The sequence below is a fragment of the Vipera berus genome (assembly GCF_964194415.1).
Source record: "Vipera berus genome assembly, chromosome: 5".
Lineage (NCBI taxonomy): Eukaryota > Metazoa > Chordata > Lepidosauria > Squamata > Viperidae > Vipera > Vipera berus.
The window spans coordinates 89,428,259-89,572,437 of NC_138207.1; the positions used below are offsets into that span (position 1 = coordinate 89,428,259).

The 144,179-nt window shown below is 40.1% G+C and overlaps 3 protein-coding genes across 13 annotated transcripts in view; 1 reads left to right on the forward strand and 2 right to left on the reverse strand.

Moving 5' to 3' along the window:
* Positions 1-11,192: 11,192 nt before the first annotated feature.
* LOC308669087 (solute carrier family 22 member 15-like) lies at positions 11,193-56,210 on the reverse strand. 4 transcript variants are annotated; one of them, XM_081329565.1, is made up of 13 exons: positions 56,013-56,210; positions 55,010-55,066; positions 44,888-45,034; positions 40,096-40,228; positions 38,260-38,424; positions 35,656-35,785; positions 33,836-34,057; positions 31,710-31,850; positions 25,013-25,101; positions 22,963-23,071; positions 16,816-16,888; positions 14,031-14,194; positions 11,193-13,240 (listed from the first exon to the last, which is right to left on the reverse strand). In XM_081329565.1, exons 1-13 carry the CDS (start codon positions 56,094-56,096, stop codon positions 13,237-13,239), a joined length of 1,518 nt encoding a protein of 505 aa, XP_081185691.1. In that variant the 5' UTR covers positions 56,097-56,210; the 3' UTR covers positions 11,193-13,236. The 4 variants fall into 4 exon arrangements, with proteins under 4 accessions (XP_081185691.1, XP_081185690.1, XP_081185693.1 ...); XM_081329564.1 differs by having other exon boundaries at positions 11,194-13,240; positions 14,036-14,194; XM_081329567.1 differs by lacking the exons at positions 55,010-55,066; positions 56,013-56,210 and adding an exon at positions 54,864-54,973 and having other exon boundaries at positions 11,194-13,240; positions 14,036-14,194.
* A 4,673-nt stretch (positions 56,211-60,883) lies between these two features.
* On the reverse strand, positions 60,884-105,498 carry REEP3 (receptor accessory protein 3). Its single transcript, XM_081329698.1, has 8 exons — positions 105,301-105,498; positions 91,124-91,196; positions 76,081-76,157; positions 75,685-75,805; positions 75,390-75,503; positions 66,619-66,769; positions 64,870-65,021; positions 60,884-64,154 (listed from the first exon to the last, which is right to left on the reverse strand). The coding sequence occupies exons 1-8, from the start codon at positions 105,330-105,332 to the stop codon at positions 64,098-64,100; spliced, it is 777 nt and encodes a 258-aa protein (XP_081185824.1). The 5' UTR covers positions 105,333-105,498; the 3' UTR covers positions 60,884-64,097.
* Positions 105,499-123,313: 17,815 nt separating this feature from the next.
* JMJD1C (jumonji domain containing 1C) overlaps positions 123,314-144,179 on the forward strand; it is a 131,768-nt gene continuing 110,902 nt past the window's right edge. For 3 of the 8 annotated variants that reach the window (XM_081328233.1, XM_081328235.1, XM_081328236.1), the window contains exon 1: positions 123,316-123,614. In XM_081328233.1, coding sequence (XP_081184359.1) covers positions 123,462-123,614 — 153 coding nt within the window. In that variant the 5' untranslated portion in view covers positions 123,316-123,461. Of the gene's footprint in view, positions 123,615-144,179 lie in introns of all 8 variants that reach the window. The other 5 variants (XR_014026501.1, XR_014026502.1, XM_081328234.1 and 2 more) reach the window with 3 other exon arrangements.

Below are 144,179 nucleotides of genomic sequence, written 5' to 3' on the forward strand. Positions count from 1 at the left end.
CATCCACATGTACTCCAGATGTCTGCTCCTCATGAAGAGACCACAGGAAAGTTGTTTTCTGCAAGTTTGAGCACCAGGAAATAATGGAATTAAGTCATTTTGCTTGCAACCATGGAGGAGCTTTTTAAACTAAATTTGTAAACCTCACTTTCTAATCATTTTTGGAAATTGCCTGTTGATCGTCTTAAAAGTATTAGAGATTTTCAGAATGAGAAATTTGAAAACTTTTCATTGGGTGAGTTATTTTCAACTCTGAACAAAATAAAACTGAATTACAAACTTAAATAAACAGCAAAAAGCTACATGAGATTTGGACCTAAGAAAGTTATAAACAGATCAAGGGTCCTGATAAATTTGGAATATTGACCTTTTACTATAATTTTGGAATTAACTATTAAAAAATAAACAATTCTGGGAAACAAGCTTATTTTAATACTGGGACTTATCCCATGACACAAAATATTAGAACTTCAGCAATATTAAAGAAGAACGGAGCCAAAATTAGCATCTACAATATCAACACTGTCAATAATGATGTCTGCCTCAATAGATAATATGTCTAAAAGAATGACAGATCAAAAGAGAGACCAAGAGAATGATTTGGAAAACAATGCTTTGCTGGGTATACAAAAGAAACAGGCTGAAGTTTAAAAATTAAAAGGGAAATACAAGTGATAAACCAATGACCTGGAAAATGTTTTCTTATTGGATTTACAAAAGAGGCTTGTTGAAGCCTGAAGAAATCTGTGGAATGGGGTGAAGGAGAATTTAAGAAAAATCAAAGATTTTTTTCTATGAAAATCTTTGATTGAATTAAAGATTAAGACTGTTAGAAGTAAAAGGAATATAAGCTTGGCTTATTAGATCAAAATTAAATTGACATTTTTTGCTAAGTTCTGGCACACCATTATGTCCTTTTTTGCTGAAAGCGGGATTGAAAAGTTACCAGATAACAGAATAAGATTGCTGGAAAACCTGGGAGGTCTTCTAGTCCAGGGAATATGCTTATAGATAAGGAATGGAATATGGGAAGAAGAGATATCTGCTTAACCTTATTTACCCTTATTTATTTATTTACAGTATGTTTTAGCACCTAGCTCAGCCATATCTCTTAAAGGCTTATGTGTAAATATTTTAAGCCTATATGAACAAAAATTACATAATGTGATTGTCCACATAATCAGTCAACGTAGTAAAACCCAAATGCCCACTCAAATGAGAGTTTTTACCAATGTGTAATATGCTGAATAAATCTTTGGAAGCAAAGTATTCAGAGCACGGAGTATCTTCTTCCTTACTTCCTCTTTAACCACTTCAGATATTGAGGGAGATACAAAGTTCTGGCTGTTGCTCTTCTGGTGGCCTCAACAATTGTAAACTGATGTTGTTCTAGTGTGTCTTTGATGAAGTCTCTCCATCTTCATCGGTGTTTACCTCATGTTCTTTGATCTTCTCCTCTTTTTGTATATGTCTTGTATCATGGTATGGAATCCCACAACATCCTCTCCAGGTGAGCAAATCACTTTATTTGTTGTTTTTGTCTGTAATTTAAGGCTGGTTTTATGCCAGTTCTTCCCTTTATCAACAAAAGGTGTGCATCCAAAATTCTTTCATAATAAGCCCAGCTTTTACTGACATTTTGTCCCTCCTATCACATTCTGGGATTTCTCTCTGCTTATAAAATATGGAATGTAAGTAGACACGGCACCATCAGCACCCATGGACAATACTGTAAGCCAAATATTTCTTGAGGGGGAAAAATTGCATAGCTACAGATGGACACCAGCACACATTTCAAATAATTTAACCCATTTCCCATCTGCAGTGCCTAAAATCATTCCAGCTCTTTTGGCAGATGCTCACAGAGCAAAGCTGTCTTGGATCTCATACTACCACTAATTCAAATTCAAACCAACACTACAGGATAGAGAGGTCTGTGTTTGGCCTTCATAAGGAATGAAAAGTATTCATTTCTAATGGAATGAAACAAAAGGGGGTTGTGGACCATAATGATTACAAATCAAACTGTCTTACAAGAAGATGAATTATTATTGTTCTATGTTGCATGGGAAGCGTATCTGCAATGCTGACAGCATTTGAATGTGCACAACTTATTTTCCAAGAAAACTACAAAGCCAGATTACCATTGGAGGACCTTTTGAGACTAAACAGCCTCCCCGAGAAAAAGGCTGGCAACTGATCAGACTAAAGCTGGGTCTCCACTGGGCTATTGATGGGCCTTTCTTGTTGAATGCTTGTGCAGACCCATCTCCCTCCTTGTTCAATTGTAGATTCATAGAATTGGATAAGACCTTAAGAGATTCATTATTTAATCAGTATTTTTAAAATAGTTGGCTGTCAGATATACCATAGTATAAGAAGCCAGCCTTCCGAGCACAAAGGAAAAAATGACATCTATCAAATTTAGGTAAATAGCATAGAATGCTTTTGAATTGCCTATGAACCTTGAGGTACTATCCAGAAATGAAGATGGGTAAATCTCTCCTTCCTGTACCACAGAAAGACCAGAAATTCTTCCAAAATTACTTAGGAGCTGCTCAGAGTTTAGAAGTGGAAGAAAAAACATAGTTTAGTGAGCTGAGAAGTTTGGGCTAGAGAACAACCAAGCAGATTAGGGTAGAAAGAGAGATAACTGGGGAGGCAAAAAAGGGAAACAAAGTTTTATGTATTTTGTGCAGCATGGTATGAAGAGATGTGTTAGTCTACAGTGACAAAAATCTGGAGCCTGATAGCACTTTTTCCAACTAACACATTTTATGAAAGGGCAGATGCTTTAGTGAGCTGCAGCTGACCATCAGATCCTAGAGTGGCAAGACTCATTTCTCACCTTGGGCAAGAATTTGGCTTGAGAACATAAAGGTCCTCTGTTAGGAAAAGAAAATCCATTGGAATGTTTTGCTTTTAAGTCTTTTATACTTTTGCCAGTTGCTGTTTTTCTAAGTTTGTTGTCCTGTTCCCAAGAATTTGATAGGCCAACTCATGGCTAAGATGTGGAGATGCCTCTCTCTCCTTCAACTCTTTCCAGATGCTGGCTTTAATTCTTGTATAGCCTTCAGTTCCATACTGATCAACATTACACATATCAGAGAAGATGAGCAGTCAGAGAAAGGAAAAATGATTATGTATTTTCTGTTAGTCTTCTATTGATTGTAACATCACAAAAGAGTGGTACTGCCTCAGGATTCCTACAACACATTTCAAAACATCATCTACCACTGGAGAAAATAAGAGAAAATGAAAAAAAAGAGCTGTAATTGCCCCCTCTAATATGGACTTACCTTTTGAAAGCCAAAGAAAGCACCTCCCTTAAAGCCTGGTACATCAAACATCCTTTGTTTACATACCATTAGAAAATTCAACCTACCAAATCCATGCACAATCTCTTCATATAAAACACACAAATTCTGAAATTTGCTCATCTTTACTAAAGCTTATGGAGAATTAACAAATGTTAAGATGTAGAAATGTTTTTCCAAGGCCTAAATTATCAGTCTTCAGGAGATTTAAAAGAATCTTAATTCAAAGAATGTTGTTGTTGTTGTTAGTTGCGAAGTCATGTCCGACCTATCGCGACCCTATGGACAACGTTCCTCCAGGCCTTCCTGTCCTCTACCATCTTCTGGAGTCCATTTAGGCTCATGCCTACTGCTTCAGTGACTCCATCCAGCCACCTCATTCTCTGTCGTCCCCTTCTTCTCTTGCCCTCAAACTTTCCCAGCATTAGGCTCTTCTCCAGTGAGTCCTTCCTTCTCATTAGGTGGCCAAAGTATTTGAGTTTCAACTTCAGGATCTGGTCTTCTAAAGAGCAGTCAGGGTTGATCTCCTCTAGGACTGACCGGTTTGATCACCTTGCAGTACAAGGGACTCGCAGGAGTCTTCTCCAGCACCATAGTTCAAAGGCCTCAATTCTTTGGCGCTCAACCTTTCTTATGGTCCAACTTTCACAGCCATATATTGCAACTGGGAAGACCATAGCCTTGACTATACGCACTTTTGTTGGCAGGGTGATCTCTGTGCTTTTTAGTGTCTTGTCTAGATTTGCCATGGCTTTCCACCCCAGGAGCAAGCGTCTTTTAATTTCTTGGCTGCAGTCCCCACCTGTGGTGATCTGGGAGCCTAGGAAAATAAAATCTGTCACTACCTCCATTTCTTTCCCATATATTTGCCAGGAATTGAGAGGGAAGGATGCCATGATCTTCATTTTCTTAATTCTTAATTCAAAGAATGCTTTCTTTAAAATGTTATGTTGTTAACTGTATAAATTTTTCTCTCTGCATGCCTTCTTGTTGTTAGGTAAGGCATTTGTTGTCCAGCATGTACTACTATGCTGACCAGTTTTGAACTTCAGATTCTAGGCTGTAGTTTTACAGACCAGCTCACTGAGTTAATATCAGCAATTCTAGGGTGAAATTAGATACTGCAATACAGTTAATTTCTCTTCTGCACAATTTATTTATTTATTTATTTATTTATTTATTTATTTATTTATTTATTTATTTATTTATTATTTGGATTTATATACCGCCCCTCTCCCGAAGGATTCAGGGCGGTGTACAGGGCAATTAAAACACTATATACAACACATAATACACATAATATATTTGCTGAAGAGAACATATTTTGGAGCATTTCTGGAATCCAAGGGACCCAAGTACTAGAAAACAAACAAACATATTTGTGCTTCTGTCCAGAAATCTCAAATAAATGCCAAATTATATGTTATGGCTGGCACTGAACCTACTAATTTTACTTTAAGCAAGGAAACCAGAAAATTGTTGCCTTTCATGGTCAGTTTCTTAAGTATTTTGGTGAGATGAATTATAAGTATCCTTAACCTGGGTAAATTGTAAACATCCTTGGAAGCGTGAAAACTGCCTTTTATGAAGTTATGCCATTTTTCCTCAATTCCATTTCAAGCAGATAGGTGCTGCCCATATGTTTGGAAATTAACATTACCCATTCTAAGTGTATAAACAACTACCGTATATACTTGAGTATAAGCCGACTCGAGTATAAGCCGAGACCCCCAATTTCACCCCCCAAAACTGGAAAAAGTTATTGACTCGAGTATAAGCCGATCCGCCGTTCTGCAAGCCTCCGCCGCTGGCGGAGGCTGGATCCACGCTCTGCAAGCCTCTGCCGCCAGCAGAGGCTCGATCCGCCATTTTGCAAGCCTGAATACACAGGAATACCCTGTGTGGCCGCGGCTCTCGGGGAAGCCCTGGCTGTCCGCTTCCTCGCTCCACACTGCCATTCGGGGCCCGCGCGTTCCCCGGGCAAATCGCGGCGCCCAGCAGGCGAGGAAACACGCCCGCTCCAGTCGCCCCCCCTTCCCTCAGGAGACGCGAAGCAAGTGACCGCCCGGAGCTTACCGAGGACTTGTGCGCGGCCGAGGCTTCGGTGCTTCCAGGATCGCGCGCACCTCTCCAAGCCGTCGCCGTCCGGAGACCTGCCGAAGTTTGGGGAGGTTTGGGGAGGTGCGCGTGCACCTCCCCAAACCTCCCCAAACGTCGGCAGGTCTCCGGACCTCCGCGCCCTGCCTGCCTGCTTCTTTCCGCTGCGGAAAGAAGCAGGCAGGCTGCTTCGTTCCGCAGCGGAAAGAAGCAGGCAGGCAGGGCGCGGAGGTCCGGAGACCTGCCGACGTTTGGGGAGGTTTGGGGAGGTGCCCAAACCTCCCCAAACGTCGGCAGGTCTCGGGACCTCCGCGCCCTGCCTGCCTGCTTCTTTCCGCAGTGGAAAGAAGCAGGCAGGCAGGGCGCGGAGGTCCGGAGACCTGCCGACATTTGGGGAGGTTTGCGCGCGCACCTCCCCAAACCTCCCCAAACTTCGGCAGGTCTCCGGACGGCGGTGGCTTGGGAGAGGTGCGCGCGATCCCGGAAGCACCAAAGCCTCGGCCGCGCACAAGTCCTCGGTAAGTTTTTTTGTTGACTGGAGTATAAGCCAAAGTGGAATTTTTCAGCCCAAAAAGTGGGCTGAAAAATTCGGCTTATACTCAAGTATATACGGTATTTAAAAAATGGTGGGCCAACCTCTCCTCATAAGGCAAAGCTGCACTTTTTTTTATTCTTGATTTGCTTCTCAAAAACATGCTGCCCGTGAGATCTGGGAGTTGAAGTCACACAAGGTTGCCCTGGTTGAGAAACATTGCTCTAAAGTAATTTGCTCCCAAAAGAAACTTATTGTCCAAACCCTCAATTATTAATTGTTATCAATCACTCATATTCTCTGGGCTTACACTATTCGGGTTCTGCCATTCTCCTGGGGAGGGGGGAGATCAGGGGAGATCTTGTAGTGCATGTAGTACATTTCCTCTATTTACTTTGATGTGTCCTCTATGCAGGGGTCTCCAAACTTGGCCCTTTTAGCGTGCCTGGCTGAGGAATTCTGGGAGTTGAAGTCCACAAGGCATAAAAGGGCCAAGTTTGAAGAGCCCTGGTCTATGGGGTGTGAAAGGAATGCCTCCGGGCCATCTGCCTTTTCTCAGCACAGGTATCAGTGCCCGTCTGACGAAGCAAAGAAACGCAAAAAAAACCCAGCTGCTATATGGCCGGCTAAGGCCCACACCCACCGCCCTGCCCAAACAAGCCAAAGACCACCACCCCTCTACTTAAGCACCACCCTTCCCGTCAGCTCCCTTTTCCTCCCTGCCCCTCACTTGACCCACCATGCTCTGTTCCCCAGGTATGTATCCAATCCCGTATCCACCCATCCCCCTGGGCCCCGACCCTCCACCGCTACTCATAGCAGAGCACCCCCCTTAGGCCTGTTACCCTCCCAGCCCCAAGACCCAATACCCTCACCACCCCCCGCGGTCCCCGGAACCGCTGCAGTCCTGGCCCGCAAAGCCTGGGAGAAGGGCCCATGTCCCAGCCGCTCTTCCTGCGGCTCTTTGGCAGGGCTGCTGGCGAGGGGTCCCTGTGCCACTGGCAGGCCTGGCGCCAGCATCGCAGGCATAACCCCCGGCCCCAGTTGCAGTTCCCCGCGGGGGTTTGCAGCAAGCATGCCCTCCTCCTTCGAGTAGAAGTCCCCGGATCGAACCGACGACAGGCGGGGGTCTCCACGGCGGCATTGCGCAGGCATGCTTTTCCCGACCCGCTGGAAGTCTCCGGATGTTGCCGGCAGTCCCCAGAAGTCTCCAGACGTTTCCGGCAAGGACCAGCGTCGGTCAGGCGTGCCTTCTCCAGCCCGCCGGGAGTCCATAGGCCGGGCCGTCAGCGAGCAGGCCTGGGAGGAAACAAACTGTCATCGGGAGCCAGAAGCCGGGCACGGGTGGCATGGGGGAAGCCGGGTAAGAGCGGCGTGGTGGTCCCGGGAGGGAATGGCCACAGCCGGTCACGGGGCCCCCACCAAATGGCAGACCCGACAACAGGAGGAGGATCTGGAGAGGACCTAACAACCTTGAGAGAGGTGCCTTATCAACTCGTTTCCCACAGCTCGATGGCACCTGTGGATTGGCCTGTTTGAACTGACTGGATGGACAGTTGGGGTGGGTTATTACTTCATGGGTTTAACCTATTGATTCAGGCAGGAAGCCTTCAGATCCTGCCTAGCTTTCCTGCTTTCTGTATCTGTAGCCAATAAAAGTTCCTTTTCAAATGATGCCAGTTTCAAGAGTTCTGCTTTCTTGGTAGAGGAGTGGAGGCAGGTCCTTACACTTATACTTTATTTTTCTTTACCTTTCAGAATGGCAAGCGAATGAAGTGTTTGAACAACTTATGAACAAGCCTGGTCTCTTCCATCAGCCTACTAAAGACTTAGAAGGGACCCATTCTCCTAAGTAACTCATAATCTAGTGGAGCTTTCACAAAATTACACTTCTAATTAACTTCCTTGTGCTTTCTGTGTAGCTATACATCAATGTTCATGCCTTCCAGAATCATCTATTCAATATTCCTATTTTCAAGTTCTATAAAATTGATTAAGTCTAGGGTACCTGACCTGATGTAAGCCCATGATTGTAAACAAAGGTAATTCAGCCACTTGAAAAGCCACTTCAATGATAAATACTTCATGATGTACAATCTATAAGCTGCTGGAAGGTAATTGCTTATAGTTCTCCATTTGTAAACTCAGCCTTATTTAATTACATTTAATTAGATTCTTTGTAACTGAAATTATAGTTAAATGTTATCCTATTAAGCTGAGTAAGAACACCTGCAAATGTGTAGTTGATCTTCCAATACCCAACTTAATTTTAACTAAAGGAACCTTCAAGCCTCACAAATGTGTTCTATGTTTTATAATTTACTTATAAATATATGAATTACATTCCAATGTAATTTGAATCCAAGTCTTCACAATATAGTGCCCTTCCTATGTTGTAAGTAGATCTTCCATTATTCCAAACACTGTAATAGGCAAGGTAATAACCAAAATATTATTGTAAGAAGATTTTTATTTTTAAACTTGTCTGATATTGGTTCGGTGAATAAAACAAACAAACATGAGTGAATTTATTATCAGGCCCCCTCACAAAAACAAAATATCAAAAGCAAATTCAACATTTTTAATCAGCTTTTTTCATAAATGAGATAAAAGTGCAAAAACTATTAAAGCAGTAGCCTATTGCAAATAGATCCCTTTGCTCTTTAATTTCCAGTCTGATCAACAGGAATTAGCATCATTAATCTCTGCCATTGATATTTCAGTATAATGTTCATCAGAAAGCTACATTTATTTTTGTATCCCCCTGCCTTCCCTGCAGGATAAAAGAACTAGAAAATATTTAGTCATCCAGTTTTGGGAAAGATCATTTATCTGTATGCAGATCTTGATGGAAACCGATACACTGAGTCTTCAGCTTGTTTATTCATACAACCCAATATAAAACACATCCCACATCTCCCAATAAAAATGATTTGTTAGGATGTAAATTCTTTGGGCACTTGCCTTCGTTATTTGTTGCCTGTGGTCTTGGGATAACAATACATGATGCAGGCTTTAAAGCAGGGTTCGCTGAGGAATTCTGGGAGTTGAAGTCCACAAGTCATAAAAGGGCCAAGTTTGAAGACCCCTGGTTTAAACTATCCATAAAAAGCAGCACTGGCTTCCTTGAGGGTAAGCAAAGGCACTTGCTCTCAAGGAACCCAAAGCTGTTCGTCATGTAGCCAATTGTAAATCATAACTATTGTGGCACCACGTCCAGTTCAATCATGGAGTGCGGTATTTATTTTTGAAAGGGAGGCAAAATGATGATGGTGGAGACCCATGAGCACTTGCCAAATTTTCCATCTCCGCTTCTAAAATTGAAGCAGGAAATGAAGGTGTTCTGCTGGAAAACAATCACCCCAGCCATCGTTTTTATGATCAGAATGGTGCTGGATCCCAAATAAACTGCACAAAAATTTTAAGAAAATAAACATTCTGGGCGGCTACATAACAACTTGCAGATTACCTGGTAAGCCTTCAATTAAACTAACCATAGTACTGAGTATTGCAATATTTTTGTTAAGTATGTAGAAGAGAAATGGCAATCAGCAGCTCTAAAACTGATTTTGTAGCACATTCATACTGATTTGCTAAATCACATGTAAATATGAAAATAGATGGCATATTTTGAAATTAGAAGCATACAGATATAGTGTAACCTTTAAACAGGCTAAACATACTCAAAAAGATAAACGTTCACAATTTTTTAAAAAAAAATCCAAGAAAATTCTATCTGGTTATTTCCTTGGTGCCATCGCTCTGTCAGTTCAGATTTGAGCTGTGACCCCAGGCCATCTCATTTTCCCATGTAGATCAGAGTTCCCCAACGTTTCTGGCTTTGCAAACCAATGGGGGGGGGAAGGGTATGGTTGTGAGTAGCCAGCAAGCACGTGCGCCTGCCACTCCTGCAAATGGAGCCTGTGTACACGCGCTCACCCACTGCTTGTGCAAGTAAGGATACACATGTGTACCTGCACACTCACTGGCAATTTCTGCTGCCCAGTTGCAATCCTCTCATGGCCCACTAGTGGGGCAAAGGTTGGGGAACCCTGGTTTAGATAAATATTTGTGTCCACCAGTGGCTTAAACAGTTTTAAATAAACACAAGGATTTGATATGCTCTTTATGAGTGTTAAGTCTAACTTGGAAGAGCCCACAAGAATTCTTGCCCCAAGAGCTAGGCAAGACTCATCTCACAAGATGGGTCACAACTGACTCCTGCGACTTCTGCATTCTGTCTTTAAAATGATGCCTCTAAATCAGAGCCTAACAATTTGCTTGTGAGGGAGCTGCTTTTTCTTTTTGAATAGCTTTATACCTTGATGGTTTGGTTGGGCTGGAAGAAGCCATGCCAGAGAGAGGCTGGGCCAATCCCTGATACAGCTGTGACACAGCTTACCTCTGCTCTCTTTGCTGCTACATACTGGTAATCATTGACTTACAACCATTTGTTTACTGACTGTTTGAAGTTACAACACTGAAAAAAGTGACTTATGATGGTTTTCACACTTACAACTGTTGCAGCATCCCTGTAATCATGTGATCAAAATTCAGACACTTGGCAACTGGCACATATTGATTACAGTGTCGTGGGATCATGTGATCACCTTTTGCAACCTTCTGAAAAAAGTCAATGGGGAAGCCAGGTTCACTTAACAGCCATTTACTAATTTAGCATCAGCAGTGATTTATATCACAACTGTGGAACAAAAGTTCATAAAATGGGGCAAAACTCAGTTAACAAACTGTCTCGCTGAGCAATAGAAATTTTGGGCTGAATTGTGACTATAAGAAGGATTATCTGATTCAATGCTTCAACCACTGGACGTCACTTTGGTTCAACTGCTGATAATCTTTGAAACAGCCCGCCTCCTATGGTTATGATCCTCGCATTTCCAATTATGATTACAATTTGCCTGGAAAATCATTGTAAATCTGAGGCAAGACAGAAATTCTTAAACCCTGAGCATTATTGGCAAGCTTGTCTGTTTCAGCTGAGGACTGTCGTATCAGTGAGTCAATAAAACAGCACAGCTGAAATCAAAGAGTCTTATTTCATATAAGGTAAAGGTAAAGGTAAAAGTTCCCCCGCACATGCGTGCTAGTCATTTCCGACTCTAGGGGCCGGTGCTCATCTCCGTTTCAAAGCCGAAGAGCCAGCGCTTGTCCGAGGACGTCTCTGTGGTCATATGGCCGGCATGATTAGACGCCAAAGGCGCATGGAACGTGTTACCTTCCCACCGTAGTGGTCCCTATTTTTCTACTTGCATTTTTACGTGCTTTCGAACTGCTAGGTGGGCAGAAGCTGGGACGAGTAACAGGCGCTCACTCTGCTACGCGGCACTCAGGATTCGACCTGCCAAACTGCCAACCTTCTGATCGACAAGCTCAGTGTCCTAAACCACTGAGCCACCGTGTCCCTTTTATATTTATATTTCATATAAACAGAGGGACAAATTGGATTCAACTGATTCTTTTAATAGGGTTTTTGTTTGGTTTTCAAATTAGTGAACCACATTTTTCATCCTGCAGAGTTAATCCGCTCCCCAATTTCTCATTATTAACTATTAGTGGCTTCTGTTTCTGTCAGCTATAGTATGCAAGGTGTGTTTGCCCTGCCTGTCCTTATCACTAATAAGCTTAAATGATTTTGCTGCGCAAACACAAAAAGCACTACAGACTACTTTTACTCCAAAAATACAAAATCTTAGCATGATAGTATGAAAATATTTTATTAGCCATTTTCTACATAATTGAAATAAAAGGGCAGAATGTATAATGACTTTTTGCAATAGGAAAAAACTACCTTCACAATTCACCTCTGCTTCCACAGGAACAATATTCTTAATATTTTATATTGCATTTCATTATAAAAATATAATTTATAAAGTTCTCCATCATGAGCAATATCAGATATAAAAGCTAATCATTTATGTTTATGTTTAGAAGGGGACACACTGACATCTAGAATAATTCCATCAAGTATATTTTACCTCCAAGTTATAAAAATGGAATGAAGACAGTCTACTCTAAACCATTTTATTAGAGAGCACTGAAAATATATAGTTATTTAAGCTAAATAGGCTGAACTTCAGAAGCCTGGGATATTTTCTTGTTTCCTTTTAAATCTACTGTAAATTTTAAATCACGACCTGTAACTGCCACATGAGTTTTGGCCAGAGGTAAATATGATCTGAAAGAAGTTTGTCTGAGTCCTCAAAACAGCTGACTATGGCCTGGAGATAACAGATTGTCAAAAATCCATTTTAACTTCTACGTTTTTTCTTACAAATGAAAAACAGACAATGACAAGAAACTGAGTTGCCAAGTGTTACATTCAAGGAACTACAAATCAAGGTGTATGTAAGGCCTCAGGTGCTCATAGTGTGCAGGAGCCATTATAGCATTTGATTGTGATCAGTTCTGTAGCAGCCATTTCTTACACTTCTGTTTCTGCAGGAGTGTTTGAAGGTTCATGGACAAATAATTTTGGGGAGCAGTGATGATTTTCTTTCATGATAGAGGATTTCAGAACAGAGTTTTTCATATCTGGCAGATTTTTAGATTCAATGCCTGTTTTGTTTTTGGGTGTATAAAAATGAAACCTGCTAAACATAAATCCTACAATCTGACTACTTACCTGTTTCTTACAGCAAGTAGAAGATACAATCTCTTTAATTTATATTTCATATTACATACTGTGTATATTGCATCAATTGTTAAAATGCTAACAAGTCACCCGTTCTTTGGCATTTATAAATATGGTAGACCAAAATCATTAATATAAAAATATTGGCAACAAGATTCTGTAAAAATTAAGAGACAAAGCAAAATGGCATATTCCAGGTCTGAATAATCTACCAATTTAAAGATACTATAAGCATCAATGTAATATTAATTCCAATATGCTGAGCCCAGAATATCACACAATTAACGGTCAATTTTCTGACTGCTTATTTAGAATTGTAATCAAATCCCCAATAATTTATACTTTTAAAGAATAATTATCCTGTTTACTAAATGAAATCACAAGTAATTATGAATGTTTTAAAACATTCAGTATACAGCATTTGAAAAATTGGTTTAGGCCCTTAAATTTCCTCATTAATTTATCTCTCCCTCTCCACATCTTCACAAGTCATGTTTACATGAGACATTGATCATTCTGGAAATAGGAAAATAGGTTTGAATGTCGCAACGTGATAATCTTGATGGCAGCATACTTCAACAACTGAAATTTTCAACCAAGATATTTTTTGCAATACTAAAACTTTTCTTCTAATTGATTTACCTGTTAACAGATGAAAAAATCAATTAGGATAGTTGTTATATAATAAGAATTAACAAAGTACCAATTTAATAGGCTACAGAATTTTTTAAAAAAACTATTTCTCCTTACAAGTTCACATTCAGACGCAAGTTACAAAAAAGAACATTAATGGGTATGGGATAAGGAAGGAAAAAATATAATTCTTCAAGTTACATGTGGTAATTTTGACATTATTATCTGAACTTCAAAATTGGACAGTCCTAATATCTAGAATCCAAAAATTCTTAATAGTCTCATAGAAGGCACAATGCAACAATTCAGATCTAAAATTACTAGCTATTAGCACCAAGACTATAAGACTATTCATAAATAACAATTATTAATAAAGTATCATTTTTTCACTGGGTTTACATTAAATATCGGTAGTTCTCCAGTGCCATAAGTTAATACCATTCTTTTAAAACTAATGAACTTGCTGAAATTTATAATTCAGTTCAACAGACTAAATTAAGATACTTAACATTTGCAAAAGATTTTATTAGTCATTTTTCTATTGTAAGAATCTTCCAAATAACTAGAAGAGCGAATGGAAATTGGGAAACCCTGATCTGTTCATGGAGTCGGTTACTGAATCATCTGTTGTAGTTAAAAGAAAAGTAAGCAAGGTGAAAACGCAGAGAAGCCAGTCTTCTGATTGGCATTTCCTTTCCTATACATGTTTTTTTTAAGTGTTCATTTTGACAATTTAATAAAAAATAAGTGAGACAGATTTCCAGTAGCACAGAAGACACAGATAAATAATTGTGTTTACTCTGCCTTTTTGTTTTTAAGTATTTGATAGACAGGCATCTGCAAATCTTCAATAGTTTCTGCAATTGGTTTGTTCAGAGTTTCTGGAAGTAGAAGAGTCAAAAAACCAGCTGATAATCCACTGATTCCAAAGACTCCAAATGGTACAGATGGACCAAGAGATTTCTAGAAGGAATGGATTAAATTATTTGTTATGGAACAATATAAATAGGTAGATAAGTTACTTTAAAAGCCTTCATTGAATTGCAGTGATATATAAATAAGATGAATGAATAATATAACCCCATTTTCTAATGCATGTTTAGCACACAGATAGAAAGTGTTTTGTGAAGTACAGAAAACAGTCCTAAAAAAAGAGTCAAAGGGACAATAAAAAAACAATTTAGTCTAATTTAATGAAGAGAAGGGCGAGGGGTGACATGATAGCAGTGTTCCAATATCTCAGGGGCTACCACAAAGAAGAAGGAGTCAAGCTATTCTCCAAAGCACCTGAAAGCAGGACAAGAAACAACAGATGGAAACTAATCAAGGAGAGAAGCAACCTAGAACTAAGGAGAAACTTCCTGACAGTTAGAACAATTAACCAGTGGAACAACCTGTCTCCAGAAGCTGTGAATGCTCCAACACTGGAAGTTTTTAAGAAGAGACTGGATAGCCATTTGTCTGAAATGGTATAGGGTTTCCTGTCTGAGCAGGGGGTTGGACTAGATGACCTCCAAGATCCCTTCCAACTTTTTTATTGTTGTTGTTGTTGTCAGAATTCAAAGTGATTTACACTACATATCAATTTCCTTCCTATTCATATTCTGAGGATTTTTCTTAACTTAGAATAATTCCCCTCCCTAAATATCATATGCAAATAACCTGTGTTTCCCCGAAAATAATACTGTGTCCTATATATTTTTGGACCAAAAGACCCATTAAGGCTTATTTTCAGGTATGGCTGAATTTGCAGCCACCTACCCACTCCCTCCCACTGTCTGCTTGCCTGCAGCCACAACAGCTTACAGGGCTTCCCAGGGCAGATGCTCAGGAGGCGAGGACAGTGCTGGCAGAGCGCATCTTCAGGCGAGGAGGAGAGCGGCACGGGTGAGGGGAGAAGCCAAAGGACCAAGCGGTGCAAGCTTCCCCTGCCGCCTCTCTCTGCCTGCCACACTCTTTCCTTTTGCAAGCAGACGAAGCTTCCAGTCTCCACGAATTGTATGTTTGGGCGCCTATTGGGTGCTTAGAAATGGAGCAATTCACTCCATTTCCAAGTGCCCAATAGGTGCCCAAACACTTTTCGCCTGAATAGAGAAATGATGGAGACTGGAAGCTTTGTCTGCTTGCAAATGGGGTGCTTGGAAATGGAATGAATTGCTCCATTTCCAAGTGCCCCATTTGCAAGCAGACAAAGCTTCCAGTCTCCCTCTGGGCAAAAAGTGCACGGTGGAGCCAGGCAGAGGCAGAGTCAAGGTGGAAGCGGGGGGGGGGGGCGGCAGGGAAGAGGCAGGTGATCTGGATGTGCTGTATGGCCACCTGGCTCACACAGTGGTGGACGCAGAGACCCTGGTGGAGGCAGGTGATCCCAATGTGCTGTCCACTCCGTCTCGCCTGCAGCTGTGCCTTCCTCCCCCCATGCCTCTATCTCCACCTGCTGCTGGTGCTGCCACATGAGCCTCCCACGAGCCTCTCATGAGCCAGGCAGCCACACAGCATGTCTGGATCACCTGCCTCCCCCCCCCCCCGCCTTTGACTCCACACTCGGACTTACCTGCACTGAGCTAAGGGGCCAGTGGGCTGCGGCTGCTTCCAAACACCATTGACCCCCACGCACTCACTACTTCTTGTGCTGGCCACACCTACTCCCCAGGCTTATTTTTGGGGTAGGGCTTACATTAGGCCCACCCAAAAAAAATTAAGCTAGGGCTTATTTTCTGGGTGGGTCTTATTTTTGGTGAAACACAGTATTGGAAGAGAAGAGAAGGAAGAACTTAGGCAGGGGTCTTCAAACCTGGCCCTTTTATGACTTCAACTCCCAGAATTCCTCAGCCAGGCACACTGGCTGAGGAATTCTGGGAGTTGAAGTCCACAAGTCATAAAAGGGCCAAGTTTGAAGACCTCTGAACTTAGGGGTGAAATTAAGCAGATCATCAGCTTAGAGTTGTTATGTTCCCACAAACAGTCCAAGTCTAACCCTTCCTGGAGTCTATTGTCCCTTAAAGGTAAAGGTAAAGGTTCCCCCGCACATGTGTGCTAGTCGTTTCCTACTCTAGGGGCCGGTGCTCATCTCCGTTTCAAAGCCGAAGAGCCAGCGTTTGTCCGAAGACGTCTCCGTGGTCATGTGGCCGGCATGACTAGACGCCAAAGGCGCACGGAACGCTGTTACCTTCCCTTATCTGGTGCCAATATAGTCCTGAACTTTAGTTGCCTGGATTCTTTGACATATGTTCACCTGCCATGGCACATTGACTCTACTGTCAGGGTTCACTGGCTAACCCTCTGCCCACAGTAGATCCACGTCGACTTTCAACTTCCCATAAACATAAGAAGACTATGCATTTTATATGTTCATCTAAATCTCAATCAGACTTATTCAAATGTACTTTGGTATATTTACCAAAGAAATGCTGGGAAAAGTGTATTAGTCATATATGATATCACAATGACAAATATTTTGTAAAAAATATAAGCCCACAAGTTCTGCTTAACTATCATGTTAGAATTATTGCATATGAACGATCAATGCTCATTAATTGATTCGAAAGTTTGCTTAAACAGGATACACTGCAGACCACATTACTTACCAAGGAAGGAACAAATGGAGCCAAAATTCCTCCAAACCTACAAATCATTGAGCATACACCCAATCCAGCATTTCTGTTTTATAAAAGAAATACCACTGTCAGTATTTATCTTAAGAAAAAAGCAAGACCAATATAGCGATTCATGCTAAATAATATTATTTCCACCACAACTGAATATGATTCAGTTTTACCAACTGGAAAATATTGTTTATATTGCATATATTTCCAAAAGAAATCATGAAACATGAACTCTTCCTCTACAGATTCTATACATTTGCCTGAGACATTCTAGCTTGTCTATCTGGAGAGATTTGAACCTGTTAGTCCTAATAAAGTGAACAGGGGCCTCAGAGTGGTGAGCTCAGCCACCCATCTTTTAGAACCATGTCCCTTCTGGCTGTCAAGCTCCATGTGGCAGTAAATGCTTCTTTGGGGGAGAGTGTGACGCCAGATGTCAAGTTTCCGACGTATGGGCTTTTCAAGTGACTCTGAGGCATTGTTTACCTTAAAAGTCCTTTATTAGCCTAATACACTGGCAAATACTTGCTCGAAGGAAGCTGGAATCTGAAATCTCCACCCCTTGCATAATATATTAAAAACACATTTCTCCACCTTTCTAATTTTGTCATTAATCATATTCTCCAATTAATTTAAAGAATCAGTTTCCCTTCCGCTGCCAAGGTCTTATCTTCTTAGTTAGAGATGGCCTTGAAAGGTGCAATCCTACTCATCCCCCCTCCCAACCTTAAACTAAAAGTTTAACATAGGAAATAGCTACTTCTTCATCTCTTGTCAAGCAATAACATTCAATGTTAGCAGCGTTGACATCACCTGTCTTAAAAACAAGTCAGGCACATATTATCATGTTTGGTGGACGTGTGATAAAGTAAAGAACTATTGGGAAAAGATAGATACTTGGCTAGAAAAGATGTTGGCAGAACATGTAAATTTTAAACCTGAACTTTTTTTATTGGGTATAATGCCAGAAAAGACTAACAAACAAAGCCTATATTTGAATTTGCATGTCACAACAGCGGCAAGAATTTTATTTGCGCAATATTGGAAAAATGAAGGAATATCATCAGATGAAGAAATAATCAAAAAATACTAGAATGCGCAGAGAAGGACAGATTGACTATGAGACTGAAAGAAAAAAGAAGAAACAGAATATTACCAAACTTGGGACTTATTTTATTGATGGCTAGAGGAAAGAATAAAGGATTAGGAATTAAATATGTATTAGTGAATGTAAACTCAGTTGGTTGAAAAATTAATATTCTATGTATGGAAAAAAAATTAATAAAAACTGTAATGAAAAGAAAGAAAGAAATAGTAGCCACTATGATTAATCCGCTAACAGTAAAGTCAAGTAACGGGGCTCTTAACCTATTTTGAGCCCCAGCCCCAGGCACATAGCCCAATTTTTAAAACTTTGCAAAAAGCCAACAGAGTTGGGGCCATTCTAATCTTCAAAGGGAGAATGTGCCGTAAGGCAGAGACCACGGCACAAAAAGCTCATCTTCTAGTTCTCCCCAGTCGACATTCCTTGGCTGATGGGATCTGCAGGATACCCAATCTGTTGGATCGTACTGGATGGGTAGAAACGTCTGGAAAAAGACATTCCTTCAGTTAACCAGGTCCCAAGTCATTTGCAGCTCCTGCTTGGGGGGAGGGGACTTTGCACAGCTTCATGTTATGCACCAATTGTGCCCATTTCTGGACTGGACATTCACAATGACTACTCTTCTCCCAACTGGATTAAGGTAACATGCTTTAGATGGAGCTTCCCTCAAAATGCATTCAAAAGCTGAAACTGTTCCAAAATGTAGCAGCCTGGACAGTTTCGTTCTTTTCACATAACACACTCATGTGGTGACTCTGTTCTGTGAGATGCACAGGATTACAACACACCACTAGGTGGCAATATGTTACCATATTTACATTCTTCAATGTCCTATCTCAGGGGTCTTCAATCTTGGCCCTTTTATGACTTGTGCACTTCAACTCCTGAGGAATTCTGGGAGTTGAAGTCTACAAGTCATAAAAGGGCCAAGTTTGAAGACCCGTCCTATGCAATAAAAAAATCTTTTCAAAAAGACTAATTTCAAAATGACCTGCAATATTATCTCAAACGAAATTGTATTAAATAAATAGCAGAAACCATATTAAGGGGTACCATTAAAAGGGCCCCTCATGATCACAAACAGCAAAAGGTTTCTTTTAATCATCCAGTTAGGTCTAGCAGGCTGGAAAGCAGGAGACTGTGAGTTTTAATCCTGCCTTAGCTTTGAAAGGCAGCTGTGTGGCCTTGGGCCAGTCACTCTCTCTCAGCCTAACCCACCTCACAGGGTGACTGTGGTGGGGAAAATAGGAGAAGGAAGGTGTTTTGGGTATCCTTGCTGCCTTGAGTTATTTGCAAAATAATAAAGGCAGGATACAAATACATACCCCTTCATGGATTACTGCCTTGTCGTGGCGAAGGGGCTTGCGTAATTCAATGAAGCTATGAGCTATGCCGTGCAGGGCCACCCAAGACGGACAGGTCATAGCCGAGAGTTCTGACAAAACGTGATCCACTGGAGAAGGAAATGGCAAACCACTCCAGTATCTTTGCCGTGAAAACCCTATGGACAGTACCAAAAGGCAAAACGATATGACGCTGGAAGATGAGCCCCTCAGGTCGGAAGGCGTCCAATATGCTACTGGGGAAGAGCAGAGGGCTAGTACTAGTAGCGCCAGAAAGAATGAAGCGACTGGGCCAAAGCCGAAAGGACGCTCAGCTGTGGATGTGTCTGGTGGTGAAAGGAAAGTCCGATGCTGTAAAGATTTTTTCTCCATAGGAACCTGGAATGTAAGATCCATGAATCAAGGAAAGCTGGACGTGGTCAAACAAGAGATGACAAGACTGAACATCGACATCTTAGGTATCAGCGAACTAAAATGGACAGGAATGGGTGAATTTAATTCAGATGACCATCAGGTATACTACTGCGGGCAAGAATCCCTCAGAAGAAATGGAGTAGCCTTCATAGTCAATAAAAGAGTAGGAAAAGCAATACTGGGATACAATCCTCAAAATGACAGAATGATCTCAGTTCGAATCCAAGGCAAACCATTCAATATCACAGTAGTCCAAGTCTATGCCCCAACCACCAGTGCTGAAGAGGATGAAATTGACCGGTTCTATGAAGCCCTACAGCACCTTATAGAACTAACACCCAAAAATGATGTCCTTATCATCATGGGGGATTGGAATGCTAAAGTAGGAAGCCAAAAGATAACTGGAATAACAGGCAAGTTTGGCCTTGGAGTACAAAATGAAGCAGGGCACAGGCTGATAGAATTTTGTCAAGAGAATACGATGGTCATAGCAAACACTCTTTTCCAACAACCCAAGAGACGGCTCTACACATGGACATCACCAGACGGTCATCACAGAAATCAGATTGACTATATGCTCTGCAGCCAAAGATGGAGAAGCTCTATACAGTCAGTAAAAACAAGACCAGGAGCTGACTGTGGCTCAGACCATGAGCTTCTCCTTGCAAAGTTTAAGCTTAAACTGAAGAAAGTAGGGAAAAGCACTAGGCCACTCAGGTATGAATTAAATCATATCCCTGTTGAATATACAGTAGAGGTGACAAATAGATTTAAGGAATTAGATCTGATAGACAGAGTGCCTGAAGAACTATGGACAGAGGTTCGCGACATTGTACAACAGGTAGCAACCAAAACCATCCCAAAGAAAAAGAAATGCAAGAAAGCAAAATGGCTGTCTGAGGAAGCTTTGCAAATAGCTAAGGAAAGGAGGGAAGCGAAAGGCAAGGGAGAAAAACATAGATATGCCCAATTGAATGCAGAATTCCAGAGAATAGCTAGAAGAGATAAGAATGCCTTCTTAAATGAACAGTGCAAAGAAATAGAAGAAAACAATAGAATAGGGAGGACCAGAGATCTTTTCAAGAAAATTGGAGAGATGAAGGGAACGTTTAATGCAAAAATGGGCATGATAAAGGACCAAAATGGCAGGGACCTAACAGAGGCAGAAGAGATTAAGAAGAGGTGGCAAAATTACACAGAAGAACTATACAAGAATGAGCTTAATGTCCCTGATAATCACAATGAGGTGGTCACTGACCTCGAGCCAGACATCCTAGAATGTGAAGTGAAGTGGGCCTTAGAAAAGCTGAGCAACAACAAAGCTAGTGGAGGTGACAGTATTCCAGCTGAGCTATTCAAAATCTTAAAAGACAGTGCAGTAAAAGTGCTACACTCAATTTGCCAGCAAATTTGGAAAACTCAACAGTGGCCACAGGATTGGAAAAGATCAGTTTACATTCCAATTCCAAAGAAAGGCAGTGCCAAAGAATGTTCAAACTATCGCACCATTGCACTCATTTCTCATGCTAGTAAAGTCATGCTTAAAATCCTACAAGCTAGACTTCAGCAGTATGTGGATCGAGAACTACCAGAAGTACAGGCAGGATTTCGAAGAGGCAGAGGAACTAGAGATCAAATTGCCAACATACGCTGGATCATGGAGAAAGCTAGGGAGTTCCAGAAAAACATCTACTTCTGCTTCATTGACTATGCTAAAGCCTTTGATTGTGTGGATCATAACAAACTGTGGCAAGTTCTTAAAGAGATGGGAGTACCAGACCATCTTATTTGTCTCTTGAGAAACCTATATGCGGGTCAAGAAGCAACAGTGAGAACTGGACACGGAACCACTGATTGGTTCAAAATTGGGAAAGGAGTCCGGCAAGGCTGTATACTGTCGCCCTGCCTATTTAACTTATATGCAGAGCACATCATGAGAAAGGCAGGGCTAGATGAATCAAAAGTTGGAATTAAGATTGCCGGAAGAAATATCAACAACCTAAGATACGCAGATGATACCACTCTAATGGCAGAAAGTGAAGAAGAACTAAAGAGCCTCTTGTTGCGGGTGAAGAAGGAGAGTGCAAAACTTGGGTTGAAACTTAACATTAAGAAAACCAAGATCATGGCATCTGGCCCTCTCAATTCCTGGCAAATAGATGGGGAAGAAATGGAGGTAGTGACAGATTTTATTTTCCTGGGCTCCAAGATCACTGCAGATGGGGACTGTAGCCAAGAAATTAAAAGACGCTTGCTCCTGGGGAGGAAAGCCATGGCAAATCTAGACAGCACACTAAAAAGCAGAGACATCACCCTGTCAACAAAAGTGCGTATAGTCAAGGCTATGGTCTTCCCAGTTGCAATGTATGGCAGTGAAAGTTGGACCATAAGAAAGGCTGAGCGCCAAAGAATTGAGGCCTTTGAACTATGGTGCTGGAGAAGACTCCTGCGAGTCCCTTGGACTGCAAGGCGATCAAACCGGTCAGTCCTAGAGGAGATCAATCCTGACTGCTCTTTAGAAGGCCAGATCCTGAAGCTAAAACTCAAATACTTTGGCCACCTAATGAGAAGGAAGGACTCACTGGAGAAAAGCCTAATGCTGGGAAAGATCGAGGGCAATAGAAGAAGGGGACGACAGAGAATGAGGTGGCTGGATGGAGTCACTGAAGCAGTAGGCGTGAGCTTAAATGGACTCCAGAAGATGGTAGAGGACAGGAAGGCCTGGAGGAATGTTGTCCATAGGGTCGCGATGGGTCGGACACGACTTCGCAGCTAACAACAACAACAACAAATACATAAATAACAGCAGAGAATGTAAAGCTGAACAGCTTTATAGAAAGAAATCTGAAAGCAATTTTAGATAGCACACGTAGAATGAAAATATCCTTCCAACCATATATTTTGTCCTTTCTTTAAATCTTAGAGTGGCTTCTTCTCTCATTTCTCCCCCAACATTTTAGCATTAATAAGGAAATAACTACATGTCTTAATTTGCCATCATTCACAAGAGAAGGGGAACCTTGATCATTCTGAGACAAGACAAGCGATATCCACTGAAGAGCACTGCTGCATCCATCTCTGGAGACAACAGATTCTTATAGGAGATACTTTTTACAGATAGCTCTGATATCTAATTCAGGAGTATGAAGGTTTGCATGCAATATGTAACTGCTGATGTGATTTCAAATGGCTTATATACATTATATATTGTGAGAATTTAATGATTTGGAAATAAATATAAAAATAACAATGTTAACGTCTGTTTACCTTACTACTGTGGGATACAGCTCTGAAGTATAGATGTATACAATGTTGAAGGCAGCACTTACAGTCAATTTCCCATATAAAGCCAAAATTCTGGGACTGAAGAAAAATCCTTAAACAGAACATAGGACAATTAAACAAACATTTCCATCTTCAAATAGAGAACAGTAGAATAAATAGGCAGCTGTATTCAGAAATAAACCCCTCTGAGGTTCAGGCAAATGTATACCTACTGCGCAGGGCAACCTGCAATTGGCACAAAGGGAAAACAACTGCAATTTTAAATTACACCATTGCTGGTGGGCATAGGTATGCTTGGCTGGGGGCAAGGGAAAGACCTGCATGTCCTCTGGATAAAGTCTCCAATGCTATAGATTACAACTTCAGAGAACTGCAGTTCTGGCTACTTTATTTCAAGGCATCTCTCAATTATTACCAATAAAAGGTAACGCTACACTGCACTGATCTTACTGCACTGCAAGATCACTAAAACAGAAAGTTGTGAAAAGCCATTTTATGAGTTAGCCATTTGAATCCACTGCTCAAACTTTCAAACTTTGCCAGGTCATCACCCTTGAAATCAAGATAATACTTATCTATAGCTGAATTTCCCTTATATGCTTTGTCCGCAGAAAGTAATTATTTACATTTTACAACTATACGTCGCACATTAAAAAATCTTTGCTTGGAGTTACTTGCCAATGAGGATGGACCATCTTACTATAGCCCTATGGAGGTACGTCTTAATATATGAGTGAAGGAAACGGGGAGAGCTCACTCCTGGTCTCCTGAACACACTGATTCTTTTTAAGATGTCTTGAAGAGGAAATCTGTAAAGATTTTTTACTTGCATTCAAGCCTCTGCACAGAGACTTCTATGTAGACCTAGATCAGGCAGAAGAAGGCTACCAAAATAGCCAGGTCACTCAAGGAACTTTCTTACGAGAAAAGCCTAGAAATTTGAGACTCTTTAACTTGGAAAAAATGACATCTGAACAGGGAACAGAGCTAAAGCTAAAATCATACATGACATGGAAATGCTTTTTCCTCTCAAAACAATGTAAACAAAGTTCATTGAATGAATATAACTGGAAAGAAATTCAAAATAAAAAAGTAATTTTTCACACAGCCCACAATTAATCTGTGGAATTCATTATAAATTGTAGTGATGCCCAGTAATTCAGATGGCTTTAAAAGGCAATGAAAAAAATTCATGGAGAAGACACGACATCCATTAAACATGATTAGCCTTGAGATCTCCAATGCTTCCTGTAACAAGGAATGGGCAGGGGAGGGGAATGTCTCCATTTCTTGCTTGCAATCACCTTAGAGCCATTGGTAGAAATAAACTGATAAAACGATGTTATCAAGCTATATTTAAGCTGAAGGGTCTTTTGAAGATGTACTGTATACATCAGGTGCACAATAGGAAGGCCCTGGGTATAAGTCACTGCTTACCACTATAACTTAAGATCTAATGTTTAGAGAGCTTTCTTATGCTGTGAACTATTCTAAGCGTTCAGCAACAGACTCCATTCATGGAAAACTACAATGGTCACTATATTGCGATGGCTTGATTATTTCAAGTAATGGTAGAGAGAAGCTCATGGCAAATATAGTAATTTTCCCTGAGGTTCTTACTAATTCTTACTTACTAAGGTTCCTACTAATTACCTTGGAAAAGAAGAAAGCAAATGAGCTGCAGGATACTTCAAAGATTGCCAATGATTAAAGAAAAAAACCTATTCATGACTTAGCAGTATACAATACTAATAAAAAATACTATTATTTCACATTGATTCTATGTGGCAGCCTCTCTGAGTATCATTAATAACACCCATCCCACTTAAATTAAAACTGGGCATGCAATAAAGTCTTCATTTAGTAATAATCTTATTCATCTGAAAAAAACCTATTCTAGATTTGGTTTTTATTTTATTTTTAAAATTATTTAAATGTGGTTTGATATATTAGCAGACTAGGAGCACTTGTTTTTCAATAAGATTCTCTGTGCCAAGAAAAATTTGGTTTGCTTCAGAAAGAACATACTTACTCCTGTTATTTTCTGGTAAACACGTGGTAAAAACACAGGCAAGGCCTGCAAATATCAAAAAAGCAGCTGTACTTTTACGTCTTCCCGACCTAGTGCAGAAAAATAGTACAAGTTCATACTGGATTTCCACAAAGATACGTTTTAAAATATTTTTATTTATTATTCCATACAAGTCTTTTAAAAAAAAACTAAACTGCAGAATGATGGGCATTCACTAACAGAACAATGTAGGCAAATAATAAATATTGTTTCCACATTTCAAGAGATGAGTAATTCATGGAGAAATAATAAATGGTGATCTAAATTTTTACTCTGAGATACTTAGCCCTTTGCACAAAGTTCATTTTCTCTACTTCTGAAGCCAACAGCTTATAGGCCCAATCCAGGCTCTCACCTTCAAAGACCTTTTTGGTGCAGGTGTGCAAGTCACCAAACAACACGTGTCAAAACCCATTCCTATTTCATTTCTATCTCTCCCCTCTTACCCAAAATCAAATCTCACCTTTCCCTGGGTTCTGCCATACTCCCAAGGGGGAGGGGGGATGTGCCTGCGGGGTTATTGCCTTTGCCTCCTCTTTCCACTACAATGTAACCTTTTGCTTTCTTTATTGCCTCTGTGTCCTCTACCCACTACAATGTAACAATTTGCTTCCTGTGTTATCTCTCTCTCTGAACAAGGGGTTGGCTCAGCTGGCTCAGGAATTCTGGAAGTTGAAGTCCACGAGTCATAAAAGAGCAAGGTTGCCTACCCCTGTCCTAAACTGTCAGCTCAGTGCCTGGTTTATTTCTATGCTCTCAGAGGAAGGTGTAAAGAAGCCGCCAACCATTGCTGCGTGAACTGGAGATGGGCCAACGTTATCTCCCCTTTTCCCACAATGGACTTAACACCTGGGGATTGGCCACCCCATACCAGTGGGCAGATTATGGGGGGGGTGGTCTTGTTTGGGGATACTTTAATCTATCTCTCTGTGTGGGAAATCTCAGATCTTGTCTATTATGACTGCTATCAACTACTCTTAATAAAAGTTCCTGTTGGAAGAAATTGTTTCCAAGAGTTCTGCTTTCTTAAGATGTGGGATTGAAGTGAGTCCTGACAATTTGACAGAATAAACCCCTTGTCTGGTCCAGCCACCTAAGGAAAGTCCATCCCACGCAAGGGACACCGTTGATTGATCTTTTCAATGGAACCCTCTCTGCCTGCAGGCATTTTGAACAATAACGAAAGTAACTCAGTTTCAGTGGACATTCGGCCCACAGTTTAGTTTAACTGAATAGTGCCTATTTCTATTTACAACTACCAATATTTAGTGGCCTATTCTTATTTTGAGTGTTATACCCCATCTATAGTCTACAGGTTATCCTTGACTTATGACCACAGTCGAGACTGGAATGTCCATCCCTAAGTGATGCAATCATTAAATGAGTTGTGCCCAATTTTACAAACATTTTTGCTGCAGTCATTAAGTGAATCACCATGATTGTTAAGCAAATCACACAGTCATTAAATAAATCTGGCTTCCCCCATTGACTGTGCTTGTTGGAAAACCCCAGAGATGCTCATTATTATAGACTTTTTAGAATAAACAATGCCTGAAGGTTCTTTGAAGTGTTTCATTAGTCGGAACCATGACATCATGCCAAAATCTACTTTCTTTTCAAACTACCTGGAGTCCTGAGCTCCAGCCACTGTCTCTAGGCTTGAGAGAAGCTGGCAAAGATTCAGGGAAAAATCTTCATCATGGGAAAAGAGAAACTGCTTGAAGACGGTGACCTGGCAGCTACTGACACCCAAGGAGGAAGCAACAGACAGCATGCTGTGGGAAGATGAGTTTTTGCAGGATTCCCAGTTGGAGGCGGAACCCAAGCAGTTAGGAGAGCTTATCTGGTCGTCATGCTGGAACCACTCCAGCAGATTCCAGACACCTCGAGACTGCCTTGCCACCCTCAAAGACTTCAAAAGCAGAATGGTGGAGAGCTACCAGATCGTCTGCCACTGAGAATTTGGGTGAATGGAAAATCCTGACTGCAGACCAGACAGCCCTCCAGCCCCAGGAGTCCCCTGTCAGGCCCTCCAGCCCCACAGAGAGAGAGCTAATAAACGCCTTGCAATAGCTTGGGGTGATGCAGAAGCCTGGAGACCAGCAACTGGTGGGAGGATGACCACAGCAAGGAGATTGGTCACCGCCCCCGAACGTACGCAACCGCTGAGGGGCCCGCAAATGAGGGAGATCCAACAGCAATCCCTACCCATCCAGCAACCATTGAGGGGCCTACAGCAGCAGGAAGCGTGGCCACAGGCCATGAATGTGCAACCCCTGGGCATACAGCAGCAGTAAGGATGGGGATGGTGTTCTTGGGGTCACAGGCAGCATTTCTCCTCCTCCAAACACAGGGAATTGAACTGATGCCAAAGAACTCAATTTTGATCTCAGCTGACCACAACCCTTTCACCCAGTTCTCTTCTGAATTATTCAGATGTTCATTGAAAAAGTTCAGATGGGCATGGACATGTGCTTTCTTGAGCAGGGGGACCTTGCAGGCAGGATATCAGTCCTAGTGTGTTATCGTTTTCTTAGTGACTATGGTCCCAGCTGCTTTGAGATCATTGACAAGATCCTCCTGTGTATTTCTGGGCTGATTCCTCATCATTCTCATGAACATTGAAACTCACTGAAATCTTGTATGGAGCCCCAGACTGAGAGATATTGACAGTTACTGTGTTTCTTCCATTTGCAAATAATCACACCAACTGTTGTCACCTTCTCACCAAGCTGCTTGGCGATAGTCTTGTAGCCCACTCCAGCCTTGTGTAGGTCTACAATCTTGTCCCTGACATCCTTGGACAGCTCTTTGGTCTTGGTCAGGGTGGAGAGTTTGGAATCTGATTGATTGTTTCTGTGGACAGGTGTCTTTTATATAGGTAACAGGCTGAGATTAGGAGCACTCCCTTTAAGAGAGTGCTTCTAATCTGAGCTCATTACCTATATAAAAGACACCTGGGAGCCAGAAATCTTGCTGATTGATAGGGGATCAAATACTTATTTCACTCTTTAAAATGCAAAACAATGTATACCTTTATCCATAGTGTTTTTATGGATTTCTTTGTTGTTATTCTGTCTTTCACTGTTAAAATAAACCTACCATTAAAATTATAGACCTATCACCTGTATAGACCTGTCAGTGGGCAAACGTACAAAATCAGCAGGGGATCAAACATTTTTTCCCCTCACTGTAGTTGCAGGAACTAGGTATGTCTAGTCTACAAAGAGAAGGACTAGGATGATGTGATAGGAATTTTCCAATGAGGGAATAGAAGGGAAACTTATCAAATTTGCAGATGATACTAAGCTGTCAGGAATAGCCAACACCCTAGATCAGGGCTTTTCAACCAGTGGTATGAATACTATTGGTGATACTCTGGCACCTGGCAGGTGGTAAGCGACCATCCTAGACAAGTGTAGCAGGGCAGGGGAATGAGCTGAAGTGGCGGCAGCACCGCACAAGCCTGAGGGAGAGTCAGCTGGAGCTGCAGCATTTGGCAGAAGCCCCAGAATCATTTCGTGCTTCTGCAGGGCTGCAGGGGCGAGACAGAGGCCCAAAAATCGGCGCTTTGGGCACACCGGGAAGAGAATTGAAGGAGGGGGAGAGAGGAGAGGGTAAAAAAGGAGCAGGTTTTGGAGGGACAGGCAGAAAAAAAAGACAACGGGGAAAGAGAAAGGGACAGCAAAAGAGAGATGAAGAAGTGTAGCCTTGAGGAGAGAAATCAGCTGGAGGTGCAGCGAAGAAAAAAGGAGGGGGGAGAGAAGAGAGGATATAAAAGAAGGTGGGGGAGAGAAGAGAGGATATAAAGGGAGGGGGAGAGAAAAGAGGAAATAAAAGGAGGGGGGAGAGAAGAGGATATAAAACGAGGGGAGAGAGGATATAAAAGGAAGTGGGAGAGAAGAGAGGATATAAAAGAAGGAGGGGGAGAGAAGAGAGGATATAAAAGGAGGGGGGAAAGAAGAGAGGGTATAAAAGGAGGGAAAGAGAAGAGAGGATATAAAAGACAGAGGGGGAGAGAAGAGCGGATATAAAACACAGGGGGAAAGAAGAGAGGATATAAAAGAAGGAGGGGGAGAAAAGAGAAGATATAAAAGAAGGAGGGGGAGAGAAGAGAGAATATAAAAGGAGGGGAGAGAAAAGAAGATATAAAAGAAGGAGGGGGAGAGAAGAGAGGATATAAAAGAAGGAGGAGGAGTGAAGAGAGGATATAAAAGGAGGGGGGAGAGAAGAGAGAATATAAAAGGAGGGGAAAGAGAAGAGGATATAAAAGACAGAGGGGGAAAGAAGAGGATATCAAAGGAGGGGGGAGAGAAGAGAGGATATAAAAGGAGGGGGGAGACGAGGATATAAAAGGAGGGGGAGAGAAGAGAGGATATAAAATAAGGTGGGGAGAGAAGAGAGGATATAAAAGGAGGAGGGTGAGAAATTTTTAAATGATTTTTGCCCCATTTTACGTTTCTTGCCACATTTGTTAAGAGAATCATTGCAGTTGTTAAATTAGTAACATGGCTGTTAAGTGAATCTAGCTTCCCCATTGTCTTTGCTTGTCAGAAGGTTGCAAAAGGGGATCCCAGGACCCTGGGACAATACAACCACCATAAATATTAAGCAGTTGCCAAGCATCTGAATGTAAATCACATGACCCTGTGGATGATGCAACAATCATAAGTGTGAAAAAAAGTTATAAGTCACTTTTTTCAGTGCTGTTGTAACTTCGAACAGTCACTAAGTGAACTGTTGTAAGTCAGTCTGTACATTATCACTTTTTTCCTTTTTTTTGGTCATCAAGTTTTTGACAACTTGCTAGGTGACTGGTGGTACTCGAATATTGCCATATCCTAAAAGTGGTAGAATAGAATAGAATAGAATGGAATGGAATGGAATGGAATGGAATGGAATGGAATGGAATGGAATGGAATGGAATGGAATGGAATAGAATAGAATAGAATAGAATAGAATAGAATAGAATAGAATAGAATAGAATAGAATAGAATAGAATAGAATAGAATAGAATAGAATAGAATAGAATAGAATAGGAATTATTGTCATTGTGTAACTCACAATGAAATTAAATGCTGTCGACAGTGCACACTACACAAAAGTAAAAACCACAAATAAGAACATACATTAAAGGTTGAAAAGCCCTGCCCTAGATGATAGCCTCAAGATCCAGATGGATCTTGAACATTGGGCCCTATCTAACAAAATGAAATTTAATGTAGAGAAAAGTAAAGTCTTACACCTAGGCAAGAAAAATCAAAAGTACACATATAGATTGGGTGAAACCAGGCTTAATAACAGTATGTGAGAGGGATCTTGGAATCTTAGTGGACAATCAATTAAATATGAGCCAACGTTATAGGGCAGCAGCCAAAAAAGCCAATGCAATCCTAAGTTGCATTAACAGAGGTATTCAATCAAGATCACATGAGGGACTAATACCACTCTGTAAAGCCTTAGTAAGACCACACCTAGAATACTGCATCAGGTTTTGGTCTCCACATTATAAAAACATGTTGAGACTCTAGAAAAAGTGCAGAGAAGAGCAACAAAGATGATTAGGGGACTGGAGGCTAAAACATATGAAGAACAGTTACAGGAACTGGGCATGGCTAGTCTAGTGAGGAGAAGGACCAGGGGAGACATGATAGCAGTGTTCCAATATTTGATGGGCTATAACAGAGAGGAGGGGATCAACCTATTTTCCAAAGCACCTGAAGGCCAGACAAGGAATAGCGGATGGAAACTGTTCAAGGAGAGAGTCAATCTAGAAATAAGGAGAAATTTTCTGACAGTGAGAACAATCAAGCAATGGAACAGTTTGCCTTCAGAGATGGGGGGAGCTTCATCACTGGAAGCTTTCAAGAAAAGACTTGGGCTGCCATCTGTCAGAAATGGGGTAGGGTCTCCTGCTTGGGCAGGGGGTTAGACTAGATGACCTACAAGGTCCCTTCCAACTCTGTTATTCTAATTCAATACTTGAGGGGCTGTCACAAAGAAGGGATAATCCTATTCTCTAAAGCAACTGAGGGTAGGACAAGAAGTAACAGATGGAAGATTATTAAACAGAGAAATTTCCTGACAGTGAGAACAATTAATCAGTGGAATGGCTTGCCTCCAGAAATTGTGGGTGTTCCTTCACTGGAGGTTTTCAAGATGTTGGACAACCATTTGTCCAGAATTATATGGGGTCTCCTGCACAAGCAGGGGATTGCACTAGAAGACCTCCAAGGTCCTTTCCAACCCTGTTCTTCTATGTTCTATTGTAAAATAAAAAGTGTGATGTATAAAGTCATAAACAAATCTTCTTTCATAACAGCATTTCTGAGCAGATTTGATATTTTATCTATGCTCAACATGTATGAAAATTAACATATAGAAATAAATTCAAGAGTTATGTTACTCTATACCAAGGATTCTCAACGAGGGTTGCTCGCACCCCCTGGGGGTGTGAAACGATATTCCAGGGGGTGCGAAAACTTGGGTTTCCAAAATTATAGTGTATATGTATAATTTGTTGCCGTTATTTTGAACCTTTTAAGGGGTACAACAATATATCTGAAACGTTCTAGGGACGCGGGGTATAGAAAAGGTTGGGAGCCACTGCTCTATACTGTACTATCTAAATATAGAAATACAAAGTTATTGAACTTACCAAGATTTTTCAATGAAAAACATGCAGAGTGGAAATGCTGGAACTTCTACAAGGCCAGAAAGAGCCACATTTAAATAAAGATTTCCTCCTAATTCACCAGCATTCAGTGTTAAACCGTAATACACAAAGCTGCACACATACCTAAATGTATTAAAGATTGGTTATTTTAATCGTGTACACAGAATAATATGTAAGTTTTAATTACTTGCATACTAAATGAAGAAAAATATACACTAGAAAAATACCAGTTTATAAAGCAGTGAAGTTATAAATCATGTACTAAGTGTGGCATTTTTTTTATTCCATTCAATTGTGTCCAATTCTTGGAGACTGCCGGGTTGCCACTGCCTCTTTTTATGAGGCAGAAAGTGACTAGTCCAAGATCACCTAGTTGGTTTTCAGCCCAAGGCAGGACTAGAACTCAGTCTCCCCAGCTTCTGATCTGATGTCTTAACCATTACACCAAACCGGCTCTTGAATAAGAGTTCATGTGCCTTCACAAAATTGGAAAATATTTTTTCCAATAGAATTTGAACTAGAAAACCAGTGGATAAAGACCAACAAATGTACCTACATTCACATACGCTATCATAGTCTATTCTGGTTTTAGTTCAAGGCAAAGGATCCTATAACATGAATGATTCAGATCACTGGGTATTTGATCCAAACCTGACTGTTTAAAAACAAGTGGAAAACCATTCCAACTTTTTTATATTTCTCATGTCAAAAAACAAAACACAAAGGAAAAAAGAAAGGAAAAAAACTATATTACTTGAGGGGTTCATCCCTCTTAAACTAAAATTCATTTATATCCAAAAACTTTCTATTTCTTTAACCATATTCAAACAGATGGTCGAACAAGATTTTTTTTTCTGACCGATTTCTTTAGGGGGTTTTAAAATTATGCCTATGTTTCTGACTCATGAGTTTAAACTTGTTTTGTCAGGTGATCCTTGAATTTTAATAAGAAGTCAGACTAAGTCCTGAAAACCTGTCCCTTCCTTTTATAGTCTGCAGCATTATCAGCATATGGTCCTCTTTCAACCATTTTATTCTGAGAAGAGAGCATTAGGGAGGGAAAATGGCATTTCATCCTGCTTCACTATCAAGAGAAAACACCAGCAAAAAAGCAATCCTGGACTCCAGCTATTGGGAGAATTTTGTTGAGAACTTTGGAAAGATGACATTTGAGGACAATGGAGATAAAGTTCAAGATACATTGTGACAAAAGGAAAACACATAAATAAGATTGTCCAAAAATATGAAATCTTGCACAGTAAAATTCTCTGTTATACTCCTTTTGGGGAAGTATTTGCAGGCAGAATGGTACTGGCTGTATTGTTACTTTAGATTTATCAGGCACACAATGCCACATCGTTCTTTAGGCACTATCTTGCTAGAGAAAGATCTGGGATACATATGCCTGATGAGTACAAAGTAATGATGCTGGTCACATACTGGTCAGTGTTAAGCAATATGTCATGCAGGATAATAGAGATCTGGAAGTCATATAAATCAGGGGTCCTCAACCTTTGCAACTTTAAGACATGTGGATTTCAACTCCCAGAATTCCTCAGCCAGCAATGCCAAGGTTGAGGACCATTGATATAAATCTTTGTTAATGAAAGCATTATATATGGAACACCATATCCATGTGGCTTCAGTGTACAAAAAGCAAGGTGGACTATATATACCATTCTAAACTCTTTGTCAAACAGTACCATTCAATGGTTTTATCTAGTTAAAATACTTTTGTTTTTAAAAAGGAGCTCTTGATTTTTAGCTCTTATTCATACAAGCATATAACCTTAGGATTGTATAAACAGCACAAATTCAAATGAAAGCCGATACAAAAATTACTTACTCTTCTTGCTCATGGCAGTTATCTCTTTAAGATTTGTATCATGTCAATGAAATTACTGAAATTTGGAAAATGGAACAAAAATATCCAAATTCTCTACCTATTTTCTGAAGTGATTCCCAAAAGCTAGAAAACAATGGTTACCACTTTCCCCTTAATATTATTCTGATTACCTTGAAATTTATTTATCTATGTAATCCATCACCCAAAGCTGTTGTTTTTACATGGGATAATTTAAGTAAAGACATTTTTTTTTATTAATTACCAGATATACATCAAAATGACAGTGCGCCATCGAAGGATAGGATGCATAACCAGGTTGAGGACCCCAGGGCTAGGACTGTCCTTCTTCATCGCTCCTTTGCATGGCTTCAGTTTTACCACCAGCCTGTCTTTCCCATTATGAAAAGCCATGTATTGCAGTACCTGCTCTGCTTCTGCTGTTCTGCCTTGAGAATATAACCACCTTGGTGATTCAGGAAGCATGCTGAAAAAAAGCAAATCATGAAGCAGAAATATATATATATATACAATACTTACAATGGTTCTTTTTGAATCTACATACTGTACTAACAAAAAAGATTATTCAGCAAATGTTTTGCAAGGTTTGATGAAAAGTATGCAACACAGAAATTTGGAAAATTATGAAATGTATTTGCTTTTTTTACATTTATGAAAACATTCTATAAATTATAGAATAATAGCTTGAATATTATTCAAAATTAACTGACAGAGACCTCACTTAATATGACAAGTTTACTACAACTCACATATCCTATTTTTTTGCTACATTGATTCTGATTTTAATGTAACTGCAGAGATGCAAATATTCACTAACTATTATGTTGGGGGGAAAAGACAGAAACTTTTCTTAAATCCTGGGGAGGGAGAGATTATTAATAAGAGGCTCAGGTAGGCCCCTGACAGTCTCACTGGGATATAAGCGGGAGGGGAGGAAAAGTAAAATCTGATTTGCAAGATTCAGTTATTGTAGCCTCCTAATACAGTTCTAATGTTTGGAGGAGAGCCAGTTTGGAGTAGTGGTGCAGGTGCTAGCCCGGAAACGGAAGATTACGAGTTCTAATCCCACTTTAGGCATAAAAGCCAGTGGGTAACTTTGGGCCAGTCCGTCTTTCTCAGCCCAACCCACTTCACAGGACTGTTGCTGTAGGGAAAATAGAGCAAGGAGTATTATGTTTGCTTACCTTGAGTTACTTATAAAGTAATTAAGGAGGAATAAAAATCAAATTAATAAAAAAATGTTCCTATAGAGTTGATTTTTAGGTCTAGTGTACATTGTGGTACTGACAATACAGTGGTATTCAAAATGATAACAATGCATATGTGAACAGGGAAAATCTTATTCATTTTAATCTAATTTTGCACAGGGATTTTTTTTTAATGTTATTTTTCTATCACTGTTCCTAGTCATTACTTTGTTACAAATCATTTTATGACTGGCATTTGCAAAAGGTTGTATGTTGCTTTTCATACAGCATGGCCAGTCACAGTTTTCTCACCACAGATTACAGCTATAGTGGACTGATTTGCAATTAAAAATAACCTATGTGTAGATTTATCCAAAACAAACTACTCATATTATGCCTTAATAGATCATTCTCAATCAGACCATACCCTGGGCCTCCTTAGGCAACACATTTTGCACCCAGATGTTCAAGAATCTCCCCTACCTTCCCAAGGGATTTTTCATGGGATATCAGTGACTTCAAGGGAAATTCAAACTTTTATCTCCTGGACAGTTGATCTTAAGCTATAAGTCTTTATGATAAAGAGATAAGATGCAGGTCAGTCTTATTCATTCTTGCTCTCTCTGGACTGTTTTCGTCACAATGATATGGCATGCATCAGTGCTCATTATGCTAACCATATTTAGCTTATACTCAAAAATATGCAACTGATTTTCAATATCTATTTTAGAAACACATTGCCAAGCAAACTAAAATAATCTGCTTAATAATTCCTCTGATTTCATTAAGAATATAAAGACGCCAATGTTTTATCTCTTTAATATAACTTTGGATTAGTGTTTGACCCTTGTCTACTATGGATATAATTATGACTTACAAAGAAAGAAGAAAAAAGAAAAGTCCTGGAGAATTTGATACAAAGGCAAGAAGACGCCAGTCTCTTATGTAATATCCCAGTAAGGCATAAACAGCTATGCCAAATGCAAATGTCAAATTTGTCAACGAGCCTGAAAATACAAGCAAAAACAAAGTATTTTATAAAATGCTGACAAAACATCCCAGACATCTCAGCAGTACACCCATATTAACAGCATAATTTTATTATGCTAGGTGTATAATTTTCACTGAAATCATATTAATTATAAATTCACAAATAAGTAAACAAAAGCAAAGATTAAAATAATAATTAAACCAAATAATTGTAAAGAATCATTACTCATTTTCATACATAATTATATAATCATTATAATCATTATAAAGTTATTCATTGAAGTCCATATGTTGTTGTTAGTTGTGAAGTCATGTCCGACCCATTGCGACCCCATGGACAACGTTCCTCCAGGCCTTCCTGTTCTCTACCATCTTCTGGAGTCCCTTTAAGCTCACACCTACTGCTTCAGTGACTCCATCCAGCCACCTCATTCTCTGTTGTCCCCTTCTTCTCTTGCCCTCAATCTTTCCCAGCATTAGGCTCTTCTCCAGTGAGTCCTTCCTTCTCATTAGGTGGCCAAAGGATTTGAGTTTCAACTTCAGGATCTGGCCTTCTAAAGAGCAGTCAGAGTTGATCTCCTCTAGGACTGACCAGTTTGACTGCCTTGCAGTCCAAGGGACTCACAGGAGTCTTCTCCAGCACCATACTTCAAAGGCCTCAATTCTTTGGCGCTCAGTCTTTCTTATGGTCCAACTTTCACAGCCATACATTGCAACTGGAAAAACCATGGCCTTGACTATACGCACTTTTCTTGGCAGTCTCTGCTTTTTAGTATGCTGTCTAGATTTGCCATAGTTTTCCTCCCCAGGAGCAAGCGTCTTTTAATTTCTTGATTGCAGTACTCATCTGCGGTGATCTTGGAGCCCAGGAAAATAAAATCTGTCACTACCTCCATTTCTTTCCCATCTATTTGTCAGGAATTGAGAGGGCTGGATGCCATGATCTTGGTTTTCTTAATGTTGAGTTTCAAGTCAACTTTTGCATTCTCCTTCTTCACCCGCATCAAGAGTCTCTTTAGTTCCTCTTCACTTTCTGCCATTAGAGTGGTATCATCTGCATATCTTACGTTGTTGATATTTCTCCTGGCAATCTTAATTCCAACTTTTGATTCATCTAGCTCTGCCTTTCTCATGATGTGCTCTGCATATAAGTTAAATAGGCAGGGCGACAGTATACAGCCTTGCCGGATTCCTTTCCCAATTTTGAACCAATCAGTGGTTCCGTGTCCAGTTCTCACTGTTGCTTCTTGACCTGCATATAGGTTTCTCAAGAGATAATAATACCTTTGTGATTTGTCAAGTGGTGGCAAATTCAGATTAATACCTTTGTGATTTGTCAAGTGGTGGCAAATTCAGATTAATTTATTGTAGAACACTTTGATTATTTTAAGTTCATGACATGCTATACAAGTTGCTAATCCTTTCTTAGTCTGAGAAGTTAGATTCTTATTGTTTAAAAATATGACTTTGGGTAGTCATATTTAGTTATCAATCATGACAACTAACAAGCTTAACATGCTAACGAAGAGTAAGGTCACAACATTAAGGTATCCAGGATACCTTAACATAACTTCCTACCTTAGGATGAGAGATACAGACTAAAGCACAGAACAAAATAATATTTTTCAGGGTTATTAGCAATTCCAATCGTATTTGTATGGACATAAAATCTCACTGACCTCAATGGAGTGCACGCTAAACCTACAATCTAATACACATCTACTACAATAATTAAAACAATTCAATTCAGTTCAAATCAACTATAGGTAATCCTTGTTGAATGACCATTCATTCAGCGACTGTTCAGTTACAATGACACTGAATGAGAGGAACTTTCCTTGTATGATCTTCACAGTTGTGGCTTGTTGCAGCATCCCCAACGTTAATGTGAAAGTTAGCAGGAGGTCACAAACAGCAATCACATGACTGTGAGACACTGTGACTGCACAGGATTTACTTAACAATGGCATGTGGATTGCCAGAATTGCTGTTATAAGTTGTAGCGGCCTGGTGAGGTTGCATTTTACAATTCCTTTGCTTGCAATGGAGTTCTCAGTGCCAATTACCATAGTTAAGAAAGGACTATCTATATACATAGAAACGGTCTGTATGTCAGTTTATTAAATTGAAATTTAGGCTTCCAGAACCCCTATCAGACATGAGAATTATAGAGGAAGATATTTGCCACATATTGTCACTTTACACTAAGCAACACAAGCACAGCTCACAGCAGCTTAAGACACCGTCATCAATCAATGCTACTGTGAAAAGCAACAGGCAACAGTACTCTTCCCCCTCAATAATGATTCTTCACCAGGTCAGTACGGAAAGGGAAGAACAAGAGTTAGACTGTGCGCCTTCAGAAAGGATATTTTTAAGGCAATGTTATTTAGACTAAAAATACTGATATTCCAACCATAAATAACTTTTAAACAATTTTCATACGCTAGCATTTTAACAATTGTGTTTTTGTTAAGTCCTCAGATTTTACCTGTCATTGCCCAGAAAGATTTTCCTACATATTCTTGTGTCAAAACAAAAGACACTAAGGACATGCCACCATTTGTAATTCCAACAAAAAAGCGTGATACTGCAAATATTTCATAATTTGGAGCAAATGCTGTAACATATCCAAAAATGACATCCAAAAAAAGCCCTGTGCAAAAGATATATAATAAAGAAAAATTAATATAGTGCAATCCAACCATATCCAGTGACCCTACTATATAGGATGGCAACTTACAAATGAAAAAAGACAGAAAGGAAATCATCATCAGTTTTTTCATAATGGTTAAAGAAAAATAGTATAATTTGTATCTTCTAAGCAGACAAATATATATTCAAGATTTTCTAAAGATACTCTGAAAAAAGTAACCTTGCAATATGGATGAAGCAAAATATTGGAGATGCAATCCTAATGAAATATATTTCAGACATGATGATATTAATACTGAATTTTATTGTGGCAAGAAACAATAAATGTTACATTTATTAAGATGATTATATTAGGTCCTATTAAAAATACAAATACATTAGTTGTTTGTGATATACTTAATTTTGTTCAAGTGGAAATCCTATCCTATTGATGCCTAATATTAATTGAGTCTCATGATATAGGTGGTTGTATGCAGCAACGTAGGTGCTATGTACTGGTCTAAAACCAACGTCCCTACTAAATTATGCCCATATGTGGCCAAGCAGCAGCTGTGCACACCTAGTCTTTGCTTGCTTCTCCTCCAAACCCCAACAGCTTCGTGAGTTTTCTTCCAGGTATTGCAAGCTGCTGCTCTTCAAGGACTGCATTTCAGCATAAGAAAAACTAGAGGTCTTGGGAGGGACTGGGGGGCACAGGAGGTAGATCAGGGCTGCTGCATATCAAGCTCCAAGCATTAAGAGCCAAACTGGAGGGGAGGGACTGTCTGTCAGAAGGGAAGGTCTTCTCCATCTAACATTTCCTCATTCAGCAGCCTTCCCTTGTCTCCTTTGAGCATCTATGAACTGAGGAATATCCATACCCACTGAGTGCAAAAAGCTGTTGCTTTTGCAAAGATCCACTGTGGGGGGGAAAGGGGGTCCTGGCTGAGCCTGGTAGGGAATCTCAGCAACACCCCACCCAAGTCCAACAAGAAGCTTCCTGGCTCCAACCTGTCCCAGAAGCATTTGCTCCTGGCTTCTCTTTGAAAGGGGCAGCTCCTTAAAGTTGCCTGATTTACAACCAGGACATAACTAAGGACAGAGCTGGGCTAGACCAGCCTTCTGCTGACTCCAGAAAAAGTCAGCTGTTAAAGCTTGCAAGAATTTCATCTAGTTCTTGAGACATGATCAGCCTTGTTCAGCAGCTGCTACCTAGAAATTCATTACTTTTGAACAGGATCCATTTAGCTAGCAAGGCTTGCATTTATTGAGAGGCCATTTATTTCTGAGTGTCAAAAGTTTGCAGCAGTCATGTGCACCAGGACACATCTCTGCACCCTGTTGGAGATGGGTTCTGAAATAATACCACCCTGTGCAAATGGGAGCCTTTGAAATTATACTAGACTCTGATTGATGGGAGGTTAACTCTCAGCTCAACAAACCTGGCCTAGAGAAAGAATCCAGCCATCTTTCTGTCTGTGACTTGAGAAGTTTAAGATCTGGGGGGGAAAAAACCTGAACTAAAGATACCCCAAGTAAGGTTCCCTCCCTCTCTGCTGTCCCCCAACCTAGCCTAAGGTTGCCCAGGCCATCTCAACTGCTGCTCAGAGGTTATCTGCTTTCCTGGCTTAGACAAAAGGCTTGAGGATAATCAAATACATCCATAACGTACAACTGCTATTTAACATCTTACCTGCTAGATATACAGGCTTTCTGCCCAATTTATCTGACAATGGGCCAAACAGTATATTTCCAATAAGTAACCCAGCAAAATACAAGGATGCGGCCAGGTTCACTTTGTATGCTTCATGTTTGATTAAATACCACTATGGAAGACAAATAAAAAAGAAACTATTTTCATTTAAAGTAATGCCATACCAGTGATAGCCTCTAATCATAGTAAACTCCCAAAATTGCTTTTTCCATTCATTTTTCTTTCAGTGGAACTTCATAAGTGGAACTTATAGTTTTGGGTGACTTCAACCTACCATCCCTGGGGGGATCATCTGAGTTAGCTCGGGAGTTCATGGCTTCCATGACGGCCATGGACCTGATGCAGGTTATTCAGGGCCCAACTCATGGGGGGGGTCACACGCTCGATCTGGTTTTTCTATCCGGACGGTGGTTAGATAATCTCGGGGGGGGGGGTTCCCCAACTATTACACCCCTGTCATGGACCGATCATCATCTCCTGCAGTTGGTCTTCCGTTTTGCCACTCCCTGTCGTGGGGTTGCTGAGCCAATAAGATGGTTCCGTCCTAGGCGCCTGATGGACACTGAGCGGTTCCAGATGGCGCTTGGGCCCCCACCTGCCTCCTTTGCTCACAGCTCGGTCGATGCCCTAGTGGAAGCCTGGGAAAGGGCAGCCACAGAGGCACTCGACCAAGTTGTACCCATGCGGCCCTTGACCCGGCGCAGATCCCAATGGGCTCCATGGTTCTCCATGGAGCTCCGGGAGATGAAGCGTCGGAGACGGGGCCTAGAGAGCTGTTGGAGATCCAGCCGATCCGAATCCGACCGGTTACGACTAAGGTCGTTCACGAGAACTTATCTCGCGGCGATGAGGGTGGCAAGGTCTAACCACTTTGCCACCCTCATCGCGTCCGCAGATAATCACCCGGCCGCCCTGTTTAGAGTAACTCGCTCTCTCCTTAATCAGGAGGTGAGGGAGGAACCCTTGCAGGGTCAAGCCGAGGAGTTTAGTCGATTTCTGTCGGACAAAATCGCTCGGATCCGGACCGGTCTGGACTCCGACTGGGCAGAGTCTGACGATGAGGATACGGGCAGCCTTGTCGATTTAATCTGGGAAGAGTTCGACCCTGTGACTCCTGAAGAAGTAGACAAGATCATGGGGAAGCTGAGCTCCACCACGTGTTTGTTGGACCCGTGTCCCTCCTGGCTGACTTATGCGGCCCGGGATGGGACACGAGGCTGGCTCCAGGCAGTGATTACTGCCTCTTTGAGTGAGGGTAGCTTTCCCGCCGCCTTGAAGGAGGCGGTGGTGAGACCCCTCCTCAAGAAGCCTGCCTTGGACCCAGCAATATTAAACAACTTTCGTCCGGTCTCCAACCTTCGCTTTCTGGCGAAGGTTGTTGAGAGCGTGGTGGCGCAACAGCTCCCTTTGTTCTTGGATGAAGCTGATTATCCAGACCCGTACCAATCGGGTTTCAGGCCCGGGTACAGCACGGAGACAGCATTGGTCGCGCTGTTGAATGATCTCTGGCGGGCTCGGGACAGGGGCTGCTCCTCTGTCCTAGTCCTTTTAGACCTCTCAGCGGCTTTTGATACCATCGACCATGGTATCCTGCAGCGACGTCTCAGGGGGTTAGGAGTTGGAGGCACAGTTCTCCAGTGGTTCTCCTCCTACCTTCTGGGACGCTCGCAGTCGGTGTTGGCAGGGGGGCAGAGATCGACCTTGAGACCTCTCATTTGTGGAGTTCCTCAGGGATCGGTTCTCTCGCCTCTCCTGTTCAACATCTATATGAAGCCGCTGGGTGAGATCATTCGTGGTTTTGGAGTTGGGTATCATCAATATGCTGATGATACCCAGCTTTTTATTTCAACCCCAAACCACCCCAGTGATGCCCTCGACGTGATGTCCTGTTGCCTGGAGGCGGTCCGGGTCTGGATGGGGAGGAACAGGCTTCGACTCAACCCTGAGTGGCTGTTCGTGTCGGCATCCCGGGAAATTCCGATTATCCCATCTCTGGCCATGGGGGGTGAGCGATTACCCCCCGTAGATAGGGCGCGCAACTTGGGGGTCCTTCTAGATTCACAGCTCTCTTTAGAAGAGCATATTGGAGCTGTGACTAGGGGGGCCTTTGCCCAGGTTCGCCTGGTGCGCCAGTTGCGACCCTATCTAGACCGGGATGCCTTGCGTATAGTCACTCATGCGCTCGTGACTTCTCGTCTAGACTACTGTAATGCTCTCTACATGGGGCTGCCCTTGAAGTCCACTCGGAGGCTCCAACTGGTGCAGAATGCGGCCGCGCGAGTTGTGCTGGGGGTTTCCCGATACTCCCATGTTACACCTTTGCTCCGCGAGCTGCATTGGCTGCCGGTTGCCCTCCGGGTGAGATTCAAGGTGTTAGTAATGACTTACAAAGCCCTACATGGCATGGGTCCGGATTACCTACGGCAACACCTGCAGCCGGCGTCAACTTCCCTCCGTCCAGTGCGCTCCCACAGAGAGGGCCTCCTCAGGGTGCCTCCGATCGAATGTCAATTGGTGGCCCCCAGGGGGAGAGCGTTCTCTGTGGGCGCACCAGACCTATGGAACCGCTTGCCGGTTGAGCTCCGGACGGCCCCCGACCTTCGCTCCTTCCGGCGCGATCTAAAAACGTATCTATTTGAGCAGTCTGACCTGGTCTGATGGGTTAGGGTTGGGGTTTTAATACATCTTAATTATTGTTTTAACCTGGGCATTTATTTAATCGCTTTTAACTTTTGTATCCTGTTTTTGTATTTATTGCCCTGTACACCGCCCTGAGTCCTTCGGGAGAAGGGTGGTATAAAAATATAATAAATAAAATAAATAAATAAATAAATAAACAGAAATAATGCTTGCCAGAAACAATCACTTGGGGAAGGTGGGAATTTAGTTTTTGTTTTGGGGGGTAAAAACCTCAGCAATTGGTTCAGAGACCAAATTCTCACGCAGTTCAGAGGGTTTATGATTTATGCTGACATATAAAAATGAATTGTAAAAAAACAATAAGTACACCATAAATGACAAAGAATAAAAAACAATATAAATGATATTTGTCTAACCATATGCTGTCATATGATCTAGGTTACTGTAGCAAGTAGTAGTAGTCCTCATTTAGTAACCACAATTGGGAAAGCAAAACAGCTGCTAAGTGGGAAATCACATGACCACGACCGTGCTTTTCTTTTCTGTACTCCCCGTTTTTTGGAACACTTACCCTGGCATTGGCATAATTAGCTAGAAGAGAATTATCATTTGCATTTGCATTCACTGTAGGGGAGGGATTAGAAGAAAATAAGTAGGCATGGAGAAGCAGAATGGATCAGGCACAACAGAGTTTGCATCCTAAAACTGCTTCCCCCACCCCACCCTGTCCCTCTGCAGAGTGAAGAGACTGGAAAGGAAAGTGCTAGAAGAGAGCAAGCAATACACAAAAGGAAATAGAACCACAAGGTTTATGTACTATGCTTGTGGATGCTGGCACCAGTGAATTGGCTTCGATGTGTATTTCCTATTGTGTGCCTGTTTACTCTTTTTTAATTTCTTCCCCTCCAAACTCTCCACTCTGTAAGGAAGGGGGAAAAGAAAAACAGGTGATGTATAGGATGTGTACTGACTTTAATAGAGATCACATGATGGAGGGATGCTGCAAAAGTCATAAATGCAGGCATTAGTTGTAAAGTTATATTTTTCAGTACCATCATAACTCCAGTCATAACGGTAGGCAAGTACTACCTGTATTTGGGTGTGAATTTTGGCCCTTAGTTTAGGTACAAGGGGAACAACTTCTTGGAAATGTGACCAAAGGGCAAGGGCAATGAAATGGCTATAGGTATGTAAGTGACCCTGGTAACCTTCAGAGGAGCTGATAATAATAATAATCTATTGTAAGACTCTGCTTGTGAGACTAGTCCAGGGGTCTTTAAACGCGGCCCTTTTATGACTTGTGGACTTCAACTCCCAGAATTCTGGGAGTTGAAGTCATAAAAGGGCCAAGTTTGAAGACCCCTGGACTAGGCTCTAGGGATCAAATGGGATTACTGCTAATATATCAGCTCCCCTACCCAAACTACTTGAGGCAGTGGCTGGACTGGCAGTGGAGTTCCCCAGACTAAGGGTACTGGAGGATTTTAATCTAATCTCTCTGGGCACAAGTTCACACGTGATTTGTGAGTTTGTGACCATCATGGACTGATCCAGGTGATGGGGGTAATTCACAGTAACAATCACACACGAGACTTAGTTTTTATCTTGGGACAGTTGCAACATATTCTGATGCTGGGACATCACAATTAATAGCCTTGGATCACATCACACCTATGTAGCCTCTCTATGTCTGTAGACCTCAGAGAGCGCCCTGCTTTCCTGAGAAACTCTGGGAGATGAAATAACAGAAGATGTGTCTAGAATGTTACCAGAACAAGATGAGGTATTGTATTTGGTCAGAAGTATATTTATATTTTTTATAAGTTTGCTTCTTACATAAAAGATCCCCAAAGCACCATTTACACTTACACTGCAGGAGGTTCTACAATTCTATACGTATGATCAACCCCTATATGTTGATATAGTACAGCATTGTCCCTTAAAGTATTTACACTCAATGTCTTGTGCCTAAATAGCCAGGTTTTTGTTTTCCACACTGAAAACTACGCTCTTCTTTAATACAGGCCAGTTTAACCGGCTTTTTAAAAATATATATTCAGCCACTATGCAGTTTTGGTTGGGGACCTAAACTGCATAAAAATATTAACTCAAGGCAACAAAACATACTTGCCTCTGTTGCTATAGAAGTGAAATTACTGGTAAACCTGACATGTTTTGCAAGAGCTTCTGCATTAGTCAGGATTCCTTCTTGGTCAAGATGATATTCTGGCACAGCTCCCACGAGAACAATAAGCATAGACTGAAAGGCAACAAACACCTTAAAAGGAAAACAAAAAGAAGTAATTTATGGTAAACTGTCAGATCTCTTTGTCTTACTGTGTTTTTTTACACACACACACACACACACACACACACACACACGTTCATGGAGGGGGTAGGGGGTATTGAAAACATTTCATAAACAAATTGGTCTAATATACACAAAGTTCCTAGCACACAATATTAACACTCCAATGAAAATGTTCTGATCAGTGACACATATATTCTTCCTAGGAATAATCTGAAATGTATTACACTGTATTTTATTGTTATCCTACATATATTAACTGATGACAATCCAATGGGAATATAGTGGAGACGTATCTAGGAATGGTACAGGTTTCTGTGATGTCCGCTTTTTGACTTTTCCAGGTCAGGAAACAGAAGCTGCAAAACTACTGGATGTCTGCATTGCAGGCGGTCCTTGACTTACAACAGTTCATTTAGTGATCATTCAAAGTAACAGCAGCAATGAAAAAAGTGACATGACTATTTTTCACACTTACAACTGTTGCAGCATCCCCACAGTCATGCGATCGAAATTCAGACACTTGGCAACTGGCTCATATTGATGATGGTTGCAATGCCTCAGGTTCATACAATCCCCTTTTGCAAGCCTCTGACAAGCAAAGTTAATGGGGAAGCTGGATTCACTTAACAACCATGTTACTAACTTCAAAAGTACAGTGATTCACTTAAGAACAGTGGCAAGAAACAAGATAAATTTTGAGCTCAGTTGTGATCATAAGTCGAGGGCTACTTGAACTATTATTAAGTGTCAAAATCAGTGGGCCAGAGAAAGATAGATAGAAAAATGTGGGTTAGACCAGGGGTTTCCAACCCTGTCAACTTTAAGACTTGTGGATTTCAACTCCCAGAATTCCTCAGCCAGCCAAGCTGAAGTCCACAAGTCTTAAAGTTGACAGGGTTGGGACCTCTGGGTTAGACAGTGTCACCACCAGGTGGATTCATAACTGGCTGACCAACCGCACTAAATGTGTAGTTCTCAATGAAACTGCATCTACATGGAGGGAGGTGTCTAGTGTCTTAGGCCCAGTACTCTTCAATATCTTCAGCAATGATTTGGATGAGATGATAGATGGGGAACTCATTAAATTTGCAGATGACACCAAGCTGGCAGGAATAGCCAAAACTCCAGAAGACAGGCTCAAGATACAGAAGGATCTTGACAGTCTTGAACACTGGACCCTATCGTGACCTCCCGGGTAGACTACTGCAATGCTCTCTACATGGGGCTGCCCTTGAGGACCACTCGGAGGCTTCAGCTGGTGCAGAATGCGGCCGCGCGAGTTGTGATGGGAGTGTCCCGATACTCCCATGTAACACCTCTCCTCCGCGAGCTGTATTGGCTTCCAGTTGCCCTCCGGGTGAGATTCAAGGTGCTGGTAATGACCTATAAAGCCCTAAATGGCATGGGTCCGGGTTATCTTAGGGAACACCTGCTGCCAGCATCAATCTCCCATCGTCCTGTGCCCCGACCTTCGTTCGTTTCGCCGGGACCTAAAAACCTGGTTGTTTGATTTATCTGGCCTGGACTGAGGGGTTTTAAATTTTTAAATTTTAAATTTGGGCTATTGTTATTTAATCCTATTTTAATTTTAACATTATCTTAATTTTTGTACTGTTTTATCTGTTTTTATTTTGCCCTGTAAACCGCCCTGAGTCCTTCGGGAATAGGGCGGTATAGAAATCTAATAAATCATCATCATCATCATAACAACAACAACAACAAAATGAAGTTCAATGGTGAAAAAAATAAGGTCCTACATTTAGGCAAGAAAAACCAAATGCATGGGTATAGTATGGGTGGTACCTGGCCCAACAGTAGTTAATTGTGAAGGGGATTGTGGAGTCCTAGTGGACTATCACCAGAACAATTAATTAGTGGGACTACTTTCCTCCAGAAATTGCGAATGCTCCAACACTGGAAGTTTTTAAGAAGAGATTGGATAACCATTTGTCTGAAATGGTATAGGGCAGGCATGTCAAACTCGTGACGTCACACGACATATCACAACATTGCGTGACGTATCACGACATATCACAACATCGCGTGACGTATCGCGACTTTTTCCCCATTGCCAGCAATGGGGAGGGCACGGTTTCATTGTGATGCATCCGGCCCATGGGCCGGCAGTTTGACATGCCTGGTATAGGGTTTCCTGCCTAAGCAGGGTGTTGGACTAGAATACCTTCAAGGTCCCTTCCAACTCTGTATTCTATTCTATTCTATTCTATTCTATTCTATTCTATTCTATTCTATTCTATTCTATTCTATTCTATTCTGTTCTGTTCTGTTCTGTTCTATTCCTATTCTGTTCTGTTCTGTTCTATTCCTATTCCTGCCAGCATTGTGCTGCAGCCGCCAAAAAAGCCAATAGAGTCCTAGGCTGCATTAACAGAGGGATAGAATCAAGATCACATTAAGTGTTAATACATTATAATGCCTTTGGTAAGACCACACTTGGAATAATACATCCAGTTTTGGTTACCACAATATAAAAAAATGTTGAGACTTTAGAAAGAGTGCAGAGAAGAGCAACCAAGATGATTAGGGGTCTGGAGGGTAAAACATACAAAGAACGGTTTATGGAATTGGGTAAGCCTAGCTTAATAAAAAGAAGGACTAGGGGTGACAAATGATAGACGTGTTCCAATATCTAAGGGGTTACCATAAAGAAGAGGGAGTCAACCTATTCTCCAAAGCACCTAAAGGCAAGACAGGAAGCAATGGATGGAGACTAGAAGTTGTGAAGTTGTGCTCCAATACCAGAGACTTTTAAAAAGAGATTGGGCAACCAGTTGTCTGAAATGGTATAGTGTTACCTGCCTGAGCAGGAGGTTGGACTAGAAGATCTCCAAGGTCCCTTCCAACGGTTATTCTGTTATTCTATTATTATAAAGAATAATATCATGATCTTGAAAGTCTGAATTTCTTTTATTCTCCCTCTTATAGCAAAAGAGAATCAAGTGGGACAATCAATTTTCTTCTTGATCTTCCTGTTTTTCCAGGCTAAAGTGATGGTTTTGTAATGGGTATTCATATAACCAAGGCTAAATCCATACTCCTCTAGAAACATTCTAGAATCACAGGAACCAATTTTCTCCCAGAACTCTCCCATATAACAAGTTGCAGACTCCAACTGAGCTATAGAAAGTGATAGTTTTATTTTCATGCCACTACCCTTCGGGAGGATGAGATGTACTAACTAGTCTTTGCATACACTCAGGACTATCAGTCCTTAAATACCTACTTTAGTTAAGAAACATTTCCATAACTCATACAAGTAATCCTCAGGCTCTGATGGTAATTGGGATGAAATTTCTGTGGCTAAGAGATGCAGTTGTAAAGTATAATGTCACATGATCACAATGTTTAGCAACAGCAATCCTAGTCGCTGTTGCAACCCCAGGTTTGCACAGGTCATTAAGAGCAGATCTTACATGATTGGAGTCCTGGTGAGAGCTGCAGGTGGGCTGGAGAAGGCCACAAGTGGGCACTTCTGAGGGCTGGTGGGCTATGGAGTGGGGACTGCTACTGAGCCAGATGGGCGTGTGTGTGTGTGTGTGTGTGTGTGTGTGTGTGTGTGTGTGTTTGTGTGTGTGTGTGTGTGCGTGCGCTGGGATCTCATGCTCCAGAGCAGAGCTTCTTGGAAGAAAATGCAGCGGTAGAACTTATGGGAGCAACTTCAGGCCTTCCCTGCAGCTTTCCTATTGATTTTGCTTATGGGAAACTGGCAAGGAAACTCAACAAATGGTGATCATGTGGCCGCCTACAAGTCTTAAAGAAATAGTTCACCCAGCCTTGACCAGGTTTATTCTTTACTTTCCCCAGTATTCCATATTTTTCGGACATGCATTGAAGGTCCCTTCCTTAAATATTGCCTTCTTGTGGGACTTAGGAAGGCTGCTATTTCCACAGCAGCCCCTGGCCTGTTGAATACCCTTCCCCCAGGGATTCAGTAGCCCTCATCCTTTTAGCCTTCTGGAAGGTCATAAAAAGCTGGTTCTTCCCCCAGGCACTTGCATACAATGGATGATTTGCTGGGAGCATATCAAGAGGATGAATTGTAAACTGGTTAACTCCAGTAACTGTATTCAAATATGCTTGGGACGAACACATATCCATCATATGACAAAAATTAAAAAACAAAATAATAATAATAGAGAAAAAGAAAGAAAAAATCTCAAAGGGCAGACTCGATGGCCGCTAGGTGTTTTTTTTTGTGCCCTAAGTTTTCTGTTTCTATGATTGAAGCACTGAGTTTTTTCATTTTTGTTCCATGTGTTTTTCTTTTCTTTTCTTTTCTTTCTTTTGCTAGTTTGGGGCTTATTGTAGTTGTAAATCTTTTAAATAAATATATGAGTGTTTCTGTTCTCCTCTAAGAGGCAAAGTAGAGTACAAGCCTTGGTGAAACCGTTTCAATGAAAGCAGGGCATTGCTGGGCATACGCTGACTGACATAAAGTCTGCAACCAGTCGCATTGTGTCACTACAGGGACCACAATCCCTGGAAATAGAATAAATCAACCTTTTCTGAACAAACCCTTTGCTCGCCAAAATGATAGGTGTTTCAAATATTTAACAGGCAAGCTTATCAAAAACAAACAAACACACAAACTGCTGACTTCCCAACTATGCTGGGCAAAGCTGCATTTCCAAGAAACGAATTTTGTTCATGTTTAATATGACACTATTTGATGATGTTTCATAGGTGTTTAAATGTTTCATAGGTGTTTAAAGAGTAAAGGTAAAAGCTCCTGCTGCATCTTTATATTCTTTATGCCAGGACTTCTCAAACTGTCCGTCATGAAACACACAGCGGCAGTAGCAACTAGGGAAGGGGTATACTTTTAAAAAGGCTGATTAGTCTTCATACCTTTTCAAAATTCACTTCTGGTTTATCTGCAGGAGGAAAGACTGAAGGGAGTTTTGAAAATGACTAACCATCTGAAAAATCATAAGAGTTTTTATTATTATTCAATGTTAGTTGGATTTATGTTAGTTGCATAAATTGATTTATCATTTTACAGATTTCAAAGTTTGAAAAGTTGAAAGTTTGAAAATCTTTGATGTAGGGGATAGAAAAGGGAGCACTGTAATTTCCAAGATATTCAAAGATACAATTTTTTTTGTGCAACTGATTCAAGTTCTACTAAGTTAATATTTTTGACTTATTATTAACTTTAGTTGCTATTTATTTATTTATTTATTATTTATTTATTTTTGGGACTTATATGCCACCCTATCTCCCGAAGGACTCAGGGCGGCTAACAACAATAAAAACAACAATACAAAAGTTAAAAGAGATTAAATAAACAGCCCCAAAATAAGTTAACTAAACAATTTAAAAATTAAAACATTTTTAAAAACCCGTTATCAATCCAGGTCAGCCTGATGAAAAAGGAAAGTTTTGAGGTCGCGGCGAAAGGACCGGAGATCTGGGGCCATCCGGAGCTCAAGGGGGAGTTGGTTCCACAGGGCTGGCGCTCCCACAGAGAAGGCCCTCCCCCTGGGGGTCGCCAGCCGACATTGTCTAGCCGATGGCACCCTGAGGAGGCCCTCTCTGTGTGAGCGCACTGGGCGATGGGAAGTCGTCCCCGGCAGCAGACGGTCCTGCAAATATCCCGGGCCTAAGCCATGTAGGGCTTTAAAGGTAAGTACCAGCACCTTAAATCTCACCCGGAAGACAACCAATGCAGCTCACGCAGTTGAAGTCCACAAGTCACAAAAGGGCCAAGTTTGAAGACCCCTGCTTTGGAGGATAGCCATTGAAAGTTAGAACATAGAATTATAGGGCTGAAAAGGACCTTGGAGGTCACTTAGTCACACTACTGTTCAAAGCATGAGACTTACCAGAACATCGGTGAACAGCGTGCTGAAACTGGGCGAGAAATTTGATCTTCTCTCACCTACACTATATCCTGAACTTTTGAAAAAGATACCCCAAGAAGCAAAAAAGCCTCCAAAAGTGAAAAGGAGGGGGAGCTTTGCCTCACCCTCCCACTGAAGGAAGCAGCAATGAAACTATTAAAGGGAACAGAAACATGCTGTTGCTGACATCTAGTGGTGGAAGAGAATATATAACTTTTAGCTGCTTTGTTATAAGTATTGGTAGGATCCCAGAATGAGATAACCTACTTCTTTGATCTTTAAAAAGAGCTAAACAAAAAATTCTGGGCCACCCATAATAAGCAAAGACTATAATTGAAAAAATATAACTGACCTTCCTGGATGATAAACACCTATTGACTGTGACTTTTAAGCTGTTTTCAGAGAAAGAAAGAAAAAATGAATTCTAGCTATCATGGAATCTCAAGAATCTACCAATGAAGGGATTGTGATTTAACACAGATGGAGGAAAACACACAAGACGTGACTGAAGCACTGGAACTAGAAGAGATAGTCCACACCCCAGAATCACAAAACAAAGTGGAAGGTAAGAAGAAAAGCATGACAAAATGGATTACAGAGATACTAACAAATCTATGACTTGAGAGACAAAAAAAGATAGAAGAAATCAACATCTTACCTGATTTGTCTCTCCCATTCTTAACATCCACAAGAAAATGGCAAGACTTTTTAACTAAGTGGAATAGATGGATAAGAAAAGCCATTTGGCAAAAGAAAGAGACTAAAATCATATCCAAGGGATTAAAAATTTTTATCCTCACTGCAACTGCCTTGGTGGAGCAGTGGGCTAATGCCTCCTTAAGTAACACCAGCTGCCTGCAATTAGTGCAGGTTCGAGTCCCACCAGGCTCAAGGTTGACTCAGCCTTCCATCCTTCCGAGGTAGGTAAAATGACGACCCAGATTGCTGGGGGCAATAAGCTGACTTTGTAATAAGCTGACTTTCGGGGGCCCGAAAGCCCTAATAAGCAGGCATATACATAGAATGAAGGCTATTGTTAAGCACATTGATTTGTGCTTTAAATTGTAAGCCACCCTGAGTCTTCGGAGAAGGGCGGGGATATAAATGGGATTTTAAAAAAAAACCCTATCCTGTGGCCTAAACCATGCTGAGAAATTGTAAATGGGATGAGTAGGCTTGAATTTGGGTCTCCTCACTTGTAGTTCAACACTCCTAACCAATCTTCTGAAAACTTCAATTTTCTCCCAGTATTCTACAGCTCTCAGAATTGTCAGCCAATAAATATTGACAAGGAATTCTGGAAACTATAATCCAATACAGTTGGAGAAAAATTCTAATACTCTATACTTAGATTAATAGAATCTGACACATCTATTGTATAAAACACACACACACACACACACACACACACACACACACATGCTAAATGTTTAAGCATTCAGAATACACTTGTTTAGTCCCAGACACGGGACAAATCTTATTTCCTGTTTCGGCCTAGCCCAAGGCCATCTACAGACAGTAGCCACAGCAGTGGTAGCTCATATTTGTGTAAATTTTTTGGCTTGCTAACAAAGAATAAAGGGTCTCCCTTTATTCTTTGTTAGCAAGCCAAATTATATATATATATATATATATATATATATATATATATATATATATATATATATATATATATATATGTATATGTATATGTATATGTATATGTATATGTATATGTATATGTATATGTATATGTATATGTATATGTATATGTATATGTATATGCATATGTATATGTATATGTATATACACAACTTTATTGATTAGCCCTTGGGCCATATCAAAGTGCAAAGTTCCAGCAACAAACCATCACCAAAACTTGATAAAACCAATCCAAAATGGAATTTGATAAAATACAATTTAAAATGGAATTTGATAAAATACAATTTAAAATGGAATTAAAATAAAATACAATTTAAAATGGAATTAAGATAAAATACAATTTTAGTAATAAAATGAAATTGTAATAATGTACAATAATTTAAGATATAGATAAAATATGATAACATTATATTTCGGAGTCGCCCTTGCAATCTATCCCAATCAGTCCCACATATGCAGATCTTAACCGGATCATTTTGTTTAAATACTGTGCTACGTTAAATGTTATTTTCAAGTTCTGACCGGACATAAGGTAAGTTATTTTGATATGGGGATCCCAATGGGTCATTCGTTTGGTATATTGACCAAGATACCTGTCTCTCACCCTCTTATACAGACAACAGTCAAATAGGATGTGAGCCAGGTCCTCTACCTCTGCTGCTCCGCAAATGCAGAGACGCTCATTATACGGTATAGCATGAAATCTCCCATATCTGACCATTGTGTCAAGCAGTTCGAATCTCGCTCTCGTAAATATCTCCCTAAGATGTTTTGGGAGTTGTAACTTCAAATAACTGTCCACTTGAAAAGTACATTTGTATTTACTCAGCCATTTCAAGTTACCCACCTTACTAAGGATAGCTATATCAGTTTGTGCTTCTATATCCTTAATTCTTTGGGAAACTCTTTTTTAGATTGTTCTCCTGTTACACAAGAGACAGGAAGGCCACAGCTTCTTACAAAATTTGTTAGTTTGGTGATCCAGGAGATTTGTGATTGTAGTTTTATTTGCTCTAGTAGGCATAATTTGGGGAGTCTATCAGTCTCCATTTCATTAACTTTGCACCAGTAGTTATAAGCTCTAATTTTAGATAATGCCTGAATTGTATGAATTCCCAATTCAGCTCTAACTGCTGCAGCGGATGTTCTTGGATCTACACCCAAAATACATCTCAAATGCTGGGACTGTGTTTGTTCTAAAACTGTGGTTGAGTAAAGACCCCAAATTTCTGCTCCATACAAGAGCATTGTGGTAACCTTAGCCTTATAAACCTTGAGTAATGGAGCTAGGGACCCTGGGTAACTATGGTTCTTTAGTTTGAGCAATAAATTCAAACGGGCTTTTGCTCTAAATGTACTCCGTTGATGATGGCAGGCCCAAGATCCAGTCTTGGAAAAAGTTACTCCCAAATATACAAAGGTATTACCTGCTCAATTGGTTCACCATCTAATTGCCACTTATGTCTCTGATGGTTTCTTCCAAACACCATTATTTTCTATTTAGATTTGCTAATGATTAGGGAGTTATCCTGGCAATAAGAGCTGAATCTTCTTAATAGCCTACGTAATCCTACGTGAGTATGATAATAAAATCATATCATCAGCATAAAACAAGCTGTTACAGTAAGTATTTAGGATCATCGGCATGTGTACCATGGTATCTTTCATTAACCCTGGCAAGTCATTGATGTATACATTAAATAATAATGGGGCCAGGATACACCCTTGCCTTATCCCTTTATTTGTGTGAATCCTGTTAGTCAGGGCCCCATTAACCCCATATCGCACCCTCAAACAGGTACTTGTGTAAAGGGCTTTAATCAAAGCCAGGAGTCTGGGTTCCATTTTAAGAGATGTCAATTTACTCCATAGTACGTCTTTATTTACCATATCAAATGCTGCTGTAAGGTCTATGAAAGCAGCAAACGGGTCTCCTCTTATAGGCATATTTGGCAATTAGATGGTTCAAGACAAAGCAGTTATCAATAGTAGATCTGTTTTGTCTAAAACCTGCTTGTTCTTCTGTGAGGATGTTGTTTTCCTCTACCCAGATTTCAATTCTGTTCAAAAGGTACCTAGCATATATTTTTGCTACAATGTCAATCAGGCTGATCGGCCTATAATTACTAGGATCCTTTTTATTCCCTTTTTATATATGGGGACAACTATTGCCATCTTCCACCCATCTGGTATATGGTGGGTGTTATTTATGTGTGTAAAAAGACCTGCTAATACAGGGCCCCACCAGTTGGGAAATTTCTTAAATAATTCTGCTGGTAAAAAATCCTCACCTGGGGCTTTATTGCTCTTTAAGCTTTTAATGATGGACTGTATCTCCTTTTCTGAGACTGGTGGCCAAGGGATGGATGGATGGATGGATGGATGGATAGATAGATAGATAGATATAGATATAGATATATATACGAATGTCTTTCACCTTTTCCGTTGTAGCATATTTGTGCCGTGGAGAATGCTTTCCTACACATAAATATACCTGTAAAATTTATATTAGCACAAATAGGTTGAAATATATTTTAAATTAAGTAAATATATGCACAACCCAGACAGCATTGGGGGGGAAAGACAGTGACCAGTAAAAACCCATATTCAAAGTTGCAACAGGCAATCTTACAACTAAATTGTGTTTGGAGATTTCAGAAGTTAGTAATTCCTGTTTCCACTGGCAAGTTCTCTTGCCAGCGCAGTGCTAAATTTGTGAAACTCATATGACCACTCATCTTAATACACAATAATTCTCTGTAGCTCATAGCAGCCATAAAACATGTAAGAAATCATTTTACAACAACCAAGCACAAGAAGAGTGCTTCATCTTGTAATGTAAACCGAGTGAGGCGGGTTCTAATTCACGTAAAGATCAGGGATACCCCCCCCCACACTCTTTCCAAGTGATGCTATACGACAGGGGTCTTCAAACTTGGCCCTTTTGACTTGTGGACTTCAACTCCCAGAATTCCTCAGCCAGGACTCCCAGAATTCCTCAGCCAGCCTGCCTGGCTGAGGAATTCTGGGAGTTGAAGTCCACAAGTTATAAAAGGGCCAAGTATGAAGACCCCTGCTATACAATATTCTCTTTTCCTCCCCGTCTGAATTGTCAGGAAAACGGCCACCCAAGAAAGGTGTAAACCCGCTTTTTTACGACTCCCAACTCCAAGGAGATGCTGATCGCTCCCCGCAAACGAGAGAAACGAACCCACCCCCCTACCCCGCAATTCCTGCCGTTTTCACGGGCCACAAAGGAGGCGGCCGCATTTCCTGCCACGCCAGCCACCGGAGGAAGGCGGGCTCCACCCACTCCCTATCGTTGCCTTGACGACAGCAGCTACGTACTCCTCGCCCTCCCCCCCCCTTATGCGTTCGACGAGGAGGACCGAGGAGGACAGTGAAGGAGCGGCGAGGCCCCCCTCGACCTCTGCGCCCACCTGTAGCAGCACCAGGAACGCGGCGAGCTTCTTCTGCTGGGGGCCGAACTCCCCCACCAGCCCAAAAGCCTCGTCCAGATCCATGGCTCCGTCGGGTCACCACGCTGCATCCCCGTCACAGTCCCCGAAAGCGAACGGCGGGCTCTAGAGCGCTGAGCTCGCTTCTCCTCTCCTCTGCAGTTACTTTCCGGAGGTGGTTCAAAGGAACGCTCGCAGCGGCCTCTACTGGCTGCCTCTGGGCAGAACAACAGCCAGTCATCGTGGGGGCGGGATTAGTATTCGGAGCATGGGGAGGGCTCTGGAGGGTTCTGCTTCACGCTTGCGCAAAGCGCGCGGTTGGAGGCGGGTGCTTGGCTGTTTTCTTGGTGACGTGGCCTCCTGAATGGAAGTTGGTTTCTTGGTGGGCATCTTTATTTCGAATGAAAGTTCAGGTATAACTGATGATGCTAATTGATGAATGCAAAACAAAAAAAAAGCAGTTGTGTAAGTGGAACGTGCAATCTAGTCTAGATATCCCTTGAGTAAACCTAATTCACTGCACTTGGCAACTTTAAGACTTTAAATCCCCGAATTTCCCAGCCAGGGAAATTAATGAGCGGCAAGGTAGAGGTACACCAGGGATCTTCAGACTTGGCCCTTTTATGACTTGTGGACTTCAACTCCCAGAGTTTGAAGCCTCCTGCACTAACAGAATCCCCCCTCTGTTCCGATTGCCCAAGAAACAAACATCCGCGATCGGTGCTCAATCAGACAAGAAGCTTTGAGAGGAAGATGGAATCCCAACGGACTATAACGGATTGCAGCAACTCCCTTCCCCAACCTTCGAGTCTATGCCGGTGATGGATCTAGTTACAGGGGTCTTCAAACTTGGCCCTTTTATGACTTGTGGACTTCAACTCCCAGAATTCCTCAGCCAGCTTTGCTGGCTGAGGAATTCTGGGAGTTGAAGTCCACAAGTCATAAAAGGGCCAAGTTTGAAGACTCCTGATCTAGTACATGGGTGGGTAGTTGGAAAGGGCTAACTCCTACTTTACTCACCCAGGTCTGTTTCGGATGTCAGATTTACTAATACACAGTAGTAAGAATAGGCCGTATGCATTTGAACTAGAGATATGTAGGATTTAATCGAGCTTTCATTTTCTCTGTGTTTGTATAGCGTACGGCAGGGGTCTCCAACCTTGGCAACTTTTAAGACTTGTGGACTTCAACTCCACAAACCTGGCTGAGGAATTCTGGGAGTTGAAGTCCACAAGTCTTAAAAGGGCCAAGTTTGAAGACCCCTGATCTAGTACATGGGTGGGTAGTTGGAAAGGGCTAACTCCTACTTTACTCACCCAGGTCTGTTTCGGATGTCAGATTTACTAATACACAGTAGTAAGAATAGGCCGTATGCATTTGAACTAGAGATATGTAGGATTTAATCGAGCTTTCATTTTCTCTGTGTTTGTATAGCGTACGGCAGGGGTCTCCAACCTTGGCAACTTTTAAGACTTGTGGACTTCAACTCCACAAACCTGGCTGAGGAATTCTGGGAGTTGAAGTCCACAAGTCTTAAAAGGGCCAAGTTTGAAGACCCCTGATCTAGTACATGGGTGGGTAGTTGGAAAGGGCTAACTCCTACTTTACTCACCCAGGTCTGTTTCGGATGTCAGATTTACTAATACACAGTAGTAAGAATAGGCCGTATGCATTTGAACTAGAGATATGTAGGATTTAATCGAGCTTTCATTTTCTCTGTGTTTGTATAGCGTACGGCAGGGGTCTCCAACCTTGGCAACTTTTAAGACTTGTGGACATCAACTCCACAAACCTGGCTGAGGAATTCTGGGAGTTGAAGTCCACAAGTCTTAAAAGTTGCCAAGGTTGGGGACCGCTGGCGTACGGAAATTAAGTCCTCTCTTAAGTGAGAGCAGAACTGAGCTGTCAAGCTCTTTGGTGGCCAGTAACATCAGTGAGGTCTGGAAATGCTGGATTATTTTTTGGTGAATCATTAAATGTTTAATCATTTATCAGCACAATGTTACACGTATTTAGGATAGCTACAGTAAACAATAAAGCTTGGAAAAACATATATGGGAACATCAGTGTGTGTGTGTGTGTATATATGTATGTATATATATATATATATATATATATATATATATATATATATATATATATATATATATACACACACACCTTGGAAATCAGACCTCGTTACAAATTACTATCGTGTATAAATGATCTGCTATTTTTTTTTCTTCCATTCAGTTGTGTCTGATTCTGAGGCTGTCTGTACTATAGGCCTGCAAATTTCTTAGCAAAGTGTCTAAAGTGGTTTGCTATTCCACCTTCCAAGGTCAGCCAACTAACTTTGGGCCCAAGGCTAGACTAGAATTCATGTTTTCCCAGTTTCTAGTCCGATGCCTTATCCACCACATCAAACAGGTCCCATTTTAGTTCCACTATAAATATATGCAAGATTCCTGAATTGGGACTGGAGCGGCGTGTGTAACATTCTAAAAGTTGAATTCTATTTCCCATCATGCCTAACCAGCACAATTAAAGACTGAAGAAATATAATTTACAATCCAACATATGCTGGATTATAAATTGCAACATAGCATGTTGCCCTCATGCTTCAGCTGGTTTAGCAAGACAACAGAGATTTCTTCTTTCTTGATCAGAAGCTCTCATTCCAGTCAAGGTAGTTTCAGAGATACTTTAGTGCAGGGGTCCCCAACCTGTGGGCTACGGCCCAGTAGTGGACCATGACCTCCTGGCCACTGGGCCACAGAACAGGCTGGCCAGTGCACGCAAATGTGTGCATGCACACACCATTCGCACTAGCTGAGACTGCGGAGTGTGAAAACAGGACGCTGCCTCACCTCAGGCACAAAAACAGGATGCTGCCTCACCTCGGGGCGTGAAAATTGGATGATGCGCCTCGGGACATGAAAATGGGCCGCCGCTCCTTGGGATGCGAAAACAGGGCATGGAAACAGGGTACTGCACTGCGCAAGAATGGGGTAGGGCTAGTATCATGTGGGCACTAGCACTAGCCCTGCCCTGTTTGTGTCGCAGCCCCATACACGTGCACCCTCGTTTACCTTCCCTTTCCCTCTGGTCTGCCCACTGAGAAAGATTGGTGACCTCTGCTTTAGAGCACAGAAAGCAGCTAATGAACACAGAAAGTTGATTGTATCAAGACTGATTTGCCCTTTCACCTACATTTTCTCCATAGCTCATAGCTTGGCAAAAAACAGTAGAGATTGTGGAATGGAATGCAAAGGTGGGAGGGATGGTATCTAGGTAACCAAGGCGTCTTTGAGAGCCTGCAAGAACACCAAGGTCACTAACACAGATGTTTGATGGAGAAGTGGGACTTTTCCCATAACAACATATTACCATTGGACAGTGTGAATACCCAGTGGGTGAGGGCAAGGGAATCTATTGTTTAATTAAGTAAGCTTTCACGCAAGAAAACCAAAGCTGGTTTCTTCTGTGCCAATGTAAATTTACAGTAAAGTATTATACTCTTGATAAAATCACATCCCAGTTTATTTTTCTGGAAATGCCAACTGGACAGTTGACAGATTGTAGAGATTTGACCAGTTTCTAAAAATCCTGCCTATTGTTTGCAACCAAACCTGAAAGGTTGGACATATTTGCAAGGCAACACAATAAATTATTTGCTATCAGACCATGAAGCTTGAATGTTATATTTAAAATGCACTTTTTAAAATAGAATTACCTTTGTAGCAATAAAGAGCAACTTTCTAGAAAGCAAAGACCCAAGCTGAGAATTTAAATGATTTCAGCTAATAGAAACCAAGAGAAAATAAAATTTAAGGAATTATTCATTCTCATCCTAGTTATGCTGTTAGTTGGTTGCTTTCAATTTACTCCCAAACTGCTAAGGCACGGGTGTCAAACTCGCGACGTGTTGTGAGGTACTATGACTTTTTCCCCATTGCCAACAATGGGGTGAGCGCGGTTTTGGTGTGATGCATCCGGCCCATGGGCTGGCAGTTTAACACCCCTGTGTTAAGGGAACCAAACTTCTTAATCCCCATTGATGCTAGCTTGAGTTCATTGGAGTAAGGATGAGATACAAATGCAGTACAGAATATCATTATGCATAAGACGTGAACGGGACTTGGTAGAAACCAATAATCTGTTACTAACTACAAAATTCTATTATAAACAGTACAGGGAAAGGTTGTTAAAGGCAAAACCAATATTAAACTTACAAAAGGAAATAGGACAAACCACTTAATGGCAAAAAGGACTGAAATAGAAAAAGGGTTGTGCTACCTTAAAAAGTTATTTACAAAAGCAAATGCTGCAATTGCGAAGCAATTTTATGTACACAATAATCTTATTACCACCCTTGGGACAAGAATTTCTATTTTCAATCAGTGCAATCATAAAACAAATCATCATGTCACCAGCCCCAATTTTATGATCATTTTTATTGAAGTTTCTAAGTGAATCATTTGATCTTTAAGCAAGTACAACTTCCCCAATTCACATTTTTTTATCAAACAGTGGCTGGGAAGGTTGTAAATTGCAATTGTGACTGCAGGCTGCTGCAACTAGTCATAAATTCAAGCCACTGGCCATGTCAGGACAAGTTATCCACAACTTTTTGTGACACCATTGTAAGTTTGAAAACTAATTAAATAAATGATCTTAAATCAAGGGCTACCTGTACTTTTCTTTAGAAGTTGTTTTGTCTTCAGTAACAATTATTCCCAGGTAAGGATGTGGGATTCAAACTTCAATGCTTGAAGATTCCAATTTGTCATTATTTTTACTGTGATTAATAGTTTATTTACTACTATTAGTTTGCATTTCATAGAAATGAGACAAGACAAACCCACTGGAAAATATTCATTTTATTAAGTAATATTTTTAAAATATAAGCCTTAATTCGCATCTTCAAAAATAGCAATTATGAAGATACAGTAGTATCAGTACAAAATTTTAGAAAAAGACATATCTTAATACTACAAATACATAAACAAGTTTATTACAGATAGAAAAGTTAGCTTTAGACTTTAAAATTATGAATCCAAATGTTGAAATTTTATTTCTTAAACGTTACTTAAATAGCAGACCATTGTTCCCTTTGCATATATTTTTTGCATAATGCTTGCTAATACATTGACCTAGTAAACCATTACATTATATGTAGAATTTATCTTGCCATGAAATTAAAAATAGGTTGGATGGTGGTGACCATGGTATTTAGCTCAGTGAAATATACCTATTTTGACTTGTAGTTTCATGGGAACTTTTGAGTCTTTTGCCTCAATGCCTATGCTGTGGGAATTTGTAGAGCGAGAGATTTCTTTAAGGGGCACCCAAATTTAAAAATTTTCTACTTTTATTCATTAGTTGGGGGGTTTGCAAATGTGAGTCCTAAGTGAATTCCAGATGTTTGGGGTTGCAATGCTGAATATTGGCCATGCAAGCTAGAACTTCTCAGAACTAGAGACAGAAACATAAGTACCTACTCTGGCAACACCAGACGTATGAGAGGTGGGCAATCTGCAGTCACATGTGGCGTTCTCTCTGCTCCATTTTCAGTATACAAGGGAAGGGTGTTAAGGAGTGAATTTCTTACTTTACCTTGTCATTTAAGACTGAAATTTAAAGAAATGACGGCACTATTTAAAAACTCTTACACCCACGGAAACAGGTTTAAAAAATGGATGGGATTAAGTAGCAAATTTTCAGCCTTTAACACTTCACAAGGAAATGCAAAATGCTCTTAACAAGGTGTCAATATCACCAACCGTGCCTCTCCGCCTTCTAGAAACACTCTTTCCCCCCTGAAACTATGTATCTTATACAGTATAATATGGATAACAAGAACTTAAAAGTAGCCAATAAACCCACCCTTTTTACTGCCAAAAGGCCTAGATAATTTTTTTAAGCCCAAAATGCCAACTTAATAATTGTTTAAATCTGATCTGATCTGATGGAAGAGGCAAGTTAGGATGGATGACTATTTGTCTGACTTAGTACTGTTGAGCTTTTCTATATAATGTGACAAATGTCCTTAAAGGAAATGTGAACTTTATGAACGTTCTCTTTATCTAATATAAAGTTTACCAATCAAAGGTCTAGACTAAGGGAAAATTTATGAAAGGTAAATGCTAGGACATACTGAGTTTATTATATACCTTTTAATCACATTCTATTCTTCCTGTACCCAACATAACACGAATAAATAAAATGAAATGTAAAAGCAGACTCTTTCTGAGATAAAATCTATTTCTGATGCCCAAAATAATATAGAAACTGTAATTTACTTTTTTATATTGGATAGACCTCCAGATTTAAACACTCTTCTCCAGAGAACACTATATATTTTGCCTGAAATTTTTGCAAGTTTCTGCTTAAGCCAAAAATATAATCTTTTTTTTTTTTGGGATATACTTACCTTTGTTTAAAGCCTAGTTTCAAGTGGAAAAAAATCCGTTTTTTCAAGTATTCTTTATAAAATGTTGCTAGGATTTATAGCTATGGTAAACCTAAAACGATCAACCTCATTAACTGTTAAATACTATTTAAAAAGCACTTGACATGATTTTTACATCCAGATGTAATACCAAAGTATGTTATCCTAAAAGATATGAAGACTTTCTTGACCAGCAAAGGCAAGTCATCTTTCAAGAAACTAGCAAAGAGCAATGTTTTCCAAACTACCACTTCAAAATCAGACCCTTGATTACATCCATGGCTTTAAAAAAATTCCAGATTTTGCTGTGAGAAAAGGACTAAGTAAGCAGTCAATGTCATCTGTACAAAGTAGGGCTTTAAGATCTGCCTACAAGTACTCTAGTTTTCTCCTATCCCTTACACATCTAAGCACAGCCCAAATATGAACCCTTCGGCTTCTTGCAGAGGAAAAACACTTAAAAAACATACAAACATGTAAGATTTTTGAAAACACTTAGGAAATTTTTAAAAAATGATTTTTTTTTCAAAAGTGCTAGTTAGACGTTACGTTTTCATATTAAATTTGTGCAATACATGATAAAACATTTGACTACAGAATGATTTTTTTCCTATCCAACATATTCCTTTTTACCTATAACAGACAAATTGAATTCAATTTCGAAGAATACCTTAGAAATCCTTTAACCTGTTTCAGTACACCAATAAGTAGTAGTTGATAAAAAAGATATTAATTAGTAGAGCAATATTTTGCATACAGAAGTTTCAAGCTTCAATTCTTGGCATCTACAAGGAATGCTGTAAGATTCTCTGTATGAAAATCTGGACAGGAGATCCCTACTGATGCAGAACCTATTTGGATGGATGGATGGGATATAAATTGCTGAATGTACAGAAACAGAAAACTATGATTTTCATCATCAGCTATGCTAAATGCACAGGCTAACTCAAACCATTGAAGTAAACAATACAAAAGCCACACTGAAACAAACCCAAGAGAGTCTTCACACAGAACAACAGTGTCTTCATGTCACAGGGCACTGAGAGGAATTTCAAAATGAAATGAAAATGGCTGATTTTACAAGGTGGTGCAACCTTCTATGACCTTAAATAACTCTTTGGATCCAAACCATTCAGAAGATTACTTCCAAAATATGCCATGTTAAATTTTTCACTCTCGACATGGACAACTTGCAGGAATTTAAAAATACAATGTTTTCCACAAGATGTCCAATATAGTACAGAAGTTCAACAGAAGTGCCATTATTATTAAGTGTTGGACATCACATAATATTTAAAACACTAAGCTACTGAATTAAGAATCTGTCATGAAATTACATAATTCATGAAGCACAGAAATATAAAGCACTACTCATATTCACAAAAGTTTCATTTAGTAAAAATTGGCTAAATATGTTCCTCTCTTAAAAGAAAAAATGTAATTTAATTTTTGGTATCTATGAAACCGAAGCACAATATGCATCCAGGTAGTCTTTCCTTTCTCTTGTGTGACTGAAATAAAGCTCTGGGTTGAGAATACAAATCCATACAAATGCCAACTGTTTCTCAGAGATTGGACCAAAAAACAGAAAACTATTAGTACGTAGATGTTTGCTTTTAGCTGAACTGTGTAGATTAGAAATACACTTGTGGCCTTCTCTTCACTTTGTATTTTAGTGAGCCACATCGCACCTGGAACAAATAAAAATAAAGAATGTTGTAAAAGATTTCAAGATATCCACAACATAATTTCTAATACAAAAAAAAATCTAATGTCAGTTGCTATTTCCTGATGGGGAGGGGAGGAAATGGCATCTAGCATGAGGATATGAATAAAGAAAATGGCAACCTGTAACAGAAGCTGCATGCAATTCACCAAAATGACTATTGCCATAGGCACAAATATTATAAAGGAATACAAGTAATATATTAAGCCATGAGGCCCTGTGTTGTTCTGTTTTCTTTATTTTGCTCTCCAAGTTATAGTTAATCCTCAACTTACAACAATTGAGCCGGAAAAGTCATTAAGTAAAGAAGTGAGCAACATTAATGAAAGATGTTCCATAAGATGACATGGGCACAAATAATCTTCATATAAGTACAAGATTTTATGCATTTAAGTGGACATTCAAATATAACCACAAACACTTATTTACTTTTACAAGAAGAAATGGAGTGCAATCTTGGTTCTCCCTCTTACCTCCAACAAGGTTCTTTTTTCCCTAAACCAAACCAGATTTGCTACTTAACCTGAATAGACCAGGAACAAATTCTGGTTTGCAGTTTTCTTGCATCAAGATTCAGAAAAGTTAAGCTTCCTCTTTAAAATGTTTTCAACGAAAAGTATTTAATGATTTCCACCTTTTTATTTATAGCATTTCATACTGTCAAAAAGAGATTTACTTGCCTCTTTGCGCCCTTTTATTGTTTTTACAGATTTCATACTTTGTGTTCGACGGAGACCTCTCTGAGCAAACATCTCATCTTCTGAATATGTCCCTTCCCTCTCTTCATCTGTTTTATCATCTTCAGAATCCTTTTTTATTGGAATACCATAACCTGAGGGGTAAAATCAAAATTTAAAAAACCTGTTATACCAGTGATTTATCATTTCCTACTTTAAAAAAGAATCTTCAAATGCTTAAAGCAGGGGTCTTCAAACTTGGCCCTTTTATGATTTGTCCACAAGTCATAAATGGGCCAAGCTGGAAGACCCCTGGCTTAAAGGTTAAAAATGTTTAAGAAAATGAGGTAATTTCTCCCCTCAAAATGATAGGTATACAAAATTTGTAACCTATATGCCTGAAAGTAAATGCAGCACTAAAAAAGACCCAGAAAGCACTTTTGTTTTCATCCTTGTGATAGTAAATTGGCCAAAATAAGAACAAAGGCTCTGGAATAAATTATGTAGATGAGAACAATCCGTGAAAGAATGGAGATAGGAACCTCTGTGTGTGTCTTTGTATGTATCTTTGTGTAGGATTACATTACTCATTTAGAAAAACTCTTTGAAGTGATAGTATCAATTCCATGCCTATACCCCAAGCTGATGATTTTGGAGGAAGACAGTAAAAAGCAGGGCCTACAAGAGCCTTTGAGAAAATTTTCTTTGAAACTCTGGCAGCAAATCCCATAGAGTCAACAATCCAAGTTTCAAGAAAGGGAATATTCTATGGAGATTCTCAGTCATCCAGGTAATGGTTGTCCCAAAGGTGCTTTTTTCACAAGGCAACTGGACTTTGTTTTTCTTTGAAGACATTTTGCTTCTCATCCAGGAAGCTTCTTCAGCTCTGACTGGATGGTGGAGAATGGCAGAATTTATATTCCTTGCAGACAGATGGTCTTTTGCATTCTTTTAGCAAGTAGCAGAAGCCTTTGGAGGCTTATCTGTGTCATCAGGGTCACCCAAGTAATGCAAATGGGCATGGAGCCTTCTTAGAACTGCTGAAAAGACTCTGTTGTAGACTGGAGATGGAGGATGTCATATCCCTTCTCCGTGTTGAGAGAGGGCTGTTCAATTTTGACACAGATGGCCTCTTTGACCCCTCTTTCAAACCAGCCATCCTCTCTGTCCAAAATGTGGACTTTTCTGTCTTCAAAAGAATGGCCTTTTAAATGCAGATGAATTGAACTGCCCTCTCTCAACAGGGAGAGGAATACATCATCTATCTGCAGTCTACAACAGTCCTTTCAGCAGTTCCAAGAAGGCTTCACATCCACTTGAACTACTCAGGTGACCCTGATGACACGACTAAAAGAATGCAAACAACCAGCTGCCTGCGAGGAGTATAAATCCTGCCATTCCTCACCATCCAGTCAGAGCTGAAGAAGCTTCTTGGATGAGAAGCAAAACATCTTCAAAGAAAAACAAGAAAAGTCCAATTGCCTCGTGAAAAAAGCATGTTTGGGAGACAGAAAACAGTGCCCATGGTGATCTGACTAGAGCAGGGGTCTTCAAACTTGGCCTTTTTATGACTTGTGGACTTCAACTCCCAGAATTCCTCAGGCACGCTGGTTGAGGAATTCTGGGAGTTGAAGTCCACAAGTCATAAAAGGGCCAAGTTTGAAGACCCCTGGACTAGAGAGTAATCTGCCACTACTTATATAAAATGTGATCTAGAAAATCAGAACTAGCCCAATTTAATCATATACCAACCTAAGGGTTCATTGGGAATCGAGCCCTTGCTTTTCTTTTTGGTAACCGGCAAAGTCTGGTAGTGCCTTTGTCCTATTGGCTCATCATCTGGTATTGCTGTGAGGTCATGCATACTGAAACTCCGCAATTTCTCTGTTATTGCTCCTTGACCCTGTAGCATTGAAGAGGAAAAATGAAATGTCCTTGAATGGGAGGAAAGAATCCTCTTGGGTCCAAACTGATATACAGTCATGTGAAAAAGAGTGCAGGTTCGCATCCCACCAGGCTCAAGGTTGACTCAGCCTTCCATCCTTCCCAGGTAGGTAAAATGAGGACCCAGATTGTTGGGGGCAATTAAGCTGACTTTGTAATAATGCTGCTTGGAGGTGTGTGTGAAAGCCCTAATAAGCAGGCATATACATAGAATGAAGGCTACTGCTAAGTTTGTAAGCCGCCCTGAGTCTTCGGAGAAGGGCGGGATATAAATGGAATTAAAATAAAAATAAATAAAATAATAAATATTTGATCTTCATTTTAACAATATTGATAAAAGATATATAATGTAACAATTGTCACACACCAGTTACAGCTGAGAACTTTTAGGTGCCAAAATACATCCCGAAAATTGGATCAGCTGATCCACTGCTGTACCTGTGTATACTCGATAATACTTTTTAAAATACCCATATACAGGTAGTCCTCAACATATGACTGCTGCCCTTGCCAGCGAGAGTGATCCTTTGCAATGTTCTTTGCCATATCACTACTGTCTGGAACAATCCTTACTACAAATGATCGATGAGGAAGGATCGCTGCTACAGGACAAACCACAACATGATGGACTGTTTAGACCAGCAGAGGCACGGAATATGGCATGCCATGGTGAAAAAAATTGCCTTGGCCAACCCAGAATTTTTTTCCAGCATCTCTTAAGAACAATGGGTCTTTGAATCCTATGCAACCAGGTATCTGGGGAGAAAGACAATTTTATTCCCTCCTTAGCCATAAACCTCACTAGCCAAGCATGAGCCAACCACTCTCTTATTGTAATCTAATTCTTCATCCAATATTTGTAAGAATAAATGGTGGGGAAAGGGTGTAGGAAACCAGGTAATCTGAGCTTTGCAGAAATAGGGGATTTCACTTGAAACTAGAGAAGTACCCAATTGTTGCCTGGGCATGCATCTCCTTTTTTTGAAAGCAGCAGTAAAATGCACTGCAAAAGAAAAAGAAAAACAGCCAATAGTAGCTATCCATCAGGCCTTGAACGAGCAACAGCACCATCCCATGCCCCAGACACCTATCATTACCTTGGAAAGCAAACAAGCTACACCCACAGTGAGGCAGAGCATCTTTACTACTACAGTGTGGTACTGATAGTTCAGTGTCCTCTATGAAGTGAAGCATTGCCATTGCCTAAGTAGAGAACCTTTGCTGACTCTTGTTTTCTTTTGTGAGTAGTGGCAGCAGAGTTTCCTGCACTTCAGGCATGCTGTAGGAAGCATTGGCAGGCAAGTGACTACTGCGGGCAGAGACAAGGCAATGTGGGCTGGCAAGCACTGAAGGGACAGTAGGTAGCAGGTCATAAATGAAAGCAGGGCCAACTTTTTATTATATGACCCAGAGTTGTAAGTTTAAGAAATGGTCTCAAAGTCCGTTTTTTCAGTACTGTCATAACTTTGAAAGGTCACTTGATAAATGGACATTAAACAAGGACTACCTATTTTTCAGGGCATTTTGATTAAAAATGTGAGAATGAGCTTATATGTGAAAATATATGGCACTTTTTCATATGACTGTATTGGACTTTAATAGTGTCTTGGTTTCTGATAGGATATTAATCTGTTCACAATAGCAATTCAAAATACATTGCACCAAAGGATAAAAGTTACTTACATTAGCATACAATTGACAAAACTTTTTAAATGTTAGATTAAGAACAATGTTTAGCATAACTGCTTAATTCAAATTGCATTGGGAAATTTATCATCTGTATCTAATATAACAAAAAATGTCACTTTGCAGGGGAGATGGATGGCATAAAATTGTAGCAAATCAGTGGCATTAAATAAGCATAAATGAATATAAAGAAAGAAAGGAAGAAATTGAAGAGTTTCCTCCCAAATATGAGAGGATGACTACATATATTTTCTGGACAGGAAAACTGCAAAGTCTATTGCAAAGTAAAAAATATGTGACTAATGAAAATATGTGATAAAAATACAGCAGTATGTCCTATGTTAGATACATACAATAAACCTCTTGATGCCACAATGATTTTTATTCCAATCCTTACATATTATATAGTTTAAACGGTACAAGAACACTATGCATGGAATAAAAAAAGCATGCAAAGAAAAAAATAGCATAATTCTTGTATTTCTGATTTAATGTTTAGTAGAACACCAGCGAACACCTTGATGCAAACAAAGTCATCACTAAAAGTCAACATGGGTTTGTCAAAAACAGATCATGCCAGACAAATCTTATTACATTCTTTGACCAAGTGACAAAATTAGTGGACCAGAGGAACGCTGTAGATATAATTTACTTGGACTTCAGTAAGGCATTTGATAAAGTAGATCACAACCTACTACTTGATAAGATAGAAAAATGTGGGTTAGATAGCATTACCACCAGATGGATTCGTAGCTGGCTGACAGGCCGTACTAAGCGTGTGGTCCTCAATGGAACCGCATCTACATTGAAGGAAGTGTGTAGTGGGGTGCCCCAGGGCTCTGTTCTGGGCCCAGTGCTCTTCAATATCTTCATTAATGATTTGGATGAGGGGATAGATGGGGAACTCATCAAATTTGCAGACGACACCAAGCTGGCAGGAATAGCCAATACTCGAGAAGATAGGCTTAAGATACAGAAGGATCTGGACAGACTCGAACACTGGGCACTATCTAACAAAATGAAATTCAATGGTGAAAAAAGTAAGGTTCTACATTTAGGCAGGAAAAATCAAATGCATAGGTATAGTATAGGTGGTACCTTGCTCAATAGTAGTAACTGTGAGAGGGATCTCGGAGTCTTAGTAGACAATCACTTCAATATGAGCCAGCAGTGTGCTGCAGCTGCCAAAAAAGCCAACACAGTGCTAGGCTGCATTAACAGAGGGATAGAATCAAGATCAAGTGAAGTACTAATACCACTTTACAATGCTTTGGTAAGGCCACACCTGGAATACTGCATCCAGTTTTGGTCACCACGATGTAAAAAAGATGTCGAGACTATAGAAAGGGTACAGAGAAGAGCAACCAAGATGATTAGGGGGCTGGAGGCTAAAACATATAGGGAAGGGTTGCTGGAATTGGGTATGTGTAGTTTAATGAAGAAAAGGGTGAGGGGTGACATGATAGCAGTGTTCCAATATCTCAGGGGCTACCACAAAGAAGAGGGAGTCAAGCTATTCTCCAAAGCACCTGAAAGCAGGACAAGAAGCAACGGATGGAAACTAGTCAAGGAGAGAAGCAACCTAGAACTAGGGAGAAACTTCCTGACAGTTAGAACAATTAACCAGTGGAACAACCTGCCTCCAGAGGTGGTGAATGCTCCAACACTGGAGGTTTTTAAGAAGAGACTGGACAGCCATTTGCCTGAAATGGTATAGGGCTTCCTGCCTGAGCAGGGGGTTGGACTAGATGACCTCCAAGGTCCCTTCCAACTTTATATTATTATTATTATTATTATTATTATTATTATTATTATTATTATTATTATTATTATTATTATTATTATTATTATTATATTATTATTATTAGATTTTAAATTGATACTGTAATAATTTAGGGAAATCACTTAAATTTCTAATTTTTTTAAAATCACAGTTAAACAAAATGGATGAGTATAATGTGAATCCAGAGTCTAGAGTTTATTACTCTGGATTCACATATATTTATCCATTTTGCTTAACCATGATTTTTTTAAAAAAAAAAGTTTAAGCCTAAAGAAATACACTACAAATAAGTTCTAATTTTGAAATGTAACAGCTGAATTTCCTACAACATAGTGAGTCTAAAATGACCCCCTATGTTTTTTGTTTCAGCCAAGTTATATTACTGAATATGCCTAGGTCACTGCACATTTTTTAAAACAAAAGAAAAAAGTGAACATGCTAGCAGCTACAGTTAAAAGAAATGTTGTAAAAGACTCCCTTGGAGGCAGGGAGCTGCAATAATACAGGATCCTAATAAAATCATGCCAATAAGCCACAAAATAGTATTAATATGGGAGCATTCTTAAGCAGCTCTGCAAAGAATTGTAATTTCAGGTCGGGAAGTTTGTGTAAGCTTTGCTGTATTAAGGGAGAATCTTCTCAGCAACTGAACAAAATTTACTTGTTTAGATTCAGAACTCTTTTAAGTAACAAAGCTTCTGGGAGAATCCCAAGAAGATGCCTGTTATCGTTGGGTTTGGCTTGGGCAGCTTATAGAGCACCTGTGAGATCTCACTTGTCTCTTCGTAAGCAATTTAAAATTCAACTTGTTTGCAAATGTCAATTCCCATCAATATTAAGCTAGGCTTTTTTGCAGGTTACAATTTATCTGATATTTTATACAAGCGTTTCAATGTTTATCACTGTAAACAGCTGTAGGGTGATAATTCAGAACTGAATTGGTTTCATTCCTATCCTATACAGCCCTTGTCCCTTTCCTCTGTAAAGGTTAGATTTTTTTCCTCCAATACACCCTCTAAAATTAATTAAATTCAATTAGTATATCCATAATTTAGTGTAAATTGAGCCTTATTCAAATTATGCCTCTTTCAATGTCTACTCTGTAAAGTTTGAGCACCATATTAAAAGCCTGCCTTCATTAATTTATACACTAATACTATTGGCCATCTTCTCAATTCTTCCTGAAAGAAATTTGGTTTAACATATAATCCCAGATGTGAAGAGCTGGAGTTTTTTTTATCTAATTGTTCAATTAACAGTACTAATTAGAGGTATATGGTCATTTAAATACAGTTCTAATCCATAGCACAAATGCTGACTCTCATTCCTTTGTTCTTGAGAAAAAAAGCTACCTATTAGCAATTGTAATTATTAGGTAAACATGCACAAATTTAAAGTGTTTTGTAAGAATGCAAGATGATAAGTTGTTTTGACAACTCCAATCTCTGTAGGTCACGTTGTTTGAAGCAAAGGAAATGAAATGTTTCCACAGCAGGTAAAGCACCATTGGAAACCATAAACAAGCCATATCATTTGGAAGAAGGAACCTGCCTTAATTTCAGGAAGTTAAGATTCAAGACATTCAGGAAAGAGCTGTGGTGATCGCAGGTTAGCAAGGTTAGAATACTTGCCTTAGAAAACTCTAGTTTTATCTATAATCCCAGGAATCCCAGTGTTGTGTCATTTTTATCAGCTCTAATCTGTAAGGCATTAAGGAATTCAGATAGTGGCATGAATAGCAGCAGATGAATAAGAGAAGATTTCTGCCATTACTGTACTCACTGCTCCTATGACTGCAATGGGAATTAAGTCATGGACTACTCAGGTTCATCCTCACTTTTAGAAGGTCCCCTGTGGGTGGATAAATAGGTGCTTTGTGACCTATATCACATACTACACTAACCTTTGATTTGCTTACTCATAGAATCAGAGTATATCAGAATTGGCTAAATTAAATTTACACAAACATACTAACCTACAAGCAAGAAAGCCACAAGGTTTGAATTAATGGTATATCTGAATCTCACCTAAGTCCTCCGAGTCTTTTAACTGTTGCTCAATTTAAGGATGTAATTGAAACAAACTACAGGTAATCTTTGAGTTACGAGCATTCACTTAACACTTGAAGTTACGTGATGAGCGTCCCCTAGTGTTTAAAAGCAAGTCCCAAAATTACAAATATTGCAGCACAACACGGCAGTCGTGTTGTGGCACTGCAACCCTAACCCTCACTCCTCACAACTGCTTCCCCCTCTCTTCCTGCCATGCCAGATTCACTTACCTTGCAAAAATACTCTCTGCTGCGTTTCTTTCCTTTTGAGGGAAAGGAGAGTCGGCTTGGAAATGTTTTTCACACTGAGAATGTTTCTGGAATCCATGATCTCACACGAGTGTTTGAAGTTGCGCCAAATCATGGACCTCAGAAACTTTCTCTATGCAAAAGGTGCCTGTCTTCTGCTCCTGCCCCCAACTCCTTTCTGCCTGAGGGCAGGCCTGAAGCCTTCAACTGAGTGAGAAAGCCAGGCCCCTTGCACCCGAGTCCAGCCTGCCGGAGCTCGCCCCACTAGGAGAGAAAGTGATCCCGTTGTCCCTGGAGCCTCTGAGGCTTCCAAGCAGCCTGGAACGGAGGCCGGGGGATGCTTCTGCACGTCTCTGGAGGTTGGATCCAGCCCTCGGAGGGGCCCACCCAGCCGTTTGAGCCCAGAAAGGAGCTTCCAGAGGTTTGATCCAGGCCTCGGAGGGATCTTCCAAGCCATTCGTGCCAGGAACAGAGATGGGGAGGGGGCTGCTGCCTGCTTCCAGAAGTTGGATCCAGCCCTGCTGGTGCCTGCAATAAAGCTTCCGAGGGCTGGATCCAAATCTCGGAGGGGTCTTTCAAGCCATTTGCATCAGGAACGGAGGTTGCGGAGGGGGGGGTTCTGCATGCCTCCAGAGGTTGGATCCAGCCCTCGGAGGACTGCTCCAAGCTGCTGCCGCACAGAATGGGGGCAGTGGCCACATGGCTCCAGAGTTGGGGGCAAGCAGGAGGCAGGCACCTCAGTGCGAGAATTCAGGCACCCATTCTACAAAAGAGGATCAGTGCCTGAATTTGTGTGATATTACGGCACCCAAGAGCTTCCATCGACTCTCCTATCCCTCAAAAGCAGGAACCATGGCAGAGAGGAGATGGATCTTTTCAAGGTGAGTCCAGCATGGCAAGAAGGAAAGGGGGAAGCATGAAGCATCTTAGTGGGTTGGGAAGACCTTGGGGGCCTGTTCCATCACTAGGCCCCCCCCATGGCCTTCCCCACCGATACCTCATGTGCACTTAACAAGCCACGTGCGTTTTAACGAGCAAGAGAGTGATCTCGTTCGATGTACAAGATTCACACTACGAGTTTTCAAGTTATGAGTGGAATGTGCAGGCTCCATTACACTTGTAACTCAAGGACTACCTGTATTCAATTGTTTGCCTCTTTTCGAAGATATTTCTTTCTAGATGGAGATAATTCCATCTACCACTGAAAGAAGTTACACTACTGCAAAGCTGTTTGTGATGTGATCAGCATTAGAATCTGGCTTCTTCTATCAATAGCCCTGTTTAAAGCCATAAACAATTCTGGTTCGTGGTTCTTTTTCAAGTGATGGTAACTTGCTCAGCAGCTTAGTAGTCTCCACTAGCAGAAATTGCTATCAGACAATTTGTGTAAATGTGCATCTTCATAATAAACAGAACTCTGAAGAACTGAAAATCTTGTTAGTATGTTATGGGAAAAGCATGGTTTCATTGAGCAGATGTTCACTTTAGCATGTAAAGTAATTTAATCTGGAGGAAAGCAGATATCTAAACTGCAATTTCAGGAAACCTGGAAGTTTAATTGTGCAACTTACATGCCTAGGTCCATATTTCCCACTATCTTCCCCACCTTAATGGGCAAATTCTGCAGATTATTTATCAGAAGAGACTTCCTAGGAATAAGCAGCTGTAGCTCAATAAATTGTGATTTCTTAGGCATTTGAGTGGCCAGAGTATATTCCACTGGTATTCTCAATAATCACAAATTACTTACATTTTTACAAATGTTGCATTTTACATTGACTACAGCGATTGCTGCTACTTTATAGGAACTGGTTGGCAACTTTTACTGACTCCTAGATCACTTAGCCCACTCCCCAGTTTTGGGCTATGTGCATCAATGATGAAGGATGGACCTAAGTTAAAATAGATAATTATCTCTGGACTTTTGCTAAGAAATGAATGACAAAGATTTTGGATTTTGTTTTTAGCTAGGAGATGAGACATGGGGTAAACAGAGAATATGAGGGTGATAAGTTACTAAAATTGTTTATACTTATGATGAAGTTACTTTTTTTCTTTTTCACACATTTTATTTATTATTTTTATATTTTATTAGTGTATTAGTTTGTATTTCTATTTATAAAATTATTTGAAAAAAATGATAAAAGATACCCCTGATATATAATGCATATACTTGGCTATCAGGTACAAATTCAAATTGTAGAACAAATTGTATTTCCTATTCAAAATTATTGTAAAAGCATATGCTCATGCAGCTTCCCTTTCTATAATATTTTGTCACTGTGACTAATTATACTCAATAACTATTGTGAATATAAAAATGGAGGCAACTTGTATTTTAGGCAAATTATAGATAGAAATAGAAACTTGAATTCATGTGAAAATCTCAATTTGGCTGTCTAGCATCGGACAGCCATAAGCTGCAGCAGTTAAACTCAAGTTTATCATTTTAATTTAATTTTTTCTTACAAATTTGAATTCAGGAGAGAACCATATTAATATCCCAGTCAACCATACTGGTCACTGTTTCATACTTTAATCTTCCATGAGCATTTACCTCAACTTGATTGAAGAACAGCAGAAAGAAGTCAGAAATCATGTGGAATGTGATTTACCACCAAGAAAAAGCAACAAAAGAGAAAAAAAGTCATCTTCACTGTTTAAAAAGCAAGTCATGTTTGACAGAACATACTTTTTAGAATATGCTGTTAGAAAAAGGTTATCTAGCTTTTCACCTTATACCTTTTTGAATACACATCCCCTCTCACCCATTTGATGCTAAGTAAATATATAACATGCAGTACTGTTTACCTTTACAGCTGCAGTCACTGCAGCAGTAGCAGCTAAGTTTAAGCCTTGTTTACCAAAGTTCACCATTGTTTCATAACCACGTTCTTTGGCTTGCACAATGTACTCATCAATCTCCTAGGAGGAAAAATATGTGTAGTATGGATATTAATTTAATCTGATATTGGCAATCCATAACATCATATCTTGGCACAAAGCACAATATGGTAATGTCATTCTTCATCCCCACTACCACTACCAAATTTATTTTCTAAAATATAAAAATAAATATCTGCTCCACCACAGGAGGGAGGCTTACCCTTTCTTTTGAAGAAAGAAGAGGATGAAGAAACTTCCTATATATTAAACTTGCCCCTCTTGTATATGGAGACAGCAACCAAATAACAAAAGCAATCTTCAGTTCATAATACAATGGAAACCTGTAAAATGTAAATTAGAATTCATAATGTGGTTATGTGATACAAAGAAATAGGCACCTTCCTTCTAATTAACCTAAGTGTCAGGGGAAGTATTTTTAGGAAATTTTTCAAATATTTCAGATATGCTTTATATACATATAAATAGTATTGTTGTAATTCCACCTTCCCTAGAATCTAGCTAAAGAGCTTTTAACAGTATCAACTACCAACAATGAACACAGTCATACATGAAAACATAAATAAATCATGATGTTTGGCAAATGTACAGATCTTACCAAGAGATCAAGAGGTCAGTTAATGTTTCAGTAAACGTATAAAGAGCAAACACAATCCAATACATCATCCACCGCACCTAAGAATGAAAAATGCAAAACAACCATTTTAGTTTCCATCTACAGATTAGAAAAAGGAATAATTATATTTTAACAAATTAAAATACGTAGGTCCTATTTGTTTTTATGCATTTTATAAGAACACAAACTGTAAGTAGCACACGCTATATAAAAAAAGATCTTTCAACTTTCTATCTAATCCTTCTATCAAAATAATTCAAATCAACAACCCATAGTAGGACATCTAAAGATTGCTCAGCTCTCCTCAGTCTTCTGTTCTTCAGGTTAGGTATACCTGATCCCTTTACTAATTCCCACAGGACTTGGTTTCCAGTTCCCTCATCATTATCATCGCCCTTCTCTCAATTCACCCCAATCTGTCACTATTCTTTGTAGACTGCAGCATCCAGAACTGAACACAACATTCCAGGAGTGGGTGGACAAGATGGGGTAGGTATGATCGCATGGGGCTTTATTTATTAAATTAAAACTTCCAGAGTGTAGTTAGAAATAATGTTTTTGTTTTATTTATATATTTTATTAGGATTTTTTAACATAACATAAATCATTCAGTAATTTGTAAACAGTATATTGTCTGGGTAACATTTATAAAACAATCCTTAACAATTAATTTCTATGATCTATATTCCATATGTTAATTTCATTTGATTTCCCCTTTCCCCAAAGTATCTTTCTTTGCAAAACATTAGATTAAGACAATTCTCATTATTTTAATTAACAATTAAGTATATAGTTTCAATAATCCTATTTGGCATTTTAGTTGCCTTATTGTAAATCCTGTTACCGTGTTTATTTCAGCTTATTTCTCCCCCGAAATTCTAAATATTCTTACTAGTGACAATTTTTTCAACAGTTAACTATATTTACATTGGTGGATTTCTGTTTTTCCTATATAAGCCCTCTCATGCTTATTTCTTAATCAATAAGTAAAAAAGTAGAAAAAGAAAAGAGGAGAGAGACAAGGAAGAAGATAAAAAAAGAAGAAAAGGGAAACAAGAAAAAGAGACAAGAGCACTGAGATACAAAAAATAACATACAACTGAAAATATGTATCCCTCCTAATTTAATATATATTTATTCCCTCAATTTCTTATTTTTTTTACCATAGCTAAGAATGTATTTAATTTATTTAAACTTTAAGCATTCCATTCAATAATTCTAATCATCTAATCTTTTAACTCTCATTCAAAACACATTTTATGCTTTTCTTATCACATTTAAATAACTAAAACAATTGCTTTTGTTTAAATCATTTCAACTTTTTTTAACAGAAAGGAAAAAAACATTATATTAGTTAAGAAAAAAAAAAGAAAAAAATTCATCCCTCTAAGAGTAATATATTTTAAAGTTTTTCCATTTCGATAGCCATTTTCAAACAAATGTTTCTTTTTTAAGTATTCTTTCTGATAAGTTCCATCATCTATTTTCTGGATTTCTATTTTAGTCTTTTTTCTCTGGCCGTTGCCTTTCTTAATCAGTATGTTTTGCTGCATCTTTTGTTTCCCTGTAAGGAATTTTTTCTCATTCTTTTCCTTATCTTCAAAGTTGCTTGGACGAAATATTTCCCATTTGGATTAAATCATGATTTTTTATTTTATATGGTTCCATCTTCAAGTCTCTATCCTCAGAATTATGTTCAGTCATCTCTACTGTATTTTCCTGGGAAGTTTCTTGGAGTGAAATTAAGTTGAAAATAAGTTGATTAATGCTCTCAAGGTTATTCTGCATTTCCCTGTAGTTTAAAATTATTGTCCTTTGAAAATGCTGCCGTTCATCATATGTTTCATCTTGTGAAATGTTCATTTTATATGGTTCCATCTTTAAGTCTCTATCCTCAGAATTTTGTTCAGTCACCTCTACTGTATTTTCCTGGGAAATTTCTTGGAGTGAAATTAAGTTGGAAATAAGTTGATTCATGCTCTCAATGTTATACAGGATTTCTTTGTAGTTTAAAGTCATTGTCCTTTGAAATTGTTGCCACTTATCATATGTTTCCTTTTGTGAAGTATTCATTGCTTCAGCTTTGTTATTCTCACTTTGTTTACACAGCTGCATTTTCTAAAAACTTTGAGGGTCAGAGAAAAAAAAAAGAAAAAAATCCTCACCCACCAGCAGGTGTCAGCGTTTGCTTATTTTTCAGGTCTTTCTAGGCTTTTTTCTCTCTCTAAAGGGTAAGTTTCGCCCCTTCCGATAACCAAAAGGGAGGAAGCAGAGTCCCCCTCCCCCTTTCCTTCTTCAGAGGTCTCTTATTTTGGGGACTTTCTTCTTCAGGAAAATAAGTAGGATAGAGAAAATCAATATACTTACCCAGATTCAAGCATGCTGTTTTAAATCTGCTTAATTTAGAAGCTTGTGACTTCTGTTGTTTCCAACTATGGCTGAACCTGCAGTTAGTCAGCCCTTTCTTCTGTTGGTTTCTGGGAGGCTTCTCCTGGACCATTCGGAGAGACCGCCGCCTCTCCAAAGTCCCTGGGATTTCCTTCCTTCATTCCACCCCTTCAGGGTGGGTTCTGGCCCCTTAGGGTCCCCAACAAAAAGAAATTCCAGCCGAAGAGTTCGGCATTCTGAATCTTCAGACTGCTCGCTGGAAAACAGGAACAGGAAGTCCAGAAATAATGTTTTTGGTTATGGGCATTTTCCCTCAATAGTGAAGCTTGTTTTGTTTTAAACTGAAAGTGTCAATGTATCTTCCAATTTAGGAAAATACAGATTGATTTGTTTCTTCATTTCTAATCTCTTTGTCCTCTGAATATTGACTGATGGATAGGAAACAACTGCTGCAAAACTGAAGGTTATACACGTGATTTTCTGAAAGGCCATTATAGACATTTTAAAATGACCTTAATGAAATAAATTACTATAGTCTAGGTATAGTATATTTCAGTTTTTAAAATATATATTTTGTATTTATCTTGTATTTCAATTCTTGTTCACAGCCCAGAGTTGCATTGGTGTGATGGGTGACCATATAAATGAATATAAAATAAATTTTGAAAAGAAAACCTGCAATATATATATAGTTCTAAAAATTGTCTTAATTAACAAACGGAATTGTTATATACAGTTTTCTGTTACTCTTTGAGCTTGCTTGTTTTCTTGCAGACCTTTCATTTTACCCTAACTAGGTAACATCATCAGTGCTAGTTAAGGAGTGCTGTTTGCTATCAATTTATATTCTGATGTCTTGCCTGTCTGTGTGGGTGGAGGCAGTCTTAGGGATTCTTTGGTTAGGGTTAAAAATCGATTGCTCAGTTTTAATGGGGCTGCTTCTGATGGGTTAGATTTGGTAGCAGGGGTTTCTTAGATGTCTACTGCTTCTTTCTTTGATTATTGTGTTTCCTTCTATGTGTGACATCTCCATTTGTCTTCCTCCAAGGGTTTATCAGTAGGATCAGATCCTCTGGGAGTTATTTGTTCATTATTTGGTTCGGTTTGGGTATAGCTTTCTTTCATAGGTTGGAGTTTGGCTAGAGTTGCCTCTAAATGCCTTACTTTTTCCTCTAATAATTCACATAGTTTACATTTAATGCATGCATAATTTGGGTATTCTTTGGGCATAAGCACATACATGAAACATGTATTGCATACCACAATAGTATCGCCTGTTCCATGAATTTGTTGTTTGAAAATCCCTTTTATCTTATTTATTTAACCTTATTATTATGTTAATTTTATTTATCCTTTTCTTCCCTCTTTTTTTTAAGTTTTTGAGCTCCAATTCCTTTTTATTCTTTACTGGGGGTCTTCCCTCCCTTCCTATTGTGACCTCAAACTTAATTGTTTCTAGAATAGGATAGGATAGGATAGGATAGGATAGGATAGGATAACAGAACAAAATACTTTATTTGCCAAGTGTGATTGGACACACAAGGAATTTGTCTCTGGTTCATTAGCTCACAGTGTACATATAAACAGCAAGTAACAATGCAGTAGTCAAGCCACAAGAGATCTGAAGGGCCTCCTGAACTAGAAAAAGGGACACCTGACACACCAAATGAACCTGTTTAAAGTCTTTCCAGCCACAATCTGCTCATTGAGCAGGAACTGTGAATCCATGAAGACTTCCAGACTGCACACAATTCTTGAATGGGGAAATGCTACCCCATCTAAGACTACAGATGGAACAACTCCCAATCTGGGTGGCCCAAAAATTCATGGTTCACTCACCTGTTGTGAGATGAGTGGACATATAAACCACTTAAATGAGTTAATTGAAATACAAAGTATATTAAAAAATTACAACCATTTACCTATTGCTAAAACAACCCAATACTAAAAATTATTTCCTATAATGGAAAGAAACTGTTTATTCAATAATATCTATTTAGGGCAATTATGTAGAATGATTATTACCTTTAAGAAGCCATGTTGTAAAAAGATGGGTAGAATCTGGCTGCCTAAGTCAGCAGTATGAAAGAACACTATGTAGTCACAAAGTACATACAGCTAATGACATAAACAGAATACTGAAGTCCAAATATATTATCTCTACATAGCAGATTTTGCGATGTTAAGCCAACTAAAGAAATCAAAGTTCAGTCATGCAGTTCTTTCCAGCTCAAACTGAGAATTTAAATAGATATGAGACAAATTACACTAAAACACTGTGCAATTTCAGCTGATTATATATTTCTCAAGCAGACAGTAGGGTTTACATACAAAAGACAAAATGAAACAAAACATAGTAGGTAGGTAGGTAAGAAGGAAGGAAGGAAATAAATTATACTTTATGGTTTATAATAGATATTAACTTGGTCACCAAGTTCTATATAAGAAAGCAAAGTTTGAATGGTATGTGTGCGTTTTTCATTCCCCCCCCCCTTAGGATAAGCTTTGATACAATAAATGGAGAACAAAGGATGTATCCAAATAATGCCTACTAGGTTCCTTGCCATCCATTTTTAAAAACCCTTTAAGTACAAAATGAATGGAAATCTAGACTGATAATAAATCATTCTCTAATGATTTATTCATTAATAAATGAATAGACATTTATTACTCCAGACATCCTCAGGATATCCTTGGGAATTCTTGGAAAATAAAAATAAGGGTGATTACAATACATTTTCAGAAAGTATGACCATCTATCTAGAAAAAAACCTGATATTTAAAAAGTTTTTCACAATAATATTGTCTAGTTCTAAATAAATATAAAAACTCAAAAACTCAAATTTTCTATTTTATCTATTTATCTGTCGCCTACTACATATTCAGTCAATTCTGTTTTCATTCCAATACTTTATTGGAGTTAACAAATATTCCCAATGATACATTTTAAAATCAGGAAAATTCACACCACTCCTACCATATATAAGCTGTAACTATAAAAGTAAAATACCGTATTTTCCGGCGTATAAGACGACTGGGCGTATAAAAGACGACCCCCAACTTTTGAGATGATTTTCATGGGTTAAAGTCTTATACGCTGGAAAATACGGGTAAGTAGGAAGTCAGGGCTGCTTCTCAATTAGGTGAAGGTTTATCAAGAGCTTTTGGCCTCGAGATCAGCTTTGCTCTGCCTCGCCTAAACCTCGTCTCCTCTCGCGTTGGCGCCCCCTTCTACTTCAGCCACACACGCTGGCTGTTTTGGCCAGGAGCGACAGCACTGTGGCCCAACACTTCGGGAAGGCACCAGGTCTGAAAGAAGGCAGTTCTTTCCATAGGTTAATCAACAGGGCGGCGGAGGGCGGGGGGTGGTGGTGAAAAAAACGGGCTCAACCCTGTGCCGCAAGTTTGAGATTCCCTCAAAGAAAGCCCTGAGTTTCCAAGTAACTAGAAACCAGAAGGAGCCCTGCGTGGCACTGAGATCGAGAAGCCCGTTTACCCTCCTCTGCATTTTGCTGTGCTTTTCTAAAGTTTTCCAAGAAAATGCAAACTCGGGGTTTTTCCTCCTTTCACTTGCATAAGTTATCGCTGGAGTATACAGAAAGGGGAAAAAGAAATAAAGGGGAAAAACCCCACACATATTATAATATTTATTTTTCAAAAGGCCGCCTTCTACTTCAGGGCAGAGGGGCGACCCCGAGTTGCTGAAGCCCCAGCGCCAGCTTTCCGCTGCAGTCTGCCTGTCGCAATTCCTGAGCTGCACCTTCCCGGGCGGGTGTTGCTGTAGGTCTGGCCACGGCACCATGCCCTGAAGTCGAACTCCCAGGGTCGGGTGAAGCTCAGCTCCACGCGAACATGTCAGGTCAGCCTCCGCCTGGCTTTCCGTGCTCCCTTGAGCTCTCGTGCTCGCCGAGCGCCGGCGGCTCAGCACGCGCTGGACTCCCGCTCCCTTCCAAAAAAAAAGGGGGGGTCTGCTGCCCTAGGACGCTGGTAAGCTGGAGCCTCAGCCTCGGTTGGGCTGGTCAGTTTATTTATGAGGAGGCCGTCTTTCGCCATTCTCGAGCTCTGGATTTGTCCGTTTCCACTAACGTCTCTGCTCCTGAGGATTTACTATTTTCCGGCGTATAAGACGACTGGGCGTATAAAATGACCCCCAACTTTTGAGAAGATTTTCATGCGTTAAAAAGTCGTCTTATGCGCCGGAAAATACGGTACACTAAAAATAATTATAATTTGAATAATAATTTAAATACCTAAGGGGAGTCAACTTAGATAACTCTTAATACTCGTTTCTATATTAATTTTCATATTCTTCCACAAATTCATCAGCACTTCCATCAATCTTATAATGTTCTCTTTTATCTAAGTTAATATAATTTGAGATAGTCATGTTGTAATAGCCTGTGTAATCACACAGGATATCTTCTGTGTGATTACACAGGTAAATAACGATCTTCAAGAATTTAATATAATCCAGGCAATAAGCAAAGCTTAATTTTCTACCAACTTCTATAGGTACCGTTACCAACTAACATAATATTAGATTGATTCCAAATAATTGCATATCCAGAATGTACTCCATATTACTCTACTATTTCAACAAATCTAGGTAAAGATTTGTTTAATATCATTAAAGTGCTCTAAAATATTTGTTTATGGAACAATTCATATTCACTTTCCCACGCATTCTATAAATCTATTTCAAGGTTGTGTTATTAAACACAATGAAAGTTCCAACACCACATTAAAGCATAATTTACCGCAAACATTCAATTTGGATATAAAAAGTCTTTTCTGTATGGAAGCCAAAAATACTGTTTCATTTTCATTAGTATACAATGCTAATAATATTTTGCAGTAATTTTATATCATCAGACACTTGATACATTTTCATAAAACAAAATTGTATCAAGTAATTCCTTTTAACCTATGTGCTATTGCAATTATCAATATTTTAACACCAGGGATATTTTTTTCCCCATTCAACAGTCTGAATGTCGGAGACTGCCTGAACAAGTCCCTGGAGTTTTCTTGGCAAAGTTTTTTCAGAAATGGTTTTCCATTGATACCTTTCTAGAGCTGAGAATGTGTGACTGGCCCAAGGTGGCTCTTACTGCCCCTAATTTTATTACCTTTTTTGCCAAGATCATTAAATGAATCACATGATCTTTAAGCAAATCCAGCTTCTCCCACTGGATTTGTTTGGCGGAAATCGGCTGAGAAGGTCACCAATAGCAATCATATGATTGGTTGTAAATGTTGGGATCTTTTTAGCACCGTCATAACTTCAAATAGTCATTGGACGCTTGTAACTCAGGGACTAGCTGTATCTTCTAAATTTAAATTTTCAAAAAAATTTTTTAGTTTTCTGTGGTATAAAGGCACTGTATCAGACAGGGTTAACATGCTGGTCTATGATTGGAGAGATCCAGATTTATGTCCAGCCTCAACCAAGAGAAGTTTTCTTTGGAGAAGTCAAAGTTTCTTTGAGCCTAACCTTCATCACAGGATTGCAGAAAATGCCGAAGGATAAGAGTGCTAGGTATGCTGCCTTGAGCTCATCAGGAAAATAGGCTTTGCAATTTGAACCTATTATCTGATTCTATGGTGACCCTGTATCTTTAGGTGGCAATGCCAAGTTTTTAGTAGCTGTTCTGGAGATAGTCTGATGGGAAAAGTAATAGAATAACGAAGTTGGAAGGGACCTTGGAGGTCTTCTAGTCCAATCCCCTGCTCAAGCAGGAGACCCTATACTATTTCAGACAAGTGGATGTCCAGTCTCTTCTCAAAAGCCTCCAGTGATAGAACATTGATTCCACTGGTTGATTGTTTTTGCCGTCAGGAAATTTCTCCTTATTTTTAGGACTTCTCTCCATCCATTGTTGCTTGTTCTGCCTTTGGCTACTTTGGAGAATAGGTTGACCTCTCTTCTTTCTGGCAGTCCCTCAGATGCTGGAACACTGTTATCATGTCATCCCTAGTCCTTCTTTTCACTAGATTAGGCATTCCCAGTTCCTGCAACCATTCTTAGTTTTAACCTCTCCCCCCATCATCTTTGCTCTTCTTTGCACTTGAGTCTCAACATCTTTTTTTATATTGTGGCGACCAAAACTGGATGCAGTATTCTAAGTGTGGTTTTAACAAGGCATTATAAAATGGGAGTAACACTTCTTATGACCTTGATTCTATCCCTCTGTTAATGCAGCCTAGTGCCAAACCTCAACTTCCAGACTCTTCAAGCAAAAGATATATTTACAATTCATTAATTCCTAGTAGAACATCAACCAATATAACATTTGTACAGATTAGACAGGAATCCAGGAAATGAGGCAGACAGACTCCTTTACGTTCTTATAGTCCAGTCAGGACCAAGGTTGATAAGATAACAGGATGTATATCTTAGTCCAGTAGACAGAGCATTCTTCATTTCAGCTGTACAATTTTTTTACCAAATTATATGTAGTATCTATAATATGATGGCCATCCTTATAATAAATAAATATTAAAATCTGTAAAGTGGCATACAACCTTTGCCTCCTTCCAAAAGTTATTACAATTGTACAGATTAGGTGCTGCCTTAGTGTGGTTGCTCTTCTGGTTGCTATTGAAATCCAGGCCAAGGTGCTGCTTATCCCAGCTTGTGGTCTTGACAGATGACTGATTTTGCTTACCTGTAATTGTGAATCACTTCCCATTTCCTAGCCTGTTTGTTGTCACCCTCTTTTTCTCCTTCACACCCACACTTTTGTAAGCTAAGGGGCTGGGTGGGGTAAGGCTGCCTATGGAATTGAATGTCTTTGCTTACCTGACTTCCAACACCGGCCCATTTCTCCTTCATGCTCCTCCGTTGCCATGTGCAGGGGGGGGAGTTTTTTTCAACTGAAATGTCAATCAATCAATTCCAACTTCACAAGATCTTTTTTTTTCCTGCGGGAAGTTGGAATTGATCAATTGACCTCCCATGCCTAACCCCCACTCCTCACCAACCCTAACTGGAGATGGATGGGGGGGGAAACGGTTTTTCCCCGTTTGTTTCCAAAACAGGGAAAAAACCTGTTTTTTCACAAGTTTTCTGGGGGTTTTTCCAGGCCTTCTCATCTCTAACCCACAATGCCTAACCCCAACTCTAACCCACAATCCCCCCAGGGCAACCACAATTTGTGGTGTACAGCAATCTTTTATTTATCCAATTCATTCAAAAACAGCCATCTTTTTCTGCAACATCTTCACACAATAACTCTCCCAAACCCCAAATTCCGGCCTTAACCTCTTGCGATTCCAGTTCCTGTGGAACCATTGGCCCCAATCTCTCATGTCCAGCAATAGCTGTCTCCCTAAACGAGCACTTCTTGACCATGTAGCTTGCTCGTAGTGCATTGGCAACACAGCTGTCAGTGATTTTATCCCACAAATTCTTCACCCAAGTCTCGACATCTGGCAGGCTAGGCTTCACAAAGTTTCCACGCCGATTTCTCTCCATTCTTGTTCAATGTAGTCATTGATTTCCATGTGCAAATGGTCCTTTTCTTTTTTATTGAAAAGTTTTACATACAATTTTTCCCTTAAAAAATCCCCCCTCCCCCCCCTTCTCCCTCCCCCCCTTCCTCTCCCCCCTCCCCCCCGACTTCCCAGAGCTAAATACAAGGTATATATAAAAAAAACAATCATAAACAACCATATACTAACAACCATAAACTCTAAAATCTATCACTCTCTAGCTTATATAGGATAAAACAAACCTTAGTAATATTAAATATATATAAATATATATAAAAAAAACTAATATAGGAAAAAAAAACAAAGAAAGAAGACTTATTCAAATATAAAACTTCTTAACCCTATACTTGTTCTGAATAAACCCAAGCCATTTTCTCCCTTCCATAATATAACGTTCCTGCGAGTAATCTTTCAAATAGGCCGAAATCTTCACCATTTCGACCAGGTCAGAAACCTTTAAAATCCACTCCTCTATAGTCGGCAGTTCCTCTTTCCAGTACTATCCCCGTAATTAAATTCAACATCAACTTAGTATATTCCATCAGGCTTTTATCCAAAAAGCCTTGACCTTTTTACAAGTCTACCATATATGAAAATATGAAAATATATTACATCTTTATCACCACACCTCCAACATTTAGGCTAATAATTCAGATACATGCTTAGCTTTTTAAAATCTAAATACCATCTATAAAACATTTTATAAAAATTCTCTCTTAGATTTCAAACTTGTATAAATTTTACATTCCTCACCCAAATCTTTTCCCACCTCCCACTACTTGACTGTAAGTACGTTGTGAAAGTTCCATAGACTTCTGCTGATCTTGTTCTTTTATCTTTTTTGACCGTTTTAAAGCAGCACGCGTCACCCTCTGTTCTCTGGGATCATCCAAAAGTGTTATAACTTGATCTCCTCCAGCACCATTCTCCTCTGTCTGTCCATCTTCAACCTCTTGATATTCTCCTTCTCCAGATCCCTTTGCAGCTTCCAGAAGTGTTAATGGGGTTGCTTTTAAAACATTATTGTAAAAATCACGCGCTTGCATCACAGTGACCAGACGGTACCTTTTACCTTCATGCATCACCATCAACCCCGCTGGAATCTCCCATCTGAACCTTATATCTCGTTGCTTGAGCTCTTGCACAAGAAATGTAAAATCCTTCCTTCTCCTTAAAATCTTTGGAGGAATTTCTTTTAGAACCAGAACTTCTTGATCAGCAATCACGACCTTAGTATCATAGGCAGCTTGTATAACTTCATCTCTAATTTCCCTTTTTGTAAAATAAACCACCACATCTCTAGGCAACTTTCTCTGTCTAGCAATCCATGAGTTCACACGATACACTTTATCCATGCCTCCTTTTATTTCAGATGCTGGCTGATTCAATACCACTTCGAGAGCCTCAGAAACCAGCTGCTTTAGATCTTCCTTAATATTTTCCTTTAAACCTCTGATTCTAATGGCAAACTGCATCTGGAAATATTGAGCAAGACTCAATTCTTTATCCATTTTGTGTCTTAAATCTTCATTCTCCAATACTTTTGCTTCTAATATGGCATTCTTTTGAGTCGAATCTTTAACTTTTTCATCCAAATCTTCCACACATTCAGCCACTTTATACACTGAAGACAAAATGTCTACCTTCATCACCCTGTACTTCTGTTCCATCCTCTCCTCCATTCTCTCCTCCAACTTCTTCAATTTCTCCTCCATCTGTGCAAATTTATCACCCATTGATTCCAAAATTGATTCCAAGATTACCTGGGTATGTTTTTCAAGAGCAACTTGTAAGTCCTTCGATGTCACTACATCAGGAGGATGCAATGCCTGCAATGATGATTGTTGCACCGGGGAAGTTCCAGCACTCCGAAGAGTTTTAGGGGGAGGTTTAGCCGCCATCTTTTACTTTCAATTGTGACGCACTTTCACTTAGAGTTTAAAAAGTCCATCAAGCTCGAGAGTAGAATAAAATAATCCTCTTCACCTTTTCCTCTTGTACCGCTCTGCCTGCTCTTTTTATTCCATAGTCCTTCCTTCAGGCAGGGGTGGTCGCAGACGCCTGGCTCTGCTCCATAAAGTCAGGAGCAGAGGCGCTGGCCAGCTGGGAGCGACCCAGGCTACGGGGGAGTTCAATCCTTCGGCCGCCCAAGCTGCAAGCTCAGGCGGCCCCGGAGAACTCAACCCCTACCTGGGGCCTCACCCCCTCCTCTTCTCCCGAGGAGGGGGCTTCAAATTCGCCCGAACAGCTGATCGGCGCTGTTTCGGGCGAAAATCACTCAGCTGAGCCGCGGGCAGCCCGGGAAGGCTGCCTCCGTCGCCGCGGAGCCACCGGAAGTCTGCAAATGGTCCTTGAATGGCTTGTTTATTGTTTATCTGGAGCTAAACAGTCATTCCTGCAGGAATCATTATTTGGTCTATTCCTCTCTCTCCAAGGAACTTCTTCATGTGTTTTGCTGGCTGAATCCCAGACTAGCAGACCTCTTTGCCCACCTCTCAAAACAAGTGGCAGCATGAAAATCGACCCACTTCCTTATCATTGCTTGTGTGCACCAGGCTTTTTCAGTTTCAAGGACATAAATGCCTGAAACACGTTCAATTTCAATCTTTCTTGCCCTTAGTGATAATTAGAGGTGGGACTTTCGTTCCATCCAGACGAATTGCCAAAATGCAGGTAACACGTGCACTTTCATAACCAGTGGAGGGAATGTAGATCGACGAGGCACCCCTCTGATCAATTATTGTTCGAGATGCTTGACCCATAAACACGGCAGTCTCATCCATGGCAATCATGTTTGACAGCTGGTACTTTGAAAAGTCGATGCCATCAACAAAGGACTTGAATGAAAGTGTACGTTTAATAAGTTCAGTATCCTGCAGCCTGAACAGTATTGTCAATCTTCTTAGAGAAAGTTCATACCGCTGAAGAAAGCCATCCAGCCAGTGTTGTGGTGCTTTGAATTTTTGTGGGGATATTTCTAATTGTGGTGCCAGTGCAATGGCAAATACTTGAACGTCAGCCTTGCGCATAACCAAAGCCTTTGCTCTCCTGTCAGCAATCCAATCAGATGTTGTGTTCAAGTGCAGGAAATAATGGCTGCCTACCTGCTCCATACTTTCGCTTCTTAGCATTTCCCTCATCCATCTGTTGGCTAAGGTTATTGTACTCTGCTTGCCATTTTCGGACCATACGGAGATCCAACTTGTTCTCTTTGCAGAAAGCTGTAAGATTCTTGCCCTGAGAGTCCTCCACGATCCCTTTCTTGAACCCGACAGAATACTTCTTTCTTTTTGAACTCGTCGGGGGGAGCGCAAAATATTACAGTGTTCCCTTAAAATCTACCATTAAATTAAAGCACCCTTAAACCAGGGGTGTCAAACTTGATTTCACTGATGGTTAGTGTTGGGGTTAGGCATTGTGATTGCCCTGGGGGGAGTGTGGGTTAGAGTTGGGGTTAGGCATTGTGGGTTAGAGATGGGAAGACCTGGGAAAAACCAAGAAAACTTGTATAAAGCAGATCTGTTCCCCGTTTCCAAACTGCTTTGGAAACAAATGGGGAAAACCATTTTCCCCCCAGCGTTTTCCATTTCCCCCCCCAGGATTTCCCATCTCGAGTTAAGGTTGGGGGGGGAGTAGGAGTTAGGGTTACCGTAGGCATGGGAGGCATACCTATGGCCGCACTTGGGTCAGATGGGGGGATCCGCCAAGCCTTATGGCAGCAGTATTAGGCGCATTGCACAATGCGGCAAATGGTTGCGGCTGGCCGAAACCAGCCATGGAACAAGCCGGATGGCAGTAAGGAACCAGTATACCATTGGTTAGCAGGGCACGTGGGTCAGATCGGGTGGGGGAATCCACTAAGCACAGCAGCGGCATTAGCAGGAGTGATGTGCAATGTGGCAAATGGACACGGCCTGCCGAAACCAGCCGCGGAACAAGCCAGGCGGTGTGAGAGGCAGCAATAAGGTATACCATAGGTTAGCGGGGCACGTGGGTCAGATCCCCCCTCCTTCACTGGCTTCGCCTCATCCCAGGGGCACTGGCAGCTACCCCCCCCCTTTTACCTCATGTCTATGGTAGAAACCAGATACAATCGGCAACCAGCTGTCTGTGCAGGCTCTTAAGTACGGCTTACTTTCTGGGGAAGTGCTTATATTAGGACCACCCTTGAAAATCAGGCTGGGGCTCACTTTCAGGGAAACACGGTACGTCAAAGAGTAGCATACGCATCAGAAATATCATTAGCTCTGGAGTACCTGAATTCTATGAAACAATCTAAGACAATACTCTTACAGTCTCTAACGATACCCAGAGACACTTTCAATACACCCAAAGAAAAACTAATTTATTATTTATCAGTCAACATACACAGAGCATGCTAAATACTTTTAATTAAAATATGGAAAAGATTAAAAAGTAATTACATTATTGCCAATTTATTATGTTCAACTAATATTAGGATTTAGTTAATTACTTGACCCATGACTTAGCAAAATGTATGAACTCACTCTATTCTTTTTTGTACTAAGTAAAGGTCATATTTTCCTTTGTGTAATATTCACATTCTCATGTATAGCTTATTTCTACTGTGACTTTTTCATATCCCTAAATTTTTAATAAATTTCTTGAGCATAATGCTTTTTGGTGTTTTGGAAGCACTTTCCAAAACTTTGGAAAAAGTATTTTGTATGCTTTTTGTATGCTTATTACAAACAGGTATGTGAAGAAGCAGCTAATAACCTTCCACGTTAAGGCAGAATTTATACACAGCATATGCTTTCTCTCCTTCTCTACAAAAATTGCCAGCACATCTAGGCTCTCCAATTCAGTCATATCATTTAATCACTGTGAAGGTGGCAAGGAAAAAATATGCTTCACAGAGAACAGGAAGGTAGCAAAGAGGAGCTGCATTTGAAAAGGATCTGTTCCATGCATTACTTCTCAATTTACCATCAAATTTAAAAATCAAATAGTGCAACATCAACACCTCATTTAAACACAAAATATGATTTCAGATATCATAAATTACCATGATTAACTTCTCTTCACAAGTTAAAATCCGTATTATTGTTGAAGCTAGTAAACACTCTCAAAACTTGAATAAAAGTTAATAATAAAAGAAATGTTGAAATTAAGTACTCACATATTCCTTCACATTTTTTGTTTTTACAGCTTTGTAGGAATAATAAGCAGGATACAGCATCCCAAAGACCAACCTATGTATAAAGAAAATATTTTAATTGAATACAAGCACACATTAATTATGGAAGCCAAGAATACATAACAAAAAAAGGAAAAGAAGTTCATATTCAGACAACTGTAATTTCAAACTATATCTATTCTGGTTACAGCTATTGAGCACTACATTCTCTCGGCATGTGTCATGCTCATACATCAAAACCTGCCTTTTAAAAAATACTGAAAGTTTGCACTTAGATCTTAGATATTTCACACTTGTTATTTTGCAAGAAAAAAGATAAAAACTACTAGATGGCTTGAACAGAGAGAGAGGTTATTGCAGAGAGAGAGAGAGACAGAGAGAGGCACTTGCGCTTTCTCTCTCTCTCTCTTTCTTCATGCAGGCTTGCCCCCTCGCAGGGCTCCTGATTGGCCCTGCGCTCGGGCACCCCGCACCTTGGGAGAAGCGGGGCCCTGTCCAAGGTACACATGGGTGGGAAGGTGTGTCGAAGTCCCAGTTACTGGTAAGGCAATTGGCCCGCTCCTCTCCCATCGCCCGCTCTGCCCAGCTTGAGCATTGGTACTTCCAAAGGTGGGTGCTTCAAGGTCACACAAGCAGCCCTCAGCTGCTCCCCTCCCCTCCGTACCTCCAAAATGATCCCCAGGCCAGCATGTCTGAATGAGGAATTCTGGAAGTTGAAGTCCAGAAGTCATAAAAGGGCCAGGTTTGAAGACCCCCTGCTGTATATCAATTTCGCAGCATGTCGAGAGGCGTTACCTCACAAGAGCCTCAACTCTGATCCTTGATTGGTTCGCTGTCCCTTCAGTCAGCTCCCTTGTCAAGCGGCTTGTAATTGGATGATGCCGTTAAACTCTCGCGCTGAGGGGGAGGGCGTGCCGTCGTGGCTCTTGTTCTCCGATAGGCTGCGGGGGCCACCGCGGAGGGGAGGATTATTTTACAATGGCGGCGGGTCTGAGAGACAGGAGGGGAGGTTATGGCAGGACAGACAAAAACGCTTCCAAGTGGCCTCATCATGGCTGCTGCCTCCTGTTATGGGTTGTGGTTTTTTCGATCCTGGCGCACAGCTCCGGTAAGCGGGCAGGTGAGCATGAGATAGTTCAGGGCATCCCCAGCTGATTTCTTAACCAGAAATCCCCCATCAGAAAATATTTCTTATCATTGGGAGCATGTCTTCTTGTGACAGTTTGGGCTATACCGAGTATTAATTTTCCTCAATTTATGTCTGTAAAGTGATTTGAGGTGCGTGATTGCTTGGATTATGATAGAAGTGTTAAAGTTAAGTGGGCATCAGGTTTCTTGGTAAAAATGGATTGGAAGGAAGGATGGGAGGGAGGGAGGGATCACAGAGCTGCGTAAGTTTCCTAAGAAATTATCCATAAGAAAAAATACACAATTATTCTTTTTTTAACAGGAAAACATATCCATCTGAACTGAAGAAGCTTCTTAGATGAGAAGCGAAACATCTTCGAGGAAAAACAAAGAAAGTCCAGTTGCCTTTTGAAAAAGTATCTTTGCTACAACCATGATCTGGATGATTGAGAATCTCCATAGACATATCCAGCTGAAAGTCTATTATATTTTTACCAGCATTTCAGGATTAAAAGTTACTTTCCGCAAGGTTTTTGTTTTTCTAAACTTAGATAGCTAATTTCTATTTAACACTTGGTTTCCATGGTAGCCTGGTGAACTATGCTTTAAATCAGCAGATGGTTGTTCTCAATTCAAAACAGGAGTTTGGCAGCAGCCCAACTCTTTCAAGTATTTCCTAAGGCTTCTGTGACTGCAGAAAAACAGGTTTAGAGCAAATGTATACAATAGTTTATTAAAAGTAGACTGCATGTAAAGTAATAAAGTCATAACCTATTTACATTAATCTCCAACATGTTCTGACACTAGGCCCTACCCACTTTAGCCAGCTAGAAGCCCAACTAAATTTTTCATTGCTTGTAACAATACAGCAATATAACCTTTCCAGGAGAATAAACATGGTAAAAAAAGAAGTAACATATTTTCTTATTCAAAGCCAAATAGCAGTTTTAAGCAGTTTCTATGCTTCTTCGTAAGGAAATATCAAATTCTTGATTTAGACAATAACAAGATCAATTTTGTGATTTTCTCTGCAAGTTAATCAAGACTGTACAAACTATTCTTTCTCCACGTCTTAACTGGAAGCATTTAGTGGGAACGGGAGGGGAGATTTGAGGGTGATAATTTAATGTAAAATCAAAGCTTTTTTTCCAATTTGCTATCTTGTAAAAATTTGTACTTTATGAATATTCAGCATAAATGCTTGAGTATGAGGGTATTCAATGAATCTGCCTTCATTGGATGCAGGGTTAAAGATGGTTTTGGAGATAATAGTCATCATGATAACTGACCAGATTATTGAGAGCTGAAGTCACAGGTGAGTTCAAACGTCAGATTTGGTATTTGTCCTGGAGCATCTGGGTATGCCCCTGGACTCGCGGCTCCTGCTCAAAGAACAGGAGGCAGCCATGGCCACGAGGGCCTTTGCGCAACTGCGGATTGTGCGCCAGTTACACCCTTTCCTGGACCAACAATCCCTACTCACGGTCACTCATGCCTTAGTTACCTCCCGTCTTGACTATTGCAACATGCTCTACATGGGGATGCCCCTGAAGAGCATCCAGAAGCTCCAGTGGGTACAAAATGCAGCAGCCCACAGTTTTATGCAGACCTTGGTGTGCACATGTCACCTCTCCTGTGGGTGTTCTGTACCAGCCTGCTACCGGCCTTGCAGAAAAGGCAACCCCTTTACAGACGGCAAGAGGCTGGAATACGTCTGCCAAATTTATTACAAAAACAAACAAAACATGAAACAAGATACCGGAGCTTTGAAACACTATTTGAGCGGTTGCTTTCAGCAAACCAGCCCTCCCCACACAAGTCCTTTATAAAGAGTTCAGGGCGTGGCTTCTCTATCCCTCCTTCCGAGAAGCCCCATTGCCTTCCTCTGTTTACTCCTACTTGACTGCCTCCTGCGTCGGGCGTCCTTGAACAGGGCCAGCTGTGGGTCATCTTCATCCACGCTGTCAGGCTCACACAGCTGGGTCTCCACCAGGTAGGAGGGGCCTGGCTGGGGGCTCTGCGGAGCCTCAAAGCCATCATCAGCAAGTTCAACACCCCCCTCCTCCCCCTCATCTGAGTCATCCGACCCAACTGCCGAACCTACAGGCTGACCCTGAATCACAACAGTGGGAGCTGCATTGGTTGCTCATTTGCTTCTGGGTGCAATTTAAGGTGCTGGTTGTCACCTTTAAAGCCTTTCGTGGCTTGGGACCAGGTTATCTGAGGGACCGCCTCTTCCCAGTCACATCTACCCAACCCACTAGAGCAGTGGTTCCCAACCTTTTCTATACACCGCATACCTAGAATGCTTCTGATATATTCTTGCACCCCTTACAAAAGTTCAAAATAATGGCAACGAATTATGCATATAGACTATAATTTTGAAAGCCCAAGTTTTCACACTCCCTGGAATATTGTCTTGCACCCCTGGTTGGGAACCCCTGCACTAGAGCAAGGAGGCAAGAAATGTTGTGGGTCTTGTCCCCTAAGGATGCATCAGGTGGGACCCAGCAGAAGGGACTTTTTTGTGGTGGCTCCCTCTCTATAGAACAGACATGTCAAACACAAGGCCCGGGGGCCGGATCCGGCCCGCGAAGTGGTTTCATGTGGCCTGCGAAGCCATCTTGGAAACAGTGAGGGAACGGCCCCCGCTGCCTTGGCCCCAGCCCAGAGACCCTCAGATCTGTCCCACTCCTGCCCAGGCCCCCATAGGCACCCTTGATGTGAATGATGTAGAGCTGGCCACGCCCACCCAGTAGGCCATATGCACTCTAGCCACACCCACCCAGTAGGCCATGCCCACCCTGGCCATACCCACCCGGCCCCCTGAGGGTAACCGCAATGCTGATGCGGCCCTCAATGAAATTGAGTTTGACACCCCTGCTCTAAAACATCATTCCCCTAGAGATTAGATTGGCCCCCACTCTAATACTTCTAGAAGGCACTGAAGACCTAGTTCTGCCTGCCGGCCTGGGGAACCCAGAGCGTGATAGAGCCCATTAAATCATTAGTTTGAATGTGTGTTGTCAAGGGTGGGGGGTTATTACACTATTTTATTATTTTTCCTCTTATTATTTTATTTTTATAGGGTAATTTTATATTTATGTAAGTCACCTCGAGTTGCCATATGTGAGTAGGTGGCAATACAAATTTTCTAAATAAAATATTCATAATATTCTGCCTGAAGCATGCCACTGTTGAGAACCAAAATAATATATAAAATAACACCTACTTCTAACATAGATATCAGTATTTAACTATTTAAAGACAACATGATTTGTATGTGTCAACTGTTCAGTTGCCGAATTTAGAAAAAGGCACTCCTGGGACATTGTTTTTCCAAGACTATAAAACTTTACTGATTAAACCACACTGGCACAGAAGAAGCGAAACTATGCAAAAGCAAGCGTAATTAATCCCTTTTCCCTATGGGCTACCCACAGTCCAAAATATCCACCAACTAGCCTGTTCATTTTGTGATGAAAAACAGTCTGCAACACTAGGACATCTGGTCGAGGTGTCCTTGGGACACCAGCAATGTCCCACGGTGCCAATGGATGCTTGAATACCATTTTCCCTCCCATTCATTCCAAACACCCCCTCCCTATTATTGTCAAGCTGTGAGTGAAGAGGAAGTATAGGTGAAAGTGTGAATCAGTCTTGACTGTATGTTTCCTGACAAACAGGCAAAAAATTACCACATATCTCAAGCAAGAGAAGATGGCAAGGAAGTAAGAGGCAGTAGAGAGAAAGCAGAGCTGCTTAACTCATTCTTTGCATCAGTCTTCACACAAAAAGAAACTATAGGCTAACCTACCAAAAAGGCAACTATAAAAGACAGACTAGGAATAAAAATTAAAATGAGCAAGAAAATGCTGAGAACACCTGTCTGATTTTGATGAACATAAATCACTGGGACCTGATTACACCTCAGAGTTCTGAAGGAGGTGGCAGATATTATCTCAGAACCATTGTATCATATCTTTAAAAAATCTTGGAGCACTGTGGGGGGGAAGGTGGTGGTTTGGGGTGGGTGGGTTTTGGGGATATGTATTGTAAAAAAATTTTTTTAAAACTCTTTAATAAAAAAAAATCTTGGAGCACTGGGAAACTATCAGAGGATTGGAAAAGAGCTAATGTGGTTCCTATCTTCAAAAAAGAAAAAACAAACAAACCCAAACTACAGACCAATCAGCCTAAAATCAATACCTGGGAAGATACTGGGGGGGGGGGCACAGATCTGTGAACATTTAGAAACAAATAAAGTTATAACTAGTAGCCAGCATGGGTTTGTTAAAAACAGATCATGCCAAACCAATCTTATTTCATTCTTTGACAAAGTAACTAAATTAGTAGACAAGCAAAATGCTGTGGACATAGTATATTTAGACTTCAGGAAGACATTTGACAAAGTAGTCCACAACCTACTTCTTGGTAAGTTAGAAAAATGGGGGACAGCATCACCACCAGATGGATTTGTAACTGGCTGACAAAATGTACACAAGTAATCTTTAATGGTGCTACATCTACACGTAATCAGTGGGGTACCACAAGTTTCTGACTTAGATGAGGGAATAGAAGGAGAAATCATCAAATTTGCAGATGACACGAAGGTGGTAAGAATAGCTAACACCACAGAAGACAAGCTCAGGATCCAAAAAGATCTTGACAGACTTGAGCAATGGGCCCTATCCCACAAAATGATATTTAATGTGGAGAAAAGCAAGGCTTTACACCTGGGCAGTAAAAACCAAAGGTACAAGTATAGATTAGGCTAAACCTGGCTCAAAAACAGTAACTTTGAGAGGGACCTTGGAGTCCTAGTGGACAATCACCTAAACATGAGCCAGCAGCACGCAGCAGTCAAAAAAAGCTAATACAATCCTTGGTTGTATAAACACAGGCATAGAATCAAAATCACGTGAAGTATTAGTACTGCTTTATAAAGCCTTAGTGAGGCCACACCTGGAATACTGCATCCAGTTTTGGGCACCACATTACAAAAAAGATGTTGAGACTTTTGAAAAAGTGCAAAGAAGAGCAACTAAGATGATTAAAGGCCTGGAGACTAAATATATTAAGAATGGTTACAGGATTTGGGTATGGCCAGTATAGAGAAAAAAAGGACTAGGGGAGACAGGATAGCAGTATTCCTATATTTGAGGGGTTGCCACAAAGAGGGGGGGGGGGTCAACCTATTTTTTCAAAGCACCAGAATGCAAGACAAGAAACAATGGACTGAAACTAATCAAGGAGAGAAGTAACCTGGAATTAAGGAGAAACTTCCTAATAGTGAGGACAATTAACCAGTGGAACAGCTTGCCTTCAGACATTGTGGGTCTTCATCGCTGGAAATTTCTAAGAAGAGACTAGAGTCTAGACAGTCACTTGTCTGAAATGGTATAGTCTCCTACTTGAACAGTGGGCTGGACTAGAAGAACTTCAAGGTCCCTTCCAGCTCTATTCTAATTCTGATTCAATTGTACATAACTGTCTCAGGACTTTTGAATATTTATCACCAGAAATGAAATGTTCTGTTTAGTAAAGATAAAGATAAAACGTCTGCAATAAACAACGAAGCTCAGAGAGCACCATGGACTCCACAGATAAAGTTCCTAAGGCAGCCTCTTTCCTGTTCAACAGGTTTTACTTTTCCTTGTGACATTCTGTCTAACAAATAACAAAGTATCTCATTACAAAGTGTCTCATTAGCTCTTTGTGTCTGGGTGTGATAAAAGTATATTGTCCTCAATGTATACCTGTATGGAGAAATAGGTTTGTCATCTATTGCTCCCTTTGAGCTCCATAAAAAAAAGTGTAGGATGCATTAGAGTTTTTCTAAAGTATAGGTAATGAAGGGACGCGGTGGCTCAGTGGGTTAGGACGCTGAGCTTGTCGATCAGAAGGTCGGCAGTTTGGCGGGTCGAATCCCAAGTGCCACGTAACAGAATGAGCGCCTGTTACTCGTCCCAGCTTCTGCCAACCTAGCAGTTCGAAAGCACGTAAAAATGCAAGTAGAAGAATAGGGACCACTACGGTGGGGAAGGTAATAGTGTTCCGTGCGCCTTTGGCATCTAGTTATGCCGGCCACATGACCACGGAGACGTCCTTGGACAAGCGCTGGCTCTTCGGCTTTGAAACGAAGATGAGCACCGGCCCCTAGAGTTGGAAATGACTAGCACGAATGTGCGGGGGAACCTTTACCTTTTAAAGTATAGGTAAAACCTATCTCAGTCAAGGCATAAAAAGAAATTTCCTCCAGACTTCAACTGCATATATTTAGTTTTTTAAAAACCACCATTCATCCCAAAGCTGCTTCTTGGATGAGAAGCAAAATGTGTTCAAAGAAAAACAAGAAAGTCCAGTTGCTTTGTGAAAAAGCACCTTTGGGATAACTATGCACTGGATGACTGAGAATCTCCATACAAAAATCAGCATTTGGTGACTGGTTTTAACGTAATTGTTAAATAACATTAATAGAGCTAACACTTTATCAGGAACCTGTATTCTCATATCAAGACAGCATGGATACAAAAGTTTGAAATAACAGCAACAAATTATGCATTGTTGTTGTTAGCTGTGAAGTCGTGTCCGACCCATCACGACCCTATGGACAACCTTCCTCCAGGCCTTCCTGTCCTGGAGTCCATTTAAGCTTCAGTGACTCCATCCAGCCACCTCATTCTGTCGTCCCCTTCTTCTATTGCCCTCAATCTTTCCCAGCATTAGGCTCTTCTCCAGTGAGTCCTTCCTTCTCATTAAGTGGCCAAAGGATTTGAGTTTTAGCTTCAGGATCTGGCCTTCTAAAGAGCAGTCAGGGTTGATCTCCTCTAGGACTGACCGGTTTGATCGCCTTGCAGTCCAAGGGACTCGCAGGAGTCTTCTCCAGCACCATAGTTCAAAGGCCTCAATTCTTTGGCGCTCAGCCTTTCTTATGGTCCAACTTTCAGAGTCATACATTGCAACTAGTACTAGCCCTCTGCTCTTCCCCAGTAGCATATTGGACGCCTTCCGACCTGAGGGGCTCATCTTCCAGCGTCATATCGTATTGCCTTTTGGTACTGTCCATAGAGTTTTCATGGCAAAGATACTGGAGTGGGTTGCCATTGCCTTCTCCAGTGGATCACGTTTTGTCAGAACTCTCTGCTATGACCTTTCCATCTTGGGTAGCCCTGCACGGCATAGCTCATAGCTTCATTGAATTACGCAAGCCCCTTCGCCACAACAAGCAGTAATCCATGAAGGGGAATTATGCATATACAGTATAATTTTGAAAACCCAAGTTTCTCACCCCCTGGAATATCGTCTTGCACCCCCGGTTGGGAACCCCTGCTTTAGGGTGAAAAAGCACCCTGACGTGTTACAGAATTGGATACAAAGATCATTCTATAAGCAAAAGTTTGCTCTGCTGTGGCTGGGATAGGTGAATGAAAAGTCACTCACTAATGTAATAATAAAATGGTGATACCAATAGATCAGGGGTGTCCACCTCGCAAAGTCACGTGACGTGTCACGACGTATCGCAACTTTTTTGCTATTGCCGGCAATGGGGTGGGCGCAGTTTCTCTATGCCTGCAATAGATGATCACATTCTCTAGGCACAGATGTAGTGGGGATGAGATAGAGATGAAAGACAAGGCCGCCTTTCCCCCTTAACCAGATTTCAAAAGGTCCACTGTATTGGGGACACCTGCCCTAATTGTTCCTGCCATTTCTAGAATAAATGATTCTCATGAAGACCTTTCCAATGATTGAGGGGAGGCTTCTTCCCAATTTTTCAGTAAAGCACTTCAGCTGCTTTATCATTTTTCAGTAGCTTTCTTACTTTCTTCAATCATTTACTGTAGGCTGTTTCCAAAACCTGATTTTCTGGCATTTCTGAGTAGTGGATGTGCTAGCAACTAGTGGTCCCTGCAGCTGTTCACAATGGTACAGTTGTTTGAAAACTTCTCCAACTCTAAAGCCATTCATTTGAAGATTATACAAGGGACCTCTCAACCTTAACATATATTATCATTTATTGATTTATGTGATGGAGAACAGTGAGGAATGTATGGCTATTATATTACTGTGTAACAATGTTCTACACTCTGCTTTTAGTTAACTTCAAACTTCACTGTCAAACCAACTGTGCAAAAAACCTGGATTTGCATTATTCAGCCAAGTCTACACACTTATTTGAAATCCGTTCTTGCACCTGGGGTTATATGGTTGGGCACAAACTTTTGGCATTATCATAGACATCATCAGAGACTTGGAGGGTTTTTCATTTCATCAAGCAGTATCAGGTTTGCTAATGCTATTTGGAATACCTGTTTATTTACTAGTTCAGCCAGTTTTGACCAGTTCCATTTATTGAAAAATCTGATGCTTTACACGTTGGAACTTAAGATTAATTTTTGCATAATCAGTACTTCACATTGCACATATATATTTGATAAACTGGAATTGGGTATAGAAGAAGTGCAGGATTTATGTGCCCTTGCGCATAAATCTCACCCCATGAGTAAAAAAAAAGGGTTCTTCCCACTATAAGATATTGGCTGCAAATTATAATATCCAGTATCATTTTCATTTGCTTCATCTATGCCAAATCTTCCAAAGGTTTCTTTCCAATTTATCCAATCTACTACCATATGGGCACTGAAGTCACCAGATATTATGATTAAATTCCATTGAAAGCATTCTGATGGGTATGAATATCATCTTTGAGAAGGTTAAGCTGATGCACTCTATGCATTTTCATCATCAGAGTAAAGCAATGTTATTTCTTCATTGCTGGATGGTTCTTGAATGGTTTTGGTCTCTAATCCAGTTGGTCCCAATTGAGATATCACTTCTAGTGACATTTTGTGACATGGTTGTTCAACAATAGTTTCTTTTTAACTGACGTCCAGTCATATATTTCAAACGGCTACATTTTGGGATAAAAGTATATGCTTTGTTCTGTAATTGATTCTTCAGCCAGTCTCAAAATTTTCACACCAGCCGGAATGTGGCTATTTGCCAATCTGATACAAGTTGCCCCCAAAGTAATACTATTGTGGGAAGTCATCCCCCCCCAGAAGGAAATACTAAAAGGGCAGAATATTATATTTCCTCAAAGGATCTTAAAGAGGCTGAAAAGCATTCCCAGTTTTTTCTTAATAGCCCCAAGTCTCCCTCGCCCAAGCAGAAACCAGCTCTGTAGAAATGCAGATGTAAATAATCCATCCAGGAAAGTTGGAGGCCCCCAGCTAGAAGCTTAGGAAGATAAAGACACTAAAATCTACATACCCCACCCAAACTCTAAGACAGGGCATAATACGATTAACCAAAGGGGCACACTCAGACTCAGGTCAAAATACATGACACAGGAAATACAAAGCCTCAAACAGGAACAGGAAACAACTCAAGAGCCCCAGAGGGTATAAACACCCACTCCCTACATGTGCTCGCTCTCTTTTCTTCCAGAGCCATCTTTCTGTCTGGCTCTCTTCAATAAACTGCAACCTTCTTTCTAAAGCAGTCTCCATGTTGTTTATTCCCAGCTTGGACTGAATCATGATGAAGACTTTTTTTCCTTCAACACTATTTTCATATCTTAGTTGTCCTTTGCCCATAGATTCATGCCTGGTTTTACAGTCTCTTGGCAGGGAGTCAACTCTCTTCCTTGTCACAGGTTTTGACTCTGAGCTTAATAGCTGTGGCTCTACTCTTTTCTTCAAATATATCTTTGGAGAAAAGATTACCTAACAACCTAATGTTGGTTTCATCAGAATGTATTTATTTATTTATTTCAAAATGTTTCAGGCTCATCAGGGTTTTCTTTTGCATAATTTAGACTTCTGTGAGAAAATTGCTCCCATGAAGGCTGCTGTTACATAAACAAGGCTGTACCATGACCTGTATCCCTGTCAGCAGAACTTTTCAGCAGGTCGTAGGTTAGGTTATCATCTGTGGGTTCTGTTTTGCACATCTGACCAAATCTAACAAAGGCTTTTCTTGGTCTTCCGGATGACTTCAACAACTGGAAGACCAACTTGACTTCAACAGTTCCTTATAACTTCCATTTCTTAATGGAGTCTCTCCCAATTGAAATTGCTAGCTGTAAACATTTATAGATGTCTTTCATACCTCTCCCACTTTCCTAAGAGTGAAAAAAAATATTTTCAAATGCTTAGAGAGGTTCTTAATGTAGTTCATGATTGTTGAAAGCAGACAAAACAACAATGACACACTGAGAAATTAGAAGGTTCAGAGTAAATCAAAAACCTTTTAGGGCCTTTTAGGACCTGAGTTCCATACTAGAAAAGTGTCCAAGGTTTTGTACGTGTCATAGGGATCAGATCTTAATTTGAATCACCAAACAACAATCTGCAGAAGTATATAATGCTAAATGTTTGTCCATGTTGAGGTAGTATGTATTCACTTAGGGATTCAACAAAATCTACTAGTTGTCCAACAATGCCTAAATTTTACATGCTGTTGTAGCTAATTGCCTTTACCATTATTAAATTTTACTAATTGCTAAGAGGTTTACAGAAAACATAATAGAAATAATACAGACCTCATTGGGTTTTAAGGTAAATTTAAATCATAATAATCCCAATAAATTTACAGCATTTTAACACAAAACCAAATTGCAACATAAAGTAATAACACTGTGTAAGAAAAACAGTGTGATATAATAAGTCACTTCCTTCCATACATCAAATGCACAGTTAAGCAAAGAAGGCAATAGTGGCTTGCTATCAACTAAACTATCATTGTTTATAACTATCATTTTAGAGAGTCAAGAATTGGCAGACACTCCAAAAGACGTGTACATTCCATTTTAAAAAACATTTCCTTGACATGATATTCACTCCGCCCCCCCCCGCCCCGCCCCCCCCCCCCAAATGCCCTGCAAATTGACTCTGAGTGACTACCTGGACAAGTCCCTGCAAATTTCTTGGCAAGATTTTTGGAACTGGTATGCCACTGCCTTCCTTCTGTGGCTGACAGAGAGGCCCAAGTCACCCAGCTGGCTTTGTGCCAGTACCTTTACTGTCAAACTGCTGTCTCCAATATGTGATGCTATGGTGCCAATTCAAAAGCCTTTTAAAATCATAACACTATCACCCTTGGACTGCTCTAGAATTTCCACCTTGAATTCATCACTACGAAATTCCCAACATGCTTATTACTTCAGTATATGCTTCGTAGAAACAGGAACTTGCTATTTAATTATTTGCTTATATAATACTAAGGCTCAAAATGCCTTGCTTATGATAGAGAAAGCTTCTTCACTTTAAGTTTCTTTCACATGAATCACATAATCTTTGCAATGAATATAAAATAATATCTGAAGTTTTTTAAAATCCTTTAAAAAGGATTCTTTTTGATGCTGCTGCAATGTAAAAATTGTGCATATAAGAACATACATTGTAAAAGATTTAGGTTCTCTGTAGCAAGCACAGAATAAATGCCATAGCATAGCCAATCATAGTGCCAAGGTTGCTAGACCTCATATTTTCCATTTAAATGATAGTTTTAACGTCCAAATCCTTTACTAAGAATTAAAGCCACTATTGAGTTTGCACAGGGCTTCACTTTCTGGGTGCTTATTTTTAAGTCATAGCATCAGTTCCAGAAGCTGTCATATCATTACTTCAGATATAAGATTCATTAGGGAATAGCAATACATGTAAAAGAAGATTTTTCACTCATGATAATTATTATCCATTTAAGAGGATAGGAAGAAACATTGACCTGTTAACACCTATTATTGCCAAGTGCTTAACTTCACCATCATTATGCTAATAAACAATTTTCATAAATCTGTAGATCTAAATCTGTATTAATTACTGCATCATGAAATCAAACCTATGTTCTTACTTTCACTTCTCACTAGCACATATTAATTAGATTTACAGCTCACTTACATTCAGCCTAAAATCTTCTTTCAACAATAGTCTAAACCAGGCCTGCACAGCATGAGACACATACCCCCCCCCAAAAAGCTTTGTATGGCCCACCAACTTTTTTTTTATAAAATACATTTATCGTCCTCCTAAAGATGCGCTCCTAAGCACCTCCACTGCCAGATCCAGCACTGCCCCCACTAATGCTAGCCAACAATGAGCTGATCAGTGTGCCAGTATTCCTCTGCAGCCAACAATTATTTTTCACTTATCAAAGTAGCCCCTTCCCCTCTATCTGTTGTGCAGGCTTGGTCTAGACATCAAGTTGCCCATACTCCAAAGTGTCCCCTACCAGCTAACTTCAGTAAGCATCTATAAAAACACAGTATTAGTTTAAAGCAAAAGGAAAAATGACAATAGAAAAAAAATTACATAGGTGAGGACTGAATTGTAGAATTCTTGATGCTCTCTGAGCTTGACTGTTTGTTTGGAGATGTTTCATTACCCAATTAGGCAACATCAGTACAAATGAATCACTGAGTACTGATGTTAGCTAGTTGGGAGTGAAACGTATGCAAACAAGCAAGCTCAGAAAGCACCAAGAACTCCACAAAAATGGTAACAGCTAGCTGACTTTGGCTCATCTCAGAAAGCTAAATGGGATCTGGTTAATGCTTGCATGGGAAACCACCGGGAAATCCCACTGATGTACACTGTCACTATATATCTTGCCTTTATTTTGTACAATTCAAGGCAGTGAAGATAATGCTCCTGCCTCTTTTTTCTCGCCACAACAACCCTGTGAGGTGAGCTTGTGCACCGTTGCTAAGAAAAGCATGCAGTGCCTCCCTCTTTGCCTCCACCCACCCACGGGGCCTCGCAGGGCCTTTCCCGCAACGGGCCCGGCGGGAGAGGCGCCACCTGCAGACGCCGCCGGGAGCAGCAGCCAAGCTGGGGCTCCGGACATCCTTGCCACCGGCGGTCCTCGCCCAGGAAGCGTGGCCGCCGGCTCCCTCACTTTCCCGAAGCCTCGTGAGTCAGGCTGGCAGGGGCGCCAACAAGAAGGGCCCGGAAAGAAGAGGCTCGGTCGCGATCGGCTCAGAACGGACGTTGCCATCCCGGCACCCACCTCCTCCACCTACTTACACAACGACTCGGGAAACGAGGCACGACACCATGTTGTCTCTCGAAGGGCTGGGTCTTGGATCCTGCCACCGCCCCCAGAGCGCAGACTAGCCGCAGCGGGCCTCGGTCGGACCCGCCCTTCCCGCTCGCCCGCCGGCTCCTCGCCCAGCCGGGCCTCGAATGTCTCCCCAACGTTTCACTGAAGACAACAGAGCTCCGCCCTCCCTCACCTCAGTCCTCACAACAGACAAAGGCCACGCCCCCTCGCCACGGATTGGCCCCTGTCGTCGCCGGCCTTCCTCCGCCGTCCGTTCAATTGGCGGGAGTGCGCATGCGCCTCGCTTTGCTCGGGGAGGAAAGAATGGGTAGGTAACAGGCCGGGAATCTGCGCAAGCGTAGCTTTTTTTCTCTTTGTAGATTCATCTCGAATAGGGTGAATTCCTTTTTGTAGGGGTTTAATCCGAATCTTTAGGGGCGTAGTGATTGATTGTTTACTGCCCTTGTGCACAGTCTTTGTCGTTGACTTATAATTCCATCTTAACAGTTTGCATAGGATCCAAAGTACTGGCATCGCTTTCGCGCAAGACTTGCTTCTGGCGGGGATTTTTCCCCCGGCTCCATCCATTGGCTGATTTTTCTCAAAAACTGGGGAGGGAGGAAATTGGAAAAGCGAGCGAGGTTGGCCTTAGCAATCGAACCAATGCAAGATGGGTTTTATGTAACATTGACCTGCGGGCATCCGGCAAGCGCTTTCCCACTGAATTACAGGAAACGCGGTGAGGATACTGCTTTCTTTCAGATAAATGACTTCAGATAGGTAAGGTGACCTCTGGCAGAAAGGCATTTCTGTACATTATGCAATGCTGGGCTGGGTCTTCGATGTTTGAGGAACGCCTTTTGAAAATTGAGGAGTGGGATGAGAAAAACGTCACGAGGGGCAAGGAGAGGAATCCAAAAACTGGGCATATCTGAGTAGAATAAGCTGAGATATATATGAGTTCTCTTTCCAGGTGATGGTAAGTTTTGCTTAGGGATATTTTTTTCTCCAAAAGCTGTTCTAAACTCTGCTCTCATTTTTTTATTACTCTGTTCTAAGATGCTACTGATAAATAGAAAATAAGGGTAGTGAAGGTAAAAAGGAGAAAGACTTGAGGTAGGTTCATATCCAGGTGACCTTCTGGATACACCCATGCAGTGTTCGTAATACTCAGTAACCATTGCTTTTTGAGATTTTTAATCTCGGTTTAGTGCAGGGGTCTTCAAACTCGGCCCTTTTATGACTCATGGAATTCTGGGAGTTGACGTTCATGAGTCATAAAAGGGCAGAGTTTGAAGACCCCTGGTCTAGTTCATAGCCCTATTACTTTCTTGCGTATTGCCTATCTATCAAAGTATTAAACAAGACTTACGCGATTTAAGAATTTCAGAATCAGCCAAGGTCAGATAGGCCTCGCATGGCTGAGCTAATAATTTTGATTCTCCCATTCCTGTAATAGTTTTAAAGGAACCTTCTCTTTAGATGGTCCTTACAGTAAAAGAACCCCATCTTCAGATAGTATATTGAATGGTCTTCAGGGGAAGGTACTTTATGGATGGTATCTTGTTTCTCAAAGGCTGTGTTTGCACAACTTGCTGAAATACACAGTCTACAGTACTGACTTGTATGAACCCAGCCCAGGTAATTAAAGACCAGTGAGACCTGAAAGCCAGAAATTGAGTAATTGAGATTAACTAGGGTTAAATGTCTTCTGCAAGCTAGGAGTCACTGCAGATTTCAAAAATTTTGTGAGTGGATCTTGGAATTCCATTGTCACCTGTAATGTTCATCTCTATTCAGATAATAATAGAGGAGTGGAAGTTAAATAGCATGAAGGTTGATATTTGAGAATACAGTGTTTCAGAATGAAGATTGATTTCAATGTGAGAATATATGAAAATTAAGATTTCCTTTATTAAATATAATGGTGTTTTTTCCTGTAATAATTGTTTTGGGCTCCTCTGCATTTGTTGTAGTTCTGTGAATTACCTGAAAAGATTAGAATTCTAAAAGATTAGAATTAGAATTCTAGATTTAGAATTACTAGGGTGTGTTGCATCTGAAGGTAAATCTAATAGTTATACATAACCCTCACATCAAATAATGCTTCAAACAACTGTAAGGTTGAGGGCCTCTTGAAATGAAAATGTGATGGCTTCAGTTGTTTGAAAATGTATGCTGCTATCTAGAAAGAAAATGTTTCTGAGATTTCAGTTCTCTAGGTATGAACTGAAAATCCATCTTAAGACAATTTCTTTTATAGGCAAAGGTTGTAAAATAATTTAAATTTTAAAGCACATTAGTTAACAAAAAATAATGAAATAGAAAAGGTGTGTTTGACATTAAGGTCAGTCCCTTAAGTGGGATGTAATTGTAATCTGCAGAGATAGAAAATTGTTTTGTTTATTAAATTTACGACTTGCCTTTCCTCTAAGACATGGGTGTCAAACTCGCTGCATCGTGTCGTGTCATGACCTATCGTGACTTTTGCATTGCCGGAACTGGGGTGGGTGCGGCCTTTGCATGTTTGACACCCTGTTCTATGAGCTAAATTAAGTATACGGAGACTCTTCTATTTTATCTTTTCATTGAAGCCCACATAAAAAAGATTAACCTGAGAGTTAGTGACTGGCCCAGTCACCTGGGAGTTTCTAATCCCATCCCTTGAATTTGGATCTTCTTATTTCTAATCCAGTATCTTAACCATAAGATAATTTGATATCTTATGGTTGAAAGATGTTTAGATTGTTAGTATACCACCTTTGGAAAAATGAAAATATAATAGTTAAACCAAAGCTAGTACATGATCTTATTGATCCAGTATAACATACAATCTCATGTTAATAATGTCTTAATAAAATTAGCACCCTTCCTGGAGCAATAGGTATAGAGCAGGGGTGTCAAACTGCCGGCCCACGGACCAGATGCATCATGCTGAAACCGCACCCACCCCATTGCCGGCAATGGAAAAAAGGTCACAATACATCACGACACATTACGTGACATTGCGAATTTGACACCCCTGGTATAGAGATACCATGTTTTCAGATTTTCTAGCACTAGCATGCCATGCCCTATTTCAGTTTAGCATCTGTTCTACTGATTCTAAATCCTCCCTGGAATGAGTCAGCAGATCCCAATTATCTCTTTCTTGTCTTCCTGTGAGCATTTACTGAATGCTTTGGGGCAGGTGTGTCCCTACATGTGCTAAATGAGTCAAAGCTGGGTGTGTTAGTTACCCATAAAGTCATAGCTTGTTGTGTTGATGAGACAGTAGATTATTTGCTGCTTATATTCCAATAAACCCCCTTCATTTGTTTATGAATGATAAGATTTGTTGTGTAATAGGAGAAGACAGACTTGACTGTATAGATTGTGCAAAATGTTTGATCTCCAGTGTGGAAACCTGAACTTTTTTCTTTTAGTTACACAAATTGGTGAACTAGACCGGAGTCCATGTTAGTCTAGGAATGTTTATTTACAAAAAAATATCCCAGAGAGACTTGAACAGAGCATGAAAGTTATGTGTGCTTTGGCAGTAAAGTCTTGGGTTGTTTTTATGCCTCCCCATAAATGGATGGAAAAAGGAGCTCACATGTAAATAGCAAGGCAACGTGGTTGGTCTGAGAGAAATGCAAAGCCAGTTTGTTGGGGGAATGTTTCACACAAGACTTAAGATGGGAAAAAAATTAAGCAATAGGAGTTGGGAAGCAGATTATACAAGGTGAAATATGATGAGATAATTTGATAATTATCTACTTGGATCAGACCAAGACCTTAGTGCAACTTTTATTTTTTCATGGAGATCCATCACCCATAAGCAAAACAAAAGTGAAGTAACCTGAAACTAGGCAATAGCCTATCACAAACTGATATTTGTGTTAGGGTCCTTTGAACCAGAAAGCAGGCCAAACTTCACAATTAGCAGGGATTGATTAGCAGGGAAGTAAAGAATAGATGAAGTCTGAAGGTGGCTTGCAAAGTAGCTGTTTGATTCCTGAATACTGTACTGCTAAATATTAAACTTGCTTTTGGGATATTATTATTTTTGCTTTGTGCTTGTCACAGGTTATCCTGAAGGCAGCATAAATATCCAGTATTTGTTCTGTGTCCCAACAGAAACTGAACCTGTAAAGGGTGTTATATTTCTGGCTGTTCAGAAAAGGAACAACAAATTATGCCTTACTTTTAAGTTTTCAAAGTTGTTAAACTTGTTTGTAATGTAGGTTTCTATGCCTTGGATATTACATCTTTCACACAGCAGTTTTTAAAAGAGAAAGCATTCTTATACACAAGAGTTGCCCTTTATGGGGAAAAAGCCCAGTAGAGTTAGCTTTTGCATTTATTGCCGTGGTAACTGAATCCTTTGTGGAAAAATGCATTACACTGTATTTAATTTAAAAGATTTATATGACTGTAATTCTTAAGCAATTCTGGGCAGTTTATAACAGCAAAAGATAGCTACGAAAGGTGGCCGCCAGGGCTAATACAAATAATAATTAGATGCCATTTTTGTTATTAATACTGTGATATTTCACAATTATTTGAGCTTTGCTATATAGAAAGTTCAGCAAAACCGAATAAGAAAAATGAAATCGAAAAATGAAAACACAGACCTGCGCATAGCTTCAAATTTAACTAAAATATATTTTAATAGCAACTTTAATTGTAATTGTAATATTTAATAAAAATTAATGCAAACTAAAAAAGAATAAAAAGTTCAGAAAATATATGTATGATTTACCACTTCATCAAAAATATAAATAATTATACAAAGTAAAAAACAAAAAGTGCAGAAAAGAATGAAAAATAAGAACAAAGAACAAGAAATGTAAGATTATATATTGTTATATATACTCTGTTTCTCCAAAAATAAGACCTAACCAGAAAATAAACCCAAGCGTGATTTTTCAGAGTGCTCGTAATATAAGCCCTACCCCCAAAATAAGCCCCAGATAAGATCGTCAGCCCCCCGCGCGCTCACCACCACCTGTACATGAAAAAAATAAGATATCACCCCAAAATAAGCCCTAAAGGGTCTTTTGGAGCAAAAATAAATATAAGACCCAGTCTTATTTGGGGGGAAAACACGGGTATATCACAGACATAAAACAATTTTAGTAACACATTACCTTCTTTAAAATAGAACAAATGACCTCTTCTTCCCCATAGCCTATTGATAAATCCATAAAGCTGCCTATTTTTGTTGAAAGGCTCTGCACACTTTCAGTACAAGAATTCAAATTAAAACATCCAAGGCAAATATCTTCTAGTAACAGGTTCTGCCATCAAACTGTTTTGACTATTAGAAAATTTTTCTCCAATTCATTACAATCTGCCTTCCTACAGCTTAAATTTCTTCTCTTCCATGTCATGACCTTTTGTTTGACCGCCGGTGGGATTTGAAGCAGCTCAGCCCATTGAATCTTTTTTCAAAGAGCCAGTTTCTGTGTTTGTTTCCTTCTGCTGCCATTTCTTGGGTCTACTGGCATCACTAAGACATCATTAAGGCATCAGCCTAGAAATGCCAGTCACACTCTCTGAGCGTAGCTCAGCTCACGTGGTGGGTATGGGGAAAATAGGAGGAAGGACTATTAGGTATGTTGACGATCTTGAGTTATTTTTTAAAAATAAAAATGCAGGCTACAAATAAGTACATTTTTTAAAAATGTGGTGCCCTAAACTAGACCCAGTACTCCAGGTACAATGGGACCAGAACAAGATTTATAAATTATATTTTGGGTAATGAAGTAATACTGAAGCCAGGTAGGATAGCCCCTATCCTATAGCCCTATATTTAATGTTTGTTTCCTTAGTGCAGACAGGTCAAACACAAGGCCCGGGGGCCGGATGCGACCCGCGAAGTGGTTTCATGCGGCCCGCGAAGCCATCCTGGAAACAGTGAGGGAACGGCCCCCACTGCCTTGGCCCTGGCCCAGAGACCCTCCTTCTGTCAGAGACCCTCAGATCTGTCCCACTCCTGCCCAGGCCCCCATAGGTACCCTTGATGCTAACGATGTAGAGCTGGCTGCGCCCACCCAGTAGGCAATACGCACTCTAGCCACGCCCACCCAGTAGGCCACACCCACCCAGGCCACACCCACCAGGCCCCCTGAGGGCAACCACAATGCTGATGCGGCCCTCAGTGAAATTGAGTATGACACCCCTGCCTTAGTGAATCACTTTGCACTTTCTTCTGTTAAATTTCATTCTGTTGTTTTTACACATTGGAGTCCGCAGTGTTGACTTCATTAAACCCAATCCAGGTAATTAGCTTAAAGACCAGTGAGACCTGAAAGCTAGAAAATTGAGTAACTGAGTGTTTATTTAACAGGATTTTATTTCTATCATTTAGGGTCTGAGCTATTCTATCCAATTCTGCTTCATCTGCCATTTTGATAAGCATTCCCCACTTTCATAAAAATATTGAAGAGTAAAGGACTAAGAACTGATGGCAATCTCCAATTTGACGAGAAGACATTAATGTAGCTCAGCTTATATTCACTTAATTATCATGCCATCCAACTCATATTTAACTCCCAGCATATCTTAGGGTGCTTTGTCAAATGCTGTTCTGAAGTCAAACTACATTATGTCTCTAGCATTACCCAATGAAAAATTAAGTTCAGATTGGCAACATTTGTTCTTAATCCTTGCCAAATTCTAGTAATTACCACATCATTTTTAAGGTGCTTACAGGTCAATCATCTGCCCAGACCATTTCCCAGATACAAATGGTATTGTTCTGTTTTGCTGAAACTTTCTTTCCCTTTCTAAGAATCTTTGCTTCTTCCCAGGCATCTGGCACTTTATTTCTTCCAAATTTCTCAAAGACCATCAGCTGATTCCCTTAGTATTTTACAGAGCAATCCACCAGGTCTAGCAAAGCTCTGCTTTGTTAGCACCGCTTCTGGTGCCTATTACATAGAATAGAAAACCACTTAAATGAGATTTATAAATTAATTGAATATGTAGTATTAATTGATCTGTTCAACACAATTTAATAATATATTTTAAGTAATATACTTTAAGGGTATTAAATATATATATATTTCTCTAAAATCAGGTCCCATCAAAGAGCTGGGAAATGATTGGTAAGAGGCAATACAAATTGCCATAAACAGCACTAACAACATAAAGCTATTTCTAGTTTTCTGTGATGGCCTGCTCTGGTTCCAGCTGAGTTGGGAAGTATACATGTTCCCACTGTGAGATTAAATTGGTCCCTGTGCACCATTACATAGCTTAGGTTAAGAGTGAAAAGGAGTCATGTTCAGTCAGACCCAGAAAAGCTAACTAAATTCCCCAAGAAGACAACATGAAGGCAAGAGATCTCCCCTGTGATTTCATCCAACATTCAAAGTTACATTGCTCTGTCTTTAACATGTCGAGACCACATTTGGGTAACTATGCTGTAGTTAAACTTAAGAGTTGCTTGAACCAGAACCAAATTTAGATATGCCTCGCCTTACTTAAAACATTGGCTTTGGATTAAGGTACCGGTAGCTTAGGCAGAATGTGGTGCAAGGCCTGACTCTAGATCAGGGGTCTTTAAACTTGGCCCTTTTATGACTTATGGATTTCAACTCCCAGAATTCCTCAGCCAGGCACACTGGCTGCTCTAGATCTATAGGTTTCCTGTTCTCCAAAGGCCACGATTGTTCCACCAGACAGAAATATAACAGGCATTTTATGTTTATATGATGTACATAAAAACTAGGTGGATCTTTGACTAGTTCTAATTTTGCCTTAAGCACAAAGTCATCTGAGTGACCTTGGGCCAGTCACTTTCACTTAGCCCTAGTAAGGAGGCAATGGCAAAAACACTTCTGAAAAACTTTGCCACAAACATTACAAGGACTTGTCCAGGCAAGCTCGAAGAATCACAAATGATTGAACAGGAAAAAAAAATTTTATGTTGTAAAGCTACTCCTTTTAAATAGTTTTTTTTCATGTCTATGAGCTTTTTATGTTATTTGCTCAGTGGACATCAAGAACAATGTGCTGGAGACAGCAAAGAAATCCAGATGTCTTACCTTTCATTTTGTCTTACATTTTCTTCATTGTGTGACTCCAGAAACTGCAGTTTCAAACCAAATTTTAATTAACCCAAGATTAGGTTAACTGTTAATACTACAATAACACTTGAGGAATCTCTATAGCAGCCTTCACTAGCTTAGGGAAGTTCACCTGTATATTTGAGTGCAAGTCTTGTTGTCTACAGATAATTTTTCCTGAGCACAAATCATTAAGCTGTTGAGTTGTTTTTTTAAGAAAAAGAAAAAAGCAGCAAGCATTATTCCTTCTGTTCACTGAGATGCTACTTTTGTAGTTAAGATGCTACTTTTGTAGCTTAACCGCTAACCATTACTCTCACTGTCTTTTTCAATAGTTTTAGCACATAGGAAGGCAGCGAGAGAGTTAAGTCCTTTCCTATTGCAATGGAAAAGTGACTTCCCATGTTGCTTCTTTCTAAGAGAAACATGATCTGAAAAGGAAGGGAAGAGTTCAGCATGGCTCAGTTTCAGGACTGTAGCCATGGTAGCTGAGCTTTATGGCTACATTAGTATATTACCTCCATTTGGTATTATTGGAGTCCTCCTTCCCCCAAAAAAGATTATCCCCAGTGAAGGAGGCCTGGAGAACGCAGGAACAATTCCTCCTTCTCCAACAGCCTGTTAAGGTTCGTGTTTTCTTAGGGCCTTCTCTAGTATTAAAGACAGAGGTTTTATGGATGTGTTAGGTTCTGTTTTTCTCCATCTTTGGAGAAAAACTATCAAATATCCTCATTAGAGCTAGCCCCAAAGGGCGAAGGGAAAGTTCCAAGGTCATTTGTGGATTAATCAGATTTGGTGACCAAAAAAAAAGGAAAAATAGTAGTACTTGGGTAGTACTTTCTACCCAAGCTGAATTCCATAGTGGGATATGTGTGTGTATTTTCTCTCTCCCCACCCCCACCCCATTATGTTAAATGAAAAGACTTTTATTGTGTAGGAAGAAAAGTCTTCATCATGGTTCCATCCAAGTCAGGGATAAACAACATGGCGACTGCTTTAGGAAGAAGGTTACAGTTTATTGCAGAGGAAAGCCAGACAGAAAGATGGATCCAGCAGAAAAAGGGCTGAACACATGTAGGGAGTGGGTTTTATACCCCCTGTACTCTTTTGTTTGGAGTTATTTCCTGTTTCAGCCTTTGTATTTCCTGTGTCACATATTCTGACCTGAGTCTGGGTGTGCCTTTCTGGTATTCTTGATGGTTGTGGGTCAATCCTATTATGTCCAAAGGTCATATCCTGCTTTCCTGGGGCTGAAGTATGTAGATTTTGTGTCTTTGTCTTCCTCAGCTTCTAGCTCCAACCTTCTTGAGGGTTTACATTTGCATGTTTATAGAACTGGTTTTCTGCTTGGGGGAAGGAGACCTGGGCTATTAAGAAAACTGGGCATGCTTTTCTGGTTCTTCAATATCTTTTTAGGAAATATATTTTTCTGCTCTTTTAATATTTCCTTCTCTGGGGAGTTGACTTCCATCAGTCCCCCCTTTGTGCCATCATAGTGTGGGTGACACACTTTTACTTGCAGAAGTTTAAAATTGGTCTGATCAGGGATACTTGGTAAACAAGCTTTAAACTGTTAATGCAAAAAGAAGAAAAAACAGTAAAGGAGGCAGCAACTTTTTACTACTGAGCCTGTGCTTAAGCACTCTGATCCTGACCATGTTGATTTTCAGTGACAAAACTGTGGAGTTAAATGCATGGGAAGTATGCAAGTGGCCTTGGGAATGTCATTAGCTTGGTTTACAGAACATAATAGTTCATGTGTCATGGTTTGTGGAATAAACAGATTGGATCTGTTTGTAAATTGTAAAATATTAAACCATAAGCAATGATTTATAAAACACCAAAAGCTATATATAATTATAATTGTATGTAATGATGATATATTATGTAAGTCAAGGTGAAGAAAGTCTGGAAATGTTACATAGGGGGAGGTTATATCTAGCTTTGCATTTAGGAGCTCAAGACAACATACATATCATTACAGTAGTAGCCAAAATTGTGGAAACCATTTGGGAGAAGTATTTTTGAGGTTTGATGGGTAATATCACTTTTTTGGAGTACTACCATAAAATTATATATCAATAGAAAGATAATTTAATCAATAATGTAATGCAACAAAGTTTGTTCAATTATTTGTACTGTATTCTATGAAAAGATATAGCCAAATGACCAGAAAAAGGAAGTACAACTTGCTTAGGTTGATATCAGGTAGCTTTCCTTCATCTGATTGTAGCCAATGAGCATGAGTGTTTAGAGAGCCAATCAGGTGTCATCTTGTTTTGGCAATGAGATCACATAGGATTCAGTTATTGATGTCATGTATTGAAGCTGAGAGGAGGACATTTTTCAGTGTGTTATGTGATCACTATCAAGTTGTTTGGGGTTTTTTGTGTTCTTTATTTAGTGAGCTTGTGAAACGTAATAAAATTAAAGTAATGGTGCAAAGAGTTGACTGGTCGCCCAGAAAGCGATGTAAAATAGTATTATTAAGTGAACAAGGATACAGTATAAAGAAATTAGAAGAAAAATTGGTGGAAACTTAACCAAAGGTAGCATTTCTACTGTACACTTTTCCCAAAAGTTTTCCACAATTTTGGCCACTACTGTACATATCCCAGTTCCCCCGCAATCCTGCAAAGCAAGCTGGGTTAAGAGAACATGAGAGGATAAGTTCCTATGGCTTGAGGCTGGATCTGAACCAAAATAGAATTATTGGGATTCCCTTGCCACAGGGCATCCCATTAGCTTTGACATCAGTACAGATTGTTGTACTCATTCAGAAGCCAATAACCTTCTGAGAGCTTCAAACTAAGGACATCATGCTAACCTATGGTTTAAATATAATATCTTAAATAACCTATAATTGGCTAGATCTATCCAATGTACTAAACCAAAATGTTACAAAAATGTTTTAGTTTGCATGTTTTGTTGTTGTTAGTTGCAAAGTTGTGTCTGACCCATCACAACCCCATGAACAACATTCCTCCAGGCCTTCCTGTCCTCTACCATCTTCTGGAGTCCATTTAAGCTCACACCTACTGCTTCAGTGACTCCATCCAGCCACCTCATTCTCTGTCATCCCCTTCTTCTCTTGCCCTCAACCTTTCCCAGCATTAGGCTCTTCTCCAGTGAGTCCTTCTCATTAGGTGGCCAAAGTATTTTGAGTTTCAACTTCAGGATCTGGCCTTCTAAAGAGTAGTCGGGGTTGATCTCCTCTAGGACTGACCAGTTTGATCGCCTTGCAGTCCAAGGGACTCACAGGAGTCTTCTCCAGCACCAAAGTACAAGGTCTCAATTCTTTGGCGCTCAGCCTTTCTTATGGTCCAACTTTCACAGCCATACATTGCAACTGGGAAGAGCATAGCCTTGACTATACGCACTTTTGTTAGCAGGGTGATGTCTCTACTTTTTAGTGTGCTGTCTAGATTTCCCATGGCTTTCCTCCCTTGGAGCAAGCATCTTTTACTTTTTTGGCTGCAGTCCCCATCTGCAGTGGTCTTGGAGCCCAGGAAAATAAAATCTGTAACTACCTCCATTTCTTCCCCATTTATTTGCCAGGAATTGAGAGGGCCAGATGCCATGATCTTGGTTTTCTTAATGTTTGAACCCAACTTTTGCATTCTCCTTCTTCACTCTCAACAAGAGGTTCTTTAGTTCCTCCTCACTTTCTGCCATTAGAGTGGTATCATCTGCATATCTTAGGTTGTTGATATTTCTCCCAGCAATCTTAATTCCAACTTTTGATTCATCTAGCCCTGCCTTTCTCATGATGTGCTCTGCGTATAAGTTAAATAGGCAGGGCGACAGTATACAGCATTGCCAGATTCCTTTCCCAATTTTGAACCAATCAGTGGTTCGGTGTCGAGTTCTCACTGTTGCTTCTTGACCCACATATAGGTTTCTCAAGAGACAAATAAGATGGTCTGATACTCCCATCTCTTTAAGAACTTGCCACAGTTTGTTGTGATCCACACAATCAAATGCTTTAGCGTAGTCAATGAAGCAGAAGTAGATGTTTTTCTGGAACTCCCCAGCTTTCTCCATGATCCAGTGTATGTTGGCAGTTTGAGTGTTTACATGCCACCTACTTCCAAATTACTATCAGCTTGCTTAATTTATTGCATGCCTCTGAACAGTCTTGATTCCTGGCAATTGCCTAGACAAGTTCTGCAGTTTCCTTGACAAGGTTTTTCAGAAGTGGTCTACCCTTGCTTCCTTCTTCCTAAGGGGGGGGGGGAGAGAGAGAGAGAGAGAGAGAGAGAGAGAGAGAGAGAGAGAGAGAGAGAGAGAGAGAGAGAGACCAAAGGTCACGCAGCCAGCTTTGTGCCTAGGTTTTTTCCACTTCTAATCTAACATCTTAATCACTAGACCAAACTGGCTTTCCTAAGCAGTTTACATTTTAAGTAACTGACTGGCTTTTATATTATAGTATTGTATTCTTACACATATATTCATACACATATATAGACATAGGCATGTAGATGCACACAGACACACACATATCTACAGTATAAACATTAAAGACCACCAGCATAAAACCCTTACATTGCCGTATATTAAAATCTAGGTAAAAAGATGGGGTTTTAAGCCATTCCTACTGTCTTGTATCAGATAAGTAGCACACCAACTGCACCAAGAAATATTTTAGATACTAAAAATAATGTTTATATTTTTATATAATACAACATGATAAATTTTATCTCTACCCATTCTATATTTTTGCTGAAATAGATGTTCTTACCTACTTCTGTGAAATTAGGAAATCCTGCAGTGGGTGAGAATTGTGAATTATTTGAAAATAGAGGATAAGGAATAATAAGGCATAATCTTATGTGATATGTGAATGGGTGATTAATATAAAATTGATATATCATTGAAGAAACAGAGGAATTTGCCTTAAGGCAGCATAATTTTATCAATCCTTTCCAGATCCTGTGATTGAGATGTTGGTAATTTAATGGCTGTGTTTCTATTTTTGAGCCTTCAAGAGTCATGCTGTTGAAAACTATTAACAGCACTGACCACATGGTGCTTTGATCAAGTGTAGTTGATGAATTACAAAACCATTTGGCACAAAGAAAACAAACAATATTCATAAACCTTTATTTCCTTATTGGCTAATAAAGTTACTTGCTTCACAAGAGAACAAATATTCTGAGGATAACGGATCTTTTCTTCGAAAGCTAAGCAAGCTGCCACATAGACGTTCACAATTCCTAATTTATTCTTGTTCTTGGTAACTTTTAAATATGTGGCTGTCCTGCTGACTGACAGCAAATTGGGCAAAGGTTCAGAGAGAGAGGATTGTGAGTCATAAGAGAAGTGTGGAATAGTGGTGAAGGCAATGATTCTCAACTTTGCCCATTTTAAAATGTGTGTGCCTCAACTTCTAGAATGGTGACTCACAGAATTTTGGGAGCTGAAGTCCACACATCTTAAAAGTTGCCAAGATTGAGAAACATTGGGATAAGGTGTTGGACTAGAACAGGAAAATTTAGATTGATTCTATCCTCAGCTGTGGAAACATGACTTTCAGTCTGTCAGCTCTACTACCCTGGGAAAAACTGGAGGAGGAAATACCACATTGATTTTCTGGGCAAAAGGTATGATAAAAATCTAATTAAATAAATGACAGTAGGCTTCTCTATGATTATATCTATTTTGTACGTTGGTGCTTTGGAGACAGGAAGCTGGGATAATTTTAATAATGGACTGTGCTGCTTTTCCAGAGATACGTAGTTTCATTCTCCTCTCTTATCGTCAATCAGATGAATTACTGTCTGTTTTCTGATCTTTTGTACCCATTCTATAGCTAACATAGTGTAGTAGTTAAGGTGCTGGGCTAGGAAGTCTGAGGTTCAAAAGCCCCATCAAACTCAATGAGCCAATGACTTTCCTTCATCCCACCTTGCCTCGCAGATTTATTTTACAGTATAGAAAATACTGGTCTAGACTAGAGAACCTTTGCTGTGCTGCCTTAAGGTCCTGGTCTAACAACTAAACCCATGGAAAGTAAGAGGTAGAGCCTATGGTTGAGGTAGGGTTGCACATGATTAACTTGGAGATCATCTAATACTAGACTACCTCAATATAGTTGGATCAATGTAGTGGGATCTTGGAGTCCTAGTGGATGATCACTTAAACATGACCCAGCAGTGTACGGCGGCAGCCAAAAAAGCTAATACAATCCATGGTTGTATAAACACAGGCATAGAATCAAAATCACGTGAAGTATTAGTACCGCTTCTTTCTTTATAAAGTCTTAGTAAGGCACACCTGGAATACTGCATCCAGTTTTGGTCATCTCATTACAAAAAAGCTGTTGAGACTTTGGAAACAGTGCAAAGAAGAGCAACCAAGATGATTAAAGGCCTGGAGACTAAAGCATATGAAGAACAGTTGCAGGATTTGGGTATGGCCAGTCTAGAGAAAAGGACTAGGGGCACATGATAGTATTCCAGTATTTGAGAGGCTGCCACAAAGAGGAGAGGGTCAATTTATTTTCCAAAGTATCAGAAGGCAAGACAAGAAACAATAGATGGAAACTAATCAAGGAGCAAAGTAACCTGGATTTAAGGAGAAACTTCCTAATAGTGAGGACAATTAACCAGTGGAACAGCTTGCCTTCAGAAATCGTGGGCGCTCCATCACTGGAGGTGTTTAAGAAGAGATTGGACAATCACTTGTCTGAGATGCTATAGGGTCTCCTGCTTGAGCTGGACTATAAGACCTCTAAGGTCCCTTCCAACTTGATTCTGATTCAATTCCTTTCTCAAGCAGCAGTTTGGTACTCTGCAGATACTTAGACTTCAGTTGTATGACAGGTTCCTTGGGTATATTTCACAGTTTGTGGGACTAGCTTATTTGTGTAGACAAGTATAGAACTCCCTATTAGTCTCTGACAATAAAATGTACACTAACCACATGCAACAGGTTACGACTGAGGGATTGGTAGAAGAAAAAAGGCAGCCTCTGATAGCATACTTAAATTACACACATAAATTTAGAATATAAGCTTGCAGGAGACTTGAATAATTTCTATTAATCTATGTTTTATAGTATGCAGCACCATACTTTTAAATGCAGTTAATAAACATACAATATCTGTATATCATTTTAATAAGACACTAGTGTTGGTATTTTTTGTTAATTCAGATTAATAGGTTTCCCTCCCAAATAGAGTCTAGGGATATTTTACCAACACAATTTCCAAACTGCAAGAGCTCCTTCAGCTTTATAATAATCTGTAGCGGGTCATTATTGTCTTTTCCCCATTCGGTACTATGCCAGAAAAATGTATTGTTTTGTCCAAGACCACCTAATTAAGTCCATGGTTGAACTGTAATTTGAACCCTTCTTTCTGCATTTTGGGTAGGGAAGGATGTTATTCGTAATGTACTATCTGCATATCTTATGACTGCATCTGCATTACAGTTTTCCCACTTACCCTAATACTGAAATTGATCTACTCTGACCCTTGCAAAATGTAGCTTCTTTTATTTGATTGCATGATTGTTCTCTGGGATTAAATTGTCTGTTTTTGCATTTCTGCTTGCTATCTTAAAGAGATATTCCTTTAGATATCTAAAGCTTTTTGATTTTTTTCTGTAAGAAAAAGTCAAAAGATCTCTCTGGGTTCCTTCGCACTAATGATGTGCAAAATGTTCTGTGTGCAGGTTTGCTTGTTTGAGGTGAACCAAATTGTGCTTACTTTGCCTGTGCTCAGAGCTGGTGCATACATGTTTTGTCTAGGCATGTACCTGGGAGTGTGCTCAGGGTGGCAGACAGATATTAAAAAAAAAGAAACTAAGGCACTTGAAAGTCTAGGTAGAAAGATGGGCTACATTTGAATTCTAGGTCAGCGAAGGGGAAGGAAGGCACGGTGAAGATCTGAAAGGAATGGGTTCAGATATGCTGCTCATGAATTCAAACAGAGCAGCTCAAGGGAAATACAAGGATGACACAGGGTAGACTGGAATACAGGTGGTGCAGGAAGGGGCAAGGAAGGCTTGCCCGACTCACCCTGTAAGTCCCCTAGAGATTTTGTCTCCAGCCAAACCTGGATAAACCAAAATGTTTTGGGTTTCAGATCAGTCAGACCATATGCCAGTTAGAAATTTAGTTGAACATCCAAGCCACAATGCATTTCATGTACTCCCCTAATATGCAGTCGAGAAGTCCTTTACGCATGGGTTCACAGGTTTAGCAAAATTGCTCAGATACTTTTTTTCTGTTCCCATGATTAGCAGTAAACCCAAGAGTGATGGTTTTGCTTTTCCGTTTTGTCTCCTGTCTTTTGTCTGACCTATTCTCTTACCCTGTTGTGCAGCATACCTAGACTCCTATTCATTATAGGAAAGCAAACTGGTGAGAGCTGAATCTACTGGGTTTCCTCTTTAATCCAAAGCTGCAAGAGATCTCTGGGTGACATTTGGCAACCCCAGCTCCAGCCTTTGTACTTCTTTTATACAATACTGGTGCTGAATTGGAGCTTTCTAGAATGTGCTGACACACAAAGGATAAAACATTGCACATTTGATTGCATGGAAGACTGAGTCTGGCATTCGTTAGAGTAGCCCAAAGCTTAGGAACAGCTGCATACTTGCTTCTTCTTTTTTGACTGAATGGGATTTATAGAGATGTCCAGTGTCATAGAGGTCATACTTTATGCTAATTAAGAATTCCTTTGGCTGTACATTATTTTTATTGTGACGGTATGCTCAGGTCATTGGCGAGATTTAGCCAAGGAAGACTTGGCTCTCCAGTTTATCTGGAACCAAAAACACAACCTGTCAGTATTTTGAAGTATTGAAGTATTTTGCCTCAGTTCTTTCTAGAGCAACCATGTTAACCAGCTTGATTATTTTGTTTGCTTTCCCCAGGCTGATGCAGTCTTTCCAACTGTAGCAGCCACAGCAGCATCACCAGGGTGCAGTAACCATGGCAAGGCTCTGTTCAGTGTGAAAACATTACTCTGGATAGGTAGAATTTTCCTTGGGTGGGTGTTTCATTCAGCAAGAGAAAGAGAGGGGGGAGAGAGTGATCTCAGCCATCGTGAGTCATCCTGCAGAGATGAGAGAAAAGCACGGAAGAAAAATAAAACAATCCAATCGACCCTGTGATAATAATAATAATAAGCCCCACTTATTAGTTATCAGCAGAAGGAGCAGCTTGTAATCTATGTTATGATAATAGATCTTAAGGCAAGAGGCGCAGAACCAGGAAAAGAGCTCATCAGCCCAATAAAATGCCCCCAGCACCCCTATCTCCATCGGGCCTTGCTGCTGCATTATTGTCGACACGAGGCAACCACAGCTGTGGGTGCCACGGATCGCCTCTCCCCCCAACAACTCCGGGCTAAGAATCCCAGATAGTTGCCCTAGGCCTCTTCTGCAACGATCCCCCGCCCGTCTTCCAGCTGCTCGCTTCCAGTGGCGCCTGAGGGGCTCAAGGCGCGCGAGGAATGGGAAGCGGAGGCCGGTGGAAGCGCTGCATTCCCGCTGGCCTTGTTCAGACAGCAAGGGCAGAGACGTCCCTCCCCCTCCCAGGAATGAAGAGCCCCTTATTTTTGGAACGGGAGCTTCTCCAAGGCAGGGCTCCCGCCCTCGCTTTCCCTCCCACCTCCACCACCCCCCCCCCAGGAAGGACGGGAGAAGCCGCCACCGAGGATAGCCGGAGCTGCAGAGCCCGCTTTCCCCCCCCCCCCCGCCTCAACCCGCGCGTTTGTGTCTGGCGGAGGGAGACGGCGCGTTGTGCCGGTCTCCATGGCAGTGGGTTTATGTGGGCGGAGTGGTCGGGGCCGCACCGCGGCTCTCCGAGCGCGGCTCCCCCGCCCCCTCCGCTGTCCCCTCCCTTCCCTGTGTTTGTGTCAGCCTGGCGGCGGCGGCGGCTGAGCGGCTGCTTGGGACGCGCGGCTCGGAGCCAGGGAGACGCGGGGTCGGCCGCGCGCGCAGCCACGGTCGCCCTTCCCGCGTCCCGCTTGGGCTTCCTGCCGCCGGGGGTGCTCCAGACATGGGCGACCCGTAGAGCGTCGCGCCTGGGCGGTCGGCTAGGCGGGGGGGGGGGGAGGCCTTGCGACAGTGGACGTCATGGCGGTCATAGTGGAGTCGCGGCCGGAGCTGGTGGGGAAGCGCTTCTTGTGCGTCGGCGCCGGGGGAGACGAGCCTCCCGAGAACGGGCGTTGGAGAGCCGGCGTCATCCGCACCGTCTCCCACCGGGAGTTGCGCAGCCCCGAGTTGTCGGTAAGCCGGGGGTGGGTGGGGGGTGGTGGTACTCCGTCCCTCTCCCCGGGAGGAGCGGGGCTGCGCATCCCTGGCCCTCCTCGCCCAGGGAACGAGTCGGGCCGTTCCCTTCCGTGGGAGCCTCCGAGGGCCGAAATATACCCCTGCCCGTGTACGGGGCCTGCCCGGGGCGCGCGAGGGTTTGGGAGGCAAGAGCGAAGTGGAGGTAGTAACAAGACACTCCCCCCTTTGCTCCTGGAAGGAGGAGGGCGGATAAAAGGGCGACAAGAGAGCTTAAACGTGACACATCCGCTCTAATTTCCCCTTTTCTAGGCCCCGGACAGGGAGAAAGGGGTTACGATGGTGAGGAATGGGCAGAACACCTCTTTTCTCTCCCCATCTGATTTGATTGCGTGGAACAGGACGGCTTTCAGTATTGCCCGTGTCTTAATACATTTTTTGAGCCTGTAACTCCCTAAGCATGTGTGCGATCGGGGTCGAGGTGTATCGAGGGCCGTAAAAATTAAAGGGCGCGCGGCAGCCGCTTCCAAATGTTTAGTGATTTGCAGAGGGAATATTTAGGAAAGGTTTGTTTCGAGACACACGTTGCTGCCGCTGGTCTTTCTGAGTATTAATTCGATACAGTTGTGTATGTGCAGATCAGAAGTGGTAGAGGAGTGTTTTGATTCATTTTCTTACGGAAGAAGGGCTATATTCGACTCCTATTCTTTTAATCCCTGTAAAGCAGGCACTGTCAACTGATAAATCGAGTACATTGTTAATGCTTTTAAAACACAGGCACAAACCCTTTAAAAATTGTGGGGGTTGTGTATGCGATTCTTAACTGAAGAAGTCATTGCTCTTTTTAAGTACTGTGTCCTGTCGCTAGTGTTTTCCTAATGGGTGTAGGAATGTGCATGGAGAGAGAGAGAGAGAGAAAACCCAGAATATATTTGTGTGGGGGAAGGGCAGAAAAGCAGTAATTTTCCATGTGTGTGTATGTATATGTGTGTTTCTGTGTAATATGCACATGAAATTTGAATATATCCACACTGTCACATTCATTTTCAATAGTCTTAAGAATTTTATTACATTCCAGCTCTTAGTACAACTTGTACAATTTGCATATTTTGTATACTGCAGTATTATAAAACCTGATTTTATGTTTTTTTAGTGTATTATTGCTTTTTTTTACATTACATTTTTTTTTATATTAGTCAACATACTTAACATGAATTTATTAGATTTGGATATTTGATTCATAGCTGGAAGTGTGATACTGTGTTTTTTTTAAAAAAAAAAATGTGCCTTTGTATTAGATTACAGTGAGAGTTTTTAATACTGTTCTCAGATTCTGATCCATTTACATTTTAGTACAAATTTAGGTAATACATATATAGAGAGAAAGAGTAATCTGAGTTGGGGTAGTTGAATATTAATATTTTTAAATAGTTTGCTGCTTGGCTGCAATCTAAACTAGGGATAAATACAGAAATATTTGAATGAAATCTTTGGTCAGAGAAATAGGTCTTAACCATAACATTTCAAAAAGCTTGCTTCCCAATACATATATGCAAATGGACATTTATTCAAGCTAATTGCTTCATCAGTAATACAACTTCCTGTCCGTGTGAAATAGAGGGTGGTACTTAAATCTGATGTGTTATCCTGGGAATTCTGGGCCTTTAAAATAATGGCAAAAATGGTTAAAGGAGAATTATATTAATGCAATAGTTATATAGCTATAGTTATAGGAAGGGACAAGGGATAACCTTGTTTATGTACTTACCATTGAATTTATAGTCGATATTTCTACTCAACAATAAAGAGCACTGGGAGAACTTCTTTTTTGTTAAGTGGGTGTAGGATTGTAAATTTTGTTAAAGTAATTTGAGCATTATCCCATTTATAATCCAGAGATAAAAGTGCTCATCTTTCAAGAGGTATGTAAAATTATACTTAAATACAACAGTGAAGAAGTCATGTGTATACTCTACCCTCTGTTGATTGCAAACTCACAATGCATACATATACTTAGACAGTAGTTATGACTACTGTAGTTATGTGCTAATGAAAGAACAATACTTTTATAGTAATACTGTACTTGGTTAAGCATGGAGGTTGAAGAATGTGCTTTTCTCACAATTAATGGATTTACCTTGAGACCAAATGGCTTTGTAGCAGTTAAGTGTGTATATTTCTTGGAAAACACTCTGTAAATTTCTTATGGCTAGAATCTTACATATGATTGATAGATAAAAACCATGGGTGTTTTGAACATTTCAAGAAAAATTCATTAAGATTTTGGAGTACAGTTTAATAATTACTGGTGTAGAATAGTGGGAAATTTCTGTCCCTATTGTTGGAATGTAAAAAAGGGGGGGGTCCCGTTTGCTGGCTGCTGTAATAATTGAATGCTGTCAAGGGTGGAGCATCTTTACTAATCCTAGGTTCCATTCTTAGGCTGTTTCTATGAATAATTCTAAAATATTAAAAACATTTTTAGGTGCATCAATATCAGGATGGGAGAGCAGCTTCATTTACTTAAATACCATTTTTATACCAATAAAAAGTATGGCCTGCTTTTGTCAGTTTCACTCTGTTGGATGTAAACTACAATATCAGAAAATCAAAAGCAATAAAATCAGTTGTGCCTCATTTACTTTTTTTTCTGGATCATTCTTTTTGTTTGCTTGTTAGAATTTTTGTTCTATTCACAAGGCCATTAGAAACATACTTTGGAATATTGTAAATTTAGAGAACAATGTATATATTGCTATTTCCTTTTCATTTTTAAAATATATTTTCATTTCCTGTGTTGTCTGGTAGCTGTCAGTAGGATGTTATTGTGCTGTAATAAGGAGGATGGTCAAACCATCTGGCACTGATCATTCTAATTCTGGCATTCACTTTCTGGAAAATAAGCATGTTCTCTTTGTACTGCACATACTTTTCCATGATCCAGAATTTGGAAATCTTAATCATCTTCAGCTTTCATTATAAATAGTCATAGAAATGTGATATAAGGATAGTATGCATGTACAATACATAACTACTAAATTTAGGCAACTATATAAACCTCAGGAATGTATATTACATTTTTCTGAATAATTCATTTCAGAGAATTGTCTGATTAATTTCGATCTTGATCCCCTCCATTTCTAGATTTTGGAAAATGGGGCAATTGAACAAGTAGCCAGATAGGAACAAGTAAAGTACCGTGTTTCCCCGAAAATAAGACCTAGCTTGATTTTTACACGTGTGCTCAATATAAGCCCTAAAGCTCTAGTTTTGAGGCAAGGCGCATATATAAAAATCAAACTCAGGTGGAGCTGCCCCATGCGCCCGCACCAACTTACCTTAGGACTGCTGCAGCCAGGCCTCCCACGTCCTGACACCTGTTGTGCCACAGCCTGAGTTCTTCTGTGACCGCATGCCATGTAGCGCATCACGCCACTGCCACCACTTGCAGCTGGAGGCAGCGCACTGTGCTGATTGCGTTGTTACCACTGCTTGCAGCAGGAGACTGCAAGACTCGTCATGCCATTTGCACTGCCGCTGCTCGCAGAAAGAGGCTGCAAGCAGCAGTGCGACAAGCCATGTGGCCTGCTGGTGGCAGCAGCAGCGCAACGAGCCACGTGATGTGCAGCTTGGCTGCAGAACAACTCGGGCAGCAGTGCGACAGGTGTCGGGGCGTGGGAGGCCTGGCTGCAGCGGTCCTGAGGTAAGCGGGTAAGACATCTCCCCAAAATAAGAGCTAGTTCCTCTTTTGGAGGCAAAAAAATTATAAGACCGGGTCTTATTTTCGGGTTCAGTAGTATCCAGTCTGAAGAACTTACATTGTCTATCTCATGGACTACTAGGATATATACTGTGTGTAATTACAAGGTTGAAAGCAAAGGTAGTCTTCCTGGCCGTATAAAATCCTCATGAAACAAATCCCTTCATTAGGACAACTCAGATTGAGCAAATCTTCAAAAACTACTTACAGTAAAATGTAAACAAAGCAAAAAAGGAGGAAGGAAAAAACAGAAACGTCAGCTCTTTTTCATTCCTTCCTCTTCTTGCCTACAGTAATATTTTTTTTACCAAATTTCTATGCCACCCATCTCCCCTACAAGGTGTATTACAGTGGTACTTAAAGGTATGTGACACCTTTTGCATTTTCAATACTTTGCATAAATATGACCTAAAATGATCTTTTCTCCATAATCCTAAAACTAGATAAAGACGATCCATCTAAGGAAATGTGTCAAAGATGTTACACTTGTTCTTTTATTTATTGAGGAAATTGATCCAACTACATATTTGTGTGTGGCAAAAGTATGTGAATCTCTAAATTTATCAGCTTATTGGAAGGGGAAATTATAGCCAGATGTTTCAACAAGTAGGGTGACAATCAGGTGGGAGTGTGGGATGTCCTACCTTATTTAAAGAATGGAATTCTAAGTAGTCACTATCAAAGTCCAATCTTTATAAAACAGGTGGAAGTATGTCATGTACCAAACAAAGGAGATTTCTGAGGACCTGAAATACAGTTGATCCTCACCAGGCTGGAAAAGGTTACAAAATTATTTCCAAAGAGTTTGGACTCTACCAGTCCACAATTAGGTAGATTGTATATAAATGGAGGCACTTCAAAAAAACTCCTATCTTCCCAGGAATGGTCAGCTAACCAAAATCATACCAAAAACAAGATGTATAGTATTCCAGGAGGTCTCAAAGAACCTCAGGGCACCACACATCTCTCTTGCATTGGTGAATATCAGTATCATGAGATCACCAGTAAGAGAATGTTGAACAATAGTATGTTGTTGGCAGGGTTGCAAGGAAAAAGCTACTACACTCCAAAAAGAACATTGCTGCCTATGTACAGTTTGTGAAACATGGATAAGCTAAAAAGCTGTAATTGATGGAACTATGAAATCTGATTTGTACCAGCAAAATATCTACAGGAAAATATCAGGGTATCAGATGTCCCTGAAGTAAAGTTCAAGAGAAAGTGGACCATGCAGCAAGTGGACCATGACCCAAAAGACATAAGTCACATGATCAAAAAAAATGATGTAGAGTGGCCAAAGTCCTGACTTTAATCCTATAAAAATGTTGTGCAAGGAACTGAAGCAGGCAATTCGTGCAAGAAAGCCCATCAACAAACTTGAGTTGAAGCTAAATGTTTCAGGCATCCAGGTCATGGTTGTTCCAAAGTTGCTTTTTCAAGGGGTAAGTGGACTTTCTTGTTTTCCTTTGAAGACGTCGTTTGCTTTCTTTTAGAGGGAGGTTTTCTGTCTACTTAGTAGTGCAATGCACAGATTTCCAGAAAACATTGCAGACTACAGGAACAGGGCAAAAAGCACCCTGCAGCCAGAAGGCTCCATACACTTTTGCACTACTCAGGTGTCCCTGACAATACAGATAAACCTCCACATGACCTCAATGACTCTCTAAAAGAATGCAAATGACTAGCTGTCTGCAAGGAATATAAATCCTTTCTTTTCCCCACAATCCAGTCAGCTGAAAAAGTTTCTTGCATGAGAAACAAAACATCTTCAATGAAAAACTAAGAAATCCAGTTGTCTCCTGAAAAAGCACCTTTGGGACTGAGCTGAAGCTGTTCTGAAACGAGAAATGGTCTAAAATTCCTTAGAACCAATATGCAGGATTGGCCAACAGTTAATCAGAAACTTAGTTATAGCTATTGCTGCTCACGGGAAGCATATAGTTACTGAAAGCAAATGTTCATATACTTTTGCCATACACATAAATATGTAGCTTTGGATACAGACAGACACACACACACACACACACACATATACATACACGCATACACACACACACATATATACATACATACATACATATATATATATATATATATATATATATATATATATGTGTGTGTGTGTGTGTGTGTGTGTATATATATATATATATATATATATATATATATATATATATATATATATATATATATGATATATAATCTTATCATTCCTTGATAAGATTAAAAATGCGAATCCCAGGCATGTTAAAATTAACAAACTAAACAAACACTGACATGGAATAAGAAAAACTAAAACAGTTTTTATTGCTAAAAGATCAAGCTTTCGTTGGCTAACTGCCAACGTCGTCAGGATGGAAACACTGGGGTGGGGAGATCGCATTTATACTGTTGGTGTCTGCACTCTGCTCATGGAGCACGGGTCTGTTGAGTGCCGTATTTTGAGTTGTCGCGCATCTGTTTTGGGGGGATGTAGTTGTCTCTGGGTATCTGTTGTCAAAAGTGAATTGCTGATAGTTCCATGTGTTGTAGCCATAGCTCTAGTCATGGCCCGTGTTCTCATACCAGAGGTCCTAAATGGTTGTTGCTCTTCTTCCCTGTGTTCTACATTGCAGGGTGGTTGTGTGTTGGTGCAGTCTTGATTTTGATACAATGAGGCACTCTGTGAATGCTTGTGCTGTTTGCCTTCGTATCGTGCACGTCGTTCCTCTTCCCAATTCCTTAGTGCCTGGTATGCAGGGGGGAGGTCTATGTGCTGGTTGATAGAGGAATGGTTTGAAAACCAAGCTTCCTTAAACAAGCGGCCACCTTTAGTTTTGTCACTGGCAATTGCCTCGGTCCCTGTTAGATTAAAGACGTGGTTCTTCTAATATGCGCACACACACACACACACACACACACACACATATAAATCCTATTAACTTTAGCTGGTTTTTTGGTATGTATATATGTATATACATATACATACACACACACAAACACAAAACTGATTAACTTTAGCTGGTTTTTTAGTATATTGTTGCATATCAGTTGAGTCGGAGCACTGCCCTGTATTGTCTGGAATTTAATGTCATGGACAATTGAAAATAAAGATAATCTGGAACAGTCATTATTAATGGAAGGATAGACGGTAAACTAGAGAGAATGGCTATTTTGCCATTTTAATTAGAAAAACTTCCTTGTTTGGTGTAAGTCTGTAAAAAAACTATCTTTGCTACTTTCCAAGCAAAGGCTATGTCAAGCTTTAGAAAATAATGTAATTTTGGAGATTTTAAGACCTTTTATCAGGCAAAACTGTTTAAAAAAGTAGAAGTGGGGAGGATGAGAATTGTTGCTGATGTTTAAACCTCTGCTCTAGATTTCAGTCTTAAGTGGAGTGTGGAAGTTTTTGCAGATATGTAGCCAGGATCTCTGGTACATTCATTTGAGTAGCTGAGGGGTTCTCTGGAAGTCAGATGAACTAAATGTCCCCACACCTTTTTCCAGCCATATAATTATAACTTGTTCAGTGGTAATGGATAGCCATTACTATACATTATTAATTGTTTTTGCCCTTTATCATTCTAGTAGGCTCTGAGGAAGTTTTTATGAGTAATGTCTGATTGATTTTTTAAATTAAACTAAATCAATTTGTTTCCTTAGGATTTTGTACTTCCAACTCTCTATGTCTTCATACTTCCTAGGCCTAGAGCAAGTCCACAAATATTCTTGCTTTTCTGAAGAGTTTTCTTTCTTGCAAAGCCTTAATGTACATTATTGCAGCAGGGCCATGGCGCATGTTCATGCTGAATAATAGTAAGGTAAGCCTAATACTGTTCTTAGGATGCCATTTCCATCTTTTCTTGTTGCCTTTATAGATGTGTCTTGCAGCTTAAGAGGAGGGGAAAGTCAGCACCTGCTCTGGAAATGACTGTGCATACAGTTATCCTGGGTCATATGATTTACTAGGGAAAACAGTTATTTTATGCACTTAAGTTGAATATTCCCTTGAATCAATTTCTAGTATGCATGACATCTGAGTCCTTTCCTTGGAATCAGTATGGAAGTAATTAGCTATTTTTGACTTTGGAGATATTTCTAAGCTTTCCAGTATAACCTATAACAATTGGATTTCCTCGTGATCTGTCAGGTAAATACCATGTCCAATTCTACTTAGCTTCTTTAATATTAACTAAAGTTGATTAGGTGTTGCTGCTTTTTGTAATGTATAAATAGTTATAGTGTTTTAAATGTTCTTCAAGGAATATCAACATGTCTGTAAAGCAGTTTGAACATTTCTGAAAATTCTATATCTAGCTCTAGAAGAGCAAAAGGAGGATTTCAGTTCTGCGCAAGATTTGTACATTCAGACTCAAGCTTCTGTTAATGTAGTCTTAAAATAAACTAAAATAAACTCATCTGGTCATATTTCTTGTCTGGCCTACCTGGGAATGCTGACATCAGTTTTGCAACTCTGAAAGTACAAATTGCTCACCATCTCTTAACAGCCTGAGAATTTAAAGCAGGGGGGGGACCCTTCTGAGCCTCTGGCCATTCAGGCTATGCTCCCTCGGCAGTATCTCTTCCCTCATCTTCCAAGGTGATTCCTGCATACCATTAAAACTTTTATGGCCCCTTGAGCTTTTAAAAGAAAGGTGAGATTTTAAATCTAGCAAAATTGTTTGTTTTTTTCTTCCATTCAGTCATGTCTGATTCTCAAAGACTGCCTGGACAAGTCTCTGCAGTTTTATTAGCAGGATTTTTTTTAGAAATAGTTTGCCATTGTTTCTTTCCTAGGACTGAGAAAAGCTATTGGCCCAAGGTCAACCAGCTTTTGTGGGGGGGGGGACAACAACCCATAATCTGGTTTCTAACCTGATTCCTTAATGTCTGCATCATGCTGATTCTCAGTAAATTAAGTACGTTGCTGCAATAAATGTTCTAAGCAATAGACTGGTTCATTGAGTGGTGCAGATTTAGTCTGGTTTTGTTGATCGCCATGAAAACTATTAAAGAACAGGGTGCACATAATTATGATAACTTGAAGATGTAGCTCATGAATAAAGTAGATAAAGTGATTATGAGAGATAGTTTAAGAAAGGTTCAAAATTTATTGTCATGAAACTGGGACACTAAAGCCGTCTGTAAAATGTACTCACATACGTGCACACAGAAGGAAAGTATAATTTGCTCTAGGTCTCATGGTGTGAACATAGTTACTCATAAATCACATTTACAAAGCCACGCAGCTCAGAGGCCACAGTGGGCCTATAAGGATTGTAACAATTGTATTTTCTGTTTGTAAAAGTTTGAGAAGTATGCTACACAGAATAGAGAAACGAGTGTGTCAAGCTTCCAACGACAAACTCTTCAAAGAACTCTGAGGCATTGTTTACCTTGAAAGTCTTTAATAGAGCAACATAACATCGGTAATACTTGGTTAAAACCAAAATCTCCCCTTCCCTGAGCACAATGATATTAAAGCATAGTTCCCTCCTTAAGTTAACCATCATAAATCACATTGTCCAATTAGTTTGAAAGGTAAGTTTTCTCTCCTTAGTTTAACCCACCAATTCTTATCGCCTCTTATTACATACAACCTTGAAAGTGCTCTGCTGCTATGTTATTATGTCTAACTAATCCCCATAGTAGTCTTCCTTTCCCCCTCCCATCTTCATCTAACTCTAAAAGTGATACAAAAGTAGAAATATAAAATAGCTGCTTCTTCATCTTTTCTCAAAGCAAGAACATCCGATGTTAGCAGTGTTGACAGTGTTTTAAGGAAAATCAGTCACAAAATTTACCAAGAATACTGTTTGTGTTCCAGCAAGAATATTTGTGGATAATATTTTAATGGCATGTAGGAGAACCTGCTAAAGTGACAAGAGAATATGTCTCTGAATTTCAGTGGATACTTAGGAATTTGGTATGATTCAAAATGTTTGCAGTGTATGCTTTCTCTGATTGCTTATGGCAACCCTTCATAGCTGCTGTTACTTGAAATAGTCTGCATGTGATGGCTTTGGTATAAATGTTTGGTCTGGAAAGGACAAAATTAAATAGTTATATAGCCCATTTTTTAAACTAAAAGTCATGGATAAACTTTTTTAATAATAGTAAAAGAAATTCAGGGTACAGGTCCATCTTGTTGGCTGCCCCTTCCCTCAAATTAAAACATGGCAATCAAATTCTAGCAGCTCAGCATTCCATTACTGGTTGACGCAGCCTGCTGTTTGATGAAATATTGACTACTATGAGGTAACTTTCTCTTGGATTTTCCTATTAAATTCATCCATATTCAATTTGCGATTTAATTAGCAGGCAATATATTGTGGTCTGTATAAGTACTGATCTTCCCCTTTCACCTAGAAGCTTAGGTAATTTTATGCAATGTACCTTTTGTCCTTCATCCCAGCTCCTGGGGCCTTGTATTTGCTAAGTGTGCATTTCTTTAGGGAATCTGTCCTTTAATTTGTGTGGTAGAAATCAGAAGAGCTCACACAGTATTTAAAAGCATTGCTGAAATTCTGATAACATTGTCAGTAATGCCTTAGCGTTACTATACGTTCTTTACAAATTGTTGCTGTCTTTTTGCCATTTATTATATAGAATTTGCTGATTATTTTACAAGTAACCTTTGCTAGAGGAAACAAAGCAAGGCAGTGATCCTAATATAAGCATGCCATGCCTGATGATACAGTAATGATACAGTGAATAAAATTAAAAAGTACAATCTTGTGCATATCTAATTGGAAATGTTCAGTGGAAGTTAATCTTTTATTTCTAAGTTCAATTTTGGCCATGAAAGAAAACTGATCACAAAAACAACAGAAGCACAAGAGACATGGACAACTTAAAACTTGTTCTGATGGCATTTCTACAGGAACAACAATAGGAACAACTTTATTTGATTCCCACCTTTTCCCCTTGGAGCTAAAAGCAAACCATGCATGGGTGAAGCATAATGGAGAGGGAGCCAATGCCAGATGGATGGATTGGCCTTATTGTTGATATTGTCTGCAGACTCATGAAACAAAGAATTCTATTTGTCTAATATTGGTAAGCTTTTTCAATTCAGCTGCATAGAACTACCTAACTACCTAGGCCTAGGGCTACCTAATATTAAATATGGGCATACAGAATCACCTAATAATCTGTAAATTGAGTTTAGAAGTGATATGTGAAATGAAATTATATCTTTGAAATAATTGTGCTGTATCCTCGCTGAGAACTGGGAACTGCCATACATATTAATTTATTATTTCCCAATCTTGACAACTTCCAGATGTTTTAGACTTCAATTCCCAGAGTATCCCAACTGTCATGGCCATTGCTGAGGATTCTAGGAGTTGAAATAAAAGTAACAAATTATAGAATATAATAAAAACAATATAACAGTTATATAAAACCTGAAAATAAAATTTAAAAACTAAATAAGAGAAATGTTAAAGATACAGTAAAACTATGCATAAGAGAAAAGAAAGATTTAATGATGTCATCACACCTAGATAGGACATCTTAATACATTATTATGGCAATTCTTTAAGAGAGATTCTTAGCCAACTCTATTGTGGATGGTAGGGTTCCTGTCTGCACACAGGCAACAAACCTATGAGCTTCTCCCTCATAATAAATTTGGCTTTTCTTAGGAGATGACAAAAATATGTCTGCATGTAAAGTGACATTGAAAAGCTGCCAAAAATACATGTGATAGGATCTCTGGTTTGTTCTGACCACAAGGACAGCTTTAGTCAGTGGATGGGGTCCGATTTTACCTCCTATTTAGTACTGCTACGGGTAAAGCATTGTAACAAGCTAAAGAAAAGTCTTTTTAAGATTATAAGATTTTGAGCAAACAAGGGTGAGTAAATAGTTTGCAGAGTTAACAATGTCCAGATTGTTGGCTATAGCACCCTAATTTGTCTGCACACAGTGCAAAGATCTTTGACAGATTTCCACTTTAGAGACAGCTTGTGTGATGACATTATTAAATCTGCTTCTAAACTCAGAGAGGCAGCTCAGAGTCGAAATAAAGGCCACAGTAAGTCAGTTTGGCTAAGATTCTTTTTTTTCTCTATCTTGATGAAAACCCATCAATTAGAATTAATGATGCTAATAAGCTATTGGGCAACAGAAATGTTGGCCAGTAATAATCTCAAACACAAACTTTTGCCTCCAGTGGAATCATATTAGTTTCTGGGAAGATTATAAGTAGTCCTTCACTTTCAATCATTCATTTAATGACCATTTGAAATTACTGAATTACTGAAAAAAAATATGACTTACAACTAGTCCTTATGACCATTGCAGCATTCCTGCAATCACGCGATCCAACTTTGGGTGGTTTACAGCCAGCATGTATATATGACAATCAGGGTCTTAGGGTCACATGATCATCATTTGCAACCCGGGGGGGGGCTTCCAACAAGCAAAGTCAGTGCAGGAATGACTGTGATTTGCTTAACATCTGTGCTGATTTGCTTAATAACCATGGCAAAAAGGTAATAAAATCAAGCACAATTTGCTTAATGGCAACATTATTTAGCCACAGAAGTTCAGTCCCAATTGTGGTTGTAAGTGAAGAACTTTGTAAGTGAAAGCATTTAAAACAGCATGGGACATGGAATAGTGCTCATCAACCAAGCAATATTGAAAGCCTTGAATATTGCAGGCTGTCCACCATGCAGCTTTAAAATATAATTTTAGCTTTAAAAACTTAATCGCAAACTGTATGAATCAACTCCAATAAAATAATGCATCACAGGAAGAAAAAAGAATGGTTTTGGTGCTATTCTTAGCCTTTTCTAATTTCCCTCTGTCAAGCTCAAGAGGGTTGATATATTAGGCCAAGGTATTTGAAAACTAAAGTTGTTCAGTTTTATTATTTCCAAATTGTTATTAATGTTTGATCTTTGTGGAATTCCCATTTTGAGAGTTTGGCATACAACTTAGCAGAGCGCAATTTATTCAGTACTGCTCTAACTAATTTAATGTGCTCTGGCTTAGTTTCAGTGTAGATTAAGATACCATCAAGGTACAAGTGCTCATGAAGAACCTCATTGATTAATTGTATGAACACAGCAGGAGGTCCCTGCAGTCCAAAAGGTAACACCTTGAATTGAAAACAGCCCATGGGACAGTTGAAAGCGGTCTTCCATTCATCCCCCTCCCATATCCTTATTCGATAGTAGGTCTCCTGCAAATCCAGCTTAAGAGAATTTTTTTCCTTTTGACAGGTGTGCTAACATGTCTCATAAGGGCGAGGGGTTACATATTTTCCATACATAACACGTTCAACCCCTATAATCCATGCAGATTATAGTTTTCACAGTTTTTATGCATTCGCAGGCTTTCTTATCTGCAAGGCGATCTTCAAAGTGACTCCAGAGGGCTGCCATAAACTGGTTAAAATTTTTTACCTCCAGGGCATTGCAGTTGTAGAGGGTCACCATCCAGTCAGCAGCCATGTCTTCCAGCACCAGGGTGACCACTCTGACTTTTTCCTCCTCTGTAGGCAGCGTTCTCCTATATATATTTGCATGTAGGTGAATACCTAGGCTAGGAAGAACCCCAATCTCTTGGGATTCCCGTTGAATTTCACCCCCAACTGAATTGGCTTCACCTCCACCGGCTGGAGTGTAGCCCCTCTGGGTCTTTGGGGCGGTCGTGCAGCTGCTGCAGGGGGCAGCCCCCACCTCAGGCACTGTCACCTCTTTCTTTACCTGCTTCCTCCTCTGCTTCTTCCTCCAATTCCGATTGCTCTTTCAACTGGGTTTTTAGTTCCTCAGGAGGGCTAGGCTCTGGAATTTTCTTCTTTGCTTTCTTTTTTTCCTCCAGCTCGTGTGAGAGTTACTTTCTGAACCTTTCCTTCCCAGTCCTCTTTCTTTCTGGTCCCGAGTGACCACCTGGCTCGATCACCTTCTGCCAGAGGTTCCTCCACTCCCAGGTCCCTGGAAGTTTTTTCCCCGGGGTCTACCAGAGCGATATCTCCGCTTCAGCTCTCCAGTTCACCCTCTTCCATCTTGCCTTTAGGAAGGGGCACGTCGGTTGCAACCCACCTCAGTAGGTCAGCTGTCTCTCGGCTGGGTACTATGCAGACCTTGCCTTATGTAAGGACCTACCTCATCTAAGCCAGCCAAGAAAGCAGAACTCTTGAAGCAGGCATTGTCCTCAAAGGAACTTTTATTAGGGGCTAGTGACAGCAGGGAATCAAGGCGAGGTCTGGGGAAAAACCTGCAAAAGCAACATAATAAAAGCAACATTCAATACTCCTCCCCCCAGTGTCCCAGTGTTCGTTTGAATTCCAGCCAGTCCACAGGTGGCATCGTGTTTTAGTAACTGGGTTCTTTGGCATGTTCATTCAAGGTCTCTCTCGCTTTCGTTTCCTTCTGGCTCTAAGCCCAAACTGTCTCTTAGTTAAGGGTGAGACATTCCATCCCCTGGGGGAAGGGCATCTTAGCTGGACAGTGCAAGCAATCCCAAAAGCTCCCCCCTCCCAACAGAATGGCAGGCCACAAAGAAAGGCTTCAGAAAAGGGAAATAGGCATAGTACATTTCTTTAGGGACCTGACACTGCCTCCTGAAGCCCACCTGCATAAGTGAAAGAATTGCTGTAGTATTTCCAAGTGCCTGTCACTAGGTTTAGATGGAAAAAATGCAGTTCTCATCATATTTTGATAAATTTCTTGTTTTAATTGTTTTCTTGTCTATAATAAAAGTTTTAAAAAGTAGGAGCTGTATTTCTGATAACCTGTTGTTCATACTATGATATAACTTTTTAATGCTAATACTTTCTGTGAATCTTGTATTAATTGATGTTTATCAGATACTGTGATTACCAGAATTAAACTTCAGCATTGTGATTAGTTCAGTATTTACTCAACTGAAAAATTAATGGAATCTACTGTTGAAACTTATAGGGTACACTGCACAATAAGAAGTAAAGTATATGAATTTCTCTATGTAATTTTCATACATTATATACCTGTGTGATGACATAATTTGATTACTTAAAGGTAATCATTATCTTGTACATATTTTAATCATAATTAGTTTTTGCACAATGATGTGGCATCTTGTCCACATTCTCAACAATCCTTAAAATAGGCTTACAAGATATGCTGATTTTTAGATAGATTTGTCAGAAGACAATTTATGTATTATGCATTATGAATTTAAATATTACATCAATCATTATTAGCTGTCTTACTGCCGTATTTCTACAGATACACAGGCATACCTACATTCATACATATGTATGGGGATTATAAAATAATTTATCCTTGAGGAAAAATAAGGAAAAATGACAGGATTCAGTATCCCAGCTAGTTATCTATAAGTACATAGTGTAATCTGGCTGAGATTTTAAATTATGTTTCCAAAAATGATACACTTGATAGACACGCATTGTGTTGTTTTCTATTTTAAAATATTTAACTTACTAAAATATATATTTTACAGTGTCAGAAATATTGTCTGATAGTGAGGTGGAGTTTGAGGCCACAGGAATTTATAGGAGTTCAAGGAGCATGAGTCAAAACATGTCATAACACGTAACCTGTGATTTATATATTTGGGTCTGACATTAAAATTGCATTATTATGTTGCAACTCATGTTTTGTCTTTTCTCGTCATGGTAGTTTGGAATGGATGTCAATATTTGAGGCTGAAACAATTAGTTGAGTTTCTAAACAGGCTTTAGTGAGCCTTGATTTAGAGACTTTATCCAAAGCTATTTTTGGCATTATAGCAAGTATTACTTCGTCTTTCTCTTGAAATCTGACAAATGATGTGGATGGGGGAAGATTTTTCATTGCTTCCGTTTACTGTGTGCTTTATTATATATAGCTTAGCCATAGGTCAAAGGATTCTGGCTGGCAGGAACCAAGACAAGAAGACCCTGTTGTAGCTCCTGTCCTCTGGAGTGTAGCCCCCAAGGTTGAATCCGCACCCACTCTTCTATCTGAAGACCTGCCAATTAGACTGGTGTGTGTGTGTGTGTGTGTGTGTGTGTGTGTGTGTGATTCTGGAGGTGGTTAATAGACTCAGATAAGGCCTCTCCTCTTCCCATATGCAACTTGCTCCCTTCCTCCCCATCTTTGCCAATTTTAATTCTATGTAATGTCACTACTGTTTTAATATTTAATGCTTTATATTAGTGTTTTAATAAGCCACATAAAATCATCTTCCGGTAAGATGGGTGGCATATGCGTTCAATAAATAATAAAGTTGTTTTTAAAATAAATACGTTGCACAGATAAAAATTTCATTTGCATATCACGAAGAATTGTGTATCATGGATGTGCATAGGAGAAAGCATAATTACAATTGATATTTTGGATTGTGTGTTTCAAATAGAGTAAATTATCCCACTTTTTTCAGACACTGTACTTACTGTCAGTGATTTAAGACATTTAACAATTTTATGAAAATACTATCAATTTATGGCAAGCATATAATTTAAAATGTAAGAGGACCAGTGGTTTGACTACTTCATTTGATACTGCTACGATATTGGACTCACAGAAGTTCTGGAAAAAAGGATCCAAAAGCACAAAGCCCAACCCTGAAAAAGTGAGAAATTCAATGTTAAATCTCTATAGAATCTTTGCTATTTTTCCAAATGTTCTTTTTATTGATCAAACTTCTATGCTGCCCATGTTGCCAAGCATGATTCTAGGCGGCGTACAGACGTTGAATAGAATACAGAATAAAATATTAAAATAATACATAAAAATCTTAAATTTAAAACTTCAGTTAAAATAAAGTAGGCAAGATTGAAGGGAGGGAGCATTGTGTGCACAGTGAGGAGATGGGGTGCTTTTTGCTCCATTTGCCACATCCAGTGCACCATACTTTGGGACTGGTTTATTATTTTCAACCTATCTTTTGTTATTTTACACACACGTAAATTGGATGGGTCTCACCCTGTCTCCAGTAGTCTGAATGAAAGATTCAGAGGAGACTTTTCTTCTTTCTCTTCTGATGAAAGTACTGAGTTTGCAGCTTAGGTATGAGGGGAAAAAATATTTGTACATTATTTGCATTTTTTACAAGGATGGGTCCTTGACCACAAATCACACTTTGGAAGTGCTGTATTAATTTATTACTAACACAGTAATATTTTATCAAAGTGAAAACTAGAAAGACTAAACTGACTGATAAGCATTTGTTATTTTACTATTTACTGTAATATTTTCTATTTAAAGTGGCTTAATAAAGCAAAAATACTAAGCAAACGTAATAAATGGTCTTAGTAATCTTTTATTTGGGGGCCAGCAGTTAGATCACAAAACATAGTAATGGTTCAAGCTGCAATCTGTAGGATGAGGAAAATAAAAGAAAGGCAGCTGGAGCTACCAGGCTGTGAGATGAAAGACAATGCATAATCCTATCCTCAGTTGTTGTTGTTTGAAAAGAAACAATCTTTTAGGTCAGTGATTCTTAAACTGGGGGCAATTCCCCTCCCAGAAGATAATTTGGGTGTAATGAAGCAATTTGTTTGTGAATCAAGAATCCAGTCTGGGATTGCTGCTGCCAAAATGCTTGTGTAAAATGAAGTTGTGTGTGTGTGTATGCACGCATGTGCACGTATATGTGTGTAGTAATGACATTATTCAAGACCAGGAAAAATTTCTTGGATCAAACAGTTTAAGAATCATTGTTTTAGATGCTCATTCTCACTGCATGATTCTCTTCTTAAGTGGCTGTGTAGAATCATGGTCACATGATTGTGGGACATTGCAGCACCTGAAATGCAGTCGTGGGTGGGGGAGGGTGGCATGACAATTCACAAAGGCTGAAAGTGCTTTATCACCATAAAACACCTTTTCCCGAGGCCATCATAACTCTGAAAAGCCATTAAACAACCAATTGTAAATTGAGGATCAAATCCAGGGCAGGAATGTAACCTGAGTAAATTGTCAGACAAAACTCTCCGTAGTCCTCATGAAAATAAAGCGAAGGAGGTGAGAGGAGGAGAGGAGATGAAATAATTCAGACTTGCACAATTCTGTTTCTATAGCTTTACAATAAAAGTAGTATTGACCTGCACAAATTGGATTCCTAGTCTGATCTATCTTGAAAAGCTGACAAGAAGCTTTTTGGGGGTTTGGATGGGAAAAAAACAAATTGAAACTGAAATCCTGGGAAGATGGATTTGTGCTTCTTCATTGTTATTTTTGGTGGGATAGCATTGCCTGCAAAAGAACAGATTTGAAGATCACTCGTATACTAGAATTCATCCAGAATGCAGTAGCCACATAATTTACTGGTATTTATTACTTTGGATATAAGGCAACCATTTTGTAGGCCATGTATTGGTTAGTTGGTTTCCAAGTGCAATTCAAATGCTACCATGACTGCATGGTTATCATCTGAATATCTAAAGGATCATATGTACCAATTAAGACAATATGTCATAATAATATCCTTTCAGGAAAAGTTGCTTTGACCTTTTTTGGGGGTGGGGGATGAGGTAGGAATTGCTGGGATGGGAGGATTTATCATGGTTCCCATTTTCTGAAACTGCCTCCCTCTGGAAGATAGGCTACCCTGTCCTCCCTTAGTGATTTCCTTTTGGAATATAATAAAGACTATATTCTTCTGGAGGATGTTTGGTGACTGACTATGATTGATTTTGTCCTCCAAGTAACATAGGGGAGATTAGATCCCTCAGCCATGTCCTCCCCAGGGCTTATTCCTTGTTCCATAAATTCTCTCCTCCATCTTCTAATTTGGTTTTGCTCCTGCATGCCATCAAGAATATTTGTTGTCATAAAACCCTGCCTAGATCTAAGTTGACAAGCTTGGGGCATGTATCCATTCAGAGGATGCCATTGTCATACCCTCAGATATAATTTGTGTATATACTGTTGTTGCTCTCGAGCCCCATCTAGTAATACTTAGTAATTTATTGGTGTTGCTTTTTATTGTTTGAATAACTTAATCTGGTATTGTAATAGCAAGGGATGCGGTGGCACAGTGGGTTAGGACGCTGAGCTTGTCGATCACATGGTCGGCAGTTTGGCAGGTCGAATCCCGAGTGCTGCGTAACAGAGTGAGCGCCTGTTACTCATCCCAGCTTCTGCCAACCTAGCAGTTCAAAAGCACGTAAAAATGCAAGTAGAAAAATAGGGACCACTACGGTGGGAAGGTAACAGCGTTCCGTGCACATTTGGCATCTAGTCATGCCGGCCACATGACCACGGAGATGTCCTCAGACAAGCGCTGGCTCTTCGGCTTTGAAACAGATGAGCAATGGCCCCTAGAGTTGGAAACGACTAGCACGCATGTGCGGGGGAACCTTTACCTTTTTAATAGCATTACCTGTTCTATTTTATTGCAAGCCACTGCGTTTTACATTAAGCACCATATAAATTTGATAATCATGATACCGTACTGGTGAAAATATAGATGTTCACAACAGAATGTGTGCACAAAATCATAAAGGATAGAAGCAATATGGGGAATTATCTAGTATAGTCCATTCCAAGTCCAGTGTAGGAATCTACCACGACGGTGTCTATTTAAACATTTCTGGCAAAGGTGGACCTAGCACTTCCTTAGATTGTGTGATCCTATGATCCTCCTCCACATTAGGAGATTTTTCATGATGCTGCTGGATTTCATGAAACCAACTGCTTTGCCTGTCTTACAGAACACCTCTGTGTATTTCCGCTCTGTCTTCTCCATGACATCCTTTAAGATGCTTGAGGACAGCTCTAACATTTTTTCTACAGTTCTAGCAATCCCTTCCATCTCCATGTTTCTCTGATAAACAAAGTGCAATCCCCTCCTGAACTGTTTGCTCTCCTTGTTTGCTGACTCAGTACAGCTAATCACTCTATCCTATGTCAGATGAATGACAAGTTTGCACAAATTAATAGATTGTAGTTACAAATTTACAAAAAGCAGACTCAAATTGTCTTCACTCTTTCCAGCACCTGCGGGAATGACCTTGGTTCCCACAGGACTGCTCGGTGTTTTGTCTAACATACACATAGCAATACTACTTCCCCCTTTTTCCCCCATTTATGTGTCAACTTAGAATGAAAAAGATGTCTTCAGCCAGGTTCATTTCAGAAGTTGGCAGTCGAACCCCACCAAAGGGAAAGGAGTTCCTGCAAGATAATAAGCATAAATATACATTAATGTGATGCTAATATTTTGACAGTTCCCTAGGCTTTCGGAGATGTTTGTCATGAAATTTATTTATTAATCTTTCTCCCTTTACGTCTCTATTCTTTACCCAGGTAGCTTCTGACAAAGGGTAGCCCTTCCATTGAACTAAATACTGAAATTTCCCCTTGTACAACCTAGAGTCAAGAATCCATTTTATTTCATAATGGATCACTATGATGGGCCCTGGGGCAGTTCGAGGTGTTGGTCTCAATGTTGATTCTATAACTGGTTTCAACAAACTGCAGTGGAAAACTGGATGTATTTCCCCCAATAGTCATGGGAGCTTTAACTCAACTGTGACAGGGTTAATAATCTTTACAGTGGGGAAAGGACCAATGAATTTGGGTCCCAGCTTTTTACAAGGTAATTTTAATCTGAAGTACTTGGTCGAGAGGTAGATCTTCTCTCCTATATTAAATGGCTTCTGGGGGGATTGCCTCTTATCTGCCTGCTCCATATACATCTTTGTGGCTTTTTCCAAGGCATGTTTAACATTTGTCAAGCGTTATGCAGTGTGTTTACCCATTCGGTTAGTGTCTCTGAGGAGGGGGGCTCCTTAGGTTATTTTGACATGGGTAAAAACTCCCTGCCTGTTACTACTTTAAAAGGACTAAGACCAGTACAGTTGTGCACAGTGTTGTTGT

Excerpts from the sequence above, each read along its gene's own strand:
- LOC308669087 (XM_081329564.1), bottom strand. The coding sequence starts at position 56,096 with ATGGATCTGGACGAGGCTTTTGGGCTGGTGGGGGAGTTCGGCCCCCAG. Across the intron at positions 25,102-31,709 it reads TTTTTCATTGAAAAATCTTG|GTCGGGAAGACGTAAAAGTA; the intron begins GTAAGTTCAATA and ends TTTCTGCACTAG. Across the intron at positions 14,195-16,815 it reads CTCCATTTGTTCCTTCCTTG|AAATCTCTTGGTCCATCTGT; the intron begins GTAAGTAATGTG and ends CATTCCTTCTAG.
- REEP3 (XM_081329698.1), bottom strand. The coding sequence starts at position 105,332 with ATGGTGTCGTGCCTCGTTTCCCGAGTCGTTGT. Across the intron at positions 75,504-75,684 it reads TTCTTTCTTCAAAAGAAAGG|GAGATTGATGAGTACATTGT; the intron begins GTAAGCCTCCCT and ends TTTTCCTCCTAG. Across the intron at positions 64,155-64,869 it reads CAATAAAAGGGCGCAAAGAG|GTGCGATGTGGCTCACTAAA; the intron begins GCAAGTAAATCT and ends TATTTGTTCCAG.